Source organism: Chlorocebus sabaeus, chromosome 10 (assembly GCF_047675955.1).
Source record: "Chlorocebus sabaeus isolate Y175 chromosome 10, mChlSab1.0.hap1, whole genome shotgun sequence".
Taxonomy (NCBI): Eukaryota; Metazoa; Chordata; class Mammalia; order Primates; family Cercopithecidae; genus Chlorocebus; species Chlorocebus sabaeus.
The window spans coordinates 124,987,014-125,108,909 of record NC_132913.1 but is presented as its reverse complement, the minus strand read 5'-3'; the positions used below and the strand labels follow the sequence as shown (position 1 = coordinate 125,108,909).

Below are 121,896 nucleotides of genomic sequence, written 5' to 3'. Positions count from 1 at the left end.
CGGCCCTTCATTTTTTTATTATATTATATTATATTATATTATATTGTATTGTATTGTATTGTATTGTATTGTATTGTATTGTATTATATTATATTATATTATATTATATTATATTATATTATATTATATTATATTTTTCAGACAGAGACTTGCTCTTTTGCCCAGGCTGGAGTGCAGTGGCATAGTCTGGGCTCACTGCAACATCTGCCCCCTGGGTTGAAGCAATTCTCGTTCTCAACCTCCTTAGTACCTGGGATTATAGGTGTGTGCCACCATGCCCAGCTAATTTTTGTATTTTTAGTAGAGATGGGGTTTCACCATGTTGGCCAGGTTGGTCTTGAACTCTCAACCTCAGGTGATCCACCGGGCTCAGCCTCCCAAAGTGGATTACAGGTGTGAGCCACCGTGCCCAGCCCATTTTTATTATGTTTCTAATCCTAGTCTTTACAGAATTAGGCAGGGCCTCCCACAACCCGGCTTGGCTGTCTCTCCGCTCTCACCCCTCCCACAGCCTACCCAGTCCCTGTGCTCACTGATGGTGTCCCCAGCCCCACGCCTCCCAGTGCACATCTGCCCCTGGCATTCTGGGTCCCAGGATGCTCTTCCTCCTCTTGGCTGCCACGTGGGCTTCTCGTGCCTGTGCCAACATTTCTTCCTAGGAGAGGTCCTCTGGATTCTTCCCCTGCCTCTGGGCAGGTGGGTCAGCCTCTTTGGCTTGTGTGAACCCGGGCGGCAGCCTCTTGCTCTGCAGGCAACTGTCCTATCCCCGCCAGGCTCTGGACACCTGGGGGCAGGACTTGGGTTTATTCCTTTGGCTCCCCTCTGCTCTGCCCAGCCTGGCAGGCAGCCACATGCCAAACTGATTGTTGAGTGGAGGAATTTAACTTGGTGTTTAGAAATCCCTGCTGGAATTTTCCACTGAGATAAGCAAGGATAAAGGTTTGGAGGCAAGGCAGACACCACAATTCCTGCTTATCTCAAAGGCCTTAGGAGATAAGGACATTCTGGAAGAGCTGACCTCGGATAATTATCACAGCTGAGTTTGATTCTTCACAGCAGCTCTGCAAGAAAACCCCAAGGAGGAGGGGGGCGCCGCTTCCCCACAAATCCCCTGAGGACTTCAGCCCATGGTTCCCTGGCCAGAGTGGGGTCACCTGGTCACTTATGCAAGAAAGAAGATACGAATGCATTAACAACCTGAACCACAGTGGGGATCTCCTCGTAAGGAACAAGGAGGGCATGGATCTGGGGCAGGCCGTTTACAATGCCTGTTGCAAGCCCTGAGAGCTGCTTCAACATCTCAGAAATGTTTATGCAGCAGTAGGCCTGGCTCTCCCCGCAACCCCAGGGCAGTAAAGGGTGGAAAGTTACAAAGGACTGACTTGGCTAGAAAGGAACCCACATGGGATAAACTGTCTCAGAGAAAAATCCCGTCACTGTTGATATTTGAGCAGAAACTGAGACATCAGGTGGCAGGAGAGCTGCAGAGATTCTTCAGCCATTGGACGGGCACTCAGGCCACATCCACCCCGGGGGGCCCGTCTAGCTCCCCAATGATATCATTTTGCATGTTTTGGAAGGAGAAAGTGTGCATGCCTGCATACGTGGCCTGTGTAAGTAGCATTGTGAATATTCTCCCTATCAATGGTAACACAGACGAGTTGATAAAATGCCTAGAGAAAAATTTAAAAATTGGTATGTGTTAAAATCATATGAATTCTGGTCCTGTAAGTAAATTGCTTATGTTCCATTTTGCCTAATTTCTACTACAAGCAATGATGATTGTGCACGATACCACGTCTGCGTGGCATTATGGATACTGTCTGGATGGTGAGTCCTGACCCGCCTTCCTTGGGGTTTGTGTCTGAGCTTGATGTCCCACGTCCCCACAGGAATGCACCTTCTGATTTACACGCGTGCACTGCAGGCTTCCTGCTCACACTGGATTCCCACGTCCCCACGGGAATGCACCTTCTGATTTACATGCGTGCACTGCAGGCTTCCTGCTCATGCCGGATGGCCCTCGGTGCATAGAGTGATCGGTCACAGAGGCTGGAAGCGGAGGGAGGTTTAGAACCATCTGGCCCAGCTCCCTTACTTTGGAGGTGAGTAAACTGGTGTTGGGAGGAGGAGACTGTTTCCTGAGGGAGGATCTGGCAGGTTGCTCCCAGATGACCTCTGTGCAGGAGGCGAAGCTGTGAGCCCCCAGACCCTCTTGAATACCTGGGTTCTGGTCTTTCACTGTACCCTTGGGCCTTCACGAGGAGGGTGTCAGGTTGCTTGAGATCAGCATGAGCACCGGGCCCTGCCACACTGACCAAGCAGGAAGTGGGCTCCGGCAGTGGGTCCCCTGCCACCCGCCAGCCGTGTGCCAGCGGGCTGCAAAGTCACCTGGGCTGGGAGGGCCTCCCTTGTGTGAGCTTTGCCTCAGGCACTGTGGGCAACGGACTCTGGGATGGGCCCCAGGATTCCAAGCCCCTGGTGGACATGTCTCTCCCCTTGAGTGTGCACAGGGCTGTGACTATGACGGTGTCACTCCTGAGATCAGGTTATACGATATGGTGAAGGTGAAGGGATTTTGCAGATGTAATTAGGGTCATTCATCAGTTGACTGTGAGTTGAGCAAAAGGGAGATGGTGCTGTGGGAGCCCACCCCAATCGGATGAGCCCTTTAAAAGAGGATCTAGAAGTCAGAAAGCATCTCTTGCTGGCCTTGAGAAAGCAAGCTGCCCTGTGTGAGGGGCCTTGAAGGGCTGAGAGCAGCTGCCCACTGACCCCAGCAGGAATGGGGACCTCAGCCTACTGAGGAAACTGACTTCTGCCAACAAACCTGTGGGCTCAGAAGAGGACCCTGAACTCTAGAAAGACCCCAGCCTGGCCAGTGCCTTGACTGCAGCCTGTGGGAACCTGAGCAGAAGACGCAGCGAGGCCGTGCCCCGACTCCTGGACACAGGAGCCGTGAGGCCATAAATGCGTGTTATTCTAAGCCGCCGAGTCAGTGGGTATGTGTTACGCGTCCAAAGATAACTACACAGGCTTTGACCCTGTCCACCCAGGGGTGTTAGAGGGGCTCTGCTGGTTTTACCCCAGGCCATGGTGAGAGCCACCGCGAACACAGGGCTCTCTTCTCCGCGCTGCAGAAGCTCCGCGCCCTGTCCCCTGCCACAAGTCACGGACTTTCTTCATGTGTTTTACCTCTGTGTTAATAAAGGAGATCTTCTCCAGGGGCTTGATCTAGCGGGAAACAGAGGAGAGGGGGATTTAAATTTCAGTCCATCCAACCCTGTAGATTTGCTGTCCTACAGTAACGTAAAGGATCACCAGGTAAAACGCTGCTTCTCCTGGATGCCGCCGCCTTGCCCCTCTCTCACGTGGGCACTGGTGCCTGGGTTGGGAGTGTGGCTGGGGACTTCGTGGCAGTGTGGGGAGGGGATGTGTTGTCCTTGGACATGTGAGAAGTCCTTGCTTCCCCGTGGTCTCTGCTGGAAATGCCTGCCTGGACCACCGGCCTCTGGGGCACCTTGGCCCTGCCTGCACCAGCCCCTGAGCCTGCCTATCGTGGCGTCTCCTTCCACGGTCCCGTCCTGGCCCTCAAGGGCTCTCTGCACCCTCACCGGTCACTTCTGTGATCTCACACATGTGCATTGCTCAAGGGGTGGCTGGGGATGCCGCCTGGCCCAGCTCTGTGCTGTTTGGGGACTGGCCTGAGGGCTTCTAGGGGTTTCCTCCTTCTAGGGAGTTGGGACCCCCCCAACATGATCCATGGGCTGTTACATAATCACGGATGAGCTTAGCAGATTCCAAAACTCCTTTCTCTAGACAAGGCCTGGCTTTCAAACCTGCTGTCTGACTGTAGGCACAAGCCTCCCATTTTGGGAGTAAAAAGCTGGTTCTTAAGCATTTTGTCTTTTTAATTTTTTTTTTTTTAATTTTTACTTTTTGAGACAGAGTTTCACTCTTTTGCCCAGGCTGGTGTGCAGTGGCACAATCTCAGCTCACTGCAACCTCTGCCTCCCAGGTTCAAGCAAGTCTCCTGCCTCAGCTAGGATCATAGGCGCACGCCACCATGCCTGGCTAGTTTTTTGTATTTTTAGTAGAGATGGGGTTTCTCCATGTTGGTCAGGCTGGTCTTGAACTCCTGACCTCAGCAATCCACCCAGCTCAACCTTTCAAAGTGCTGGGATTATAGGCCTGAGCCACTGCACTGGCCTCTTTTTGCATTCTTGCTATAAAATTGTTATTTGTATCTTCCTCCCATTCTACGCTCCCCCAACCTTGCAGGAAGGTGGATTCTTCAAGGGAATTGGGGAGAAGAGAAGCACATTCACGTGTCTCCACATTCAGCCTCCATCTCACGAGTTATACCATTCCCAGCACGTCACCACCCCCAGACCTTTGGTTACCAGCCTGGGGGCAGAGGATAAGGACTCATTCAAAAAGAGAGATTCTCAAGTCTCCAGAGTGCCGGGGCCCAGCCGAGCATGCTGGCAGCTTCCAGGGAGGTGGCCACGCCCCAGGGGAAGTGGTTGCATGGAGGAAGAATCCCAGAGGAGGCTTGGACGTGGCAGAGCAACACTGGTCCTGTGTTAGGACTGGCTAGTCCATCCTGCAGGGATGAGGGGCAGAGCCTCAGCAGAAGCCCAGGCCGGTGTCCCCGCCTCCAGCATAAGAGCCCCTGACTCCCACAGGGCGGAGGAACCACCGTGATGGTGGAACTTACTTCCCAGCAGCCCCATGGGATGGGACCCAAACTAGAAGTTAGGGTGATTTTGGAGAACATAAAGTGAGCTGGTTTCCCATACACTGGCTGTGTGGAGTAATGTTCACAGCAACAGATTTCCGTCTCCTCAGCCTCAGACCCAACCCTGGTACCCCAGCCATACTCAGAGGCTCTGGAAATCTTACCTGGAGGAGACTCTTACATTACCACCAAGCCAGAAATTTCCTGACTAGAGTCTCCTGAAGAATTTGGGAAGACCAGGAGGAAGTCCACCTCCCTGTCCTGCACCTGGAGTCTCCCATATCCACGGAGGCCACATCCACCCTGCCCTCAGATGGCATCAGCCCAGGGTCTGCCCCTGCACTGGCTCACACTGAGTTGCCTGTGGGTCTAGGGTGGGGCTCAGCCAGGGTTGGCTTCCAGCTGACAGTGGGAGGAATTCATTCATTTGACCGAAATATTCTTTTCTCTTCTGGGCTGTTGGTTCTTCAAGTGCAACAAAGATTCAACACAGCTCCAAGGAAGGAGCCAAGAAAAATATTCCGTGCCAAAGTGAGACCCCGGAAGTGAAACCCTGGAACAAAGCTGAACAACGGGCTCCAGTTGGGTGCCAGCAAACGTAGGACAGGAATGTGACTTCCGGCAGCACACAGGTGCTCCCAGGTCACCTGCTTTGTGGTCCAGCCTCCTGCTGAGTCACCTGCTTTGTGATCCAGCTTCCTGCTCTGCCCCAGGTGACCACATGACCACCGTGGACTTTGCCCTGAAATCTTTTGGGAGGAGAAGAGGCCTGACCTTGGGGCTGGGGGCCAGCGGGCACTGCCCTGGTCCAAGGCTGCTGCTCTTGACCTCTGCTCTGAGGCTGTTTTCCACTGGAGCAGAGGCTCCTTCTGTCCTGCCTGTGGAGGGAAGCAAACCTTCCCCTGGGCCAGAGAGAGGAGAAAAGGGAGACAGGTAGCAACGCTGTGGACTGGTGATGATAGGCTCTTCAGCTCCCTGCAAGTGACCGGGCCTGGGGAACAGGTGAGTCATTGTTTGAACCTCTGTGCATTTTGCAGAGTGTCTGCCTCTGTGTGTGTATGTCTACTTCTCTGTGTGTGTGTCTCTGTGTGTCTGTATGTGTGCTCACATGTTTGTACCCATGTCTGTATTTGTTTGTGTCTGTGCATGTGCCCGTATGTGTATAATCAAAGGACAAAGCTGGGGCGGAGACTTCCTGGTTCAAATTTCTGATGGCTCACTAGGTTGGATTCCCAGAAGGAGATTCTTATTTGAATTTTTCTTCTGGAAAGTTCCAGTTTTAAGTTCTTGAAAAAACAAAACAAACAAACAACAAAAAAACCAAACTTCTGGTAATAAGAAGAACTCTTCAGGGAATCCATTTCAAATGACATCAGAATCCCCAATTTAATACCCAGTGATATCTAGGAAGCTTGTCAGGTTTTCTTGTAAACTCCTTTTTACAATCTACATTTTGTTTTCTTTCTGTATCAAATGGCTGCATTCTGAATGCAATGTACTGGTGTACCTCTCGTAATCTCAATATTCTTCACAGGCCCAGGCAAGGGTGACACAGGAGCGCAGCTGGCAATAGACTCATCAACCAGACCCTTCCCTGGAATGGCCCCTTCCCCACAAAAAAGACTGATTTGGGATTTGCTCTCCTTTTTTTTTTCCCTTTAGTGGAAGGGAGGTGTAAGAAATGAAAAAACCACAAGTTAAGATTACTAGAGAAGCTCCAATCTTGAATATGGTGTTCTTGAAAACATCTTTGTCTTCAATAATCTAATAACGTCTTTGACTACTAATAACCCCCACTTGATTAAATTCTGGAGGCGGGGGGTCAGGCGCCACACTTTCAATTTTCTCTTTGGACAGAAGGCTCCAACCTTTCATTATTGAAAGCTTACAACACTCAATCACACAAAAAGTTATATAAGAAAATGTTTACTGCAGTCTTATTACAGAGAAAAAATTAAAACTAAGTAAAAATCCAGTATTAGGAAAATGGTTCAGCAAGTTGAGATAGTTGTAGAAATGTTATGTGTCCTCTAAACATGATTTTGAAGCAATGTGAGACTGCCTTTGGTATTACATTTAAGTATTTTTTACATATATGAGATAATACTTTTATGTTAAAACCATGGGTTTTGGTTTGTTTTTAGGAGTCATAGAAAAAGCTAGAAGTAGGCAAAAATACCTTTTGTGGTTGTATTAAGGGAGTGGAGTTATGGGTAGTTTATTTATATTGACACTTGTATGTTTATAGTAAAATAACTTTTTTTTTTTTTTTTTTTTTGGAGACAGAGTCTCGCTCTGTTGCCCAGGCTGGAGCGCAATGGTGGGATCTTGGCTCACTGCAACCTCTGCCTCCTGGGTTCAAGTGATTTTCCTGCCTCAGCCTCCCGAGTAGCTGGGATTACAGGCATGCACCACCATACCCAGCTAATTTTTGTATTTTTAGTAGAGTTGGGGTTTCACTGTGTTGGACAGGCTGGTCTCCAACTCCTGACCACAAGTGATCTACCCACCTCGGCTTCTCAAAGTGCCATTACAGGCATGAGCTGCTGCGCCCAGCCCAAAAATAAAATAACCTTATTAAAGAGACATATCATTGTCAAAGGAATGAGACGCTGGCATCCCAGTAGTCACAGTGCATTCCTTCAGAGTCCACCTATTTCAGTTAATTCAGACAAGTTTTGGGCCACAGATTTTTTTTGACTTAGGAAAGGTTTTATTAACCTGTACAAATAAATAGCAAAGAGAACTTGAAGGGATATTTTTGTTTATTTTTAATTATTTTTTATTTCAATAGATTTTGGGGGAACAGGTGGTATTTGGTTACATGGATATGTTCTTCAGTGATTTCTGAGATTTTGTTGCACCCAATACCTGAGCAGTGTACACTGTAGCCATTGAGTAGTGTTTGTTCCTTCACCCCACTCCCACTACCCTTTCCCCTTCCACCAAAGGGTGGAGAGTCTGGGCTGTGCCTTGACCTCTGAGAGCCTGTCCCCAGCTGACTTGAGTGGATCATCTGATGGACTGAGTTCCCACCCCAGGCACTCTCACTTTGCCTCAGGTGCTGTCTTAGTCTGTGCTGCTTTGACAGAATTCCTGAGACAGAAATGTATATAGAACAAAGATTTGTTTCTTATGGTTCTGGAGTCTGGGAAGTCCAAGGCCAAGGGGTCTACATCTGTTGGGGCCTTCTTGCTGTGTCATCCCACAGTGGAAGGTGAAAGGACAAGAGAACACGCAGGCTTGTGGACGTGCAAGACTGCAGCAGTGTTAATCTGTGCCGGGCATGGATTAATGAGAGCAGAGTCCTCATGACCCAACCACCTTCTGTTAGGCCCCACCTCCCAGCATGGTTGCACTGGGGACTAAGTTTTCAAATCTGCTTTTTGGAGGATCCATGCAAATCATAGCCGGCCCCAAGAAATCATCCTCAATCCAGGAGGATATTTCAAAGCACAGGTGCTGTGTTATGTGCTCTTTGTGCTTGGCCTCATTCATTCATTTCTTAGGTATTTATTGAGTACTTACTATGTGCTAGGCACCATTCCCAGCTCCAAGGAAAACAGAATTCTAGCAGTGATTCCTAGTCTTGGCTGCATACTGAGATCACCTGGAGAGATTTTCTTTTTCTTTCTTTCTTTCTTTCTTTCTTTCTTTCTTTCTTTCTTTCTTTCTTTCTTTCTTTCTTTCTTTCTCTCTCTCTCTCTCTTTCCTTCTTTCTTTCTTTCAAAGAAACACAGATGGAAAACTTAATGTTATGTTTTTTATCCATCTCTGAAGCCAGCATCATACTTGATGGTGAAACTTGAGTATTTCCATCTAAGGTGGGTTTCCAGGCATGTTTGGGATAACCACTCGAGTCTACTATGTGGCGCCCTTCTTCTCTGACGGGTAGAGAGCCCTAAACCCTCCTGTTAAGGACTCTGTGACTCTCCAGTCGCTTTCTGCCTAGAACGATCTTCTTGGTATCTAGGACCCCATCCTATTTGTTTCAAGACTGATTTCAAACTTGATTACTTCTCCTCTTATCCCTGCAGGGCAGACCCGACCAGTCTGTGGCCGTGGCTCCTTACTGGGGGCAGTGAGGGCATGTGGATTGCTTCCAACCACTCCTGCTTTTTCTTCTTTCCTTTTCAAAGTTCCTCCCCTTCCCTCTTTAGGGAGCCTTCCTCTTGCCCACCATGGTGAGGGAGGGAGATGAGACTCTGATCACAGGACCAGCTGCCCCTGATGGGTTTCATATTGATTGTGGAGAGCTTCTCTTCCTAGATAATAAACAAGCACCAAGTGATAACATTAGAACATTATCAGAATGCCACCATTTTGCAACCCTCTAGTGAAAGAGCGGGTCGAAGTAATGGTCTTCAGTAACTGCCAACATCACAGAGAGACAACTGGACATTATTTGCCTTCTGCGGGAAGTGCACACACACTCTCATGGCAATCTTGCCAAAAAAATAGCCTGTATCTAATCAGGTTTATATCCTGAACCACCACGTATCAAAAACACAAAGTTCAGAGGACTCCATTCAATAACACAGGGGTGCAATCAGCAACATCCGTACTGGAAATCTATAAGACAACCTGATTTCTTCAACACATGAACTGCAAAGAACAAAATGCCAGTATCTGTACTGAGATTTGCAGAGGATTGGATGCCTGGGATCTGCTTTACATGAACCTGCTAGGGGGAGGTTTGGGAGTGTGAGTGGCATGAATGGCTGAGCTGATTACTGGGGAAGAGGGAGGTGGGTCCATGGGCCCATCAGACCGTTCTCTCTATTGTGGTGTGTACATGAGAGTTTTTATAATGAAAAAATATGCAGGGGTCACCCACATTTATTTTGACCACAAAATTGGTTTTCTCTGGGGCCTACCACTGTGATTCTGAGGCTTTAGACACAACAGGAATGTGTCTATGATGTTTTGAGATCATTGAGACACCAACTTTTTTTAGGTAGATTTTTTTCTGAAACACCAACTTTAATCCATGAACAACCACCCAAGAAATGCTCAGATGCTTTTTACCTCTCCATGCATTAGATACTTTGGGGACAAGTAATAGATTTGTAAAAATTCAAAGTAATGGAAGGTGAACAATAAGCCCTAAGACCTCCACATGTAATCATTGCTTTTCAAGGTCTGCAGTGACCTGTGCCCGGAGCTTTCTAAGCAAAACTCCTTTTGTTCCTTACCACAGACGTAAAAATGGACCTAAAAACTGCAGATGGGGAGATGGGGCATGGGGTGCAGAGGGGAGCAGGAGTGTGGACCCAGGTGGCCTCTGAGTTGGGAGCTCTGTTTCGGACCATCTGCTCCTGAGCAGGAAGCAGCCCTGGGGTTGAGCTTGCTGAGTTGCTGTGGCTCAGATGTTCCACCTGCTTCAGGCGGCTGTGATTCTTTGCAGGGCATGGCACAGGCACACAGGACCCCCCAGCCCAGGGCTGCCCCCAGCCAGCCCCGTGCATTCAAGCTGGTTCTCCTGGGAAGTGGCTCCGTGGGTAAGTCCAGCTTGGCTCTTCGGTACGTGAAGAATGACTTCAAGAATATCCTGCCTACGGTAGGCTGTAAGTGAGAGCAGAGCACCCCTTTGCTGGTCTTCAGTGCAGAAGTCTAGGTTGCTGACTCACACCTAGGGCAGAGGGGGATGATGCCTGCCTGGGAAACCCCATGCTGTCCTGGGGCCTTGAGCTGCCTGTGTCCAGTGCGTGAGGGGAGGGAGTGAGGTCCATGAGCGCAGCCACAGAATCTACAAAGACAGGAAGCACCCTTGGCTCTGGGTCAGATTTCAGCTTAGCTGGAGTCTGCAGGGGGTGGAGATTCTGGAGTAGGACCTCTGGCCCCAAAGGGTTGGGTTGGGTGTGAGGGATTTTGCTGGTGGAAGGGAGAGCCCGGATGAAGCCTCCTGGGCTCTGGCCACTCAGTGGCCTAAACCAGCTGTCCTCTCCCACCGCCCAGGCCACCCTCCTGCTAACACTGCTCCCTTGCTTTATTTACCCCAACAGCATCTTCCTTCCCGCCTGGACTTGGTTTACCAGCTTGGCCTGGATTGGGGGTGGGAGGATCCTTGTTGGGCGTGGGTGGGGAGAGAGACCTTCTCGCTGTGTTTCTTAAAAAGGCTAACCTGTTGTGAAGCTCAGGAGTGACTGCATGGGGCATCTGCAGGCTGCTGGCCTCCTTCCCATCCTGCTGTGGGCACAGCCTGCCTAGGCAGTGAAACCCAGTTTTCACCTGAAATGGGGAAAGCCATCGTGTTCTTTATGCCAATGTCCCCCGGGGGAACACGTGCAGAATCAGAGCCTTGGTTTCAAATTCGGACTCTGACATGGATAAGCTGCCCATCTCCAGATGGACTCATTCGTTTACTCATCTAACAGGCATCTGTTGAGCACAAACCCTTTTCCACGCCTGCGTTAGGTGGGGAGGATTCTATAACCAGCTAAACAGATGCACCAAACACAGAAACACAATTGCAAAATGTGGCACATGGTGTTAGCTATTAGGGAGCCCTTCCATTTTCTCGGGGGTGGGGAGTAGTTCCTGAAGGATCCCCAGGAGATACAGGGGGATCGGCAGGGGTCTGCCTGGTCCAACTCCCAGAGCTAGTGGTGAGAACAGCCAGAGTGATGGTGAGAGGCTGTCTGCAGAGGGGGACCCTGGGGAGAGAGTCAAGGTTGCCCTGGGGTGGGCAGTGCAATCCTCTTCTCCATTAGCAGGGAGATCTGCACCCCTCACCCCGCAAGTCCTGATATGGGACTTGGCTTCCTTTAAAAATACATCAAAGTGCCAAGGCTGGCCTGAGGGTGGCCTCAGCTGAGAATAGAGAACACAGACGAGGGCCTCACTGGGCCTGGATGTTGAGAGCTTTGTACCTGGGTGACTGGTATTCAAGATGCAGAGAGAGGCAGCAGGTGTCGGGCCAGGTGAGTTGGACTGGGGATGGATCTCACTCTGAGACGGAGGTCTGCACACCATGGCTCTCTGGCTGTTCTGCTTGTTTTGTGCATAAGGTTCTGTGGAGACAAAGCTCTACCTGTTCAGGTACTTACCCTCTGTAAATGATACTCTTGCTGTTCCTCCTCTTTTCACTCTAAAACGGCAGCAGTGTTGAGTGGTTGCGGCAGTGACCCCATGGCCAGTAAAACCTGAAGTATTAGCTACAGGGCCTTGTACAGAAGGACCCTGTGCTGCCACCCTATCAGAGCCTGCAGGAGCCAGCGCCCAAAGGCACTCACTGGGTGAGTGCAAGCAGGGCTGGGAGACTCCGAGATGCGTGGTTGGAGGGTGGGAGGGTGCTTTGGATTCATTGAGACGTGCTTGGACGTGCTCAGCCCACAGAGAGCTGTACCCACAGAGCCCCCACCTTCCTTGGGTGGGGGTGAGGGGCGATGTGTGGGGTCTGTGGAGCCTCAGGCTGATGCTGGGCATTCTGTATTTTACAGGCGAGGGGGATGGAGGCCCCGACATTGAAGGGCGAGGCCCTAGTTCCTTTTGTTCCATCAAGCCAGGGTCCGAGCGTCCCCCTCACACCTGCTCTGGCTGTCCCAATTGCCCGCCCTCTCTTCAGGGGGCCTACCAGGCTCAGTGGGGTGAACAAAGCTGGGCTTGCTGGGGAGTCCCAGGCCAGGTTGGGGGTCTTTGCTTGTGGGGAAGGCCTGTATGTCTCACTCTACTACTGGTCCTCTGCCTTGGCCCTCCGGGGCCACCCCACTGCTGGCAGCTTTCAGATGAAAGCCAGGGCCTCCCTTCCTCCAAACCCCTCTCCCCCAGGCCCGGGTTTGTCTCCTCTCTCCGAGGAGCAGGACCATTCTACAGGCTGGACTCTTCCTTTCACCCAGGCCTGCTGTGTGGGGTCTTTGCTCCCACTCTGGGTCTCCGTGATGGGGCAGGGTTGGGAGGCTGTGGGCTGTGGCCCGTGGCACAACAGGGAGAGGAGGAGAACAGCCAGAATAGGTTAGCCTGTGGCTCACAAGCCGCCTTCATCCCATCAGCCTCCAACCCTGGGGTCCGTAGTTTTGTATTGAGCACCTGGGTGTGGGGGCAGCTGTGCTGGGTTGCAGGAGCAGAACTGTGGAAGCTCCTTCCTTTGCTGTTGCCTGAGTCCCCTGTGGGAACGCTGGTCTTCTCTGCTTCCATCTAAGTGTCTGCGTTACACTTTGGGATAATATTACAGCTTTGGGAGGTAGCTATTACTATAGCTATGGATAGACGTCATGCAATTTATTATTATCATTATGTTAATTTTTTTGAGACAGAGTCTTGCTCTGTCACCCAGGCTAGAGTGCAGTGGCTCACTGGAACCTCTGCCTCCTGGGCTCAAGCCATCCTCCCACCTTAGCCTCCAGAGTAGCTGTGACCACAGGTGCACACCACCATAGCTAATTTTTATATTTTTTGTAGAGATAGAGTTTTGCCATGGTGTGTACCACCGTATCTGGCCTATGTTAGTTCTTTTATTATTATTATTTTTTGAGATGGAGTCTCGCTCTGTTGCCCAGGCTGGAGTGCAGTGGTGCGACCTTGCCTCACTGCAACCTCCACCTCCTGGGTTCAAGCGATTCTCCTGCCTCAGCCTCCTGAGTGGCTGGGATTACAGGTGTGCACCACCATGCTGATTTTTGTATTTTTAGTAGAGATGGGGTTTCACCGTGTTGGCCAGGCTGGTTTCGAACTCCTGACCTCAAGCAATCCACCAGCCTTGGCCTCCCAAAGTGTATGTTAATTATTAATCATCATTATAATCATTACATGATCATATATTATTATAAATGTGGGTATTGCCGCTTCTAGGATGAGGAGATGGGATGTGCTCATTCCTTTAACTTATGTGCTTTGGGGGAAGAGTGATCTGTGTTGCACGAAAACCCTTTGAGAGCATACACTCCTGCTGCTTTTGTCACGTGTGACTTCAGCTTTTATCAAGAACACTGGCTCCTGCCCAGGGGAGAGGGTGGGCCAGGAGCAGAGCCTCAGAGGAGAACGGGAGTGCTGTCCTCACAGGCAGCCTGGAAATGCAGGAGGCAACGCGCCCAGTGCTTGCTTGCAGGAACCCCGAGGGAGGGATGGGATGGACGGCCACAGGAATGCCGCTCCTTCCCTCCATCTGGATTTTTTCCCTGTGAAATGGGAATGTAAACACCTTCCTGGAGTGGGCTTTCCATGAAAGGTTGCTGTCACTTTGGGTGGCTTGAGGTCACCAAGGCCAGCCCTGTCTGAGGGGTCAGCCTTCAGGAGGATTGACTTGTGTCTCTGGGGCCCTCCCGAGGGGGTCTGGTTCAGTGGACAGGTGTGTGGGGTGGGGCCCACAGCAGGACGTGACACAGGCCGTGGGCTCAGCTCCTGGCAAGACACCGTCCATCCAGAAGAAGCAGGAAGCAGAGCCAGAAAGTGACACGGACTTGAGCCCTGAAGCTGGAAACCCAACGTGCTGGCCGGTGCCACAAGAGCAGGCAGGGCAGAGGCAGAGCAGACAGGAGTCCAAGTGAGCCCAGCCTCCCGCCCACCCCCGCCAGGGCCTGTTGAGGAGGTGGCAGCTGCAGGAGCCACTGCTGTGTCAGGGATGGGGGCTGGCGCTACCCATGGACTGTCCCCAGCGTCCTAACCAGCCACAGCAGGGGAGATTCTGTGCGCTGCCGACTTTTGCATGACATCTTTTGGGAGGATGGTGACATCTAGTGCTTGTGTGAACATTTGCCAGCTGAAGCCACGACTCACCCCAGACTTGCTGGGCTTTTTGCAGGAAGGGGAGGGTGACAAACAGGTACCAAGCACATTCAACCTGGCATCAGTTCACTTCCCTTCTAAACCGAGAACGTGGCTGATGTCCTAGAGCCCCCAGAAAATAAGTTTCCATTTCATGTTCCTTTCAATTTGTCATCAGCTCACTATTTTTACAAAAAAGCCAAGTGCTTCAGAGAAGGCTTCAATGAGCAGAATCAGCTGTTTATTGAAATTAAAAGGTAAAAAAGCAAAACCACTTATATGATGCTAACATTTAGTAAAGAGGCTGGGCGCAGCGGCTCACGCCTGCAATCTCAGCACTTTGGGAGGCTGAGGCAGGCAGATTGCCTGAGCTCAGGAGTTTGAGACCAGCCTGGGCAACATAGTAAAACCGTGCCTCTACTAAAGAAAAATTAAAATTAGGTTGGGCGCTGTGGCTCATGCCTGTAATCCCAGCACTTTGGGAGGCCAAGGCGGGCGGATCATGAGGTCAGGAGATCAAGACCATCCTGGCTAACACGGTAAAACCCTGTCTCTACTAAAAAACAAAAAAAATAGCCGGGTGTGGTGGTGGGTGCCTGTTGTCCCAGCTACTTGGGAGGCTGAGGCAGGAGAATGGTGTGAACCCGGGAGGTGGAGCTTACAGTGAGCCGAGGTCGCGCCACTGCACTCCAGCCTGGGCGACAGAGCGAGACTCCATCTCAGAAAAAAAAAAAAATTAAAATTAAAAAAAAAAAATTTGGTAGAGGAATTATTATTTTTATTTTTACTTTTTTTGAAGATGGGGTCTCATTCTGTTGCCCAGGCTGGAGTGCAGTGGTACGATCACAGTTCACTGTAGCCTCAACCTCCTGGGCTCAAGCAATCCTCTGCCTCCGCCTCTTCAGTAGCTGGGACCACAGGTGTGCGCCATCATACCCAGCTAATTTTTGTATTTTTTATAGAGACAAGGTTTCACTACATTGCTCAGACTGGTCTTGAATTCTTGGGCTAGAGTGATCCTTCCTTCTTGGACTCCCCAGATGCTAGGATTACAGGCATAAGCCACTGTACCCAGCCAAAAATTTATTTTTTAAATTACATTTTGGCTTTAGCTGTGGAGATACAGAACATGTGATTAGTGGGTTTCTGAAAAAGGATATGATAATAAATGCATGTTGTCTTCCAGGTCAGAGCCAAGGAGTGCACAAGACTAGGTTGCCTCGGATACCTGTCCAGGGGCCCACCTGAGGGTCCTACATCTCTCTGCAGGGAAGAGAAGGGTCTATGTTCTGTAAATAGCCAAACATTGACTATTATCATGCATTATCATTGCTTGGACTAAAACCCATGCCCTCCTTAGAATTTTGCTGGGATTTTACAGTAGTGTAAATGCAACCACCAGGCATCATTTTCTTTTCTTTTCCTTCCCCTCCCCTCCCCTCCCCTCCTCTCCTCTCCTCTCCTCTCTTCTTTTTTTGAGGCAGAGTCTCACACAGTCTCCCGGTGCCCAGGCTGGAGTGCAGTGGCACGATCTCAGCTCACTGCAACCTCCACCTCCTGGGTTCAAGTGATTCTCCTGCTTCAGCCTCCTGAGTAGCTGGGACTACAGGAGCGCGCCAGCACACCTTTCTAATTTTTGTATTTTTAGTAGAGACAGAGTTTCACCATGTTGGTCAGGCTGGTCTCGAACTCAACCTCAAGTGATCCACCCACCTGGGCCTCCCAAAGTGCTGGGATTACAGGCATAAGCCACTGCGCCCAGCCTCCGGCCATCATTTTCAACATGGAAAAGGAAAATATGAGAGGCTAAGGTTGGTCAATGGAGGAAGCAAACCTGAGTTTTAGGCTTATGTGTCACCTGCGCCAGCTTTTAAGATAAAACCAAATTCAAACTGAGAAATGTGATTTGAAGTGATGGGAAACAGAAAGATGAGGATGAAAGGCCCACGTTTTAAGACAACAAGTCTACGAAGAGCCAAGAGGACAGGAAGAGGAAGGAAAACTCACGTTTCCTTTCTCTCCTTGCTCAGACGATTTAACTGCCACCCTGGGTGGAGGGCACCATTAGCTCCTGCTATGGACGAGGAAGCTGAGACTTAGAAAGTTTAAGCAAGCTGCCGTCAGGTCAGCTGAGGGGTCTACACTCATGGCCTGGGCACAGTCTTCATTCTGGCACCATCGTCAATCCAGTGGAACACCTGATGTGTTCAGAGGTGTATAGCCGGTTCAGTCCCAACAGTTGCCCCGTCCGGGCTGGAAATCACTGGTCCTACTGTCTGGATGGAGCCTGCAGCTTTGTTTGGCCTGGAGAGTTTGTCTAACTTCAAGTTCCTGGACCTGCAGGAAACTGCAGGACACGCGGGCAGAAGAGCCCAGGTGGTGGCTTCTGTTTAGGAAGAGGCCGTGTCATGAGAGAGAAGCTGGAAAGCTCTGTCCAACCTCCTGTTCTATGTTTAGTGGGTGCAACTGTGTTTTTCCCACCTGTAAAGATGCAATTAAGTCCTATCCCCTGGAACCTGTGAGTGCGACCTTATTTGGAGAGAGGGTCTTTGCAGATGGCCCCTAAGTCCAGTGACTGATGTCCTATAAGAAGGGGAGAGGACGCGGCTACAGAGATGCAGCCACATGAAGACAGAGCCAGAGATGGGGGTGATGCAGCCACCAGGAACACCAGGGTTGCCGGCAGCGCCTGAAGCTGGAGGAGGCCTGGGACGGATTCTCCTTCAGTCTCTGGAAGGAACCAACCCAGCCAGCGCGTTGGTTTTGGACCTCTGGCCTCCAGAACTGCAGGAAGGAATCTGCTAATTTGAGCCACTCGGCTCGTGGGACTTTGTTTTGGCAGCTGCAGGACTCACATGCACTGTCCTTGGAGCGAAAGTTTTCATTTTAAACATGTGGCTCCATTTGGCAGAGTCTCCCCAACAGACTCTAAACCCAACCCAGGGTCTAGGCAGGGTAGCAGCTTTGACAGGAGCCTGCCAGTGTTGGTGGCTCCTCCATGCCCCAGACACCTTGCCTTCCCCCACCCCTTCCTCTCCGATTCTGTGTATAACACGTCCCTGACAAGCCACACACGATGGGCAAAACATTTTGGAGATCTATAAAATAATCATTTTTAAAATAATACCTCTTTGGAAAGCAAAGGGTAGAAAATCTTTAAAAGAACAGTGCATTGCCCAATATGTTAAAGTGCTTGGGGTTTTGTGTGTGTGTGTGTGTGTGTGTGTGTGTGTGTGTGTGTGTGTGTGAAGACAAAGCCCCTGCGTTTCTAGGGGAGACAGGCAGAGAATGCAGGAAGCCTTGCCTCTGGGTGTGTTTGGGGTGCAGGGAGGCTTCCATGGAGGCAGGGGGCCCAGCAGCCCTTCCAGGGTTGCCGCTGGAAGATCTCAAAGGACACCTAAGAGTTTTCTAGGTAAGAAGAGGAAGGACGCCATGCAGAGGGGACAGTAGAGAAGGGGGTTGGTGGGGAGCAGCATCAGGAAAATGGGGAGGTTAGGAGGCGAGGAAGGCCTTGGAGAAGCTTGTGCAGTTGTGACTGCCTCTGTGCAAGATGGGTCTGGCAGACAAGGGGCCAGTGGGCTGGGGGTGCCCGGGGTTCTAGGGGTCCCCAGAGCCCAGTTGCATCTGTGGAAGCCGGCAGGGATGTGTTGGACTCCCGGTAAGTGGAGATCCCTTCCATGGCATATGTAACCCAGAGCTTTTGTGTTAGGTCCTGGAGAGATTTATCTTCCCAACCAAAGCCTCTCTGAAGGCCCCATAGCAATCACTCCTGACACTTTGCTTGATGTGGAAGCCTCCATCTCCCAGAATAACTGTTTGCTCAACCGCCTGGCCATGCGGGCATAGGAGGCACGTGACCAGCTGTCCTTCTGAGCCCATTGCTGTGCCTGTGGCTCACTGTGGTCCCACCTGAGCCACACGTGGCAACCTCGTCCTCTGAGTAAGCCCTGTGGGTCTCCCTGTTTCAGGTGCGTTCTTCACAAAGGTGGTGGATGTAGGCACCGCCTCTCTGAAGCTTGAGATCTGGGACACAGCTGGCCAGGAGAAGTACCACAGTGTCTGCCACCTCTACTTCAGGGGCGCCAATGCTGCGCTTCTGGTGTACGACATCACCAGGAAGGTAGGGCCCACCTTGAGGCATGTCCCATCCTCCTTCCCAAGCACCTGCCTTCTAGTTTCTCCAATGCAATGATGCCATGGGAGGTGTTGGGTCATGGGGGTGGGTCATAAATGGCTTGGTGCCATCCTAGCAGTAACACCTCCTCCAGGATGGCCTCCTGACAACTCCCCATCCTCCTGCACAGTCGGGATTCTGCTCCTCTGTGGTCCACAAAGAACACGCCGCTGCCATCTGCCACTCAGTAGTTCCTGGTGCTGCATTAGGGTCAGGGTTTGGGGTGGTGGCCAGTTCCCCAGACTCTTGCACAAAGTGGTCCTTTGAGGACATCTAGGGGTGGAAGATTCAGGAGCTCAAGGCCTGACCTGACATACCCCGTGGTCGGCAGCCTCCTGGGCCTGCTTGGGGTGAAGGATCTGATGTGTGTCCCAGCAGTTTTCTGCCTGGCTGCACAGGTCACCCAGGACAGGAACGTGCCCTCCTCAGAGGAACAGAGCAGCCTGCAGGTGTGTCCATGGCCAGTTGGATTCTGTGACATTTAACACAACATGAACAGCAACACTGGCTTTCCCCCCCTGGAATAGCTAATGACCACCTGTAAGTTTTGTTTGACATTACTTTTTTTTTTTTCTTTTCTAGGATTCCTTCCTCAAGGCTCAGCAGTGGCTGAAGGACCTGGAGAAGGAGCTCCACCCAGAAGAAGTCCTGGTGATGCTGGTGGGCAACAAGACAGACCTCAGCGAGGAGCGGGAGGTGACCTTCCAGGTACCGCCGAGGAGACCCTGCTCTCCTCTTCCGCAGGAGGAGAGAGCCCTGCCCGCCTGTGCCAAGACCTTGGCACTCACACTTTCACACACGCACACCCACACTTGCACACACTTACACATGTGCACACGCACCTCTACAAGCCCACATGCATTTGCACACACACGCACACCCCCCCACATTCACTCTCACACCCACACACGTACAAGCGCGCACACGTGCACACCCCCCACATTCACTCGCACACCCACACACGTACAAGCGCGCACACGCGCACACCCCCCACATTCACTCTCACACCCACACACGTACAAGCGCGCACACGCGCACACCCCCCACATTCCTCTCACACCCACACACGTACAAGCGTGCACACACGCACACCCCCCACATTCACTCTCACACCCACACACATACAAGTGCGCACACACGGACATGCACACACATACATGCACGCACACACACGCACACCCCCCACATTCACTCTCACTTGCACCCACACACGTACAAGCGTGCACACGCGCGCACATGCACACACATACATGCACGCACACACGCGCACACACACAACTTTCCACCTGAGTTTCTCTGTTAGTCAGATTTCCTGAAAAACTCAGGGCCAGCACCATGGCAGTTCCAACCCAGTGGTGGAGGAGCAGGCACAGCATGGCCGGCAGAGGGAAGGGCAGGGCGGCACTGCAAGGTGGGCTCAGCTTTAATGAGAAAAGTGATCTATTTCCTCAGTAGGGCTCCCTTCCCCTCTCGGTTCCCAGAAGGGGCCTCTGTGCAAATATGGCCTCCCTCACCCGGGTTTTGTCAGGCCTCCTTACAGGCAGAGGCAGCGGTCACCCAGGTGTCGCTGTTGTCTCTCTTCCACGGCATCCCACCTCCCCCACCACATTTAGGACGAAGACCATATAAACAGCTGCAGACAAGTGGCTGATGGGGAGACCCCACACACACTAGAGGCTGGCACAGGGGAAGACCCAACTCAGGGATTAGACCGACAGGCGCGCCTCCCAAAGAGAAAAGGCCCCAGCTTCAATGGAGGCTGTGGAGAGATGGAGAAGTGGGGTGAAGATTTTGGAGAATCTCGGGGGAGAGCAAGGGGAGCAAAGGGAGACAGCATCGGTCTGGGCCTTCGTTGCAAAGTGGGGTTGGGGAGGAGAGGGTCCTGGCAACAGAGCTGTGCCCCCGGAGAGTGACTAGATGTGCTGCGTGCTCAGGCAGGCACAGAAACACGGGTGCGAGGTTACTCAAGGCCTGGAGGGGCAGTGGGCGGCCCCGGTGGGTTTGGAGCGTCTGTCTGGGGAGCTGGCTGAGGTGCTCAGTGGGGACCAACACAGGGCCGGCCGAGGGATCTCTGGGCCGGGACAGGAGTAGTGCATTCATGATGGTGCGAGAGCTGTGGGTGTGACTGGCCACACCTGCTGCCAGCTCCGTGTCTGGCTGGACAGTCAGGAACCTGAGCTGTGCCCTCTGGGATCCATCACAGGCTCCTCTTCCTGGGAGAGTCCTGGAGGCTAGGGGAGGGGCCTGCACAGGGAGGCCCCCATTCCTTGGCCACCCCTGACTCCTGGGCGAGGCTGTGGCCTTCCCATGATTGCTTCTCTCCTGGTCACCTGTTGCAAGCCTGCTATTTTCTAGTTTGCCTTTGCTCTGGGACATCCATTTCTCCCCAAAGGAGAGCTGTGCTGGAAAATGAGGGCTTCCCAGAAGGGCCCAGGTGGGCGCTGTCCAGGGGCCTCCCTCTGCCTCTTCTGTTTCCTGGGTGTTCAGTTGGTTCTTTGCCCAGCATCAAAGCCCACAGGTGCCAACAGGCATGGTGGGAGGGGAGTCTGGGGGTAGGAACCTGGCTTTCCAGGCGCTGCAGGAGGAGGAAGGCTGTCCCCAGCCAGCTAGAAGAAGAGCCTCTACCAGGGAGCACACCCTGCCCCTCCCCGGCCCTGGCTGTCCAGGAGTGCCGAGAAACACAACTTGGACGTGAAACGTGGAGGAGTGCGGGCTCCACAGCTGCAGCTTTCTCAGGTCTTCCTGTTGGAAGTGAACCAGGTGTCCTCAGGAAACTCTTATAAACAACGCTGGGTTTTGTGACTTTCTTTCAGGAAGGGAAGGAGTTTGCCGAGAGCCAGAAGTTACTGTTCATGGAAACTTCGGCCAAACTGAACTACCAGGTGTCAGAGGTGTTCAGTGCCATGGGTGAGTGACGTCCCCATGGGCCAGACAAGGTGGGAGGTGCTCGTCCTTGACTGACTTCCCTGGGTCCCTGTTGCTGGTGACGTGGGATCCCATAGAATGTCTCTAGGGACTGGACAGTAACCAGGAGGGGCAGGAGGCCTTTGTTCTATGGTTCTGGATAAACAGAGAGGGGCGGGTCCCGCCCGGGGTGGCTGGTCTGCAGGGCTGTGCTTGGCTGGGCGACTTCCCTTCCCCTCTTCTTGCCATTCACAGCCCAAGAGCTACTGCAGAGAGATGACAGGGAGGGCCAGGCTCCGGAGGGGGATGCAGCTGTGGCTCTGAACCAGGGGCCCGCGAGGCAGGCCAAATGTTGTGCCCAATAGGTGCAGCCACTCCTGGGGGCTGTGGAGGAGACGCCTCCTGCCTGGGCTGTGGCCAGCTCTTCGAGGATTCTGATTCGCTCTTGATGCTGGGTTGCTCCCGAGCCCTAGAGGTTCCTGGAAGCTGGCCCCATTTATAAAAACCACTTCCTACAGCCAGTGGGAACCGCCAGGGGAAGATCTGATGTCACATGGCTCCCAGGAAAGTGCTGTGCCCCATCCCCACCGACACCCTCTGATCCCCCGATGCCTGTGCCTACCCTACCTGGACGGTGGCCCCCTCAGCCAGGCAGCCTCTGGGCAGAGAGGAAGGAAGGATTGGAAAAGTCCCTGGAGCACAGCGATGGTGGGAAGAAGCCTTACGCCTGATCTGGGGGGGCACTGGCCTGGAGCTTGGGCCCACCTGCTTCGGGGAGTTGGGGAGCAGGCCCAGATGGAGGTGGTGGTGCCGGGAAGAAACGGAGCAATGACTGACTGTGGGGTGGGCGCGGGATTTCCGCATATTGGTGAAGTTGCCCGTGGGAAGCGCAGCTGGGGGCAGTGGCGCCAGTTCCCTCCCATGGTCTCCCGGCTGGCAGTGTGGTGAAGCTGAGTTTCTGTCCAATGCGTAGGAAGGTTCTGAGACATTTCGCCTGAGGTGTAAGGTGTACTGTGTATGCATTGTTTTCTCCAAAAATTAAATTGCTTTTGACAATCTGGCTTTTGGAAGTTTTGGAGGACAAGGCGGGGCACTGCGCCTGATGGATGGTTGTAGGTATTTCTGTATAGATTCTGGGAGGGTTCCTGCTAAGTAAATAAGGAAGCAGGCCCATGTGGCAGGCTGTGACGAACGTGGGCCTGGCCCAGCTCTCTGGATGGGATGCATTCCCAGATGGCGACACTTCATCCTGCCTGCCTCCCTTTACAGAGAAACCCATGTCTTAGTCTGTTTTTGTGTTGCTATAAAGGGATACCTGAGGCTGGGTGATTTATGAAGAAAGAAGTTTATTGGGCTCATAACTCTCCAGGCTGCACAGGATACATGGGGCCAGTATCTGTTTCTGGTGAGGCCCCAGGTTGCTGCCACTCACGGCAGAAGGCACTGAGAGCTGGCGTGCAGAGGTCACACGAGGAGAAGGGTAGGGGGGAGGTCTCACTCTTTTTAACAACCAGCTCTGGGGGAATTCTTACAGGAGCTTTGGAGTAAGAGCTCCCTCATTACTGCTAGGATGGCACCAGGCCATTTATGACCCACCCCCATGACCTAGCCCCTCCCATTAGGCCCCACCTCTCACACTGGGGGTCAGATTTCTTCTTTTTTTCTTCTTTTCTTTTTGGAGATGGAGTCTCGCTCTGTCATCCAGCCTGGAGTGCACTGGCATGATCTTAGTTCACTGCAATTTCTGCCTCCCAGTTTCCAACGATTCTCCTGCCTCAGCCTCCTGAGTAGCTGGGACTACAGGTGTGTGCCACCACACCCACCACATTTTTGTATTTTTTAGTAGAGATGGGGGTTCATCATGTGGCTCAGGCTGGTCTCCAACTCCTGGTCTCAGGTGATCCACCTGCCTCCGCCTCCCAAAATGCTGGGACGACAGGCATGAGCCAGTGCGTCTGGCCCTGGGGGTCAGATTTCAACATGAGGTTTGGAAGGGACAAATATCCAAACTGCAGCAACCCAGACCCTGTTTTGGGAGGTAAACCCCATATGATGTTTCCCTGTTGGGTCTCTTTCTGGACACCTGATATGGCAAGGTTATTTCAAAGGTGGCCACTTTTTGGAAGGTTATATTGGTTTTCATCCTTGTCCCTGGGACTGTGATAAGCAGGGGTAAGTTTTAAACAATAAGACATTTTTATCCACCTGGAAAAAGTGGCATCACTGTACTGGCTGCTGTAAGGATCAAGTAAGGAGAAAACAAAGTACCTCTCGCTTGACGCTAAGCTTCTCATCATGCAAAAGGGGAAAGGGCTCTGTGCCTGGAACTTCCCCGGCTCCTCCGGGCTTCTCTCTGCTCTCATTCACTTTGCACAGAGATGCCAGGCCTTGACCTTCAGTGGTGCCCAGACCATGGGGAGCCCTGACAGGGGATGGAGGAGGGGACACGGAGGCCAGCCACTGCCTAGGGCCCACCTGGTGAGGCTGGCTGTGTCCTGGCCAGAAGCCCCTGCCCCTGCCAAAGAGGCCTCTTCCTCCTGCAGGTGCTGGTGGCTGCTCCCTCCCCTCATCCACTGGGCCTAGGGTGGGCACAGCCCCTCCTTGCCAGCCTGGGTTTCTCAGCGTTCCAACCACAGCTTCATAACAGTACCTCCCTCACGATCCCTGGCTTCGTTTTCCTAACTGGAGGAGCTACCTGGGTCCACTGGGCCCCTGGCAGATCCAGCTTTCAGTCTTGGAGACAAGGAAACATCCTGGGTCTCCCTTGGAGTCTGGCTTTCCTGGTGCTAGTGTGACCTGAAACGAACTTCTCACATGATCTTTACTAGACAATTGCAGACCAGATTTTACACGCCTCTGTCATGATCTCCAAGAAGAGCTAGAGGAGAAATAAAGAAAACAATAGTTCCCGAGAGGGCCTGTTCCCTTGCTTTTCACGAGTACTGTCCTCGTTTCTTAGACAATTTCACAGGTGAAATCTGACACTATTATTGCTATGCACATTGCAGTTTCTGGCTGCTAATAAAGTTGGACCATTTTTCATGCGATGATTCCCTTGCCGATGAAGAACATGAAGTGTGAGTCCCCAGTGTGCTAGGCTGTGTCCTCCCGCCCTGCGCCCCTGCAGCGGGCCCTGAGCCAAGTGGGACCCACCTTGCAGGTGGCCGCAGGCTGAGGTTGTCTGTGGCCACCAGACGGCGCTCCAGCATTGTGTAAGGCAAGTCCCAGGGTCCTGGCGTCCTGAGGGCTTGCTCTGCTGAAGAGTAAACCAGGAGGCGCTCAGAGGAGCTGCAGAGGAGTGGCTTGATGACACAGAAGGGAATGAATATGGGGGAAGTTTGAAATGATTCCTGAAGGAATCCTTCATTTCATGGCCTCCCCAAGGGTGGAGAGATCTGTGGTGGTCCTGTAGCCCTGGGTTCCTCGTCTCCCGGTACTGTGACTACCCCTTTCCCCTCCTCCCTCACCACTAGGCAGGCAGGGCTCAACCCTGTGCTGGAGTCACCTGGGGAGCTTCGGAAAGCCCTGCACCTAAGCAGGGTGCGGTGGCTCATGCCTGTAATCCTGGCACTTTGGGAGGCTGAAGCGGGAGGACCACTTGAGGCCAGCAGTTTGTGACCAGCCTGGGCAACAAAGAGAGACCCTGTTTCTACAAAAAGCAAAACAAAAAATTAGCTGGGTGTGGTGGTGCACACCTGTAGTCCTGGCTACCCTGGAGGCTGAGGTGGGAGGATTGCTTGAGCCTTGGGGGTCGAGGCTGCAGTGAGCCACGATCAAGCCACTGCATTCCAGCCTGGGCAACAGAATGAGACCCCATCTCCAAAAAAAAAAAAATCGAGCCCCACAGCTGCATCTCACCCGGAGGTTCTGATCCCATCAGACTGCACAGGGATTTCTAAATCCTTCCAGGTGAGCATAGGTGAGGCTGAGACCCTCAGTGAGAGCAGGGCCTCTGTCTGCCCTGATTTCTGTGGGATTCCCAGGGTCCCCTACAGTGTCTGGCACACACCAGTCACTCAACACATGTGTATCCAACCAAGGGAGGAAAGTGGGGTTTTTTCCCGGAGACCTAAAGAACAGGCGGGCTTTCCTAAAAACAGCCCCCGCAGCCCGACACCTGCGTGTGGAAGGCTCACCTGTGTCCATGCTCCACCACCGTATCTTCCTGTCCCTAAACGGGGCTGGGGTGGGGCAGCAGGCAGGAAGGTCATTTCTGAGAGCACACAGGGAGAGGCCCCAGCAGGGCCGCAGACATTTGTGTCACAGATGATTCAGGATAAATGACTCCAGGACCCCACCGGCCCCAGACCCTGGGGGAAGCTGGTCCGTGTGTCCACTGTCCAGGCTGCTGCTGGGGAAGCAGCTCCAGCCCTGCTTAGCCTGAGTTTGGACCTGGGTCTTCTCATGAGCTGTTGTTTGCCTGTGGCGGGTGGTGGTGGAGGCCGGAGGCATGGCAATGTTGATGAGTGGCCCTGGGAGCCCCTGCCGTCCCAGCCTGTGAGGCTAATCTTTTCTTTTCTTTCTTTCTTTTTTTTTGTTTTTTTTTGTTGTTGTTGTTTTGAGATGGAGTTTTGCTCTTGTCACCCAGGCTGGAGTGCAGTGGTGCAATCTCAGCTCACTGCAGCCTCTGCCTCCTGGGTTCAAGTGATTCTTTTGCCTCAGTCCCGAGTAGCTGGGACGACAGATGCCTGCCACCACACCCGGCTAATTTTTGCATTTTTAGCAGAGATGGGGTTTCACCAGACTGGTCTCAAACTCCTGACCTCAGGTGATCTGCCCATCTCAGCATCCCAAAGTGCTGGGATTACAGGCGTGAGCCACCGTGCCCGGCCTGTCTTGTTTCCTCTTGAATAGGTTCCTATCCCATTCCTCTGGATGGATCTGTGTTTCCCAGATGGGCTGACTCACAGAACTATTCTTTAAAAAAAGTTTTTTTTTTTTTTTAATTTATTCCCTCTTTAGGACTCCCACTGGCCAAATTTAGACCAATTTGAGTGTCAAAAATTATAAAGTTCTGAGAAAAAAAGGAAAAAAAAATTCTCTGGAAGAATCCAGCTAATGACTGTGGAAGGAATTAGAGAATCATCGTGGTGTGGGGGTGACTTGTGGTGCAGGAGCTCAGCCTGGCATGAGTAGTCAGGGGACACTGACATCTCAGGCTGCAAGCTGGCTGGGAAACAGGACCTGGCCATGGGGCCCTGTCCCCGCCACAGATTTCACATTGATCACACAGGAAAAAACCTCTTACAATGAAGAGATCTGTCTCTACTACAGGGTCAAATAGCACCTGTCAGAGAGGGAGCCCGGGGTCCCATGGTCAGATATGATGCAATAGGAAAGACATAGAGTGTTTGGGTCCACCGTGCGTGACCTGAATCCAGGCAAGACCCTGGATGCACCTCTCTGATGACAGGAAGTACAGGGAATGGAAGAACAGGTACATCGCCGTGGGAGAACAACTTACAAACCACATAGGCAGAGCATTTTCCAAGACGACTCATCTGGGTGCTTGAAAAAGTCAACACCGGGACAACATAAAAAATTAACTGGTCAGGAATCAAAGAGAAACAGCTGACTGTGAATTTAGATTGGAGCCCGGTGGGGGAAAAGGAGACTGTCTTGCTACATGTGGGGATTTTTGAGTACGGACTAAAAACTAGATGATATTGTGAAATCACTACAATGGTTTGCTCAGGTATGATAATTTTATGGCTATGTAGGAGACTGGCCTTATTCTTGGGAGAAGGATGCTGAAAATACGCTTTTAATACATTCAGTCTGTTCTTCAGCCACTGCCATGGTCCACTTCTAAGACATTTCATCGCCTCCAAAATCCATTTTCCATATCTTAATGGATATGGAACCCCCATATCCATTAAGCAGTCATTCCCCCCAACCCCTCTTCCCTATCCCCTGATGGCCACGAATCTACTTCCATAGAATATGCAATTTCATACAATCTTTTTATATAAACAGAATCATACACATTTGAATTCTTGTGCCTGGTTTCTTTCGCTTAGCATGATGCTTCCAAGGTTCCTCCATGTTGTGGCATGTATCAGTGCTCCATTCCTTTTCATGGCTGAGTAATATTCCATTGCATGGATAGACCACGCTGTGTTTTTCTATTCTGTTGATGGGTGTTATGAAATGTTTGTGTCTTCCCCTCCACCACAAATTTATATGTTGAAATCCTCCCCCCATTGTGGTGGCATTAGAAGATCCGGTCTTTGGGACATTAGGTCATGAAGGTGGAGCCCTCATGAATGAAATTAGTGCCCTCATAAGAAGAGGCTAGAGAGCTTGCTTCCTCTTTCTGCTCTCTGTCGTGCAAGGTTACAACGAGAAGACAGAGTCTGTCAACCAGGAAGAAGATGATGTCGGATCAAGGTGTCCAATCAGCTGGCACCTTGATCTAGAACTTCCTGCCCCCAGAACTGTGAGTAATGAGTGTTTACTGGCTGAGCCTCTGTGCGTATGCTATCTTGTTAGAGCAGCCTGAACTGACTAAGGCAATGGGCATTCAGGTCGTGACCACCCTTTGGCTACTGGGAAGCGTGCTGCTGTAAACGCTGCCGTGTGGGGATGTGCTGAGCACCTGCCCTCAGTTCTCCAGGGTCTACACCTGGGGTGAATTGTGGGGTCATTTGATAACTACCTGTTTAACTTTTTGAGGGCTGGGGCCTCTTTAAGGCCTGACCTAGCCCCTGCTGCCCTAGGACCAGGCCTTGCCCCCTTCCTGTTCCCGCAGGCTCACTCTACCCTGGTGAGGTGCCCAGGGCTGGAGGGGCTCCCCTGTAGCTGGGGAGGTGCAGTCACCCCAACTCAGCCCCGTGTGGGGGGTCTGGGCCTTGCCACTGGCCCCTCTGAGCATGCATGGCCAAGAGTGCTGTGGTCAGGGTGGGCTCCTGAGATCAGCCTCTGCAGGCAGTGTCCAGCAGAGTCCAAGCCAAGCTTTGGGTTGGAGGTTGCTGGTTAAGCCTGTTATGCGGCTGGGTTGGGGGGTGGGCCTTGGGGAAGGGGTTTGCACTCACAGAGCACCCACCCTGTGCTGGCTGGCGTGCAGGTGCCATGCCCACCGAGCTCAGGAATGAGGTAAGCGTTGCTGTTCTGTGGCATGCAGATGTGGAAACTGAGGCTCAGGGATTCAAAGGATGAACTCAATCTCCCAGGTGGTGCAAGTGTGCCCCCAATGTCAACGTAAGCTACACCTGAGGCAGGACGTGGAGACATCCCCGTGTGATTTGAAAGGGATGCGCGTGGCGTGGGAGCAATCTAGGCTCAAGCCTCCCTGCCGTGGGTCAGAAACAATCCGTGGTGCGTGTAAGAGGCAGGCAAGACGGACTGCAATAGGAGGACTAGCAGTTGTAGGGGTTATGGGGGCGGGGGGATGAATAGGTGGAGCCCAGAGGACTTCTAGGACAGTTAAACGACTCTGCATGATGCTACATCATGTTGTTGTATATTTGTGCGAACCCGCAGCACATGCAGCGTGAAGAGTGGGCTCTGACACACGCTGGATGGGGATGGGGATGGGAATGTGTCAGTGTGGGTTCCTCGACTGGGACAAAGGCACCCTCAGTGGGGGTGTTGACCATGGGGGAGGCTGTGCCGATGTGGGGGAAGTGGGCGGATGGGAACTCTCTGTACCTTCTACCCAATTTTGCTGTGAACCTAAAGCTGCTCTGAAAAACAAAGTCTAGAAAAAAAGGACTGGCGTTGAGGGGCTGCCCAGGGCTCAGGCTGGGGGCTGTGCTACCCTCCTATGGGGGCAGTGTCCTGCAGAGTATGACGTGTGGCACCTCCTGGCCTCATGCAGTTGGCAGCCTGGGCAGTCACTCAGGGCAGCTTGGGTGTAGGGGTGACTGTCGGCTGCTGGTGACCAAGGGTGGTCCCAGCTCCACACCTCAGTGCCAGGTGCCCTCTGCCAAGTCACAGAGCCTTTTCTTCCAAAGAAGTTGCTGGGCTCTGAGGTTCTTTCTAGTCTAACGTCCCAGGAGGGAAGAACTTCAGAGTCACCACCACACAGTCGTGAATGTGCAACTAAACAAGACCAGAGCTTTTATTAGGATTGGAGGGAAAGGAGCCCGAAGGAGAGGAGAGGGCGGGGTGGGGGAGGCTCCAGAGTGATTTTCTTGACAAGCTGGCTGTCACCCATCCTGGGAGGACATAGCACCGCCTTCCAAGGGGAAGCAGGTCAGCCGGGGTCGCAGGCCAGGCTTGGGGACGTCCCCCAGGGCTGCCCTCCTCCGACCGAAGCGGCCCACAGGCCTGATCCCACGACTGGTGTACCAGGCAGGATTGATGTCAGGGGCTGGAAAGGAAAGAGCTGGAGCAGACTATGGGCACGTGTCCCCAGGGTGTGCTGTGTGCTCCCAGAGGCAGCAGGGCAGAGCGCACAGGCAGGTGTCTCAGCCCAGTCGCCAGGCCATCCTGGGACCTACCCAAGGAACAGGCACCCAGAGGTCCTGGCGAGGCCATTTCTGGGCGTGGGCTGGCTTTGGGAAGCAGGAGTTCAAAAAAGCACCAGGACTGACTTCCCTTTCCTCCCCCGCACCCCGTTCCTGCCAGGTTCTCGAGTGACCAGGCTGCACCAGGTTCTGGGGTGAGGCAGGGTGGGGTAAGGGAGGCTGACAGGGGTCCAGGCACTCACTGCGGATCTCCATGGAGAGCCGGTGAGTGCGACTTGCAGCTCCCCGCAGGGCCAGACCCAGCATCAGCAGGCACAGGAGCCAGGCCCTCAGCACCTTCATCCCTTGGCTCCTCCGAGGAGACCCCGCCGGAAGGGAGATCCAAATGAGGAGGACACGGCCTGGGGGAGAAGGGGCAGGAGCAGCGTTACACGGGCATCAGGGTGTGTGTGCACAGAGCTGGGACCTGTGAGTGCTGTGTGTGTGAGAGAGAAGTATGTGCGTGAGCGTGTGTGCATGTCAGTGCACAGTTGTGTGTGTATATGTGTACAAGAGGGTGTGACTTGTGTGCACAAGGTACATGCATGTGTATGTGTGTAGATGTGTATGTGAGTGTGTGTAGATGTATGTGTATGTGTGTGGATCCATGTGTGCATGTAGATGTGTGTGTGTAGATGTGTGAGTGTGTAGATGTGTGTAGATGTGTGTGTATGTGTGTAGATGTGTGTGTATGTGTGTAGATATGTGTGTGAGTGTATGTGTGTGAGGGTAGATGTGTGTGTGAGTGTGTAGATGTGTATGTGTGCATGTGAGTGTGTGTATATGTGTAGATGTGCAGTGCACATAGCCACATAGATCTCCACGTGTTCCTCTGATCTGTGCTGGGGTGGGAAGAAGCACAGAAATAGCAGTTGAACCTGGCTCTCTGCATGGTCCCCCACCCACCTGTGACCCCATTCTCTCTTCTGTGCAATGAGGTGTTAAGTGAGATGCTTCTGTGTGCGTCAGCCTCTGATGGGATCGGTCACATGTACATTGATGGTCATGATCAGAAAGCCCTCAGGAGGTGTGTGAGCTACGCGTTACAAAGAGGGGCTATCACGGAACAGCCTTGGGTCTGTCTATCGGCCTGTGTTAGGGAACCAGAAGGTGCAGCAGGCCTCTGCACGGCTGTTCATGTTGCACATGCAGGATGGCAGGTTTGTGGGGAGGAGCCCAGGGAGCTGCACAGGTGGAGGCAGCCACTTGCTCAACCTCAGACATGGTTGGGGAGCTGGGGAGTGCCAAGCCTGGAGCAGGCTCAGGGGCTGGAATCCGGCACATGGTCCTTTCCCTCATTTGTCTCATGGCCTCCTAATGCCTGGTTCCAGCCTGCCATCTCTGCCCTGCTGGGGGATGTCAGCCGACAGCTGCGTGTTATAGAATGAGTCTGCATCCTCTGCCCTAACCAAGCCCACTCACCCTTGCCATGTCGCTAGATCCAGTCTTCTGAGGCTCCAAGGTAAACCTGCAGCATCTGGGACCTCTTCTCACCAGGCAGGGCCACTTCCTCTTGGTGATGGGAGGAGGGGGCTGCCGTGGATGGGACCAGGTGCATAGAAAGCCCCTTCCACCCCACTGAAGTGGAGGTGCTGAAATGCCTAAACAGCATCCATCGTGGCAGACCTGGAAACACCTGCTGCAGATGCCCCTCCTCCTTCCTCCACCTGTGGCGCTTTGGGTGCCGTGGGAAGATGCCCAAGAGCTCCATCTTGCTCTGGGGAAGAACCCCCGCTGACCTTGACTTTCCAGTCCCTCCCTGAGCCCCACAGAAAGTGCTCTCTATCAGAACAATTTAAAATGCCAACCCCTCTCCTTTTAGAGATCTGGCAGGGCTTCGCATGCCAGGTAGGGTGGGGCATTCCCCAGTTTAGAGGAAATGGAGGTGCCACCTTGAAGAGTGATGAAGAGATGCATCCCAGCACACTGGCCATTTGCATTTCCTCTAGCACAGGACCCATGCCACGTGAGGGATGTCCTAGAATGCTAGCAATGCTCACTTGGCTCCTGATCCCCAAGGACCTGCCTCCCTGAGAGGTGGAGACTTCGGCTGTCTGTCCTGTGGGATTTCCGTGTCAGCGGAGCTGAATGGGACATCTTTGCCTGGTGTCTCCACCAAGGACAGCGCCAGAGCCTTGGGGCCCTGGGAGGGCAGGGTGGCTTTGGATGCAAGAACCCAGGGGCCACCTTCTCTGCTTCTCCTACTCAGGGCTAGCCTCAGCTGCCAGGAGAGCAGGCAGGATCTCAACCCGACCCACACTCAGACAGAAAGGGACGATTTTACAAAGTAGCAAAGCAGGGGACCCAAGCTCCAGTGCCTGGATGTGCTACTCACCGCTCTCCAGTGTGGTAGAGGCGCTGTCCTGGCTACTGGTGCAGTGGGGCCAAAGAGGCGGGAGCCTCTGTCCCCCTTTTATAGCCGCTGAAGAGGATGAGAAAACGAAGCTAGCACCCCCAGGTGCCCTCCCCCAAGCCAGCCTTTCTCCCTCAAAGGGCGGCATCAGGAGCAAGCCTGTGTCTTTTCTCGTTCTTTTATTTTTTAAAAAAACTCTCATCAGCGACGCGATTTGTTCCTTCCTGGGTTATATAATTTCATTTGGACCAAGTGGTTTTAAAACACATTAGCTTCCCTTCTTTGCGCTCGCCTTCGGGCAGACTACAGAGTCAAGTGTCCGCTGGGCCTCACAGATGAGGCTCCTGGGCTCCTTCCAGTCCTCTCTCCCTGCCTTTAAATCACCACATTCAAGGGAAAGGTGAGAAGGGACAGTCACCAGAGCCCAACACTGCAGCTTTGTATCTCCGTGATCTTCTTGGTCCTCGTTCATTCACCTGCCTGACTGTCCTAACTGCATTTTTCGTATGCACACCACATCTTCCTCATTCTGTAACTTACACGCAGGGGCCATGCTAATCTTCTCTGCATCATTCCAATTTTAGTATATGTGCTTCAGAAGCGGGTGCTCTATAACTTACAATAGGTGGTTTCTAGACTTTTACGTCTTCATACTGTTTAACATAAACAAGTTTATTATTCTCATAAGACAAGTTTATTTTTATTATAAAAGAAATGAATGTATTTTTACTATTAAAGCAGCTCATACACATTTGGAAAAAAAATTAGTTCACACCACTGATCATGTTAAAGAAGCCTCTCGCGGCTGGGAGTGGTGGCTCATGCCTGTAATCCTAGCACATTGGGAGGCTGAGGTGGGTGGATCACAAGGTCAGGACTTTGAGAGCACCCTAACCAACATGGTGAAACCCTGTCTCTACTAAAAATACAAAAATTAGCCGGGCATGGTGGCGTGCACCTGTAATCCCAGCTACTCAGGAGGCTGAGGCAGGAGAATCTCTTGAACCCCAAGGAGGCGGAAGTTGGAGTGAGCTGAGATTGCACCACTGCACTCTAGCCTGGGTGACAGAGCAAGACTCAAAAGAAAAAAAAAAAGCCTCTCGCTTCTACATTTGATGCATTTTCTTCTAGTGAGCTTCCCACATATTTTCTGGGTAGATTGATCACATTTATACATGTTGAATTTCATTCTTTTCACTTAACACTATAACAATCACATCCTCAAGATGCTAAAAATCTGTAAGTTTGTGCCGTTTTCAGTAACTATGCAATGTTCTACCACTTAAAGTGGACCTAAATCATTCATGTTCTGAATAATTATAGGTTGTACTCATGACCACTTATATGCAGTTGAGTATAATCTTTTTAAGGAAAATTTCTGGAGAGGAAACTTGGCACGTGCTTCCCATGGATTGGTGCAGATGGTCAATGTGCCACTTCCGTCCTTTAGGAAAAGCTTCTGGGCAATACTTTCCCCTTCAGGGAACAGGACACAGTCAACTTCTTCCTTGCTACATGGTTGCTTTATCCCAGTGACACAGGTTTGTGGCTGGTGGGCTCCCTGGGAGCTCTGGAGTCCAGGGGTGGCTGGTGGCGGGAAGTAGGGTAAGGAGCACGAGAAGGGTGACGGGGTGGGGCACGCAGCTCCCAGCTTGGGCTGCTGATTCGAGTTACTTGGAAGCCTTAAAAACTTCCCAATGCCTAGGCTCTACCTGGAATGAAATTCCTTCAGAATTCCTGGGGGTAGCTCAGGCATCAGTGATGATGAAAAGCTTCCCACCCATAGTTTTTACCCATAGTTTTTGCAAATGTAGGTTGTGTATCCCAAATCCAAAAACCCCCAATCTGAATCTTTTTGAGTGCTGAGCTGATGCTCAAAGGAAATGTTCACTGAAGCATTTTGGATTTTAAATTTGGGATTCTCAGCTCGTGAGTATAGTGCAAATATTTCAAAATCCTCCTCCCAAAACCCTCAAAATCCCAAACTGTTCTGGTCCAAAGTACTTTAGATAAGGGAACTCGACCTGTAGTGGTGACGGTGATGGTTAAGAATCACCATCTTGGAGGTGGGTTTTCTGTCCAGTGCTAGGCCTACCTGGAGCAACAGAAAGTGAGACTCCAGGACCTGGGGGCAGCTTCCTGGGCATCCACCACTGGAGTGTGTGTGTGTGTGTGTAAAGCTGCTTTGTCACAGTGTGGCACTGGCATCTTGCCACTTTGGGAGTCCACCAGTGGGAGGCAGCAGGCGGGCTGGGCGGTAGCACAGGCATCAATCCTGCTTACGCCACCTCCACGTGGAAACCGATGGCGTCCATCAGAGGCCTCAGAACTACTAAGAGGCTGTTCTGAGAACTGTGGCTGGCTGGAGATGCTGTGACGGCGAGTGAGGTGTGGGCTGCCCTTGCAATAATGTCACAGGACTGCAGGCCTGGCCTGGGGCTCTCAGGCTGCACATGGCTTCAGTGTCCTTTGAGAAATGAATCCCACAGATGGGGTTTGACCATAGACAGGCAATCAGGGAGCTTCTCCCCGTTCCCTGTTTAACTGGGTCATGGGCCTCAGGACAGGCAGAGCTAAGCACTCTTGGTCCAGCTTCTGTTGGTCAGTATTTCATCCAGAACGTGATGTGGCCACTTAAGTTGTGACACATACAAACTAGAATCTGTGCAGGAAAGTCCCCTCCCTGGGGAAAGTACAACTGCCTGCCATGCTACCCTCCTGGAGGCCACGAGGATAAGGAGAACAAAGACACTGACTGCCACTCCTTCCAGTCCTAATTTTCTAAGCTACTTGTTTATTTATTTATTTATTATTTTATTTTATTTTATTTTTTTGAGACGGAGTCTAGCTCTGTCACCCAGGCTGGAGTGCAGTGGCGTGATCTCGGCTCACTGCAACCTCTACTTCCCAGGTTCAAGCGATTCTCCTGTCTCAGCTTCCTAAGTAGCTGGGACTACAGGCATCCACCACCACGTCTAGCTAATTTTTATATTTTTAGTAGAGACGGGGTTTCACCATGTTGGCCAGGCTGGTCTCCAACTCCTGACCTCAAATGATCTACCCACCTCGGCCTCCCAAGGTGCTGGGATGACAGGCATAAGCCACTGGGCCCAGCCAGCTATTGATTAATTCTCGTGTGCCTTTCTTCATTGAATGAAGTGGTCACGGTAGTTTTCTCATTTACTCTGTTAACACAGCGGACCACAAGAATAGATTTTCTTTTTCTACCATTAAAGAATTCCTGACTCTCTTGGGATGAACCTTACCTTGTTAAGATACAATAGGTTTTCTAATAGATTCCGGGATTTGTTTCATTAATACTTTATTTAGAATAGATCTTTTAGGTTGTGCTCAGTGGTTCACACCTGTAATACAAGCACATTTTTGGGAGGCTGAAGTGGGAAAATTGCTTGAAGCCAGGAGACTGAGACCAGCCTGAGCAACATAGCGACACCCTATCTCTACAAAAAAGAAAACTTAATGTATGGAATAAATATGTTAAAATATGTTGCCTTTACTTCTTCCTCACATTGCATTTGGTAGGAAGGTCTTATCAGCCTTATGAAAGAGGAGCTATGCTTCCCCTTTTTCCTGTCCTCTGGAAGAGATCTGATACAGACAAGAATTCCAGAGCTGTCTGGGAGACATATGGGGTAGGGCTTGGGCTGAGGTGAGGGACATAAAAGGAGTGAGCTGGGAGGTCATGGGCTGGGGGTTTCCAGACTGAGGGCTGGGGGGCTAAGATGGGAACTTTAGGGATAGGGAAATGCTGAGGTCAGTCGTGGGCAGGTGTTTGAGAAGCCCTAGAGGGTGGCCAGGTGGCTGCTCGCTGGGCCTGGGACCCTTTATTTCTTTATTTGCTTGCATTTGAGACCCCAAAGAACCCCAGAGCTCTTTAATGAGGTCTCAGCCGTAAATCTGAACATGGGTGTGGCCAGAGGACAGGTGGCTGTGAACAGCCCGGGAAAAGTGGGGACACCTGAGAGAAGGCAAGAAGAGGACAGGTGTCGGGGGGTGGACAGAGAAAAAGGACTCAGTGAATGACCCTGAGAAAGTACCAGGGAGGAGGGTCTTGTGGGGAGAAGTGGGGAGAAGCGAAGGAGGCAGAGTGGCCCCACAGCAAAGAAGGGATCGTCCGAGTCAAGGACTGTATCACGGCGCCCACCTGCCAGCTCGTTTGCTTGTGGTCGGTAGGTGATGCTCCAAATCCAATCTTGAACACAGGACTGGCAAACTTTTTCTGTAATGGGCCAGATAGTAAATGTGCCCAGTTTTGTGGGCCATAGGATCTTGGTGGCAGCTGGCCAAATCTGCTGTTGTAGCAGAAAAGCAGCCATGGGGAAAAGGCAGATGAATGCGTGTGGCTGGGCCCCCATGAAACCTCACTTAGGAAGTTAGGCTTTCCTACCCCAAGTGGCCATGACTCTGGGACCTTGGCATTGCATTTGTGATAAAAATAAACGGTGTTCCCAGACCCTCACACATGGCTCCCATCTAACCAGTTTACAAGTTTCAAACACAGACACACTGAACATCAGACAAGGCTCTTACATAGGGACTGTGCATCGGTCAAGGCTCTTCAGAGAAGCAGAGCCAATAGGGTGTGTGTGTGTGTGGAGAGAGAGAGAGAGGGGAGTCTCACTCTATTGCCCAGACTGGAGTATAGTTATGCAATCATGGCTCACTGCAGCCTCAACCTCCAGGGCTCAAGTGATCCTCCTGCCTCAGCTTCCTAAGTAGGTAGGACTACAGGCATGTACCATCATGCATGGGTAATTTTTTGTTTTGTTTTTTGTAGAGATGGGATCTCACTATGTTGCCCAGGAGGCCTTAAACTCCTGGCCTCAAGCAATTCTCCCACCTTGGCCTCCCAAAGGACTGGGATAATAGGTATGAGTCACCTTGCCTAGCCTGAATAATTTTTTCAAAAAATAGAATTTATAAGTAATGTTGGGAATTATATGGAAAAACTCCCACGTTTTTATCTGATGCCACAAGGAGTCAGAGAAATAGCTGCTAATGTGTGCTCACAGGTCTCCTGAAAATGCAGGAGTATCTGCCTCCCAGCAAAACACTTTGAGATTCAAACTTTAGTTTTAAGTGAGAGATTGGAGAGCTCCTGGACGTGTCCTATTCAGAGAGGGTAGGAAACACTTAACTTGGTCAACCCTTGAAGACAAAAGGCTTGCCTCTTGTCTCTACTTGTTTGATTCCGAAGGAAGCCACTCCTCTCAGCACCCCCTCTGACAAAAACAGTGCAGCCATGGGGTCCTGTCTAGGGTGAACCTCAGGGAGGGTGAGATGTGATTACTGTTAGGATGTTCAAAGGCAGCTTTGGAGAGTCTCAGAGGCTCCGCTTAAAACTGGATGGGGCACACAGACATTAGGAAATAACTCTGAGTCGCAGGCTGTCTGAGGGGAGATCATCCATGTAACCAAGGGGCGAGTGGCAAGCTGACCTGTGGCCTCTGCACCCCCATCCTTGGCAGGCATTCCTCATTGGTTGTGACCCTCTGTCCTCTGCACCCCCATCCTTGGCAGGCATTCCTCACTGGTTGTGACCCTCTGTCCTCTGCCCCACTGGATCTGTTGCAGTGAGTGGCAGAGCCAGGCTAGAACCAGACCTCTTCCCTGCCCATCTGGATCTCTGCCTGCTGTCTCTCCCTCTCCCAGCAGGCTTTCTGCACTAGCATCTGAACATGTATCAGATGCTCACTTGCTGCCATGTGCAGGCTCTGCCCTTGACCACAGTGTAATTTCCCCTGGTCTACAGATCACATGGGAACTTGCAGAGTAGGTGCACGTAGGGTGGGGGCTGGGGTGTCTATTCCTCCCTCATTATTCAGCAGGCCATTAGTTCAGTCACTTGTCTGGATGTCTAATTTCCAATCACACCCACAAGAAATAAGCATATATCTGCTCACACCTTGATATAGACCATCCAGAATACACATATGGTTGGTGCCTTAACTGAGTCATCTTTTTTCCATTTCATTCAGGAAAGCAACATAAGAAAGCCAAGAGTGAAAGGAGTAAAAGATCACAGTATAAAGGTCTTCTGTGTGTCCTTCAAAGGTTTACACAACATTGTCCTAAAGGGAAGTCACAGCAGCTTAGCTGTTTCTCACAGATCAGAGGGGCTGGTGGGGTGGCCAGGAGTCATCAGTAAACCCAAATGAGCAGTGCAGGACTGAATGTCGCTGTCCTCTTGCAGGGGGAGTCCACGTGGAGGGTGCTCCTTGTTTCTCACTGGGATGGTGACTGTGTACAGTGGTAAGCGCAGAGCCAATGAGGGACAGGATGGCCGTGGTGGAGGGAAAAGAGTGCAGGGCTGCTCTGTTGCTCTGTCCTGTCCCCTGTTAGGGCTGGTGGGCCACCACAGGTTTCTGTAAAGTACAAACACACACAGGCATATAACACAGACACACATGGGTGTGCACATACAAATACACAGGTGTGTACATGGATGTGCACATCGGTAGACACAAACTTAGATTATACGTTTGTGCACACACGCACGTGGGGCAAGAGAATAGGGTCTGGAGGCAGGGAACCTAAGGCCAATTCGTGCTAACTTCCTAGAACTGAATCAAAATGAAAACCCCACCTCTCCACGCCCGAGGAACAAAAAGTCCAGCGGCTACTCCCTTTGCTATGCCCTTTCCTCTGCATCTCAGATGAAAATGGAAAGTACCTCGGATTGGTCCCCTCCCCCAACCAATCAGACAAGTCATTGGCTAAGTCTTCGTGTGTAAATTTGTAACTTCCCTTCAGCCTCCGATTGGTTGCCTCCTGCGACCAATCACATTGATTGGGTCCACTCCTTCATTTGCATAGGGTATAACCAAGTAACCAATGGGAAACCTCTGGAGGGCACTTAAAGTTCAGAAAATGCTGTAACCAGGCTCCTGAGCCACTGGCTCTAGCCTGTTCCCACTCTGTGGAGTGAACTTCCTTTTCAATAAATCTGTGCTTTCGTTGTGGTAACACACACACTTGGGTGTGTAAGCAGGTACCTACACATGGGTGTGCACAAACACACAGGCATGCACACAGTGCACACAAATGCACACAGGAGTGAATGCAGCCACACACATACACACATGGACAAGTTGGTCAAACGCTGGGTTTGTGTTCTTCACAATATTAGGTGAACTCCCTTGGGGTTTTTTACTTAACCTCTCTCTGCCTCTGTTTTCTCAGCTATAAATTTGGGTCAATGACACAGGCCCTTATCCAATGGGGTGTGTGGACAGCAAGTATTTGAAAATTTAAAGCTCTAAAACACAAGAAGATATTATTCTAATTTCAGAGTATTTATATGTTCAAGCCATCATTGGCAAAGACTTTACTTTTTGCTTTGATTCTCTGGTCTGAATCCTTGTTTGGTTTCTCTCCATTTTCTTTGCTCTGAAGACTTAATATTAACACATAAATCTGACGGGTCACTGAATTTTAAAAACTCCTCAGAGAATGAGAGAAAACTTTACCGCAAAGGTGTGGCTGGCCATTCCTTTCCTCCCGTTGGGGTTTCTCTGTGTCAGCGAGCCTCGGTACACCGATTTCCGACCAAAAGAATCATCATCTTTGCCTTTGGGGAAAACAGGGAGAGGGATGGTGCTTTATCAACCACATACCTAGCCCAAACAAGTGCCTTGGCCTCCTCAGACATTTAAAAGGTAGAATAAAAATGGACATATCCCCTTTTAAGAAGTTTCCACATCACATATTTTTAACAAGGCATTTACATTTCAGGTTTCATGAAAATAAACAGTTTTGCCAACTTCTTTCTCCTTTGCTTTGGAGCAGGCATTAGCGTTCTACCTCACTGTGGCCCCAGAAATCCTCACACTAATGAAACAGCAGAAAGGCCCATTGCACTGCCCTGGTGTGAGGTCTCTGTCTTTTCCTTTTCCTTTTCTTTTCTTTTTCTTTGAGACAACATCTTGCTCTGTCACCCAGGCTGGAGTGCAGTGGTGCAATCTTAGCTCACTGCAACCTCCGCCTCCCGGGTTCAAGTGATTCTCCTGCCTCAGCCTCCCAAGTAGCTGGGACTACAGGTGTGCACCACCATGCCAGGCTAAGTTTTGTATTTTTTGGTACAGACGCGGTTTCACCATGTTGGCCAGGCTGGTCTCGAACTCCTGACCTAAAGTGATCCACCCGCCTCGGCCTCCTGAGATGCTGGGATTATAGGTGTGAGCCACCATACCCGGATTCCTTGCCTTTCCTTTCTGACATGGCAATAGCCCAAGGGGTCTCAGACTCTGACCCCCATCATGGAGGCCCCTCCTGGGGCTGTGGCTGTGTAACTGGGGGCATCTGGCCTCACATCCTAGTTGAGTGTTGGTGTTCAGGTGGCTGGTACAGGCCCTTCTTCACTTTTGCATGTCTTCTGTGGCCTGCCTGACTGCAGCCAGTTGCCAGGGCTCCTGAGAGCTGACTGTGTGCGCCTCTTCCTGACCCCACGCTCGGTGACATCAGCTGGGAACTTTCGATCAGCCAGGGCGGGAGCATTTACGCCACAGAAACTGGCACATGCTACAAGCCAGGCCTTTGTCCCTTTCCTCTTTTGGGAGTTGGCTCAGCAGCATGCTCCTGTTGTGCTCTTCTCTCTGCAGGGTCATCTGGCCTGGCCTGCCAACCCTCCGTCCCTGCTCTGGGACTAACCTCTGTGGAAGGAATCACCTAACTTGAAGGATCATGACTCCTGAGGAGTGAAGTCACATGAGGCCCCGCAGACCCTGGGACGGAGGCCCGAGGACCTGCCAGTGTGTGGGGCTGGCCTCTGTAGACAGCGAAAAGCCCCCTTGGCCACTCTTGGTGGAGGGTGGTGATGATGGCTGGGAGAAATGTGAAGGTCAGGCCTCAACTTTGCCGTTCAGACCCCGAAATGCCTGTGAGCTATCAGGGGGCCGGGGGTGAGCTATTCTGGCCTTGGACTGGACATGAGTGAGGTCTCTGGATAGGACAGAGTCTACCCTTCATGAAACCATTCATACAAAGGATGCAAGGAATTGCCCTTTGTCCTCCTGCTACAAACATGAACCTCTTGGCTGGGCATGGTGACTCCCGCCTGTAATCCTAGCACTTTGGGAGGCCAAGGTGGGTGGATCACCTGACGTCAGGAGTTCGAGACCAGCCTGGCCAACATGGTGAAACCCTGTCTGTACTAAAAATACAAAATTAGCCAGGCATGGTGGTGGGCACTTTTAATCCCAGCTACTTGGAGGCGGAGGCAGAAGAATCATTTGAACCCGGGAGGCGGAGGTTGCAGTGAGCTGAGATCACACCATTGCACTCCAGCCTAGGCCACAGAGTGAGACTCTGTCTCAACAAAACAAAACAAAACAAGAATCTCCACCTGGATTTCAGCCCACGAGACGTGCTGGAAACTCCCCTCAGAGCCAGCACGTGGATCTCCAGGAGCCCCTGCTGGCAGCTCCTTAGCTGGTCATCTCTGGCAAAGTCGCTCTCCTGGCTGGTGATCCTGAATCTGGGATTAGCCCCAAAGGGCCTTGGGCACCAGCTCTGTTCCAGGATTGACCAGAATGTGTACTGGGAGCTCAGGGGGTGCAAAGAGCGATCTGGCATGGAGGTGGGTGGCTGACTGACCAAGGAGCGAGCTGACTGGAAAGAGGGATCAACGTGCTGGGTGTTGCAGGGAGGTGGTGGAGAGCCCCGGGGGAGAGGCTTCATACTGGGCCCCAGAGGACTTCACAGGACAGAGATGGGCAGGGAGGGGGCACACCCAGGCGTGGAGGCGTGTGCTTGTGTGGCGTACTCTGAAACCAGCGTCTGCTGTGTGTTGTTCCACGCATGGGAAGGAGGTGCATCCTTGGGTGGGTGTAGTAGGGGGCCGGCTGACTCCAGTGTGCGACAAATGGCCAAAGTCTGCAGGGCTATGCTAAGAAATCCCACTTCATTCTGCAGGCGGTTGGGAGCCAAGGATTGCTTGTGAGCAGAGGAGGGACACACACTGTCTGCTAGGACTGCAGCTGTGGCAGAGTTTGAACTATGGTGTGTATGAGGACAAAGCTCAGAAAACAGGGACAACAGATCAATGCAACAATGCTTGGGGGCCTGAAACAGCTCCACAGCAGAGGGGCGGGGCCTGAAACAGCTAGACAGCAGAGGGGCGGGGCCTGAAACTCGACAGCAGAGGGGCGGGGCCTGAAACAGCTCGACAGCAGAAGGACAGGGCTCTGAATGGGGATAGGAGCTGCCAGCCTCCGGCAAGCAGTGGCTGGGTCACAAGTTGAGTGAATGAAATGAACACACAGATACCCCAAGAGCCCGACCACATGCTGGGGAGGCCTCACATTCCATTAGTCTAGGACAAAGCTAATGTCCCTGTCACCACCAAGCCTTCAAGGAAGGCTAAATGATGACCCGTACTTTCTGTAAGAAGGCCAGAAACTGTGTACCATGTTAGGACAATTTATGTAGAAAAACATGGAAACACCACCACCATCACCGCTGCCACCAGGGCCACCTTTGCACGCTTAAAGCAGCAAGTTCCAGCTGTCTGGAACACCAGCGTGCTGGGTCCTCAGGGTGACCCGAGTGGCACTGGGAACGATTTTTGGGAGTCAGGACACGAGATATGTCCCACAGATTATGAAGAAACACACAGAGCTGCGACTGGTCATTTTCCTCCCTGGAGCTCATTTCCCAGGCTCATGGGGGTGCGGGGAGCAGAGGGCTCTTACCTTGATTTTTCAGGGAATTACTGAACTTTCTTCTCAGAAGATAGGGCGCAGCCATTGCCTAGAAGAAACAGAGCGTCTCCAGGCTTCATCCAATTGTGATGTTTGGGAATTGTGAACTAAGTTTTGATTTCCTATTGCTCTTCCAGCTTCTAATTAACCAGGCTCACTGTTTTCTGCTCTCTAGCAATATTTGAACTTTTAGCAACATTAGAATGGACATTTTCAATAAATTAAGCACTAAATGCCTGAAATAAGGGATGCTCAGCCTTGGGGGAGCTGCTACATTTGGGTGGTACGGCAGAAGGTGTATATGCTTCTGCCCTGCAGGTCTGGTTCAGATCCCAGCACTACCCCCTTACCACTGTGAGACATGGGCAATTAATTCACTTCTTTTTTTTTTGAGACGGAGTCTCGCTCTGTCACCCAGGCTGGAGTGCAGTGGTGCGATCTTGGCTCACTGCAAGCTCCGCCTCCTGGGTTCATGCCATTCTCTTGCCTCAGCCTCCCGAGTAACTGGGACTACAGGAGCCCGCCACCACACCCGGTTAATTTTGTTTTTTTGTATTTTTAGTAGAGACGGGGTTTCACCATGTTAGCCAGGATGGTCTCCATCTCCTGACCTCATGATCCGCCCGCCTCAGCCTTCCAAAGTGCTGGGATTACAGGTGTGAGCCACTGCACCCGGCTAATTCACTTCTTATACTCTCTGAACCTTGGTCTCCTCCTCTGTAAAGTGGGCCTGTAGCTCTCTTTACAAGGATACTAGAAGATTAGTTGTGTCTAATACGGTTCCCAGGTCCCCGTGACTGTTGGTCCTCACACCTCTCCTCCTGTCTCTTTTCCAATTGATTACCTTGCTATGATGCGATAAGAAATCCATTCTCTGTTTGGCTTTTCAGGGAAGTGAAGAGACAGCCAAATGGCCTAATTCCCCTAGAAATTTCTCCTGGTGTCTGGCACCCTGGGATTTTGCCTGGCTGGGTTTGTGGGTGGCTCCCAGAGGTGCTGCAGAAGCTGTCAGGCTGGGCTTCTGGGGACAAAGGTGGAAGCGGCCCCCCCCAGAGAAGAGCATGGGTGTCAGGCATGGCCTGGGCTGAGACCCTGCTGTCACTTCCTGTCTGTGATCTGGATCAGGCTCACCCACTGCCCTGAGCTGGCTGGTTTGTTCATCAGTACAACAGGGTTAATAGCACTGCCTAGCCGCTGGGTGCTGTAAACATCATGTGGAAAGATGGACTTTTGAAAACACGGGTGTCACTGTGAGGAACTGCCAGGGTTGTGATGAGGAGTGGCTAGGTGTTCCTCGAGGCTCCCTGCGGCGCTGGGCTGCAGGTAGGGCCTGAAGTTGAAGCCCATCCCTCCTGGGGCGCTGGCCATGGCACCCCTCATCCTACTCCTAACCACTCCACCTGAACGCAGGGAGCTCCTCCCTCCCAGGCTGGCTCCGCCCTCTGTGCATTGCCATCTGTGGGTCCCGCAAACCCCCGCAAGTCCTTGTGCCATTCTGAGCACACTGGCTCCTGGGTGTTTCCACCTTTGGCAGCCAGCGCCTCGGTCTCCCAGATGGAGGCAGTCCCCAGGCCACTGGCCCGCTGTGCCTGTTCAGGGACGGGCAGAAGTGCCTGGGAATGTGTGTGGCCCAGGGCCTGGCCCTTACTCAGGACTGACGGGTGTGGAAGGGATAAGTGCTGGTGGCCTTGCTCCTACATGGAATGAACTCTGGGGTGTGAACTGCATGGTCTCCAGAGCCCCCAGGAGTGCTGAGCCACAGGCAGCCTGTGTGGGTTTGCTTCCTTCCTTTCCTGTCTCACTTTCCCACTCCCCTACTGGGCTTTCCTGAATTTTCAACAAATGCATCTACACAAACCCAGCTCAGTGTGTGCCACTGAGGAAGCCAACCCATGGGAGTTGCCACGGTGTTGTGGCAGCTGTGTGGGCACGGCAGCTGTGTGGGTGGCTTTGCAGACACAGGAGCTCCGCCACCTCGTGGACTTGCCACACTGCTGGAAAGGGGTGCAGTCTTCCGCCTTCGTGCGCTGTCTGGGCTTGGATGGAGTAACACATACCTTGGCCTCACTTGAAGGGTCTGCAATGGGGTCCTCTGGTCTCTTGCCAAGTTTCCCAGCCACTCGAGGGACAAATATCTAGAGGACAAAGAAGAAACTTTACGTTATTGTTTAACCTCCGTCCACAGGGAGGAGCACGGGCATGTGTTAGCTGGATGTAAAGATGGATGCTCTCTACGCACGCTCGGTCGGGGACGCTGGGACTGCACGGCCACCTCCAGTATGCCATTCCAGGGCTCTGGGACTAGGGCTGCCAGACTGTGCAAATTAAAAAGCAGCATACCCAGGGAGCTTTGAATTTCAGATTGTGAAAAGAAAATAAATCTTGGGACTCCAAAAACACTAAGCTAAAGGGAAAAGTCAAGCTGGGAACTGCTTAGGGCAAACCTGCCTCCCATTCTATTCCAAGTCATCCCTCTGAAGCTCACCTGCAGATCGGATTGCTTCCTCTCCCCTGTTGCTTAAGTAAAAACGCAGACTCACTGAGCCAGACTAAATTGTGTATTCAGTGAAAGGCTGATCAAGAACTCAAAATAATGTAACCTTTTGCCTCTTATCTACTTATAACCGGGAAGCCCCCACTTAAGAGTTGTCCCACCTTACTGGATCGAACCGAGGTACATCTTACGCATACTGATGATGTCTCATGTCCCCCTAAGGTGTATAAAAGCAAACTGTTCCCCCAACCACCTTGGCACAAGTCTTAGGACTTTCTGAGGCTGTGTCATGGGTGTGTCCTTAACTTTGGCAAAATAAACTTTCTCAATTGACTGAGACCTGTCTCAGATATTTTGCGTTCACAAGACCAACAGCTAATTTTTTTCGTGTAAGTCCCAAATGTTGCATGGGGGCATACTTTTACTAGATTATTGTTGATCTGAAATTTAAAGCTAACTGGGCATCCTGTATTTTCCGCCATGACCCTGTCTGGGACTCTCCTAAGGACATCTTCCATTCTTTTGCCGAATGTCCTCATCAGGGTGGTTTTGTCTGAAGATTCCTGATGGGATCAGGAGAGGAGGATGTTGGTCTGACATGAGCAGCTCCTCTGATGTGAGTCTCCTGCGCCATCCCTTCTAGTCACATCCATCTTCACGTTGCAGCGGACTAAGGCTTTCAATAAGAGGCAATGTGATTCAGGTGGCTCCTTTTGGATTTCACACTGTGAGTGTGTGTGCCTTTCAGATCCTCAGAGCAGGGCTCAGAGTCCCCTCATAAAGAGCTTTTGGTAGAAACAACAAATAATAAACAAAAATGAACCCCAACAAAGGTACAGTTGAGTAACTGGCTATGAGGAAACTCGGGCCGGATGTTCACGGGAAGGGAGGTGAGGGGGCCAGGATCCTGCTGTCAGACCCCAGTGGCATGTGTGCTGTGGGGAGGCCTCGGGGGGCACCAACTCAACTGAGGTTGCTGTGTCCCCCTCACTCACCACTGTGCCCCGACTCACCACTGCCCCCACTCACCACTGTGTCCACTCACCACTGTCCCCACTCACCACTGTCCCCACTCACCACTGCCCCCACTCACCACTGTGCCCCCACTCACCACTGTCCCCACTCGCCACTGTCCCCACTCACCACTGTCCCCACTCACCACTGTCCCCCTAAGGGAGGAGACCACCCCTCATATTGTCTTATGCCCAATTTCTGCCTCCAAAGAAAGAAGTAAAAACTAAAAGGCAGAAATGAAATCCACAGCCCAGCGCTGTGCCCTGAGCCTGGTTAAAGATAGACACCTGACCTAACCGGTTATGTTATCTATAGATTCCAGACATTGTATGGAAACGCGTTGTGAAAATCCCTGTCCTGTTCTGTTCTGATCTGATTACCGGTGCATGCAGCCCCCAGTCATGTACCCCCTGCTTGCTCGATCGATCACGACCCTCTCACACGGAACCTCTTAGAGTTGTGAGCCCTCAAAAGGGACAGGAATTGCTCACTCGGGGAGCTAGGTTGTTGGATTCGTGAGTCTTGCCGAAGCTCCAAGCCGAATAAAGCCCTTCCTTCTTTAACTCGGTGTCTGAGGGGTTTTGTCTGTGGCTTGTCCTGCTACACCCCAGTTACCACTGTCCCCACGTACCACTGTCCCCCCCCACATACCACAGTGCCCCACTCACTATTGTCCCCCCACTCACCACTGTCCCCACTCACCACTCTCTCCCCACTCACCACTGTGCCCCACTCACCACTGTCCCCCCCACTCACCACTGTCCCCCCACTCACCACTGTGCCCCCCACTCACCACTCTCCCCCCACTCAACACTCTCCCCCCACTCACCACTCTCCCCCCACTCACCACTGTCCCCCCCACTCACCACTGCCCCCCCACTCACCACTGCCCCCCCACTCACCACTGCTACCCCCACTCACCACTGTCCCCCCCACTCACCACTGTTCCCCCACTCACCACTGTTCCCCCCACTCACCACCGTCCCCCCACTCACCACCGTCCCCCCACTCACCACTGCCCCCCACTCACCACTGTTCCCCCACTCACCACTGTCCCTCCCCACTCACCACTGTCCCCCCCACTCACCACTGCCCCCCCACTCACCACTGCTACCCCCACTCACCACTGTCCCCCCACTCACCACTGTTCCCCCACTCACCACTGTCCCTCCCCACTCACCACTGTCCCTCCCCACTCACCACTGTCCCCCCACTCACCACTGTCCCCCCACTCACCACTGTCCCTCCCCACTCACCACTGTCCCCCTACTTACCACCGTCCCCCCACTCACCACTGTGCCCCTACTCACCACTGTCCCCCCCACTCACCACTGTTCCCCCACTCACCACTGTCCCTCCCCACTCACCACTGTCCCCCTACTTACCACTGTCCCCCCACTCACCACTGTCCCCCCACTCACCACTGTCCCCCCTACTCACCACTGTCCCTCCCCACTCACCACTGTCCCCCCCTTACCACCGTCCCCCCACTCACCACTGTGCCCCACTCACCACTGTCCCCCCACTCACCACTGTGCCCCATTCACCACCGTCCCCCCACTCACCACTGCCCCCCACTCACCACTGTCCCTCCCCACTCACCACTGTTCCCCCACTCACCACTGTCCCCCCACTCACCACTGTCCCCCCACTCACCACCGTCCCACCACTCACCACCGTCCCCCCACTCACCACTGTGCCCCACTCACCACTGTCCCCCCACTCACCACTGTCCCCCCCACTTACCACCGTCCCCCCACTCACCACTGTCCCCCCCACTCACCACTGTCCCCCCACTCACCACCATCCCCCCACTCACCACCGTCCCCCCACTCACCACTGTGCCCCACTCAACACTGTGCCCCACTCACCACTGTCCCCCCACTCACCACTGTCCCCCCCACTTACCACCATCCCCCCACTCACCACTGTGCCCCACTCACCACTGTCCCCCCACTCACCACTGTCTCCCCCACTTACCACCATCCCCCCACTCACCACTGTCCCCCCCACTTACCACCGTCCCCCCACTCACCACTGTGCCCCACTCACCACTGTGCCCCACTCACCACTGTCCCTCCACTCACCACTGTCCCCCCACTTACCACTGTCCCCCCACTCACCACTGTGCCCCACTCACCGGGAGGTTTGACTTCCTCCGGGGCTTTCCCGAAGGCTTCACCGTGAGCCCCGCGGCCCTCAGGGCTGCAATCCTGGATTCGATGTCTGAAACCTGCGAGACGACAGCAGACAGACAGACGGCCCCTCAGACAGACGCTCGAGGTCCCACCTCAAAGTCATGGACAGGAAGAGCAGCTGCCCCCAGCTCACTCCTGGAGCCAATTTTACTTGTGTTTTCCCTTAAGATTGGCGTCCCAGTCACATGCCCGTCTTGGTGGTCCCCTTGGTGTTTGTCTTCCATGGTTGGTGAGAAGGGGGTGTTCCTTGTGAGTCACCCAGGCAGGAGGAAGGCAGGATGGGGGGTGTTTTCTGGAGTCTCAGGGAGTCTGGCTCCCATGAGGGACTGGAGGAGGGGCCGTGACTAGCAAGGACAGTAGTGGCTACTCTTCACCTAGCAGTCAGCCACCCCCACTGGCATCATCCTTGCCCAGCCCCCCTTCCACTCCTCCCTCCTTAGGCCCCTCCTCCCACAGCAGCCAGGGGCAGCTTCTGGAAATTAGAACCAGGCCCCATCACCCCCTATTCAGATCCTTCCGGTGGCCCCCAGGGGCCTTTGCCGTCCACCCTCCTCACACTCTCCCTTCATCACTCTGACCCAGTCTCAGGTTTCACGGCTAATCCCTGCACGCACCAAGCTCACCACCACCCCAGGGCTTTGGCACACGCTGCTGCCTCCACCCGGACTCCTGTCCCCTGGATTTGCCAGGTTGGCTTATTTTCCTAGTATCCGTCCTGACCCGAGCACTCTAGGGGCTCATCTTCACTGACTGTCTTAATCACACCTTTCATGAACCCAAAGGATCATGTTTGTTTGTTTGCTGTTTATCTCCTTCCACTAAAAACAAGCTGCAGGAAGGCAGGGGCCTTGGTCTAAGACACTCGCAGCTGGATCTTCCGTGACCTACACAATGTGGGCTACATTTATTTGCAAAGCAAGAAGGAAAACATGAAGGGAAAGTCCAGAGCCTGACTCGCTCCCCTTGAACAGCTCTAGGGGACATGCTCTTTGTCCTCAGGGAGTGACAGACACCTGCTGATGAGAAGGGAAGTGGAGGCGGGTCGTGGGGGCTGGCTGTCCCCACAGTCTGAGGGGCAGAACTTCTCCTCTCTGTAGGTCTCCAGGGAGGACAGAGCATGCCCAAGTCACCTCGGCTGTCCCTGGGAGGCCTGAATGCTTTGACTCTGCCCTTTGACTTCTGTGCACTATTGATAGGTTCCAGACCCAGATTCAAGCTCTGCAGCCACAACTCAGACTCACAGATGGCCCTCGGGACAGAGTCCAGTGCTGAGGTCTGGGGCTCTCCTAAATTCCAGGCCTGCTTCTAGGTCCCCATCCTGGTCAGGGATTGTGTGTTCATCACCTTTTTCTTGGTGGAAACCCTGCCTGTACCTCACCAAGTTGAACAGGAAAAAGGGAAGGGGTGGAAGGCTCAGTGGGTGGTGAGCCAGGTGAGTCCCACAGAAACCCCCAGGATCATGCTTGGCCTTCAGAGCTGTGCATGCTGGGTCAATGGGGAGGGCCCGATGTGAGCTGTCAGATGGTTAGAGCTGTCAGATGTTCAATGCTTGGGTGTGGTCACCATCTGTGTTTGCGGAACCCAGTGCTCCCCTGTGCCTTCTGGACTACCTCGCTCTCTGCCTGCTGGACTTCTGAGGCCGTCACTGCCACTCTGTCCTCCAGCTCCGACAGCTCCTCATCTGTGGTCCTGTTGTGCTGGACGGGGTCCCCAGGGCCCTGGGAGCTCTTTTCCTGTCTGTTGGTTTGATGGGCAGCCACGCTCACCTATGAAAGAGAAGGACAGAGGCTGACCGGCAGCAGGAGGGAGTGCGGGGTCTCACCCAGATGGGGACTTGCCATGACGTTGCTCTCCTCTCTGAATCCTGGGAGCTGGTTTCACAGCTGCAGAACCCATCAAGGGCCCTTGGTGTGCCCCTGTGGGTGGCTACCTCCCTGGGGAGGGCAGTGGCCAGCTGGGACTGTCCATCCCTGCCCCTACCTCTACAGGGTCCTGCTGAGACCCCTGGGGAGTAGTCTCACCTCTGGGTCCGCCTGGGGGACAGCCCCAACTGATTTGCCCCTGTCAGGCTCTGCCTTTTCATCCTTGGCCTCCTCCTCCTCGGACGAGGTCCCCTGGTCACTGACGTTGCTGGTCAGCTCCTCCAGCTTCTTCCTCAGGGTCTCCTCCTCTACATCAGCCTCCGTGCACACTCCAGCACCTAGACCCTGACAGAACAGGCCAGTGGGCTTGGATTCGGCTAGTCATCTGGAGCCGTGGAGCTCCAGGGCTGGCTCTGGGAGATGGGCCTGGGCCCAGCACACCTAGGGTTTCTGCTGAGCTCAGCTGCCTCCCTTCTCCATGCTGGCTTGTCCAACGTGCCCCACTGGGGCCCAGTCCCAGACCCCAGAAGCAGGCTCTGCAGGGCTGGGGGCTCCCAGGGAAAGCTGGCCACCACTCCTGGCTATCTAAGACCCACTGTTTTTTTCCCTTCTCATCCCTTTCATTTAAGGGTGCCTCTTGTTTATTCCAGGCTGATGTCTTCACTTTAGGGATGGGGAGAGAGGGGTGTGGACTCACAGATCTCTGCCCACTCTCTCTCAGGGAAATACACAGACAGCCTTGGTCAGGTCCAGCTCTAGGGGCTGGAATCTTCCCACGCTCTGACCAAGGATTCATTTAGCAGCTGCTGTGGGACACTCCTCTGTGGCACACGGCTCCTGATCACATAAAACCAGCCACTGGACTGCGAGTTCCCTTGTGGTTCCCCATCAGGCCGTGTGCCCTTCGGCAGGTCACTCAACCCCTCTGCGTCACAGTTCCCTCAGCTTTAAAATGGTAATGACAGCAGTATCTAACCTGCAAGTTCTCATACAAACTCAGTTCAATAATCTATATAAAATCCTTAAAGGGTCTAGTTCCACTGGCCACCTTGTCTGTGGGCAGGAGGCAGGGAGGTTAAGGGCAGGCTTTGTCTGTTGTGGATGCTGGCCTTTCATGAAGAGTTTTAGGCGCCAGCTCTCAGAAGGTAACAGAGTTATGTGATAAAAACACAAAATTATCCCAATTGCCTCTTATAGCTAACACTGTACTAAGGTAGGCGGTGAGATTTAAAGCGTCGCTCAGTTTGGCTAAGGCAGCTCCACTCTTTAAAGCTTGCTTAGGCCAAGAACCTTGCAGACATCCTGACTCCTCTTTTTCTCTCGTTCCAAATATCCATTCCTGTTGGCTCTGTCTTTGCAAGGCCCCCGGGATCGGACTGCCTCGCACCACCTTTGCTGCGATCCGGTTCGACCACCACCTTCTCCCAGCCGGCCCTGCTGTCTCACTCCCACCTCCACAACCTGTTCTCAGGAGGACGGCCAGAGCAACCCCTGTGCCCTCAGCCAGCTGTCTTCTGCTCAAGCCTCCCCATCCCTTCCACGGGAAAAGGCAGAGCCTGGACCATGGCCTGGGAGGCTCCATTCTGTCTGACTCTGCCACTACGTCCAGCTCCAGCCTCTGCTCCCCCGCCTGCCCCTGCCTTGCCCGTCTCGGCCAGGCTGTCTCCCGCAGCGGCTCCCTCCTTGGGACCTTAGGAGGGGCTGCAACACTTGATCTTAGATAGCCACACGGCGGCACCTCTGCCAGCTCTTTGGGCAAATCTCACGCTCAGTGGGGCGCCCTGACTGTCCTGGTTGAAATGCCACCCTCACCCCAAAGACTTTCTGCCTTGACTTATTTTTCTCTACCTTCCTCCATCTCCTGACCTGTGTTCCACTTGTTGGTTGGTGAAGGAAACCAAAATACACCACCCCAGAATGGACTTCTGGGACGTATTTCCAGCTGTTTATTCAGAGAAGTTGCAGATGGGATCGCTCAGAAAACCTGTCTTTGTGTGTGTTTGGGGGGGTGGATTTTGTCTGTGGAGGAAAGCTATAGGGGTGAGCTGAACACCAGACAGACGGGCTTTCTCTGAGACCCCCTCCAGCGGTCTTAAAATGACACTGACAGCTGACACTGACACGTCAGACGGAGACGCCGCCAGCACGGGCTGCTGCCGATTCTTCAAGGGAAGCTCCTGGTTACCTGAGAGATTTTTATCTCCATAACCAGAGCCCTTCCTCCCCTCCCCCTCCCGTGACCTTGTCACCACTGCAACCCCTCAGGAAGCCCCAAGCCCCATCCGTCCTGTCACCTTGGGTGTAAACCTCAGTCATCTGTCCCTGCTTTGAGTCCCACGTTCACAGGACCCCCGTGTTCATGTGCACGGTAACACGTTGTTGGCCTTTTCCCTGTGACCTGTCTATGCTGAGTTCCCTTCAGCAGACGCAGGCCCTGCCCTCCTGGGGGAAACTTGATGTTCCTGCAGTTGCGTGTTTCCTGCCTCCCCTGAATGGAATGCAAACCCCATGAGGCCCGCGTTTTTGTTGACTTTGTTCATGGCCACCTTCCCACCGTCAGGGGCCGGCACTGGGAGCAGAGTGGCTCCCTGTGTCTCCCGACTCTTCCCAGGTGATGAAGTCACACAAGTTAGCAACATGGCCAGGAAGACGGCGCCCATTCACTTGTCTGCCCGTGTACCTGTCCGTTCACTCAGCCATCCCACATTCCGAGGGCTTTCCCCTGGCCCCATGAAGTCGACTTTGACATGTGAGGTGAGGGCCGCCCAGAGATGCCACCTGGGGAATTTTAGTGCCACCCTTCATCCCTTCCTTTGGGAGCCGTCACCTCCACTGACACTGGAGGACTGGGAGGGAGGGAGGGCAGGCGCCTCCACCAGGAAGTTGCTCACAGCCGACGGTGCCCCTGGGTGGCATCGATCCCTCCCTCACCCATCAAGCTGAGGATACGACGCACGATCATCTAATTTTCTATTTGGACGAAGCCTATTGAGACAGATCGACAAGGCTGGCTGCCTGGGGTCTCACAGACGAACACCAGGGGGATAATTAGATTCAGTCAATGAATAAGCCGTATGTTTTAGCCGGGATGCTTTTCCATGAGGCTCCACTTTCCTGACAAAGCCCCACATCACAGAGGCCCTCGGTGGAAAGATTGGGAGTGACATTCAGCCTGTAAACGCCGCTGGGTCTGATATGAGCTGGACTTTGTCCCAGAGTGCACGGGGCTGAGCCACTGCAGAATCCCCGTGAGAAACGGAAGCCCAGCACCCATCAGGCGGGTCGCAGCAGAGCGACGGGGTGTGGGGGTGGAAGCCGGCGGATGCCTGGGAGAGGGGTGCAGGGATTGTCTTCACTTTGTAAGCCAGTAAATAAACTCACACACACAAACCTACACACACAACACATGCACACGTATACACATGTATGTGTGGAAAACACATGACAACATACGTGTGTGACAGGGACCTGAACCAGCATGATGGGACACAGCCAGGGTGACTAACTTGTCCTTGTTTGCCAGGAATTTCCAGGTGCAAGCCCTGAGAGCCCCTAACAGGACACTGGCCACCCTAGATCCAGCCCCCTCAAGGTGGAGGGCTTGGCTGCCTCTCAGGTCCAGCTCCTTGACGGCCCAGAGGGCCATTCCTGAAAGCAGCGTCCCCTCGCGGGGAGTGTATGGGCAGTGCAGGTCCCATGTGGAGTCTGTTACTTCTGACTTACTAGTCCCTGGGCTGAGATTTGTATGAGCAAAAGGCCAAAGCCAGGAGCTACCAGCAAGAGCCACGGCAATGGTGGCCGCCCTTTCCCTCTGCAAGGGTAACTCGTTTCTGGGTGGGCTGGAGTTAGGGCCAGGCAGGCTATCAGACGGCGGGTCCCAAGTGCTGCCGAAGGCTCAGCAGGGTGGGGAAGGAGTTGGGCAGGGAAGGGGTAAAGGAGGTGAGTGACAGATCTCCAGTGTCTACCTGAGACGCAGAGCTGAGGCCCAAGTGGGACCTGGGTCAGTGTATAGCAGGAGGCTGGGGGCGGCCTGGGGGCTGAATGGTTTGATATGGGCCATGGGGTCCGATGGGGCTCTGGAGCTTGCGTTGGGGCCACTCTGACTCCAGTGCAGGTGAGGGCCCTTCTAGAGGCATCCCGCGGGAAGCAACGCTCTCCCCAACCTCCCTGTGCTTTCAGCTGGTGCTCTCCAGCCAGTGATGGGCTGAGTCTCACTCATGAGAGCCTGGGCCTCAGTTTCTTCATCTATAAATGAGGGAAAGAAATGTCTACCTTGCAGGGGTACTGCAGGATTAAATGAAATGATGGCACATGGTCAGCCTAGCCCTAGCCACCTCTAAAGCACAGAGCACAGTAACCCATCCCCTTACAGATAAAGGCAGCTATGGTCCCTGCTGGACACATGGCATGTGGGCTGGGCTTGAATCTCCCTCCGCTCTGGCTGGGGTCAGAGCCTGTGCTGGCATAGCCCTTGGGGTCTAACTTGGGGCCTGTGTGCTCTGCTTCCCACTTGGTCTCATGTCCTCAGCCTGAGCTTCACCCAAATCTGTTTCTCTGGAGCCCTGGCCCCAACAAAAAAGAGCAGCTGCAAACCTAGGGTGCTACAGGAGTGTCCTGCGGTAAATCATTCAAACTTAAAGCTGCGGGAACTTCAAATGATTGGGAACGTTGAGAGCGATGTGGCTATGTGGCCTGAGTCAAGTAGCATGGAGCTTCAGTTTCTGCTTTTCCCTGTAGACGATTAGGAAAGACAGAGTGGTGCCAGAGATGAGATCTCTCTAAAGATCATTACCCCTACTCATGGAGTGTTAAAGCAATCTTCCCCGAATTAGTAAGCTGTAACTTATTGAATTGCTACAGTGCAATTACAGGCCTTGTATGGAAAATGCTGCAACACTGAGAAACTTCTCTGTTTCTGCCTCTATAAGTGAAACTTTAAATTCTCCACTTTGGAGTGCTGACCCCTTTCTTTTGGAGTCTGTGTGGCCCAGAAGGCTATCCTCAAACTTTGTGGTCAAAGAAACTCAATACTTAATCATATTTTCTAAATCTCCTTATCTCGGTGCCCAGGTGCTAGATGTGTGGCTGTGACTCAGCTAGAATGGAGGACTGGGTCTCCCACTCCCTCTGCACCCCCGGCTGTCTGTCTGCCTGTCTCTCAGCCACAAAAGCACACACACACACACACACACACACACATATGCACGCACACTCCTGCAGCAGGCCATGGTTTGTTTTACTTACTCCCCATCAGGTTGTCTTGGTGTGCTGCTCTGGTTTGAATGTGTCCCCTAAAGTTCATGTGTTGGGAACTCAATCCCCGGTGCAATAGTGTTGAGAGGTGGGACCTTCGAGAGGTGATTAGGTCATGAGGGCTCTGCCTTCATAAATGGATTAATATCATTATTGAAAGAATGAATTTGTTATTCATTCCAGGGTGGTTGTTGTAAAAGCAAGTTCAGTTCCGTCTTGCTTTCTGACTCTCCTGCCCTCTGTCACCATGTGCCATGTGGTGACACAGCAACAAGGCCCTCACCAGATGCCACCCCCGATCCTAGACTTCCCAGTCTCCAGAACCATGAGCCAAATACATTTCTGCTAATTATAAATTACCCAGTCTGTGGTATTTTGTTATAGCAGCATATAGCAGACTAAGCTGTGCTGATGATACATTCACAAACATGGTGCGGAAGGAGACTCCACCCTGCTTTGGTGCCTAGATCTCAGAGGCTGTAGGGCCAAGAAAGTTTCCTCTCATCTCCAGTTATGTCCCCTGGGAAGGCTGTTACACCTGTGTGCCCTCCAAGTTCTCTCTCATTCAAGCTCTGGGCATGAGGGGTGGTGGCAGGCCTGGATGGGACAGACGACTTCACTCAGGCTACATGGTGGGAACCTCCTGACTCTCTGAGAACTGCACACAGAACTTAAGCTTACAAACAGCAAAATCTCAAAAAACTCTTCTCCCAAAAGCCCATGTCACACCTCAGTCTCCTTTAAGGAGCTGTGGGGGCCCTTTCTCCTTGCCCAGCCCCTGGTGTTACCTTGGCCAAGGGAGGCAAAACTGTGTTCTCCAGGTAGGTCAGCAGGCGTTCCACAGCTGAAATACGCTTATTCAACTCAAAGATCTGTAGCAGAAGGAGAGAAACAGTGGGCAGAGGACCCAGCGCACTCCCACCAGCAAGACACTGGCACCCACCACCTCAGAAGCACCGAATTCCCAAGAAGTAGAAGGAGAGCTAAGGCCACCACCCATGACATGGCCTGGGAAGGTTAACTGTGAAACCCATTTCTGACACCACGAGTTCTGGAACACCAAGCAAAATGTTAGAGCAGAACCAAGAGCGGAGAGTGGGACAGTGAAAGTGGCAGGAGAGGAGCCAAGTCCAGCAGGACAAGGAGCTGAACCTGGAAGGCTGTGATGTTGTCATTAGTGTGGACAGCCACTGTCACTGCCGGTACTGAGCAGCACAGGAAGATATCAGTTAATTACGCTACAGTGATCAAACTAGCAAGAGCCTTGGGTCACTAGTAGGCTAGGAGGCAAGGCACTTCAGGTGACAACGTAAAGGGACCAGAGGTACGACTTCCTCATCCCTTGAGTCACCAGACTCTTGAGTCACCCAAAGTCTATTAGCTCCCAGACTGAGACATGAGAAATCAATTTTCTAGTTTTTTTCCTCGCTCAGCAGATGCATCTTTCCTGCCATTATCTCATTTACAGCTCACCTGGCTTTAAAAGAGGGAAGTGGTGCTGTGGAGTGTTAAGATGCTTCTGTATTGTTTGGTTGGTAATTAGTTGAATCATCACAGCACCAAGGGCTTTGAGTGGGCAAATCTCCCCGAAGGACATGATTGGCTGAGAAATGTCAACACCAGGATTTCGGTTAGACCTCGGCCCACGCCTTGAGTGGCCACTAGTAACTGAGTCACCCTCTGGTCCTGTTGAGCATCTGCAGAAGCAGAGATCAATACCCTGGGGAGACAGCCCTGGGCACACAGCCTGTGTCTCCCGGAAGAGTGGGCTTGGCACACATGCGGACTCAGGAGAGGGTAACAGCTCCCCAGCCAGTGCCTGACACCATCACTGGGAAATGTCACATCCAGAGCGGAAGAGAGGGGAAAATGCACACGGGGAGAAACTGGAAGCAGGATGGAGGAGGTTGGGGTTGCGGGAAGTGGGCAGGAGCTACAGGTGGGTGGTGGCGGCAGGGAGCCAGGGAGAGGCCAGCAGGGAAGAGTGGGAAGTGAGCTCAGGGTGAGTGCACGCTGCTTTCTGACAAGGCCCTGGCTGTGTCCAGGCTCCCACACTGAGGAGGTGACCAGCATGGACACAATGAGTATGATGCAACCCCGGCTTCGGGAGCGCCAGGCCCCTTTCAGACAAGCCCACATCCAGATGCAGCAGCTCCTCGGCGACTCCTGAGCGCCCAAGTGGTGTGGGGGCAAATGCAAACACACTGGAAAAATCAGGCGCTCACTCTGCCTGCTGAAAATAGAGAAGAGGCCGGCTGTGGCGGCTCATGCCTGTAATCCCAGCACTTTGGGAGGCTGAGGGGGGCGGGGGCAGATCACCAGGTCAGGAGTTTGAGATCAGCCTGGCCAACATGGCAAAACCCCATCTCCACTAAAACACAAAAATTAGCCAGGTGTGGTGGCGGGTGCCTGTAATCCCAGCTACTTGGGAGGCTGAGGCAGGAGAACCGCTTGAACCTGGGAGGTGGAGGTTGCAGTGAGCTGAAATCATGCTTTTGCACTCCAGCCTGGGTGTCAAGAGCAAGACTCTGACAAGAAAAAAAAAAAAAAAAAAAGAAAGAAAATAAAGAAGAGACTTCTCACTGCCCCCTTGTCTTTCAGAGCTTCTTTCTCTGCTTTTTCCAAATAAATCTAAATCTTTAAAATGGCTAAAAAGCCTCTCTGTAGTCTCACAACTCCACCTGGGAACTATGTTTTTGAAATGGAAACATTCCTGGAGATAACCCTAGCTCCCACTCCCCAAGAGAGGGTGAAGAGGCTAACGTGGGTGGGCACCTTGCTTCAGTTTGCAAAACTAGCTCCCATCTTAAAGACGTGTGAGAAGGTTGCTTTTCTTCTGGTTAAAGCCAACACAGTGGTCTCCGGTTATGATGCTGGAGCGAGGACGTACACTGCGATCAAAGGCGCCATCAGGTCCTCTCACTGGTGAGGACTGGTAATGGTTTGTGCTGAGAACTGTGTAGAATGGGCTGGGTCTGCTGGGCTGCATAAGGACTGAGAGCACTTCCTGTCTTTGCAATCTCTCAGCGGATTGCCTGGGGCATGTGCCATACTCTGGTTTGATGCTTGTTCAAGAATAAAACTGTCTTCTTTCTCTGCTACCTTTATGGAGAGATTTTCTGGGTAATGAAAAGATTTTGGGTTTTTTAAAAAATTAAATTTCTCCAAGAGTAGCAACTGCTCTGGGGGGAGTAGCGTCACTCAGACCCGGGTGTCTGACCCTGCATGGGCACCAGTTGTCAGGATTATCACTTTACTTAGATACATACGGATGGAATACTAGGTATGAACCCCTTGTGCTTTCAATTCGCAACAATACCAAAGTTTAAAGTTTACAAATGCAATACAGACACTGGCTAGGGATTAAAACAAACCAACAAAATGTGTCACTGGTGACACTTTTATGGGAAACTGTTCGTGTCTGTAGCCTGAGCATGCACGAATGGCCCCGCGGCCAGCCCTCGGGAGTGAGAGGGCGGAGGGTACGTGCCAGGGTGGTTTCCTCTCCCGTCTCCCATCTCAGCCCCCTGGAAGCTTCCTTCCTACCACACGTTTATGCCATCTTGGGCCTTGTCTGGGCTTGAGCAATATCTACAGGGAGTCTTTTCTGATTACCCCTCATCTGGAAAGCTGTGGCTGTAAATACAAATGCAAAGGCAGGCAACGCACAGCTGCCTGACTCCTCAAAGGAGCCGTGATAAAATACGATTCCTGAGAACGCTCAGGCTCTGAGGGCATGACTGGGAGTCTTGGGGTTGATGGGCAGATTGAGAGGGCTTCCTCCTGGGGTCCCATGGCAGTCACTTCACAAAGGCCCTCTAAGAGTCTGTCTGGGTTTTTTCTCTGAAGTACAGAATCGCTGCTGCGTTTGGAGCTTCTTTCTGTTGCTTAATTTCCTCCACATAAAGATGCATGGGAAACAATCTAAGTGAAATATTCGTTGAGGTTGTGACATTAAATAATTCAAACAAAGCTGTTGGAACTTTAAATTCTAAGTCTTGAGAGGACATGTTTCATAGCTGAAACTTCTACCTTTTTTTTTCCCCCTATAAATAATTAAGACCAAACAGGATTGGAGATAAGGGCCCCCCAGGTCACTGTTCCTCCGCAAGGATGTGATCCTGCTAACATTTCTACAGAAGTGAAACCTTCACTAGTCCACTTGGGGCCCTATTTGTTTGGAGTCTGTGTTTCCGGGTGGCCACTCTCAAGCTTTTGTTCTGATAAACTCGATTTACTAATACTTATTTATATTTTCTGAATCTCATTATTTAGGGTTGACAAAGTAAATACAAGTTCATAGGAATAAATAAAGAGAAACAATTCCAGAGGCAGGATATACGAACATGAACTAGAGAATAATTCCAAGCAAGTATAAAAGATAATTGATTTCAGTGGGGCTGGATACCACGATACGTATTTTACTAAAGGCTACTAAAGTTGCTAAACTAAAGGTTTACTGAAAATAGACAACTTGATTCTCCTCTTCATCCCATTGTCTTCAGACTAGGAAGCTAGGAGATGCTCAGCCAGCCAAGGATCTGCCATGAGTCTCCACCTGGTCACACTGGGGAGGTCTCTATCCTGGCCACACCCAAGAGGTCTCCATCCTGGCCACACTGGGGAGGTCTCTATCCTGGCCACACCCAAGAGGTCTCTATCCTGGCCACATCCAAGAGGTCTCTATCCTGGCCACACTGGGGAGGTCTCTATCCTGGCCACACCCAAGAAGCCTCTATCCTGGCCACACTGGGGAGGTCTCTATCCTGGCCACACCCAAGAGGTCTCTATCCTGGTCACGCTGGGGAGGTCTCTATCCTGGCCACACCCAAGAGGTCTCTATCCTGGCCTCACCCAAGAGGTCTCTATCCTGGCCACACTGGGGAGGTCTCTATCCTGGCCTCACCCAAGAGGTCTCTATCCTGGTCACGCTGGGGAGGTCTCTATCCTGGCCACACCCAAGAGGTCTCTATCCTGGCCACACTGGGGAGGTCTCTATCCTGGCCTCACCCAAGAGGTCTCTATCTTGGTCACACTGGGGAGGTCTCTATCCTGGCCACACCCAAGAGGTCTCTATCCTGGTCACGCTGGGGAGGTCTCTATCCTGGCCACACCCAAGAGGTCTCTATCCTGGCCACACTGGGGAGGTCTCTATCCTGGCCACACCCAAGAGGTCTCTATCCTGGCCTCACCCAAGAGGTCTCTATCTTGGTCACACTGGGGAGGTCTCTATCCTGGCCACACCCAAGAGGTCTCTATCCTGGCCACACTGGGGAGGTCTCTATCCTGGCCACACCCAAGAGGTCTCTATCCTGGCCACACCCAAGAAGTCTCTATCCTGGCCACACCAGAGATATCTCTATCCTGGCCACACTGGGGAGGTCTCTATCCTGGCCACACCCAAGAGGTCTCTATCCTGGCCACAATGGGGAGGTCTCTATCCTGGCCACACTGGGGAGGTCTCTATCCTGGCCACACCAGAGATGTCTCTATCCTGGCCACCCTGGTCCTCCACTGTCCCCTGCAGCCACAGGTCCCTGGATGGACTTGGCTGAGTCGGTTCTTCCCCTTTTCTCAGAGTAACTGTAGAATGTGCCAAGAAAGCCACTTTCTGATACAAGGAAGAACTGTCTGGACTGTCTAGAGCTCTAGAACTGGATATCCTTTGGCCCAGTGATCCCAGTTTCCCAGGGTATAAGACTAAGAGAGGAATGCTTTCCGGGGTCCCCCAGTGGCCGCATGACACAGGACACTTGCAGCCGAGACCCTACCCTCCCTGCAGCTTCCCTGAGCCTGGGGGACCTCACTGCCTGTCTGTGAGTAATGAAGTTGCTCTGCCCGACTTGTGCGTATTCCATGTTTCAGAACTAGATCTGCGAAGGCAGGTGGTAGAGGCGTGAATGTTGCGGCACCAGATCTGCTCTGAGTCCCTGCCAGGGCTCGGCACACCTGCAGCTTCCAGGTCCTCTTGGGATGCAGAAACTGCAGGGCCCAAGCCAGTGACTCCCTGATCTGAGTGAAAGGGCACTTCCTTGCATCAGGGCCTTGCTTGCTGTTACATCAAAGGAGTTCTATGCCTCAGGAACTGTGGGGCCAGTGGGTGAAGCGGCCATAAGTAGTCTCCATGCAGGCCTTCTCAGGGCCTTTCATGCCCGGCTATGCTCAGGGGCAAGGGTGCTTCTTTCAGAGACTAAGCAGGCCCTCAAGGAAGCTGGTGCAGGAGAAACTTCCACCCAGGGTTGAGGAAGCTTCCAGATGACACTACAGTAAAAAGTCAGCCGAGGACACTGACTCCGGAGAGATGCTGAATTCAGAAACTGCACTTCTGCCCCGTGGACACTAGCCCAATTTTAGAACCCAAACACCTGCGATTCCCCATATTGCTACGCTAGGAAAGGCTCTTTTTGAAATTCTGGTGCCTGTTTACGGCAGATCATTTCTCTGGGTGCAGAAGCAAAGTGACAGGAGGTTGGAGGAGCCCCCCACCTATCATGCACACGAAGGTTTGGCCCTGTGCGAACAGCCACGGGACAGATTTCCTGCTGAATGAGAGCTCAGAAAAGCCCGGGGCCCACTGCACACTTCTCCTTGCTGCCCACTCCTGAGCCAGTGCTGGTCTAGTGACTGCCACAGTGTAGGCCAAGGCCTTGGGAGAGGAATCTGCAGCTCTGTGGCTGAAGAGTTGGGTGATGCTCCATCTGTGCACCGAAGGGCCCGGGCGCTGGAGAAGCCCTGGACCCTGCAGAGCAGCTTCTGTGTGCCCCGCCCACCTCGCCTGCCCCTTGAGAACCCCAGCTGTGCACCATCTGCCTCCCTGCTGCTTCCAGGCCTTTCCTGACAAGGCTCAGCTTTCGCTCAGCCTCCCTCCTGACAGCCCACAGGCCCAAAGGGAAGTTCTACAGAGCCATTCCCTTCCCCAGCTCTCCCAGGAGGAGGGAGAAGGGGCTCTGTACCAGGCATCACCATGCCCAAGGAGCTGGACCTACACTCATCCAGGCACCAGAAGATGTGCCTGAGACCAGCCTTGGTGAAACTGCGGTTCCCATCTCCATTCAGAGCAGCCCCACTTCCCCTTCTCTGGGTTTCGTGCCTCAAGAGTCATCAGTTACAGAACAGCCCCCATCCTGTGATTACATTGCTGGAGTCAAAGCTCTATTAGAGACATTAATAGCCTGTGTCTTTCATTGCCTTAAAGAATCTAGTGGCCATAATGCTCTCAGAAGAAACAATATTGCCTTTTCCCCAGCAACATGAACTTGCTCAAATTGAAATCAGCTAACTCAACAGAATCATTTAAACGCAGCGAGCGGAACTCAGAGCACTTAAATCTTGTGATGAATTATTTCATAAGTTAATGTCTACAATGTGAGTGATTCTACTAATTTAACAGATGTTAAGTATTATGAGTGGAGTTTCTTGATGCCTATATAAAACCTGCTAAGGGGCTGGGCATGGTGGCTCACACCTGTAATCCCAATGCTTTGGGAGGTCGAGGCGGGCAGATAACTGGAGGTCAAGAGTTTGAGACCAGACTGGTCAGCCTGGTGAAACCCCATCTCTACTAAAAATACAAAATTATTCGGGCATGGTGGCAGGTGCCTGTGATCCCAGCTACTCAGGAAGCTGAGGTGGGAGAATCGCTTGAACCCAGGAGGTGGAGGTTGCAGTGAGCCGAGATTGCTCCACTGCACTCCAGCCTGGGCAACAGAGCAAGACTCTATCTGAAAAAAATAATAATAATACAGCCTGCTAAGGGTTTCACATAGCTGACAGATTATTTCCTCCTCTTGTAAAATATATAATACTTGATCGAGTATAAAATATATATTTTCATGAAAAGGAATGAAGCACCCATATGTGCTACAGCATGGATGGACCTCAGAAGCATTATGCTCGGTGAAAGGAGCTCGTGACAAAAGGCCAGATGTCCTTCTGTGAGTCCATTTCCATGAAATGTCCAGAATAGACAAATCCACTGAGACAGAAGGAAGACTGGTGGTTGTCAGAGGCTGGGGACAAGGGAGACTGGGGAATAACTGCTTAATGGGTGTGGGATTTTTTTGGGGGGTGAAGTTGTTTTGGAATTAGAGAGAGGTGGTGGTTACACAACACTGTAAATGTACTATCACTGAATTGTACACCTTAAAAGTTAATTTTTTGGCCAGGCAGAGTGGCTCACACCTGTAATGTCAGCACTTTGGGAGGCTGAGGTGGGGGGATCACCTGAGGTCTGGAGTTTGGGACTAGCCTGGCCAACAAGGTGAAACCCTATCTCTACTAAAAATGCAAAAATTAGCCAGGTATGGTGGTGCATGCCTGTATTCCTAGCTACTCAGGAGGCTGAGGAGGGAGAATCATTTGAACTCGGGAGGCAGAGGTTGCAGTGAGCTGGGATCACACTATCGCACTCCAACCTGGGCCACAGAGGGAGACTCCGTCTTAAAAATAAATAAATAAATAAATAATAAATTTTTTGAAAGACGTAAATTATTTATTTTCCCCTAAATTCCATAAAATATTCCTTTTTTCAAATTTTTAAATTATAAAATAGATATAAAATTTTACCCTTTTATCCATTTTCAAGGTATTAAGTACATTCACATTGTTGTATGACTGTCACCACTGTCCATCTCCAGAACTCCTTTCATCATGCAAAGTGGAGACTCTGCCCATTCAACACTAATTCCCCATCCCCCTGACCCCAGCCCCTGTTGACTACTATTCTGTTTTCTGTCTCTATGAATTTGACTAAGAACCTCAGATTAAATGGAACCATATGGTATCTGTCCAGAATGACTGGTTTATTTCACTTAGCACAGTGTTCTCAAGGTTCATCCATGGTCTAGCATGTGTCAGCATTTCCTCCCTTTTTAGGGGTGAATAATACCCTGTGCTGTGTACATGCTGCATTTTTTTATCCATTCATCTGTCAATGGACGCTCGGGTTGCTTCCATCTTTTGGTTATTACAAATGCTAATATGGATACAGGGATGCAAATATCTTTTTCAGTCCCTATTTTCAATTTTTTGGGGTGTATACCAAGAAGTGGAATTGCTGAATCATAGGGAAACCCAATTTTTAATTTTTGGGGAATGGCCATACTAAGATGGTTAATTTTCTGTTATGTGAATTCACTTCCATAAAAAATACCGTGATGATGTATCTCCATTAAGTAGGCTTGTGCAATCTCATAGTTTGAAAGTATTAAGAGCTGCAATTTCTCTAAAGTGACTTGGTGTGGAAGTAAAAAGACTCCACCTGAAGAAATGACAAGACAGAAATCTTTCCAGCCACTGTTACCTGGCTCTCAGAGGATGCCCGGCCTCTTTGCTTGGAATGATGGGAGGCCATCACGTGAGCCCGGATGCTTTCCTCATCAGAGGTGTCCACATCGGCCAAGTACTGCAGGGGCAGCTGCTCATTCCTGATGACATTTGACCCTTCGGAGCAAGAGTGAGTTTGAATTACTTAGAGTGAAAAGCTGAAAGCCGATGGACGTGTTTAGTCCAATGAAGAAACATGAGAGCTCAAAGAAAATGAAGACATAATGATGTTCATGATATGGGGCTGAGGTTCTAAAGTCACACTAAGAATGGGACAGATTCCACGGCCACAAAGATCTTCAGGAAAAAAGAAGCCCTTGCCTGGCAGTGCTGGTGGGGATAAGAGTGGACATACTTTGCATGTTTGCAAAGCAAACGTAACATGATTCCCAATTTCAAATTGCAAATAACACCAGATTCCACAATGAGATCATAACTGTGTTGTTTCAAGTCACATTTTAGGTTTGTGATAATTTGCTATGTAGTCAAACAGGTTCAGCCATCTCATTTAATCCCTATGACAATGGGATGAGTTAGACATTATTAACCCCTTTTGTACAATGAGGAAACTGAGGTGCACAGAGGTTAAGCAATTTGCTTTAACAGCACAGCATATCTCATTGAATCTCAGACTTTGCAGATTGGATGTTGCACTATTGAGAGACAGTGCTGCCAGTGAGACTCAAGCACACCCCTTTCTTACCACATTCACTAAGACTTTCTTCCCGCATTCACTGTAAGACACTCCCCGTTTGAGAGGCTGATGTGTAAAAAGAATGTGTGTGAGAACCAGTGAAACAGACTGGCAGTGTGTGGCTCCAAACTCAGAACTGCCTAACTCCGAGGCAGCTCTCCCAGCACGATGCGGTCTCTCCTGGCCTCTCCCCAGACTGCCTCCTGTCCACATGCTCAGAGGACTTGAGATCACAGAGGAAACAAAACTGCTGTCCAGGTCTGCATCCTGTGGCTTGGCCAAAGTAGATTCATTTATTCATTGTTTTGGGGAAAGTAGAACCCTGCCTTCCTCTCAAAGCCTCCAAGGTCCCCATTAGCATGAGGGCCATGAGATTACGGTCCCTTCAATACAATGAAGAGGGAAGCTGGAGAGTAGACAGCCTTCTCGCACGCAGCCACTCACTGTGGCCAGGGGAAGCTGGCTGCTGCTGTGATCTTACTTGCTCCTGCTCTGATGGGACATCTGAACTCCTGGACCCACGGTACGTACACCCTCAGGCTACCAGAAAAGACAGAGATTTGGGGATTTCATTTCAAAGCAAAACTGACATAAAGTTAAGCCGAGCAGATCTAGGTTCTCAGTGCTTGAAGATCTCCTGATCAACAGCCTTGAGCCGACTGTGGGCCAGTGGTGGCGATGCCCAGATGCCCATCCTGCCCAGACCAGGATGGTTGGCCAGTTCCAGTGGTTCTAGTCATTTCAGGGAGGCCTGCATGTCCCACCCCAGGCCAGCAGCAGGGAGCTGTGGGCTGGCCACCTCCTGTGCTGGAAGTTCTGAGAGTTACAGGGAAGCACACATCCCAGGGAGGGCAGGTGTCCACGGCGTTTGTTGGGACTGCACGTCCTGGACAATCACGCCAAAGGAAGAGGCCTTTCAAATCAGCCCGTGTGAAGGCATAGGTCAGGGTGTTGGGGTTGTTTCTCAGTGACCCGCTCCTCCATGCCGAACCCATCAGGAAGACCCTGGCCAAGGGCACCTACTGAGTGCAGCAGCGGCCCCCAGGGCCATACTGTGGGAGCCTCCAGGCGGGCAGAGCTCAGCGAGGGCGCTGTGTCCAGAAGGCGAGATGCTCATCGGCTCCTCTTCTGTATGGCTCTGGCACCCAGAGGCCCCAGTGTCAGCCCTGTCCAGGCCCTCAGCCTTCTGGGGAGCTGCCTTCTCCAAGCAGGACTCATCTGCGAGGGACTAAACACATGGGGCTGTCAGCCTCCTCTGCGGGGTTTACTAGGAGGGGCCACTGCCTGGAATGTGGGTATTTCAATCCAGGCCCTGAGGCTTTCCAGGCACTTGACTGACCCAGCACTAGACGCCCATCCATGCTGGCCCCTGCTACTCTGTTCTCTTTAATTTCGAAGACTGTGCGAAAGCATATATTGCCTATTTGTTGCCTACTGACTGCCTATTGCATGTGTCTGTGCAATGTTGGGGCTCCCAACGACACCCTGGGCCAGGCATGACATGAGGGGACCAAAACTCTCCTGACACAGCCTCAGGGGGCTCAGACTCACCTAGAGACCAAAGCCCTGAGGACGTGGGCAGGGAAGTTTGTATTTTTGGGAGAAGGGTTCACTGTTACTAACTATGTACACCTTAATCTTTGAAGATCAGAAGGGTGGGTTGGGGCTTCCTGGCAGCTCCTGGGCTGTAATCCGGACATCCCTCCAGCAGAGGGGTCTCTGTGTTAATCATTGTCCCCAAGGAGAGGAGGTGCTGAGGGCTTCAAGAAGCGATATGCCACAGCACCCTTCCAGTTTGACTGTGAGTGGGGGGTGGAGGCCAGAGGCAATGCACACTTAGGCCAGCCTCCAGTTAGAGCAGGACCTGTGGCCCAGAAACCAATTGGCTGCTGGCTTCCAGGACCCACCCTGCTTCCCCCTCCTCCTGGAGGGGTCTTCAGACTGGCCGGGGTGGACCCAGCCCCACCCCAGCTCTGGCTCAGCACTGCATGTGCCCAGGGGATGCTGGGAATGGAGTTCAGGAGTTCACTATGAAGCTGGCCTCAGGCCTGGGCCTGGGCCTGGCTCTGTGCCCATAGTTACCTTTACTGCCTACCTGTGAGTCTCATGCCTTCCAGGTACAGCATCTATGGTGATTAGTAATGACTGTCAACTTGATTGGATTGAGGGATGCAATATTGATCCTGGGTGTGTCTGGGAGGGTGTTGCCAAAGGAGATTCACATTTGAGTCAGTGGGCTGGGGAAGACAGACCCACCCTTAATCGAGTGGACGCCATCGAATTAGCCGCCAGTGAATATAAAGCAGGCAGAAAAATGTGAAGCAACAAAATGGGCCTAGCCTCCCAGCCTACATCCTTCTTCTGTGCTGGATGTTTCCTGCCCTCAAACATCGGACTCCAAGCTCTTCAGTTTTGGGACTCGGACTGGCTCTCCTGCTCCTCAGTTTTCAGACAGCCTATTGTGGGGCCTCGTGATCATGTAAGTTAATACTTAATAAACTCTCCTTTTCTATTAGTTCTGTCCCTCTAAGAAAACCCTAATACAGCATCCTTGAAACGATCCTGTAGGGCAGAAATAATCAGCTTGACACTAGCCCTAGTAACTGACACCTCACTAGCCCTATTACTACTAATAATCACATTTTAGTTCCCACAACTTAATATTTATATAGAAAAATCCAGCCCCTATGAATGAGGATTTGACCCAATAGCCTCTGCCTGCCTCCCGTTTTCCATAAAATTCTTCCTAGTAGCCATTGCATTCCTCCTGTTTGACTTAGGGATCGCTTTACTACTAAGCCCTTCAAACAAGCCACCTGACACCAATAACCAGCACAGCCCTTATACTAGTTACCATTTTAATCCTAGGCCAAACCATATTACTTACCCGAGGCTTCAAACACTGCTCCCAGTAGTAGCCTCTTGATGACGTCTAGCAAATCTTACTAATCTTGCCTTATCCCCTGTCAGTAAGCTAGTAGGAGAACACTTTGTGACTATGGCCTCATTCTCCTGATCAAATATCACCATTATGCTTATAGGACTTAATATACTAATTACAGCCCTTCACTCCCTGTATATGTTAATCATGACACAACAAGGGACACTTGTCTATTAACAGTATTAAACCTTCCTTTACACGAGAAAATACATGACTACTTATACATCTTGTGCCCATCTTCCTATTATCCTTAAACCCTAAAATTATTATGGGGTTTGCATGCTGTAGCTATAGTTTAACCAAAACATTAGATTGTGGATCTAACAATAGAAGCCTGCAACTTCTTACCTACCGAGAAAGTATGCAAGAACTGCTAACTCATGCCCTATGTCTAACAACATGGCTTTGTCAGCTTTTAAAGGATTAGGTCATCCGTTGGTCTTGGGAACCAAAAACATTGGTGCAACTCCAAATAAAAATAACAAACATGAATTCTTCCCCTGCTATAACAGCCCTAATCCCCTTAATCTTACCAATTACTGTTACCTTAGCCAACCCCTGCAAAAAAGGTTCATACCCAAATTACGTAAAAGCATCTATCGCATGTGCCTTCATCGTTAGAGTCATCCCCACAACGACGTTTATATACACAGACCAAGAAGCTGTTATCTCACACTGACAATCCAGACTCTCAAACCCTCGCTAAGCTTCAGACTAGACCGCTTCTCCACAATATTTATCCCAGCAGCACTCTTCATTACCAGATCTATTGTGGAATTCTCAATATGATATTTAAACTCAGACCTCAACATTAATCAATTTTTCAAATACTTATTTTCCTCATCACAATATTAATTCTGGTTACCACCAACAACCTCTTTCAGCTCTTTATCAGATGAGAAGGTGTAGGAATGATGCCCTTATTACTAATCGGCTGGTGGTACTGCCGAGCAGATGCTAATACTACAGCCCTCAAGCAGTGCAGTACAACTGCATCGGCGATATTGGCTTTATTATTATTATTATTTTTTGAGATGGAGTCTCACTCTGTCACCCAGGCTGGAGTGCAGTGGTGCGATCTCAGCTCACTGCAAGCTCCGCCTCCCGGGTCTACGCCATTCTCCTGCCTCAGCCTCCCGAGTAGCTGGGACTACAGGCACCTGCCACCTCGCCCGGCTAGTTTTTTTTGTATTTTTTTAGTAGAGATGGGGTTTCACCGTGTTAGCCAGGCTGTTCTCAATCTCCTGACCTCGTGATCCGCCCGTCTCGGCCTCCCAAATTGCTGGGATTACAGGCTTGAGCCACCGCGCTTGGCCAGCTTTATTTTAGCTATAGCATGGTTCCTCCTGTCCTCCAATACAGGAGAATTTCAACACATATTTATTCTAGACCCCACCCCCAACCCCTTCCATGAATTAGCGTTCTCTTAGCAGCAGCGGCAAAGTTAGCCCAATTGGGTCTCCATCCCTGACTCCCATCTGCCATAGAAGGCCCAAGCCCACTTTCAGCCCTACTCCACTCCAGCACTGTGGTTGTAGCAGGAGTTTCCCTGCTCATCCGCTTCTACCCTTTAATAGAAAATAACCTATCAGTCCAAACCTTTACATTATGTCTGGGGGCTGTTACTACCGTATTCACAGCAATCTGTGTCCTAACACAAAATGACATTAAAAAAATCGCAGCATTCTCCACCTCAAGTCAGCCAGGCCTTGTAATCGTCACAACTGGCATTAATCAGCCACACCTAGCATTCCTTCACATCTGCACCCACGCCTTTTTTAAAGCTATACTATTTTAGGTTCAGGGTCCATCATCCACAACCTCAATGATGGATGAATAAGACATCTGCAAAATAGGGCTACTGAAGACTCTACCCCTCACCTCCTCCTCCCTTGTTATTGGCAGCCTTGCACTAACAGGTATGCCTTTCCTCACAGGCTTTTACTACAAAGACCTCAACATTGAAACCACAAGCAAGTCATACACCAACGCCTGAGCCCTTTGTATTACTCTTATTGCCACCTCCTTAACAGCTGTCAATAGTACCTTTACTATTTTCTTCGCTCTAATAGGACAACCTTGCTTCACAACTCTGGTTACTATTAATGAAAATAACCCGTTCCTAATTAACTCAATTAAGCGCCTAACAATTGGCAGCATCTTTGCCAGATTCCTCATCACCAACACTATCATTCCTGCTTCATTCCCCGAAATAACCATACCACTCCACCTGAAGCTCACAGCCCTAGGTGTAAACACCTTAGGCTTCTTGCTAGCAATGGAGCTTAATCTCGTAACTAATAACCTTAAACTAAAACACCCATTACGGATATTTAACTTCTCCAACACACTAGGATTTTATTCAGCCACAATTCACTGTACGACCCCCAACTCAAGCCTATTCACAAGCCAAAATCTGGCTTCACTTCTTGACCTAATTTAACTATACCAAAGACCTTTACACAAACCCAAATTTCAGCCTCCGTTACCGTATCTACTCAGAAAGGCCTAATCACTCTATTTTCTCTCTTGTTTTATCCCATCCCTTCTAATCCTACTCCTAATTATCTATCTATTATCTTGAGTAATTTCAATCGCAACATAAATACTAACGAATAATGATCAACCAGCAACGACCAGTAATGAGCACCTTGAAGAAGTTCCAGGGACAAAGGCCACACAGCTAATAAGTAAGGTGGTCACATGTCCTGTTCACCTGGACGGCCCCTGCATATGCCCTGTGTCTAGGTGTGGTCATTAATAGCTGCCGATATCACAGGACTGTCCTAGTTTGAGCGATAAAGTGTATGTTCCCCTCCCAGTAAGACGGAGATGCAGGCATCATGGCAGGCCCTGCCTGACTCCACCTCAGATGCCCTTCTCTGTCCTGCCCTCCCGAGTCTCGGGGGTTCTGCCTTATTTCTGTGCCAAGCACCGATCCCTGGGTCCCAGCTCATCTGCCTAGCCTCAGGGCCCTGGATCACCCCCTGCTTCTTCAAGCTGCCTGCTCAGTATCTCCAGACATGCTAATCCTGAGGGAGTGTGAGATCTCTGGATCCTGTCTTCCCACAAGGGTCCCCTGCCCTGTCATGCCTTGGGAGCCAGTGGGACTGTGTGGCCATCAGACACTGCTTCCAGAGTGTTGTCCCTCACCTGGGGCCTGAGCACCTGCCACCCAGGTTCCTGGGAAGAGCAGGGGAAAGGCACGAGGACTCACTGACCTGCAGGCTGTCCCTGGCCTCAAGGACTGAGGACAGGTGCAGGGAGTGACCTTGAGGCTGAGCGGAGTCATCTGAGTCTCTCTCGAAGTCGAAGTCTTGGATGGAGAGGAGGCGCTTTTTCTCAGCAGGCACAAGACGGGACAAGACTCAAGTCAGGGCTAGCTTGAGGGAGAGGACCAAACACCCCACACCTCCCCAAACCCATACTCAGCCCCCAGGGTGGTGGGGCAGGCTCCTCTTCCAGCACATCCACCTCCTCCACTAGGAACGAACCTGACCGAGCCTAGAGGGGGAGATGGTGGGAGGACTGGTTGGTGCTCACGGTGCCCGTCCCACCCAGGACATGGGATCTGCATCTCCAGAACCTTGGCTGAGCAGAAGGAACACTGAGTTGAACCCCTGCCCTTGCCCCAGGGGCCCCACCTGGGGGGCATGCAAGCTGTTCCAGGGCTGGGAGAGGGGAGGGTCCCTGGGGCTTCGGGAAAGGGGGGCGCGATGGCTGCGAGAGGTAGAAGTGGGCAAGCTCCTGAGAGTTCCTTGTTCTTTAGATGCAAGAGCCTGCATTTAGCTCTAAACCCCTATTTCGTTATAATTCTTTTGATTCTTTAAACTGCTCTATCATGCAGCGAATACTCCAGGCACTGGAGAGCATTCTGGGAGCTTCATAAATAGCGTGAATCAAATGTTCTCAAACGAAAGAGGATGACATTCCCCTCACAGCAGCCGCAAAAACCTTGTTCATGTTGCATGTCACTGGCCCATTTCTCTCTAAGCGTCTAAGTCTGAACCCCTGCTCACCTACCCAGTCCCTTCTTCCAGCTGCTCCCGCTTCCTGCATCCCACCCCAAAGCCCAGGGGTTACCTTGCTTGTCTCGCCCACCTAAAATAAGTTAAATAATACTTGAAAACAGAAACACAAGGCTCACGGTTGACCAAAACAAACAAACAAAAAACAGGAGAAAAGCTCTCAGAGGAGAGCCTGAGAGGTCCACTTTTCTGAAAGTTGCAAAGGCAGCTGCTTTCAGGACCCCTGAGAGCGCTTCAGGACCTCTGCCTGCCCGACAGCCACACACTCAGCAGGCTTTGCCCATCCCACACATTGCTTTTGAGGTTTCTGATGGTGGAAGCACTGCTCCTGCCTGGTGCCCAATGATCTCAGAGACTACTGAGGGCTGGGAAAGGGCAGCAGATTCTTGGTGCTCCCGCAGTAGGAACTAGTGGAGTTGTGGAGAGGCCATCGAGCTTTTCAGGAAATCAGAACCTGATGTTCCAGCTGCGGGGTGGAATTGAGTTGGCTGAGGAGGGGGTGACTGGAGATGACTTACTTTGTTGCCAAAGGGCTGGGCCTGGGCCTCTGAGTCCAGTTCTCCTTCCTCATCTGTCTGCTCGCTGTCTCCAATTCTCTCTTCAGAGATTGACTCAGGCCCAGCTGCAATAGATACCTGCATGACTCCACCCAAGGACAAACAGCCTGGGAGCATGCCATTTGTCAGTCCATCCACCCACCCATCCACTAAACCATCCATCTACCTACCCATACCTCCATCCTTCATCCATTCACCCACCTATCTACCCAGCAATGTATACCTCCATCTACCCATCTACCAATTCATCCACCCCCCTGTCTATTCATCAGTCTATTCATCTGTTCACCTACCCACCCACCCATTTATCCACTCATCCACCCGCTCAATAGGCAGCCCATCCATCCATGCATCCATCCATGCATCAATCCATCCACCCATCCACACACCCACCTATCTATCCTCCACTGATCTATTCATCTACCCATCCACTCACTCAATCAGTGGCCCATCCATCCATGTATTAATCCGTCCTTCCATCCATCCATCCATCCATCCATCCATCCATCCATCCATCCATCCATGCCTCCCTCCCTCCTTCATCCACCCACTCATCATCAATCCATCTATACATCAATCTACCCAATCAATCAGTGGCTCATCCACTCACCGACCCATCCATCCCTCCCTCCTTCATCCACATACCTACCCATCAATTGATTTATCCATCTATCCACTCAATCAATCAGTAGCCTATCTATCCATCTACCTGCTCATCCACCTATCCATCTACCCAATTATCTACCTACCCATCTACCCACTTATCCACCTGCCCATCTGCCCATCCACCTACCTATCCATTTATTCATCCATCCATCTACGTACCACCCATGCTTCTCTCTTTCATTCATCTACCCATCCATCCAGTTGCTCACCCATCCACCCAGACATCTATCTATCCATCCATTCATCATCTATCAATTCACCCATCCAGTTACTTATCTATCCATCCACCCATCCATCCATCCTCCATCCATCCATCCATTCACTTACTTATCCATCCATCCATCCATCCATACATGCATCCACCCATCTACCCACTCACTCACCTACCCATCCACCCCTCCACCTGCCTATCCATCCGTTCATCTATCCATCCACCCACCACTCATCCCTCCCTCCTTTATCCATCTACCTATTCACCCAGCTGCCTACCCATCCACCCACCAATGCATTCATTCACTCAGACATCTATTTATCCATCCACTCAGACATCTATCCATCTATCCACCCATCCACTTATCTATCTATCTATCTATCTATCTATCTATCTATCTATCTATCTATCTATCCATCCAGTCATCCACCTATCCACTCACCCACCCATGCATCCATTGACCCACCTACCACCTTATCTGCCCATCCATCTACCTATCTATCCGCCTATCCACTTACTTATCCATCCATCCATCCATGCATCCATCCATCCATACATCTGCCCATCCATCCATCCATCCATCCATCCATCCATCCACTCACCTACCACTTTAGCTGCCCTTCCTTCCTTCCTTCCTTCCTTCCTTCCTTCCTTCCTTCCTTCCTTCCTTCCTTCCTTCCTTCCATCCTACCATCCATCTGTCCTTCTATCCATCCATCCATCCATCCATCCATCCATCCATCCATCCATTCATCTCTCCCTCTCCCCACAATTCATCCACTCACTGAGAAACATCCAGGGAAGGCTCTCTGCTGGCCTTTCATAGACCTATCGCAACATCACTTGGAGCTGGTCTGAATTACAGTGTGAAAATCAGTACTCTGCATCAACGTTACCAATCAATTGCCAGTGTTACCAATCAACATTACCAACAGGTCTGACCATGTCTGCAGGATTGTGCTTATTGGGCAGTAGGAAGACCCTGGAGCTGTGGGGTGTGAATGAGGCCTAGAGCTAAGTCATGTTCTCCCAAACACATGGCTTCACCTGCAGGCTCATAGCATTTGCTGGTCAGCAGGCCTGACCTCATCACTGCAGGGAGGGAGGTGAGGCTCAGCCCTCATGCCCCCACTCCTTTCTCTGCCCCCTAGGGCTCCTTCCCCACACTGAGCTCCTGGGCCTGGTCTCCCTAGACCCACCATCTCTCCCTGCTTTCTCCTACACACCTTGGCTTGGCCTGTGCTGTGACTGTGGCAAGTGATTCAGGAAAGGGACCCCAGGGATTAGAGCTAGCAGGCCCCATGGACCATCCACCTTTCTACTCCAGGGGCTGCTGAGGGCACAGCTGGCACTATGGAGGTCAGATCCTCTGGGCCCAGCCAGGCCTTGCTGCCCCTGGACACCCTTGCCCTGGGGCCTGCACCTTGCTCTCTGCGCCTCAGGGGTCATAGGTGTGAACAAGCAGGCATTGGTGCATTGGAGTATGCACTGTCAACTGCAAAGGGGAGCAGGACTGTGGGTGCACGGCCTGGGGTGGCCTCAGATCCACCTTCGCTTTGCTCTGTGACGTGGGAGCTGGCCCTGCACATTGCACCTCTGCCTTGTCTGCTGCTCTATGAGGGCTTGGCCCGCAGTGAGTGGGAGTGGGAAAAGGAAGGAGAAGGAATATTCCCCTTCCTGTGGTTTCCAGCCCCACGCCCTTGACCCTGACAGCTGGTCCAGCTTCATCACGGCCCCTGAGACAAGGGCACTGGCTGGTGGCACCCTCGCCTTGGAGGGCTGTGTTCCATCCCTGGGTGGCCTCCTTGGAGCTGCCTGTTTCTATTAATCCCAGCCTCTGCACTTTGCTCACACCCCTGGTGGTTGTGGGGGACGCAGGCACTCCTGCAGTTACGACCTCTGATACCTCAGTATCTCCTTTTCCCATTCTCGGTTAACAGCATTTGAACCAGTTCCTTATATGAAATGAACGTGTGGTTTCTGTTTTAGACATTTCCCTGACTGGCCCACCTGTGATCCCCGCAGCTCCTATCTTCATCTCTCGGGCCTGGGGCCCCTTTGCAGGAAGCTCCTCCCTTGTGGCTTTCGGTTCCAGAGGCACAAACGTCCCTATTTGCTGGACTGGCTGTGCTGACAGTCCCCCCAAGTGGGGACTGTCCCCAAGTGTGGAAGAGGGCCTGGCTCTTCCACCGCCCTACCCTCAGGACAGCCCAGGACCTGGCACCTGGCGAGCATTCAGTGGAGGTACTGAATCAATCACCGACGCATCTTCCAAAGCCTCCCGCGAGATGGAGACCTCACTGTGCACCTCCCTTCATCCACCCCCGAATGCCGTACACCCTCCTCCGCGATGTCCACACCAGCTTACAATTCTACCATCAACTGGGCCTTGGGTGGCTCTGGGTTCTCAGGCTCTGTCCTGAGCCAGCAGTGATCTTTTATATGGGTTGGAAAATTTAGTCTCATTGTCCAGTTTTCCATTTATAATACAGAGATAGAAACAGTCAACCAACTGGCAAAACTGAAATCTGAACGAAGGACTTTATAACAAACAGCTGAGATCAGGTGTCAACAAGCACACGCTGTCACTGCCTGTCCTGCCTGAAGCTGCCACTGCCATTCACCGCTTTGCTGCCTATTTAGGAATGTCTGGGAAGATGCTGGGGTGAGTCAAGGGGACCAGCAGCTTGCCTGGGCTCAGACGGCCTCAATTTCCCCAGTGGAAGGAGAGATGGGAGAGGCAGCCTGGTGTAGTCTTTAACTTGAATCTTTCTCTTAAAGATAAAAGCTATCAAGGGTTTTAAAGGGGCCCACAGGTGCCCGTGTCTGAGCTCAGGCAGTTCTATTTTTACACACTCAGCGGATGCCTGCCTGGCTGGCAATGCTTCTGGGGCTCAGAAAACAGTGCCCCCAAATGAGGGCCTTCACAGCAGCCTCAGAAGCAAAGTTTCTCTCTGACCTTCTTCTGCCCTCTTGTCTCCCAGGCCCATTCTCCCCCAAGGCCAGCATAGAAACTAGAATCCCTCTTCCACAAGGCAGGCCATAGAAACCAGTATTCCTTTCTCCCAGAGTCAGCCAAAACCACGCAAATGCCACTCTGACTTTCTCTCTACTTTCTATGTAAAATGTAGCCATAAAGAAATTATCTGGCTGGGCACGTGTGGCTCATGCTTGTAATCCCAGCACTTTGGGAGGTTGAAGTGGGAGGACTGCTTGAGCCCAGGAGTTCAAAACCAGCCTGGGCAATATAGTGAGACCCCATCTCTAAAAAAATAAAATAATAATAATAAAAAAAGAAATGATCTGACCTTCCTTGTTTGACTTTAGGTCATAAGACCCCCAATCCAGAGAGGGTCCCGCCCATTCCTGGAGGGAGAAAGGCCAAGAAGAACGTAGACAAACAGGCCTTGCTGGGTTCCCTACTCAGCCTATCAGCAGTAGGTCTGGCCTTGTATAATCCCTTTCCACACGCTGTCCATCCTTTCTTGAACCTAAGCATAAAAATGGACAATTTCCCTGCATCTGTGGGTCTGCATTCTGAAGGCTCCCACGTATACACGGTGAACACATTTCTATGTTTTTTGTCCAGTGAATCTGCCTTTTACGAGATGATTTTTCAGTGAACTTTCAGAAGGTCAAGGTTTTTGGCTCCAAACGTGCCCAGATGACAGTGCCAGAGAGCAGACCTGGTTTTATTTTTGTTCTCTCTGGACAAGTGAATGCCTTGAGGAGATGCATCTCAAACCAACAGGCAGAGGCCCCAAGACGTGAACTCCCCCTGCACTCAGGCATGTGGAAATGGGCTTTCCGGGGCCTGGGGACCCACCTGTCAGGGTGATGTCCCTGGTCCCCACGATGAACGTGAAGAGGAAGTATCCCGGCATCTCAGGGGTCCTTTTAGTGTTGATCCCTTTTGTCACTCTGCACTTGGGCCAGGGGTTTGGGTGACGTTATCCTACCTATCTGATCAAGTCATGAAAAAAAAAAAAAAAAAAGAAAATCCAAAAGATCTTCCATGTTCCTGACACAGAACAGAGATTTTGTGACCACTCTTGATAGGGAGGAGAAAACAAAAATAAAACCACATGAGTATAAAGAACTTAGTGTTGACATCATGCGAGGTCTGCACTGTCAGGCAAAGCCACCACCGAGGGAAACGGAAAGGCACTGGGAGGGAAGGCAGGGGGGTGGGGGAACTGCGTGCTCAGCGACCAGTCCAGGTCTTTCCCCTTCCTCTCCTGGCCATCGGCCGTCGAGGCTGCCTCCTGCAGAGCCTGCCAGGTCCCCTATGGAAGGCCTTGGTGAAACGCCCAGCACTCTGAAGGTTCACTCAACGAAGACCCCCAGCAGCCCACTTACTAGCTGGACAAGGTCTGCATTAGGCCCTGGCTGGGCCAGGTTTCAAAACATTAACTTCAAGCTTTTTTACCCTACTTTTTTTTTTTTTTTTTTTTTTTTAAAGGCACAGCTTTCCCAGTTTTTGTGTTCCTTGCTTGCGCCCTGTTTTAATATTGTAGTTACAGGCGCCCAGCAGGGAGGAACGCAGCCCCTGTGGGCGCTTGGGGGAGCTGCCAGGAATCCAAGTTCAAGGAACAGCTGTTTTCTGTTTTCTGTTGCCCCACAGCGCCACCTCCTGGGCCTTGGTGGTGATGATTTTGAAGTCGGCAGGTTCTGGCGGGCCGTGTGACGTCCAGCAGCTCTGGGCTGAGCTGTTGAAACACTGCATTCTTTGAAATAATACAGCTTCCTGAGCCCACCCCAATCCCTAAAGACTGCCTCTGGGGTTGACATTCTCAGATGCTTGACAGCATGGCTTTTCCCGGTGTTACGTGTCGTTTCTATCCCTACGCCTGGTGGGGTGGACTGGAGGCTGGACCAAGCTCCATCGGCTGCAGGAGGACCCTTCGGTGGGCTCCAGGCTGGCCCTGTGCATGTGGGAGGTAGGATTTGCTGCTGGGCTTCATGATCACTGTGAAGAAGCAGCCCAGGAATAGGGTGACGGCCTGTCCCCATGTCATCGGCCATTCCTAGTCACATCTATTGTTGCAGCATGTTATTAGTAGAGCCTCCTTTTACTCTTAAAAATGCCCTAGTTTGGGTGATTTATCACACCTGCCCCCACCCTCACCCCCACCACTCAAGAAGTGCAGCCACCCTGTGCTGCTCAGTGTGCTGCTCCAGGGGTGCCTCTCCGAGACCTCTGTCCTAAATTAAACAACGTGCTAAGATGCCTTGAAATGCCTGCAGCAGGCCCAGCGAGAGCTTGAATGCTCAGGGTGTCTATGCCAACTTCTACCTCTCCAATCAAACTTGGGGCTTTAAGGGACAGGCACGAATAAGGTGTCTCTCCAGAAAGAAGGCCTGGGGGAGACGCCTGGGCTGGGGCATGGTAAGGATACCCCAATCCAGAAGCACAGCCTCTGCCCTGGATGTGCCCAGCTGCTGGAGCCAGGCAGCTGCCTTGTGACCCTGGAGAAACTCGCCTTGCAGATGGAGTCATCCAGGACACTGAGACCCCAGACACCTGGCTTGGTGGGGGCTGTCCCCCCGAATGCTTGACCAGGCTTAGTGACAAAAGCCTTGGACTCAGGTAACAGGGACAAGGTGAACTTTCTCAAAAACACTGTTGGTTTAGCTCCCTTCAAACTCAAATGCAGAAGAGCCTCTGGCATCCACCCACCCTCCCCATGAAAAGATCTCTTCCAAATGCCTTATGGGGGATGTTACAGGCAAACAGATTGTTTAGTTTAAGACTATTGCCTGGATTTCAAAGTCATCGTGAAATAAATACTTGGATTCAAAAGACGAAAACAACTGAATTGTAACAGATTTCTCTAAATCCTGATAATCACCATTCATGTGAAATGTTTGTTGAAAAGAGAGAGTCTAGGCCCCAAACCAGATGTCCCAGGGAAGAAGGGCTTGGAAAACATGTAGTATTAACAAGCACCCTGGTGATTCAATCAGCAGCTGGGTTTCAGAAACTTGGCTTTGAGTTCTCAACTTACTTTGAAGATTTGAAAACAATATAATTTCAAGTATTGGCAACTTCAACAGCACCCAGGACTTCTGAGGCACTCAGACCAGGCCAGTGGGATGCAGAGGTTTGCACCTCACATGAAAAGGAGCCAATTTCACAGGGCGCAGTGACTCACGCCTATAACCCCAGCACTTCAGGAGGCTGAGGTGGGTGGATTGCTTGAGCCCAGGGGTTTGAGGCCAGCCTGGGCAACATGGTGAGATGCCTGTCTCTACAAAAATTAAATTAAAAAAAACAGCAGCAGAAGAGACAGAGAGGCATGTGCACGCACACACACGTGCACACACATACGCACACACACATACATACACACACACTCCAAAGGAACCTGCTTTAATATTCCTAAAATGCCTGGGAACTAAAAGCCCTTCCCACTGTCCACTGCTTACCTCCACCCTGCAGCCGCCCATGGAGGGACCGGATCACTTTGGCACTTCCAAACCTCTTGAAGCGGGCTTTCACATGCTCGTAGTACCACTCCAGTGAGCCGATCTTCACGACTCTGCAGAGACAAGCACAGGTGCGTGGCACTGCCTAAGTGCTGAACACAGGTCTGCATAAATAACACACACACATGCACATACTCACACAAGCGTGCACGTGTGTGCATCCACCCTTCTTCAGCGAGCCTCACCGAAGGGACACGCCAGATCCAGAAACTATCAAGATCATTTTACCTCAAGGCTTGGTCTCACCTGGCCAGATGGCAGGGGTCACAGATCCAGCCTTGCTCCTCCGGGTGGACGCGGCCACAGCTTTTGCAGGTGAAGAGGCCACATTTCAGGCACTGTCTTTTGCTATTCACAAGCAGCCGGTAGGGCTGCAGGCAGTGGGTGCAGTGGGTCTCGTTCAGATGGGCAGTGTCGGAAAGCAGCTCCCTCTTGGAGCTTTCCTTCTTAATCTTGCCCTTCAACCCCCTTGGAAAAATATCAGAAACAAGAAATATATTGGGCATCTTGTTTTTGCTACAGGCTTTAAGTGTGTACATGTACATACACACACACACACAGACACAGACACATACACACACACAGTAACTGTCTCCTATGCAGAAAATAGTGACCCAGAGTTGGGCAAAGGCACACAGGCATCTTTGTGTTGAGGGCTGAGCTCAAACGGGCAATTTTGGTAGGCTGGAATGGAATGGAATGGAAACACGTTAATTTCATAGAAATGACATTGCATTTAAGCATTTCTGTGGCTGTTTACAATTGTACCAATTTTGGTTGGCAGGTCACTGCACCCTCCCCAGGGCGGTCACAGAGTCCTGAGGGCAAAGCCAGATGGTGTTTCCTGATCAAGCATTTTTGGGTCTCTTCCAGCAGGGGGCAAGAGTTGAGCTCCCCTAGAGCGCGACTGAAACAGCTCGGTGTTTCCAGAGCAGGAATCATCCAGCACCCAGAAGTCTCAGGAAAACTACAGTTCTCCTAGATCATCCGAGTTTAACTAACACAGCTTCCTGGTGAACCTGCCAAGTTGAACTGATTGGAAAATGTACCCTTAGATGATAATGAACACATTTCTTTTGTTCTAGAGTTCAGAGACTATCTGCCAAATGTAATATTTTCAGTTTCAGATGAGATAAAATTAATCCATTCTTAGTGACACAAACAAGAAGGACACTAGATGCCATTGTCTTCTGAGAACTCTGAAGTGCACTGATTTGGATGGGGACACCCAGAGTGTGGCAAAGGTAAAGAGACTGGAGAGTCCCACAAGGCAGTGGGAGGCCACCTCCGGTTTCAAGTGCAATTGGCTGAACTTCACTGATTTTCCTCTCTCAACTATTTACAAAAATATTCACTGAGATGGACACAAAATCAGGCTCTCGTCATAGCTTCAAAAACCAAGAGAAAAAGCGTCAAGCAGTTGTAGGAATCTAGGGGGATACCGCCATCCACAGACTACAGTTTAGATAAAGCTGCATTGACAAGGTAAAGTCTTTGCCCCAAACAGAGGAGCACAAGTCCCTGGAACCAGATGGGAAGGGCCTCACCCCCTCCATTTCCACTCTTGCCAGCTCTGCACCAACCAGAAAACCTGGAGGCCACCCCTTCGCCAGAGAGGGCTTGTCCAGCCTGTGTCCCAGGGAGTACCTCTTCTTCTGTATCCAGGCAGAACGATACCCCGAGGCCCAGCACAGCAGGAAGAAAGACAAGGACATGTGCACTGCCCTGCATCCCAGGCTGGAGGAGTCCTCTTAAATAAGAGCCCAGAAGTGTCCTGGGGCAGCAGCTGGAGGTTGATATATTTCCGGGACTGAAATTGGGGAAAAGGATAACTGTACTGTGCTTTAGATTCTTTAAAACATAACTTCTCTTCTTCATAGCCAGAGACCAGGAAGGAAGGGCAGAGAAGACTCCATTTGGGGAGGCCAAATGACACCTGCCAGCTACTCCAGGACGTATCAACCAGACCTGGAGCTTCAGATGCTGAGGGGTGAATGGGGCTGGAGCACTCCATGCACTCTGTTTATTGGGTTGACCGGAAGTCACTCCTCAACAGGCAAAAGCCAGACATGTGGCTTCAAGTTAAAGTTAGCTTCAGGAATAAAAGACCCTCCTGAATGTGACTTACCATCAGAAACAGTCTCTTCCAGCAGGGAGCAAGAGTTGAGCTCCCCCAGAGCGTGACTGAAACGGCTCGGTGTTTCCAGAGCAGGAATCATTCAGCACCCAGAAGTCTCAGGAAAACTACAAGCTGACTGAAACAAGTCAGCTTGGCGTGCTGAATGGGGCATAAGCAAGTACGTATAGTCTCAACGAGAGGGACAGAGGAGACACGGGAGGAAATCAGGCTGAGACGGGAGCACCACCGGCTATGCTGGTGGAGATGGAGAAGAATCGGTTAAGACGGAGATGGCAAAGAATCACAAGCCACAATGGAGGGGGCAATGGGCACAACTTCTACCGTGGAATATTAGATTCCATGATTTCCAATGGTGGTCTTCAAAGTGTGGTCCAGGGACCTCTCCTCTGGAGGTTCCTAAGATCCTTTAGGGGGCGGGTCACAAGGTCAAGGCTATTTTTGTAATAATGCTAAGACATCATTTGCCTTTTCTTTGCTCTTCGACGCCTGCACTGAAGGTGTAAAAACAATGGTGGATAAACTGCTGGGGCTTTAGCACAAGTCAGGGCAGTGGGCCCGACGGCACTGGCAGTCACTGTATCCTTCATCAAAAAAGAAAGGAGCTGGGCGCAGTGGCTAACGCCTGTAATCCCATCACTTTGGGAGGTCGAGGCAGGCGGATCACCTGAGGTCAGGCGTTCAAGACCAGCTGGCCAACATGGTGAAACCCCGTCTCTACTAAAAACACAAAAATTAGCCAGGCACAGTGGTGCACCCCTGTAATCCCTGTTACTCGGGAGGCTGAGGCAGCAGAGTTGCTGGAACCAGGGAAGCAGAGGTTGCAGTGAGCCGAGATTGTACTACTACACTCCAGGCTGGGTGACAGAGCAAGACTCTGTCTCAAAAAAAAAAAAAAAAAAAAAAAGAAAAAGAAAAAGAAATGAGAAGAAAAAACAGTTGCATTTAAGAATCACCTTGATGAAACACTAAAAGTTATGAGTCTTTTTGAACTGTGGCCCCCGTCCATGTCTTTTGAGTATTCTGTGTGACGAGCTTGGAGGATGACGGGATTGGAGGAGGACGGGATTGGAGGAGGACGAGACTGGAGGAGGACAGGATTGGAGGAGGACGGGATTGGAGGAGGACGGGATTGGAGGAGGACGGGAGGCTCTACCGCTGCATGTTGAAGGTGACAGATATTTCTATCAAAGGGTTTGGGCAATTGTTCAGATTGCAACCTGAGCTAGAAACTTTTCTTATGAAATACCATTTTCACTTGAGAGAACAACGGGGAGATGAACTGTTTTGACTTGGGTGGGTGGCAGATATTTTCTCAAAAATGAACAAAGTGTGACTCTCACTTCAAGGAAAAGAAGTGACAGTATTTATTGCCAGTAATGAAACGGAAGCTTTCAAGCACAAAGTAGAATTTTGGAAAACATATATCGCCTGCTGTGAGCTTGACAGTTTCCAACACCAGGAGACTTTTGATGAGATCGCTGGTGAGAGTAACAGAAGTGGTTCTCTTTTGGGATGCATATGAAATGTGTCAACATTTGAGAAGTCTGCATAACTCAGTGAGCCAGAGTCTTCCAAATGATTAATGCACGGTGTTGCAAAAATCACACAGGGGTAGAAAATCTACCTCAAGTGCAAGACAGACCAATGGGTTTTAACAAACAGGAAAGGAAAAGTTCATTAATGTGGTTTCAGATTCCACATCACAACTAACCTTTAAGAAACTACCAACTGTCTGGGGCGCGGTGGCTCACGCCTGTAATACCAGCAGTTTGGGAGGCCGAGGCAGGTGGATGACCTGAGATCAGGAGCTCGAGACTAGCCTGGCCAACATGGTGAAACCCTGTCTCTACTAAAAATGCAAAAATTATCCAGGCATGGTGGCATGCACCTGTAATCACAGCTACTCAGGAGGCTGAGGCAGGAGAATCACTTGAACCCGGGAGGGGGAGGTTACAGTGAGCTGAGATTGTGCCACTACACTCCATCCTGGGTGGCAGAGTGAGACTTTGCCTCAAAAAAAAAAACAAAAAACAAAAAACAAAAAACCCAACAGCAACAACAAAAAACTACCAACTCCAACTGCTGGGCTTTCATGCTGTAACAACACATAATGTTAATTATCATCTGCAAAGGCTAACACTCATTTTTTCAATTATATATCTGTATGAGCCTAGATTTTCTTCAAATACTACAGCCCAGACAATGTGTTATCACCCACTGAATGCAGAAGCAAGTAGAGAATTCAGCTGTCTTCTATTGTTCCAGATAAGGGAGGAGACCACCCCCCACATTGTCTTATGCCCAATTTCTGCCTCCGAAGAAAAAAGAAGTAAAAACTAAAAGGCAGAAATGAAATCCACAGGCAGAGAGCCTGGTGCGACACCCTCGGTCTGGTAGTTACAGATCGACTCCTGACCTAATCGGTTATGTTATCTATAGATTCCAGACATTGTATGGAAAAGCATTGTGAAAACCCTGTCCTGTTCTGTTCCGTTCTAATTACAGGTGCATGCAGTCCCCATTCTAATTACAGGTGCAGGTATATGCAGTCCCCAGTCATGTACCCCCTGCTTGCTCAGTCGATCACAACCCTCTCACATGGACCCCCTTAGAGTCGTGAGCCCTTAAAAGGGACAGGAATTGCTCACTCGGGGAGCTCGGTTTTTGGAGACATGAGTCTGCCAATGCTCCCAGCTGAATAAAGCCCGTTCCTTCAACAGTTTGGTGTCTAAGGGGTTCTTGTCTGCAGCTTGTCCTGCTACACAGACATTAAAGGGATTTGCAAAAACAGAACAACACCACTGACCTTGTTCACACTCTTGTTTTGGGAAAATCTCATTTTTAATAAAAACTATATTATGTTAACATAGAGGGGGTTTACAGTTATTTTAAATGAGTGAATAAATAAATATTTTAACTCCCAGTTTTAATTTCTGATGTGGTAAATATTAATAGATATGATTCATATAAATAAAACTCTTTGAGGTTCTCAGTAATTTAGGAAATGTGAAGGGGTCCTGAGGCCCAAAGGTTTGAGAACTGCTAATTTCGAAGTCAAGTTTTCTCCCCCTCCCAGAATGCGGAGAAAAGGGACTAAGCGATGGGAGAGAGCGGGGAGATGATGGCAAAGACAGAGAAAGTGAGCCCCTGGCGGAGACAGAGCCCTGGAGACGGGGTGCATGCGGTGGAAGGGAAGTGCTGTCCTTGTCCTCAGGGCAGGGGACCCACACTACTGTCCTCTGCAGTCCCACCTCCGGGGGGCCCTGGGACACGCAGCCAGAGCTGTGACTGGTGGGGCAGAACAGAGCCGAGGGGAGACTCCTGTCCTCAAGGGAGGCCCAGCAGCTTCTGAGGAAAGGGCGCATACAAGGGAAGAAAAACGCTTCCAGGACAAGAAGAGGAAGGAAAGGCCGCTTCTATGATGGGGTCTGGACAGGCGAGGCGAGCCAAGCAGCGTGAAGGGGTCAGACCTGTGCCCTGCTCTGCCCCTCTTGGGGTGGAATCCAGACAGGGGTGTGGTGGCAACATGCAGGAATACTGGAGAGAGCCCAGGATGGCGGGGCTGGTGGCCACCCCCGCAGGCACAGCAAGGGGAGGCTCCCACTTTGGCTGTCTCCTAGGTCTAGCACACAGGCCGGGGAGGAGATTGCATGAAGGGTCCTGCGGGCCTCCACTTGCATTGGGTGCTGGGGTGTTGGGGAATCCACATCCCCGTGGTCCTCAGACCATGCTCCAGCAGGACTGCATGAGATGAGGAGCAGCTAGGGACTGGCAGAAGCTCGGGGTTGGTGGAAGAGGCCACAGCACGTGGGTATGTGGCTGGGATCGGGGTCTCAGTGGTGGGTGCCATCCGCATCTCGGTGCCCAGCCAGTACCCTTCACGTACCAGCCAGCGGCCCCATCCTACAAGCTGACCTGCCCTCCACTCTGCATCAGGACCAGCAAGGAGGTGGGGACAGTGTGTGGAGTGCAGACCCCAACAACCCGGCCACCGGGAGGGTCATGAGCCCTTCTCCCAAGACTCAGCTTCTGGCCTGGCCAAACGCAGGGGCTGGGGAGTAGAAGTGGCATTGCGGGGAGCTCCGGAAGAGAAGCTGAGCCAGGAACAGAGACCCGGTAAGTGAGTACAGTGTGGGAGATCTGAAGCCCTGAAGCCTGCACTGTCTTGCTGCTCAAGGGGTGGGGCCTCACGAGCAGGAGCACATGGGAAGTAGAAGACCTGCATTTCCTTCGCACAGCTTGGTTGGGCATGAGTGAGTTTTTGACCATGCCACTGAGGCAGCCATCACCTTAACAACACAGGAAAACTCTCCCAACCAGAGAGAAGAAACAAAGAAAGAGCTGGGTCTTCAGATTAGAGGGGTCACTGGATGGTAGGAGGTGCCTACACAGACTGACAAGACCACTCGGTTCCAGGGTGGGCAAAACCCCCACCAGCATGGTGGAAAAAACCGGCGACCTCCAACGGGGTGGAGGCCATGCAGGGGGCCCTTCTGCAAGGCTGAGGGCTGGCCGTGGGGCAGTGGCTCCTGTCCTACTGCTGCCGTTTCAGAGCTCCACCAACTCCATGGCTTAAAACAATGCAAATGCTGACCAGGTGTGGGGGCTCACACCTGTAATCCCAGCACTTTGGGAGGCCAAGGTGGGTGGATCACCTGAGGTCAGGAGTTCAAGACCAACCTGGCCAACATGGTGAATCCCCATCTCTACTAAAAACACAAAAAATTAGGCCGGTGTGGTGGCGGGCACCTGTAATCCCAGCTACTTGGGAGGCTGAGACAGAAGAATCGCTTAAACCCAGGAAGTGGAGGTTGCAGTGAGCTGAGATCGTGCCACTGCCCTCCAGCCTGGGCAATAAGAGCAAAACTCCACCTCCAAAAACAAAAGAAAATAAAAGAAACACAATAAAAAAATGCAAATGCATTACCTGACAGCTCTGGAGGGCAGAATTTTGACTCAGGATTCACTGAGCTAACATCAAGGTGTTGGCAGGACTGTGGCCTCTCCTGGAGCCCCCAGGGGAGAATCTGCTTTCTGGCAGGTCAGCTTCTTGAGGGCTTCAGGTGTGTGGGCTCCTGGACCCTTTCTCCATCTTCAAAATCAGCCATCCCTTCTGTTCCCAAGGCCCCTGTGATGACATTGGGCCCACCCAGGGAACCTGGGATCATCTCCTAGTTCCAGGCCAGCAGGTGGGCAGCCTAAAATGTTGTATAGCCTGAGGAATTCACAGGTTCTGAGGATTGGGATGTGGACATCTTTTTTGGGGGGATGATTCTGCTTACCACTGGTAGCAGCATCCCCACAGCCTGCAGGGGAAAGAGTGTGAGCTCAGATTGTACTCCCAGCCGAGTGGAACAGAGATCCTCAAAGACAAAATCCACACTCCATGCCATGCCTGAGAAAATAGCCTGAGGACAGACACCAGGTGATAGAAAAACAATTCCTGAGGGTGACCCTGAGTTGGGGGCTGGAGCACAAAAGACCCAGTGAGTCACGGGATTGAGGGGTCAAATGACTGAAAGTGCAGCAACCAAAGTAAACCTCATGTCAGGGCTAACAGCTGGCAGAGGATGGAAAGACGGCAGCCATTGCTGAGGCGCAGTGCCAGGGAGCCAGGCTCCCGCTCCTGGGAACGCATGTCAGGAATTACCACGAGGGAGCTGGAAACTCACTAAAGGGGAAGGCCAAGATGACGATAAAAACGATGAAGAGGAAGTGAGTGGTGATGTGAGAACGGTAGGCACTGAGAGACAGAGCCTCAGAGAATCTCATAAAACATCTCAGACCAACGTTCCCCTCCAGGCCCTGCCTTGGAAGCAGATTCCCTGTTTTAGCCCCTCTTTTTTTCATCTCTAGAGCTGCCTGTGTCAGTGATTCCAGCTAGTTTGGTTAAGGATGATTTCAAATTCCTTATTATCAAAAAAATTTATTTTTATTATTAATTAATTAATTAATTTTTGAGATGGAATTTTGCTCTGCCGCCCAGGCTGGACTGAAGTGGTGTGACCTCGGCTGACTGCAACCTTTGCCCCCCAGGTTCAAGCAATTCTCCTGCCTCAACCTCCTGAGTAGCTGAGATGACAGGTGCCTGCCATCATGGCTGGCTAATTTTTGTATTTTTAGTAGAGATGGGGTTTCGCCATGCTGACCAGGCTGGTCTCAAACTCCTGACCTCAGGTGATCCACCTGGCTCAGCCTCCCAAAGTGCTAGGGTTACAGGTGTGAGCCACAGAGCCTGGCCAAAAAAAATTTTTTTTTTAAAGCAAGCCATGGTTTGCCCATGTCTTATACTGGGAGACCCTTCACAGATTCTCTCAGGAACCTCCTCTGTTTGCAGAGATCACAGATCCACGTCACCACCTATTTGCCTTTCCAGGGCAGGTTGGCAGGCCTAATATTTGATTTGTAGGCTGTGTCCTTTAAAACAGGGTGTTCCATTTGGGCTTCAGCCTTTCCCCCAGGGCATGAGTCACCCAAGTCTGGCTATGCATGGTGTCCTAGTTCTTCCTGGGTTTGGGGAATATCCATTAATTTCTACCATAACCACAGCTGAGGGGCTACCCTAACAAATGCAGAAAGCGGTTACTGGAAGAATTTGATACAAGCATGATACAAAGCAAGACACAAATCAGCACCAATGCAAGCTCCAGGGTGCCTAGGTGGAGGCCTGTTCCTTTTGTGCACAGCCCCAGGTCCCTTGGGTCCAGGACAGGGATGGGTGCCCAAGAAGTTCTGAGCTCTTCTGGGGACAGAGGGAGTTAAAAAGCTGTAACTCTTATCCAATGTTCCCTTTAAGAAAGTTTACTTTGGCCCTACTTTGTATTTGTAGAACAATAAAAAATAATAACATGTGATAATCTTTTCTGTACTCTTAAAACCTTCTTAATACCCAAGTGATACGAATGAATCTAAAACACTCAAGACGAGAGCACTCAGAGGACCACTTCTATGGAACTCACCACCAGCTTACAGGAAAACAGGGATGATGGAACTTTTGTGCAAACATCACGAGGATATCCTCAGCTAACTCTGGACTGTGAAAAATTCCACAAAAGTAAACAGCTAGCTTTCTTCTACACATAAGCTTCAAAGAAAAAAAAGAGAGAGCTGAAAAGAGATCTTATAGATTCAAAAAGACTTAAAAGATACAGCAAGCAATGTAAGGTCTGGAGCTTATTGGGAGATGAGCGGAAAAGTTTGAACACACATCAGATATTTAAGGAATTAGAGCTAATTATTTTATTTATTAATTATTATTATTATTATTATTATTTTGAGGATTACAGTGGTACGATCTCAGCTCACTGCAACCTCCGCCTCCTGGGTTTAAGAGATTCTTGTGCCTCGGCCTCCTGAGTAGCTGGAATTACAGGTGCCTGCCACCATGCCTGGCTAATTTTTTGTATTTATTTATTTATTTTTTGGTAGAGATGTGGTTTCACTATGTTGGCCAGGCTAGCTTCGAACTCCTGACCTCAGGTAATCCACCCTCCTCGGCCTCTCAAAGTGCTGGATTACAGGTGTGAGCCACTGTGCCTGGCCTAGAGTGAATTATTTTAGATGTAATATATATTTATGGGGGAAAAAGGAGATGAGAGGAACAATAACACAAGAGAATACACCAAAACACAGCAAGCTATCACTCACTGCAGGCAAACCTGCAAATGCTAAAAGTAAACATTTACCAGATATTCATCACAGCTAGGTAACCTGCCTCAGCCTCAGTTTCTCACCTGTGCATGGTGACAGTAAAAGTAACCACATCACGGGGGTGTCTCAGGGTTAAAGGAGACAACAGAGATGAGGCTGAAAGGGGTCATCATCCAACATGAACCCAGAGAGCTGTGGAGTCAGTCATGGTCAGTATGGTGCTGGGGGCTGGTGACACAGCAGCCAATGCAATAGAGCCCTCATGGGACTTAGATGCCCGCAGGGATAAGACACTAACAAGGAAATGACTCACTGGGTACTGGAGAAGGGCTAAGGAGGAAATGGAGGATGGAGTGAGGTCCCACGGTGAGCAGGAGTGAGGAGGGTGAATTTCATCATAAATGTGACGGAAGCTCTGTGGGGGTTGTGATGACTTGATCTACATTTTTAAGGTGTGAGCCTGGGGGATGTGGGGAGAATGGACAACAAGACAGTGAGGGTGGAGGAAGAGAAGAGTGAGTGTGTGTGTGTGGGGGATGGATTCCTGTGGTGTCCACAAAGAAGACAGTGTGGCGTGACCTGAGGCCGGCATTAAGGGTGGTGAGCAGTGGCTGTATTGATTGAGCCATGGGGCTGGCTGAGTGTGGGGTGTGGGGTGAGAGGGAAGGAGCAGAGACAGCCACGAGTCCTGGGAACTTAACTTTGGCAACCAGCCTGCGTCCAAGATGGGGATGGGGTGCTTGGAGGTGGAGGAGAAATCACAACTTCTGTTTTGGACATGCTGGGACAGAGATGCCAGTGGGACACTCTGGCTGCAGTGTCTTGCAGGCCTTTGTCTACAAAAGTCAGAGTTCAGAGGACACGTCTCTGATGTGGGTGTAAACTTGGGACTCACTGTTTAGATGTGTTGTCTAGCCACTATAGTAGCCCCTAGCTGCTAGGGCACATGCAGCTATTTATGTTTAAATTAATTAAAATTGAACACAATTAAAACTTTGGTTCTCCAGTTGCATTAGCCACACTTCTAGTGTTCCATAGCCTTGGATGACTGGTGGCTGCCACATGGGGCGTGCAGATACGAACATTTCCATCACTGCAGAAAGTTCCATCAGGCAGTGCTGGTCTGGAACTCATTTAAAACCTTGGGGTTGGACCAGGTCACTGGAGAAGTGAGTGACACAGAGCAGAGAACAGCGTTGGGCCAGGGCCTTTGACCCTGCAAAAGGGAGTATTGAAGGAGTCCAAGAGGTTCCAGCAAAGGAGACAGAGAAGGGGCTAGACTCCAGCACATGATGTAGAGCCACTTCCAGAGAGGGTTCAATGAGTGCTGAGCTTCTGCTGCTATTATTGGATTTTTCTACGTATTTTTTAAAAAGTAAAATGTGGCTAAGTGTAGGGGCTCACATCTGTAATCCCAGCACTTTGGGAGGTCAGAGTGGGAGGATCACTTGAGCCCAGGAGTTCAAGACAAGCCTGGACAACATAGAGAGACCCCATCTCTACAAAAAATTAAAAAAATTAGCTAGGTGTAGTGGTGCATGCCTGTAGTCTCAGCCACTCGGGAGACTGAGGTGGGAGAATTGCTTGAACCCGGGACGTCGAGGCTGCGGTGAGCCATGATCATGCCATTGTACTCCAACCTGGGTAACAGAGCAAGACCCTGTCTCAAAAAACAAAACAAAAAAAAGTAAAATGGGATAAAATTACATGTTCTCAACTTGCCTTTTCTACTGGACAATGTCTTGTGAACTATTAATGTCAATTTATTTCTATAGCATTATTTTTATTGGGTGCTGAGCAACCCATTCTTAAATCCGTTGTTAAATTTGGTATTTAACCAAAGCCTGAACATTTGGACATTAGGGTCTTTCTAATTCTTCTCTCCTGTAACCCTTGTCTGATTCTCTCCTTATGATGACTTTCAGCAGAGGACCTGCTGGCTCGACAGGTGAGCATACTTTTAAGACTTTTGCTACCTTATTCCAAATTGGCCTCTGCAAAGATCGGATACGGTGGCCACTACCCACGTGTGGCCATCAAAAACCTGCAATGTGACTGATAAGACTGAAGAGCTAAATTTTATTTAATTATAATTTTATTTTATTTTATTATAATTAATTTTAATAGCCACGAGTGGCTAGTAGCTTCTGTCCTGGACAGTGCAGCCTTAGGTCTATTTATATGATGATTTAACTGGGCTGTATGTTTTTTTTTCTTTATCTTCATCAATATGAGGTGTCAGGGTGAGGCTAGTGAACACTCTTGTATGAAGCAGTTTAAATCACACAGGATTTATTTGTTCTTTGACCATTTGAAAGATCCATCCATGAAAACATGGATCCAAACCCTCTAGGAAGATCTGTCATTGGCAATTTATTCCAATAATGGGCCAGCAGGAAAAAGAGGAAGCTTCAAACTAACCACAGAGAAAGGTCAAGAGAGTGTGGGGAAAGGAACACCCAGGACAAACAGAGGGTCGAGAGGGCAGAGTTGGGAGGGACAAAGGCTGAGAAGGGGCTGCTGATCGGGCAGCTCCTGGGACAGGATGTAGATGTTAAGTCAAATCTATCCTATAATGCCTGTCTGATGCCAATGGTGCTAACATCCTAATTTTGTGCATCTTCCAGTTTTTGATTCCATGGTGCACAGCACTGTGTCCTTGTGGGAGGCTGGAACCGCCCTCCCACTCCATATAGCAAACAGCCCATTCCCAAATCCCTAGTGGCACAGGCGACTTCAGGGAGAGATTATAACTGCCTGGGCTAGATCAAGACGTGCTGGCTTCCCCTTTCTTCTCACCGATCCCTCCTAAGGGCCAGCAAGGAGAGCCTTGTCAGGGGTGTGCATCTCTGAAGGTCCACAGCACAGCATGGAGGCAGGGGCAGGCCTGGCCAAGGGAGCAGGAGCTTCCGTGGCTTGAGGACAGTACTCTGGTCATGGGGGTCTCAAGGTCATGTGCCCTCCTTCCTCCAGCATATCAGGGATCTGGACCAGCTTGTTTGTCCCTGCTTTGACAGAGGAGAAATCAAAGTTGTGTTGTTCTGAAGCTGTGGGAAAAGGTGCAGGCATCACCTCCAGACCCTGCCCAGCGTCCTTCAATGTGATTGATGCTCACATCTGGGGAGAAATACTGAGCAGGAATCCATCTGACACACATCTGCTAATTGTAAGAATGTTAAAAGAAATGTATTTTCTTTGGTTTGATAACTGGTGCATTAAGTGAATCGGCTCTTAAGCAAATCAACCCCCCTGGCAAACTTGTGTCTGGGGTGCTGGCCTTGAGTCTGCACGTGGTGTTCCCCTGATGCATATTTGGGGCAGTGAAGCTCTTTCCAAGCAATGACTGGGTGTGTTTCTTGGTTTCACAATTCCTCCACCCCTGTTCTCTCCTCTATCCTATCAGTGGCCTTGGGTTTCCTCGGGCTGGGCCTCGCCCACGGGCATCCCCCTCAGAGTATATGAGACACACTGGAAACTGCTAGAAGGTTCCCGAATTGCTACATTTGTTACCGCCACCCACTGCGTAGTCCCTTGGGCACCAGTTTCTTCATCCAGCCTCTTGCTGATTCAGATATTTAAGACTCAGTGACCGGGAACAGACAAGAGGACCCCGAGGATGTCACCCAGAGAGACGCTACAGAGAACGGGATTCGTGGTGGGAGCACACAGATGACTGTTCATGTTGAAATTGGTTAAACGTACAGATTAACAATGATGAAAGACGAGGAAGAAGGAGGTTCATTACTGGAAAAGTTATCTTCCGTTTCATCATGGATTTCTGGTATTTTCGGCAGCTCCTCTGCAGAACCAATTTTGGAGCCAAGAACCAGAGCCTTTATTCTACGCTTGTTCGCTCTGTAACCTCGCTGAGGTTCCACACTGCTCGGTTTGAGCAGAGCACACCGCAAGGTGTGTTTCGACCTTGCGGTGCTCACCGCACCTGCACGTGACGCGTGCCCACACGCCAGGGCCCTGCCACTCCTCCGGGCTCATGAGGCACCTGTGAAAAGGCCTCTCACAGGTAGAGGCAGATCTCCTTTCAGTAACATATTTAACCACTAGGGCAGTCAACAAAAGACAAGCACAAATGAAACAATAAGAAACTCAAAAACCTCTTAACTACCTCTACCTCCACGCTGCTTACATCAGGGGTCCCCAAGCCCCGGCCGTGGCCCAGTAGGAGACCCTGGCCTGTGAGGAACCGGATTGCATGGCAGGAGGTGAGTGGCGGGTAAGAGAGCATTTCCCGCCTGAGCTCCGCCTCCTGCCAGGTCAGTGGGAGCTTAGATTCTCATGGAGCTCCTGTAGTTCTCCATTGTGAACTGTGCCTGTGAGGGATCTAGTCCGTGTGCTCCTTATGAGACTGAGAACGAGGCGGAACAGCTTCATCCCGAAACCATCCCCAACCCCGCCCCCAGCCTCCTCCCCCCGACCCCCACATCTGCGGAAAAATTGTCTTCTATGAAACCGGTCTCTGGTGCCAAAAAGATTGGGGGCCTCTGGTTTACACGATTCTTTGCCTCCCAAATGTGTCACCCGCTGAAATGTATTCTCATAGTAAGAACCATCATAGCAAGGCCGCTTGGGGCTTCAGTATTCTCGACCTAACACGACCTCGACACAGGCTTTCCATAGCACTGCCTCTCTGCACACGGACATTTTCAACACGGTACTCTACGCTCATGTGGCCCCTTCCCATCGGAAGGCATCTGGGGATGTAACAAGCCCACCCCCTAATCACATAGCAGGCTGAGAAGACACAGCAGAGCGGGCCCATGACACGGCCCCCCACTGGCTCATTCTGGGCAAACGGCCTCAGGTACAGAATGAACAATGTGACCTCAGCTGCAGCCAACTGGCCACCAGCGGCCCCCCAGGCAGGGTCCGCAGAACCCATGTGCTTACAAAAGTCCCTTCCTAAGAGCACTGAGAGGTGACCCGGGTGCGTCCATTCCAAGAGTTCTGCAAGGTGACCTGGGTGCGTCCCTTCTTTGCAATGTGAAATGATGAAAAGAACATGAAATAAGGAAAGATGGGTGTCAGAAGTGGGTGAGCCACAGACAGGAAACACGTGGGAGTTTCTGCTAAACCCACTTCAGATAAGCCTGGACTGGAGCAGGGCAGACCACTCAACAGTTCCCTGGAAGACAGTGCCTGCCTGGGACCCCAGGCCCCCCTGGCTCCCTCCCTTTGCTCCTTGGAAAACATGGTTCTCCCTCCCCTTTTCATTTCTCTGCATTTGCCTACACGCAGGCAATGAGAAGTTACAAGTTGCCATTTGAATTAAGGGCTGACAATAGCCAGGGCTGCCCTGGAGACAGGGCAGGATGCACCTGGGGAGGATCCACCTGGAAGGGGGCTCTACTAATGAGAATGATGTTCTGCCCTTGGCACAACCTGAACGCCAAGGCTCAGGAAGCGAGACTTGCCCTAGTTAAAACAGTGAGAAAACATCTGAGTTTATTTAGAGAGAATGGGAAGGAGAGGGTGAGGGACTTCAGAATGTGGAAATGGGGGATCTGAGACTCAAGAGAGGAGGGGTGAGACAGGGCCTGTGAGACTGCATTTTCCTGCCAGCACAGAGGGGACAGGGTGGCAGCCCTGGGGTCAGCTACGTAGAGGGGACAGGGCGGCAGCCCTGGGGTCAGCTGCATGCTGGTGGGCAGCCTCTGCTCAGGCTTTGAGAATTTGGTCGGTGCTGGCCATGGCCACCAGGCTGGTACTGGCTGTACCAGGGCCAGCAAGATGGGCCCTCCCCAAAGGCCAGCAGTGAAACCTGTGCTGTGATGAAATCCAGGGGTGATCAGTGGTCCAGGGTGAGGGAGAGTGGGGGATCGCACGGCTCTGACCCCGGCCCCTCCCCACCAAATGGATGCCCCCTTCTCCATGTGCTGCTCTTGTGAACTGTTCTGCTTCACCTAACGGTTTGTTTTGGACCCTATTCAGCCTGGGGACCCAAAGTCCCGCTTCTGCTGCTCCTTCTGTCTCCTTTCTTGGCACTTTATCTCCTCAACATGCTGGAGCTGAAGTCCCCGGGGCTGGTCCCTATCCAAATTCCCTTCCAGCTTTAAATGCTGCGGTCAGCTGAACAATGCTGCCCCACCCCGCCCCAAGGCGTTCATGTTCTAGTCCCAAGAACCTATGAAAACGTCACCTCACATAGCAAAAGAGACTTTGCTGATGGAATGATATTAAGGATCCTGAGATGGGAAGAGGGTCCTGGATGATGCGGGCAGTCCCTGTATTTCTCCTCACAGGGGAAAGAGGAAGGCAAGAAAGTCAGAGAGAGAGAGATGTGAGCATGGAGGCACAGGTGAGACAGGGTGAGGGTGAGAGAGAGGCAGTGGGAGAGCGAGACATTGTTAGATGTGCTGATGGTCTTGGAGGTGGAGGAGGGGCCAGCAGCCAAGGAATCCAGGAAGCTTCTAGAACCTGGAAAAGGCCCAGAAATGGGTCCTCCCTCAAGCCTCCAGCTGGAATGTAGCCCTGAGGACACCTTGATTTTAGGACTTCTGACCTGCAGAACTGCAGGAGAACTGTGTGTTTTAAACCACTACATCTGTACTGTACAAGTCACACATGCAGCAGTCCCAGAAATGAATACAAATACCATTCATCTGTTTCATCACATGAAGCTTCACCTTTAGGAAGCTCTCATAACAGCATCTCCTCTGAGCTCTGAACTAGTGAATGTCTCCAACACACGCTCAACATACCTGCATGATGTCACTTCAACATGCCTGAAACATTTTCCCCAAACCTCTCCATCTGTGGCCTCCCCAGCAGAGCTGACCTCAACCCTGTCCTGGAGGTTGCTCTGGCCACAACCTTGAAGTTGCCCTTGACCCCTTCACCTTGGAGACCCCCTATCTGATCTCTGGACAAGCTTGCTGGCTCTGCCTGCAAAGTGCATCTGGTCACTTCACAGCCTACTGCTGTGAAACGGAAACCAGGACTTGCTGTTGCTCTGCTCGAAGGTCTGTGGTGACTCAGGGGAAGGCTGAGGCCCTGTGAAGCTCTACAGGATTCTTGTGACTGGCACCAGATCCCATGCCCCCCAACCGCCTCTCTTCCTGGCACCCTCATTCACTCCACTCCAGCCTCGCCAGCCTATGCTCTCCCTGGGGCACACCAGGCTCCCTCCTGCCATCTTCAGTGGGGCCCTCTGCCCTCTGCCCTCTGCTCTCTGCCCTCCGCCCTCCACTGGGAGCATCCTCTCAGCTTTTGCTTAACTACTTCCCTCATATTGCTTCCTTCTCATAGGGTGACCCAATCCACTAAAGACATCAAGAAAGGATAAGGGAGCCCAGATGATAGAGAGGGGAGAAAGGTGCACAGTGGAGGAGGAGTGAACAAGGATGGGTGGGTTTTAGCACAGTCACTGGGCAGAGTGGTACAAAACCGTGCTGGGGTCTCCCATGGTGAGGTCAGGATGCTGCCTGGCACTGCTGAAAAGAAAGGTAGAAGGGCAGCTTCCATCCTAAAGACTTGATTCCGACATCGGGGTGTTTCAGAATGGCATGGAGACTCCCCCTATGTATCACTTTTGCTCTGTTCTTCATGTGGCCTAAGTATCACCTGGCTTAGGAGATATCACCCTGGAAGCTGGGTCAAGTTGAAATAAAACTGTTCAGAGAACAAGTGAACGTAGTTTGGCAAGTCAGATCCCCTCACTGAGAAAACCAAGGCCAGAAAGAAGAGCTGTTTCCCAGACCCGGCTTCCTATCCATCACTCTTCAGCCTGCACGTGGCCATCTACCCACCCAGACAGCACCCAGATTATGGCCCTGGAGGGAGATCAGGGACCCTGGGCTGTGTGGGCTCAGCACGGCACACTCACTCTAGTCGTTCCTCTTCTTTCCTTCGGAGGTCAAAATCTCGTTGAACAACTTCCAAGATGTGCTGGGCCTCTTCATCAGTGAGCTTGGAAAGATCCAGTTTCTTCCCCATTTCTGCTTCTTGTTGGGGTCACACCTGGAATTTTAGAGGATCACAAGTCATCAGTCCCAGAAGCCTACCGATGCCAACCAAGTCACAAAGTAAGAGAAGACACAGAACGCTGCTGACTTCTCAGGACATGTCTGTACTTAGTTTAAATGGTTTTCTAATGCTTGTCTGGAAACTTGTGTAGATTAATGAATTTAAGCGAATCTAAGCAAAATTCCCACATTTGAATTTTAAAAGGGATCTTCTTCCTACTCTCCCAAACACACTCAGCCACAGGTCCCTCATTCTCTTTCCACTGTGGGATAAATGTCAGTGACCTCCCCATCCAGGGGCATGGCTCCTCTCCCTGGCCTAGGGTTGAGCTTTGCAACAGAAAACCCTGGCAGGGTTCCTGAGGCTTCTTGCCTTAAGTTTCTTGGGAGCGGGAACAGCACAGAAAAGAGGAAACTTCACAGCAAATTCAGTCAGCTCACAGTTTCCTGTGCATCTCCCAGACCTCCTAGAGCAATGTTGCAGGCTCCATGTGGGCAGGAATGCCTGGATGACTGACCCACTGGGTGGAAAAGTTGGGAGACTCCACAGCACTTGGAAGGTTTCACTATCCTCTGGGCATGGGGGGCTGTTCAGGTTTGCCATGTGTGTGGTGGGGGGTGGCTCCAGCGGGAGGTCATATGAGCCTGATGCCTGTGAGGGCGATGTGCTTGTGCTGGGAATAGCCACATAATTTCCAGGGAGAGGCAAAAGCGATGCAACTTGGGAGAACAAAACATCTGGGCAGGATGAGCAGTGGATGCTGAGCTTTATTTACTCGAGAGGTCGGCTATGGGGCTGCCCAGCAGGGATTCTCAAGCCTGGTGTGTATTAGGATTACCTAACACGACTGGTGGCCAGGCCTCACCCTCAGCAAATCTAATTAAATTTTTAAAAAATTTTACTTAATTTTTTTTTTTTTTTTCTTTTAGAGACAGGTCCTCACTATGCAGCCCAGACTGGTCTTGAACTCCTGGGCTCAAGCAATCCTTCTGCCTTGGCCTCCCAAAGAACTGGGATTCCAGGTAGGAGTCATGGTGCCTGTCTGAGAATCTGGTGTGACTCAGTGGCTCAGCAGAGCAGCAGCCTCACTCAATGCACTGTGCGATGCGGTGTTTATAGGTAACCTGATGACCAAGAAGTCAAACCTCAGATGATCTTACGCCCTTTTTGAAGTTCATCAGACCTGATCCCAATCAATGTCCAAAGGACAGAAGAGGGAAAATCCAAATGCCAAAAGCCAAGATAAGCGGAACCTTAGAATCTTGCTTGCTACTCAAAATGTTGTTCGTGGACTGCCAGCATCCCCTGGGAACTTGTTAGAAGTGTAGACTCTCAGGCCCCACCCCAGACCTACTCATTCAGGATCTGCCTTTGAACAAGATCCCCAGGCAGCTCGAGTACATGAATTGGCTCATGCTGCTGTCCTCAGACCCCTCTGAGTAGCAAAGCTCTAAGGGAGACTCATTCACTTGGGTGGTGGGCGAGTCACAGAGGACTTTAACCTGTACATCCTGTCGGGTGGGTGATGGGCGTGAGGCAGGGGAGTGATGCAGTGGTGGTGGCTGAGGAGAGAATGACAGATCTTCTTGTTGGCTTTTCATATGGCAATATCGTACAGGCCTCACAGCTCATGTTGATGTGGACATTACTGCTGGGTATAAAATTGGAGGCACAATTGTACCAGGGAGAATCTCACCACCAATGCATGCACACTGGGACACTGCAAAACTGTGCATGCTCCCCACAGAGGACTTCCCTGACCATCCTGTGGTTTTTACTCTTTCACCTGTCCCCATCCCTTTAACATTTCTTTATACCCCTTAACAGTTGGTGATGTCCCATTAGTTATTGTTAAGTTCCACGAGAATAGCCACTCTATCTGTTCCCAGCACATGGCAGTTGCTTTTCTGTGCCTGAAGCTCCCTGGTGTGCAGCAGGCTGTGCCAGGGAAGCCCTCAGCCCTTAGATGCTGCAGCTATAGACAGACCAGCTCTGCTCTGGGCACTGAGGCTTTGGGGAATATTTTGTTTGGATGACTGGGAGTTCTGTTGTGAGTAACTGAAAGTTTAAAAACCACCTCGTGATTTCAACAAGTTTTCCTTGAGGACTTGAACCTATTTTCTCAGGAACATCAGAGAAAGGGTCCAATTTGTGTGCTTTCAGGGAGAAGTCTCAAAACCACCAAAAAGACTCAATTTTGCTTCTGAATTCTGGGAAGCATCTCCCATCAGTGCTGCTGACCATTTGGAAGTATTTATCATAAAAATACTAACAAAAGTCCCCCTGTGCTGGAGACGTACTTCGATTTCGTGGCACAAGAGGTTAATTATGAAAAGTTACATTTTCTGGGCAGATACCATTTAAAATAAAAATGTCTACAGAGCTCTCATGGAAGTCAGCCAAAATAGTCCCTGGCTTATGCCATAAAAACGGGGAAGGATAATTTGTTGATTTTTTTTTTTTTTTACACCCACACCTCAACATTTCCATTCTCAAATGTAAAGAGGAGTGTTTGCAATATAGGAAGAGATTTCCCCAGTGCCCTTGGAGCATTCAAACTCTGTTCCTTTACAATCAGATTTAGATTCTGGTCAAGAAATCCTTACCACGGAACTCATTTTTGATACTCCCACAGAGCACACACTTTCTGGTTTCTAAAGAATTGGAACAAAAAGTTATTATTTGATGCATGACTGGAGTTCATTCACTTTTATTTTTCATGAGTTCTGAAAAAAAAGGGATCATAAGAAGAGCATTCACCGACGTTCTATTTTCAGAATGGATGGACAGTGTGACCATCAGCTGAGGCATTATCATTCCCTCTCTTCTCCTAACGCAGAAGCCAAAATTCCAGGCCTCAGTATGAGAAACTTAAATCATGATATGTGAGGAAGAAAAGCAAAACAAAAGGAAAAACCTGCTTTTCTTATCTTGCAACCTTTTTAGAGCAGTCAGTGACCAGTAAGTGAATGGATAAAAAGATCACAGTGCATCACAACTAATGTCCTAGAGGCTGCCTGGATACCTGTCCCTCCCTCTTTCTATCCCCTTTCAAATCTTGGTTTTGTTTCTTGTTTTTTGAGATGAGGTCCCAGTCTGTTGCCCAGGCTGGAGTGTGGTAGTGCAATCATGGCTCACTGTAGCCTCGACCTCCATGGGCTCAGGGAGGTGAGGGCAGAGAACATGCTAGACCCATGAGGAGTGCAGGGTTGCTCTGTGCCTGCCCTAGCTGGGTGAGGTGGGGGTGGGGGCTCCCAGAGTGCATGTATTGGGCAAGGGCAGACGCCACCCTGCTCTATCTGTTCCTTGTTCCATTTCTGTGTAGATAACGCCTGCTCACGAGGTTCCTGAACAAAACACTTCCCCTTAGTGCCTGTTCCACTGCTCAGATTCAATCATATTTTAACCACTGGAGACAGCCAGCCTTCCGCAGTGGTTTAATAGCCATAGTGGGGCAGAGGGAGGGGACAGAGGGATTAACAGGCAGGGAGGAGAGAGTGGAGCTGGTTTTATAAGATGGATATCCCAGGCCCAGACCGCTGAATTCCAGTGGTGTGTCACCTTTATCCATTAAAGAGTTGAATTCATTTTTTGGCCAAATTGAAGGGAAATCAGGGTGGGGGCTTCTCCTGGATGAAGAATTGGCTTAACTAGCTCTTCGGCTGGCTGCTCAGAGAGCCTTGGAACAATGGTGATTGTGGGTGATCACTTGCCTGAGCAAACAAACTGGCAAGCTAACGACAGCAGGAATGCTCTCTCTGACTCAGCCAAGGTGTGTCGTGGGTGTTATTCTTGCTGATAAAGGGGAGGTAGCAGAGATGACAACTGTGGTGCCCTCTGCCTTAATCCTTTGTGGCTATTTCCCGAATGCTGCTGTCCAGGTTAGCCTGTGTGGTTATTTCTGTAGGCGGGGCCCATCAGTAGGCACTGACCCCCAGCTCTCATCAGTGGCTAAATGAGCACATTTCCACCCAGAAGGGCCACTCCCTTCCCTACAGGTGAACCAGGCACATCTGTGCTGTAGCCACAAGGGTCTGGAATGACTCCAGAAGCAACAGCACTGGGAGGGTGTTCTGCCCCTCAGCCACCTGCCTACCAAGCTGCCATCTCCTCTGCTCTCCTGGTTCTCTGGGGAGTTGGTGGTAAACTTCACTGATAAATGGACATGAGTTCTGCATTTGCACCTAAAGCCTCAGTGCTAGTCTCTACAGCAAGGATGGGTCCCAGGTGAGGCTGCAGAAGGAGGATGGGTCCCAGGTGAGGCTGCAGAGGGAGGATAGGGCTGAGAGGTGGGAGCTGGGTTCCCATCCCAGTTCAGGCACAGCCAGCCCGGCCGCCTGGGACAGATGCCACTTCTCTCAGGGTCTTAGTTTCTCCATCTGTACCATGGACAATGGCTGAGCTCCAGGACCTCTCTGGCCCTCTCCAGCCCTGGATGATGCCAGGATGTTGAAATTAGGAGGGGGAGTGATGGCGTTGGGATAGTGGGGAGGAGTAGGGGCAAGGGCTGTTCCTCCAGAGGTTGCTTCAGAAAAGAACAAGATGGTTGGCCCTAGAAGGTTGCCCCAACCGCTGAGACTGGGGCTCACTTGAGCCGTTGTTACATTGCGGTTGAAAGGCACCAAATTCACTTTTCCCATTAGCCCACAGGGCTCTGGGACACTTCCACCACCTCCAGCCCCTCACTGGGCTGGTTTTAATTTTCTCCAAGTCACTCATGCCATATTCAGCAAGACCCACTGATTCCCCATGTGTGTGCCTGGCACCGCCCCATGTTCTCTAAATGTGTCCTCAGTCAATCCTCTGAGGCACCTGCTACTGTTCTCTGAGCCTGAGTGAGGGCCAGGAGCACAGTGACCCATGCCTGGTACTTAGATACTGAGAAGCACAGCCCTGGACAGGGAGGGGGCTGGGCCCAGGAAGGCTGAGACCTTGCTGAGGTCAGCTGAGTCCCACCGGTGAGCAGGTGGAGGGATGGGTTTCTTAGGACAGATGCAGGCCAGCTGGAGGGATGGGTTTCTTAGGACAGATGCAGGCCAGCTGAACCCGAGGCGTCAATGTCAGCAGCGTGGTCGGCTAGTCCAGGAGTCTTTTCCTGAGACTTCACAGCCCCCAGCAATGCTGGCCTTTGCACCTGTGGGGAGCCTTGCTCTCCCCGGGCTGTCATTTCACTTCCTCAGAAAGAAATATGTGAACAAGATACCAGTCACACCATTTAAAAACAGGGCCTGTAAAGGCCCCAACCCAAGCTCCGCGTGGAAGTGAGGTGGAGTTTTCAGTGCCAGTTAATGTCAGTGGGACACGGTGTTAAAGCCTGTGGAATCTTCAGAAATTTACAAGTGAGATTCCCTTCCTGTAGGGACCTGGGGCCAGGGCCGGGAGGAAGCCCACAGGTGCTCACAGCTCACAGACCCTTCCCATATCTCTACTTCCCACAACTCCCTGGCGGGCCCAGGGAGTCTGTCGGCAAACAAAAGGTGATTCCAATAAAACAGACTTTTAGATACCCAAAGGAAGCCGGGTGCCTCCTCCCATGCCGAGATCATCCGGCCTCTTCCTCACCCCAAGACCAGCTCCTGGGCCGGGAGGAAGCCTTTCCCCTGGGGCCAGCCTGCTTGGCATCAGCAGCCTTGGCCCAGTCCGCGTGGCAGACTCGCAATGGAGGCAATGGAGCTTCTGATTAAAACCAACAGTTTTGCCCAAAATGGGGATACCCCACCACCCCACTCCCACCCGCGCCCGCACCCAGACCAGTCTGCTCAAAGAATCCAGGTGAAGCCTGGGGACTAAGCCTGGGTGGCTGGGAACGCGCCGTCCTCACCAGCCTGGACCAAGGCAGGGAGGCTGGCGGCTGGGGGCGGTTTCATACCAGTGGGTCCGCACGCGACACCGCGCACTCCCCAAAGCCTAAGCCCTCAGTCCTGGGTGCCACCCTAGCCCCGCTGTTCCCTCTTCTCGGTGCACTCACCGGATCCTCTCCGGGTGACGCTCAGTCTCTGGTTCAGCACCTGGGAGAGAAAGGAGGGCGACGAAGCAGGGCGTCAGGCCAGGGCGTCAGGTCAGGGCGCCGGGGCAAGGCTGGATAATGGGGGCAAGCAGAGCGGCTGGCTCGCGCCTGGATCTCGGGGCAGGCGGGCAGCTGGCCAGGTCCCGGCGCCTTCTGCCCGAACCACGTGGGCTGCGCCCCGCTCCGCCCAGCTCCGGCAGCGCGGACACTTCTGGATGCCCTGCCAGGCCGAGGGCGGGACGTTCACCTGGGGCGCCCGCGCGGGAAGCGCCAGTGCTGGGGAGAGCCCCGGATACTCGCCCCCAGGTCAGTTTGGGGAGAAAGACGGCGGCCGCGTGGGGAAGGTTCAGCACACAGCTGCGATTCCCGTGAGTTGCGGCGACTTTGCGTGGGTGACATTGCGCCGCGGTCCTGCCTTGGGCACGGTGGACCCGCTTGCTGAGCGCGCTCTAGAACGCGCGGCACATCGTCGAAGTTTCTAACTCTGCCAGGAGAGTGCTATTTACTTCGGCTTTATAGATGGGGAAACTGAGGCTCAGAAACGCGCCCTACCAAAGCCACCGACCAGTAAGTGGCAACGCCAAATAATAAGTGGGACTTTAAGCCCAGGGCTTTCTGCTGCAGAGCGCGTGCCCTCACCCCTTCGATTCCGCCAGGCATCAGGACCAGGAGGGTCCCGCAGCCGCGGGCAACCCCGCTGCGGGGTGGAGACCGAGGCCTTGCCCGCCAAGAAAAAGTCAAGATCCGTGGGCAAATGGGGCAGATGTGGAAGCCAGGACGCGCGGCGCGGCGGTGCCAGGACCGAGGACGCGCTGGGGAGGACGCCTGGGAGCTCCGCGCCGCTGCGCTCTCCTCCTGGACTCTAGGGCCGGCCTTTGGGTGCTCAGTGGGGCCCGCGAACTCAGAGGGTCCCAAGGCGAGCCGCCGTCTCCAGTCCGCCACGCCTGCCTGTCCTTCCGAGTTCCAGTGGACATTAGGGAATTGCCCTCCTCCCTCATCCTCAGGGACTGGGTGCTTCAGAACTTTCTCTCCCTCCTCCTCCCTCTCCCTTGTCATTTAAAAACTTACATTCTCTTCTTCAGGAACTGCTTTTGCAATTCAGTTTTCGTATCTGCAAAATGATAGGAATAAAGCCATCAGGTGAACAGATACTACTATCTCCATTTAACAGAAGAGGAAACCAAACCTTATAGGATTGTTGTGATATCACATTAGATTATTTGTAAACAGCTTTCAAAAGGCTGCAAAAGAATAAAAAGGATTGTTGTTGCCTGCTGAGCCCTGGGGAACACTGTAGGTGAGTCAGGGTATTTCAGGTCCCTGGGCTGCCTTGGGACAGGTGCTGTCACCAAACACCATCAATTGTTGAGTGTGAACCCTGGAATGGGGTGAAGCTTACACTGAAGCCAGCGTTTCCACATCCCATATGATCTGGTGTTTGTGTTTTTCATTTCCTTACCTCCTTGCCATATACCTTACTGTTGCTTGTAAGATTAATAAATCCCTTAAGAGTTGGTGTGGGGACTTAAGTTCCTTAAGGGCAGAAGTATTTTTTTTTTTAGTTTTTAATACTTTAGTGCTTATTTATTTGAACTAGTGGTTTTAAAAAATATACAACTGACATATTGATATATAAGGTATATAGTAAAGAATATAAGGAATATAAAATGAAAAGCCAATTTCTCTCTTATTCCACTACCAACTTCTACGACCTGAAAGCAATTATTATTAATGGTGTCTTGTGTATTCTTTCTAATTGTGTGTGTGTGTGTGTCTGTGGTTAAGCATGTGGGCTCAAACCAACTGCAAGAGTCGGAATTCCAGCTAGGAGTGTGGCCCACAAGCTGTGTCATCTTGGACCTGTTACTGAATATTTTGCTGACTTTTTTTCTCTCTTCTCCATGACGGGAATAGTAATGGGAGTTACACATAAGGGTGTTGTGGATCAATATCCCTGCAGCTTGGGTGAGACACTATGTGGTGAGTGCTTGGTAAATACTAATTACTATTTCTGTCAAGCCACTTCATCCTTTTTTGGTTGTAGAATATCCATTGTGTGAGTTACCATAATTACTTATCAGTCTTCTATTGATGGACAGTTAATTTTTGATTTTTTGCTATTTAAATGATTCTGCCATAAATATATCATCTACATAATTCTTATTGACACCTATCATACATAGGATGACACATAAATATCATTGTACATATATACTGATATATCTGTAGACTAAAAGCCTACAGATTTGGATTTTCTGAGTCAAAGGATGTACACAATTTTAAGAGAAAATTCTAGAATTATAAGCTTTTTTTTTTTTTTTTCTTGAGACAGAAGCTTGCTCTGTTGCCAGGCTGGAGTGTAGTGGCTTGATCTCGGCTCACTGCAACCTCTGCCTCCCGGGTTTGAGCAATTCTCCTGCCTCAGCCTCCCCAGTAGTTGGAAATACAGATGCATGCCACCACGCCCAGCTAATTTTTGTATTTTCAGTAGAGACAGGGTTTCACCATGTTGGCCGGGATGGTCTTGCTCTCTTGACCTGGTGATCCACCCTCCTCGGCCTCCCAAAGTGCTGGGATTACAGGCGTGAGCTACCGCACCTGGCCCTAGAATTATAAATATTTAAAATGGTTAAACAATCCTCAAATTACAGAAAGTTTCAAGTATAACATGAAGAACCCTCCCTTCCCCTAGCCATTTGTGATGAAGTTTCTGACATGAAGGTTTAGTGTATTTTATACAAACAAGGACAACCTTCTATTAAACTGCAATCTAACCATCAACATCTGTAAATGATACGTTGCTATCATCTAATCATTGGAGTCCTTTCAAATGTTGCCAGTTGTCTCTGTAATTTTTTGTTGCCAAAGGATCCAGTTCAGAATCTCATGTTGTGTTTAGTTGTCATTTCTAAGTCTCCTTCAAATCGGATCAGTTCCTCTGTCTTTGACTTTCATGGCTTTGCTATCTAAATATTAAGCCACTTATTTTCTAGACTGTCTCTAAATTTGGGTTGGTCTGCTCTTTCCCATGATTATATGCAGGTTTTGCGTGGTTGGGAGAATCTCACAGAAATGAGGCCAGGTCCTCTCCCTGTGTCCTGTCAGCTGGTGCCTGGATACAGTATGTCTCCTTACTGCTGCTGGGATCCCCAGACTAAGGTGCTGTCTTCCAGCCTTCTCCATGGGCAAGTTACTCCCTTCCCCTCTGTAATTAATGTCTATTTTTGGAGGAGGGGTATACACATTTAAAATTTCATAAGGCTGGGTGATGTGGCCATGCCTGTAATCCCAGCACTTTGGGCCAGAGGCCGGCAGATCACTTGAGGTCAGGAGTTCGAGACCAGCCTGGCCAACATGGTGAAACCCTGTCTTTACTAAAAATACAAAAATTAGCTGGGTGTGGTGGTGCGTGCCTGTAGTCCCAGCTACTCCTGAGGCAGGAGAATCGCTTGAGCCCTGGAGGCAGAGGTTGCAGTGAGCCGAGATGGCACCACTGCACTCCAGCCTGGGTGACAGAGCGAGACTGTCTCAAAAAAAATTAAATAAATAAAGAACAAAATTTCATAAACAATGTCAAATGGTAGCAGAGAATAGATTTAATGTCTTTGTATTCCTGCCTCCCCAGCTTCTTCTCAGGGCTCCCCAGGGTGCCTGCTGTTGGTACTGTCTACCTCCCTGACGTTTTACCCTGCCCTGAGACCTACCCTTCCTTGTTTACCTTCTAAAGGAGGAAACTGATGCCCAGAGAGTCAGATGGTGTTTACCCAAGATCACACAATGAGTCAGGGGCAGCCGAACTTTTGAGCCCTGAGCCTCACAAGCCACGCTGCTAAAGTCTGGGTTGGTGGGTGGACACCAGAGGGCAGCAGAGAGCCCCCTTCCTACTTCCTTGTCTTAAAAGTGGCAGTCTGGAGACAGCCTTTGCTGGGACTTAGTGGCTGGCCTGAGAGGGAGGAAAGGATGGTTCGCTTGGCCATGCCAGCAGGAAGCTCACCACGGAAGATGGGCTTCAGAGAAGCACCCTTTAATTTCACTGCCTGGGTGTCCCCCAGTTCCAAGGACAACTGGTCAGGCAAGTCCCACTGAGGGGTGGCCTTGGGCTTAGTCTCCGCTTTGCACATGGATAGGGGACCTTAGGGGAGAGATGGTTTCTGGCTCACCAAGGAGCCTCACAGAGTCTGGACGTGCCAGCTTCCTTTGCAATGGCAGAGTCCAGGATTAGTGCTGAAAAGGCCCGCAGTTCCCATCCACTGACTCTCCCGGGTGCTCCAGCTCTCTGGCAGGCAGTAGTTAAAACCCATCCCCCTCAGTCTCTCTGTCTAAACCATCTAGGCCAGTATGGCATTGGGCTAACAAGGGTGTCTGGATTTTTGAGATAACCATCCAGGAAACAGAACACATGCAAAATATTGCCCCAAATCTTAGCCATGTCCAGTCAACTACTTGTAAATTACAAGAAAATAGTTTTCATCAGACACTGAATCCTTTTTTTTTCTTCCAATAAACCTGGAAAATTGAGGGGGTAACCCATTTTTGGAAGCATTCTGGCTTTGCCATTGTTCAGCTGGGTGGGGGATCATGGGTTATGCAACAGTGCCCTAGGCCTTTAAAGAGCTGTCACCTGACTCTGCTCCTGCCAGTTCGTCAGCACACAGGCTCATGTGACTGCCCTCCAAGCAGCTGAGCACACACGCAGCTCCCTGGGCTCGCATTGGTCTACTTGCACAGCCCCACCCTGGCTGCCTCTGCTTGTTTTCTGGGCTCCAGCTCTTTTCTGAATGACCCTGCCATCCAACCTCCCTTCATCTGTCCAAGTCCTGCTCCCTGTTTGGATCACCACTCAACTGTCTTTCCCTCAGAAATCGGGTCCTGGCCACGCAGCCCTGCCCACTGTCAGCTTCCCTGTGGTTCCTGCGTGTTCTTGCAGACCAGGCCCGTAGTTTATCTCCCGTGCTTGTGTGATTATCTGGTTAGTGTCTGTTGCTCCCCTGCTCTGGGCTCTGGGATGACAGGGACTGTGATGGTCACTCTGATGTCCTGCTGCCTTCCACGGTGTTTGGTGCATAGTAGGCTCTCAACAAATACATGTTGATTAAATATTGTTCAATAACCATAATATCATATTTTGATGTTGCCCTTCATCTTAACTTTGACTGAAGGGCATTTTGCAAACAGAGCTAGCTCTGCCCTCCACCATCCAGGTGGCCTCATAGCACTTCCCTGGAAGAGCAGAGTCCCTTGAGAAATGACTTGATGGGACAATGGAATGCAGAGCTGGGAGAGGGAGGGTTGAATTGTCCTCCCAGGGATCTCCGCTGGCTTGGGGCCCATCATTCTCCTCTTGCTGTTACGATTCATTGGCCCTTACTATGTTTTGAGATGGTGACCCCCAGCTCAGCTCAGCCTCCTTCTCTTTCTTGTGTTGGTCTGAGATCACCCTTTGTTTTCTCTCCTAGGATGCGTGTGCTACAGGGTAAGAAATAGTCCCCTTCTGCTCAAAGCTTAGCAGAATTCCATTTAGGATTCCTAAATTCCTACCCCACATGTGTGAGTGCTCAGAAATGTAGGACTCTCACATTTATGTTGGCAATGTGCTTTCCCTCATCTGTACACATAGAGAACTACATTTTGATGAGTGCTTGAAGGGAGCTCTAATTAACCAGAGAGGCCAGCCAAGAGGAATGAAAAATCTGAACAATGAAGTTCTTGAATCGAAAACCATCAGAAATCTCAGGCTTCTGGGGGTTCTGGAAGCTTCAGCTCATGTTGGGGCATGGGCCAATGAGCAGTTCTCTTTACCTAAATTACCTTAATTAGGGGCTTTAACCATGAAGGATTCAGGAATTAGGCAGAAATGGTCTACATTGAAGGGAATGAGTTCAGGCAATAAAATTTCCAGACCTACGTCTGTAAATCTCGGTCATGTGGTTATGAAGAAAGATAGCAGGAGGGGCACCAGTCCTCAATGAAGGCTACTGTGTGCTGAGCAAGTGTGGTCAGATGAAGGGAGGTTGGGTGGCGGGGTCATTCAGAAAATTGCTAATGTGCCTGGCCTGCACATTAGCAATTGGGTTGGGCATCTGAGTTCCCCAGTGTCAACTGTGTTGTGCAGATAAGGAAGCTCAGGCACTGGCGCAAGGTCACACAGTCAGAGAGGGGATATACCAGAGGCAAACCCAGGTCTAAGGGCCTCTGAGCCTGGACTTCCACAGCGCCCGGGGCAGGCAACAGCCACAGCAGAGATGACTGGTTCATGGGGCCTGGCACAGCCAGAAGCAGGAAGAGCAGATCTAGAAATTCAAAACCAGAGCACCTCTCGTGGGCCCCTGCTGGAGAAAACAGTGGCGAGCAGCCCCATTAGGCCCTGAGTGCATCGTGCCCCACATCAGGTGGTGGGCATCACCCCATTCCCAAATCACAATGGTTGAATCAGGCGTTACAGGAACAATTCTTTTTGCTTCTTCTCCACTTCCATAATTCATAGCGATGGCCTAATTTCAGTTTCAACACATAAGCCGCACTTCATATCTCACGTTAAACTCTTGTGTGAATGTTCCAGAATATTTGCAGTGTTGCTAATGCCCTCCCCATGGTGAAAGCTGTTACAAGATCTCTTGCTTGAGCTGCTACTGCCTGCACCTCTCAGGTTGGTCTGATGTCAGCACAGGGCTTGGCTGAAACCACCCCAGAGCCAGCAGCAGGAATCCAGCAGTATCCCTGCCCCTAGGACTTCCCCTCACTCATGGCCAGATTCAAAGCCCATTACCAACTAATAATGTACCTAGAGCCAATTCCTAACCCATGAATTCCCCACTTTCACCTTCCCATTCCCCATACTCACCCCAGTCTTGCCCTTCTGCGAACTACATAGTTTTCCAAGCTTGCCACCACCTGAACTCCAAACCCAATTAATTTCCAGTGGCTTTCTGGCCGCACAAATCCAAATGAATCCACCTATTCCCAGGAGCATATGTGCCCTCAGTTCTGGGTGGAAATGCAACATCAGGCTGTGTTTTGTGCCTCCCGTTTTCTCCTACAGTCATCCAAGGTTAACCCTCAAGACAGGCTTAAATTCTACCTGCTCAGGTGGCTGGGCTAGGTCACTGGTTTTGAAGTTGGCTTTGTAAACATATTTTAGGTTCTGAAAATACTTGGTTAGAATTTTCAGGTACTTAAAATTATTTAAAAACTATCATAACAACTTCACACATACTTTGCAAATGGAATGACAGGCTCAGGTCTATATCCTCAGGGCATACTGTGAGAGCCGGAAGACCTCTGTGGCAGTGTTTAAAGAAATCTGCATCTCCTGCCAACTTAGTGCAGACTGTGCTGAAAATCAGACCCAGGATTTGATTGTAAGGGTGCCAAGAGTACGGTTTCCAGATGAAACGTGGGCTTTCCAGTTAAATTTGAATTTCAGATAAACACTGAATAATTTTTAGTATAAGTATGTTCTAAATATTGCATGGGGCATACTTGCTTATCCTAAAATATTATTTTTTGCTTATCTCAAATTCAAATTTAACTAAGCATTTTTTATTGGCATCCTGCAAATCTATACCAGAAATACAAAGGGAACACCCTGAATACATTTTCTGTGCTTAAGTCAGGGCATTGATAGGGTGGTAGAATCCTGTGACCTGGGAGGAGGACATTTGGATAGATGAGTATAAGCTTGAACACCTAGATTCCCAACAATCCTCTTGGGAATAGCCCTTTCCCTTTTCCCAAGGATGCTGATACCTGGACACTGTGCAGCGTCTTCACCTGAGATGGTTGCCTTCCAATGTGATGCTTGTCCTTCTCAAGATCTGTCTCCATCTCTTCTTATTTCCTCTACATCAAGAACTAGGGCCAGGTCCCAGGATAGCCCAAGTGGGAAAATAAAGTTTCTTTTCTGGGAATAAACAGCATCTAGTGAACATAACTGCAAGTCTTGGCTAATATAGGTCACCAAGCAACAGACAGAAATGTGTCTGAATAAGCCGATAAGCCGTGAAGATACTGAATTCAGTTTGTTGATTTGGGGGAACTTGTCTATGTCTTAGAATTTGGCTTCCTGGCAAGGATACTTGGAAATCATTCAAATACATTGCTGAGATGGCTCTGCGAAGCTTGGGTATGTGGTAAATGAGGTGTAGATGCTGTGCTCGCCTTGGCAGAGTATTGAATAAGAGCTTAGAAGGCTTAGGGAGGTAGGAATGTGAGAATGGATTTATTATGTAAGATCAAAGACTTTACCATTTGACTGTGTTTCCTGGGAGGACCCAGAGGACACTTTCTTCACCAAAGCAATAAGAAATGTACCAGTGTGGGGAGTATCTGCATCTTTTGGCAACTCAGTACTGGCTGTCCTCTGAAGCTGGTATTGACAGTAGGAAGTTACTCCGTGGAACTACACTCTGTCGTGTCATGGAGGATGCTGGGATTCTGAAATAGAAGAGTTCAGAGAGAGATCCTCAACTATCAGAGGCAGGGTGGACAGAATTTCTGTAATGGCAGAAAATCCAGAAAAGCAACCAACCCAGTATCTACGGGATGGCTAGTAGACTGGTATTCCTTGGGGCTCAAAAAATTAGCAGATGACTAAGGTACTGGTTGATTGTGCACAGAGATAATTCAAGGACTGGTAAATGAAAGGCTGATATCAGATGCTGCAATGAAAAATCACAATCCCTCACTCAGTTTCGGTATCAAAACCAGTTTTTATAGACCTAGACCCCATGGACTAAAGGAGAAGCATGGTCCCTTTGAGAAAGGACTTTACAATGTCAGTACAACATATACCATAAATATTATACGTTGTTTTCCCCCAAAGGGCCCTCGGTTATTTACCAGGATAACTGTACACAGGGGAAAGGAAAACACTCAAACTTTGGAGGGTGATTGGATACAGATGCTGAGCTGACATTAGTCAGGGGAGCCATTACACCATCATCAGAAAAGATCTGAAACAGCTTTTACGTGGGAAGGACAACAGTATGCCTTCTCTCTATTGTCTGTCCCAGGGCTATACCAAATCTCTGATTACTGTCACAATATAATCCTCAGGAACCTTAAGCACATTGGTGCAACATATGATATTTTCCAGATTAGACCTGGTAAAAAGGAGAGTAGAAGGATGCTGAACACCCTGGTAAGACATACGTGCATTGGGAGGCCAGTCTTATGATGTTCCAGGGATATAAAACTTTGGTTAGGTTTTCAGGGGACTAAAGATGTAGAGTGTGCTGGGACATACCTTCAAAAGTATAGGGCAAATTATTCTCTTTGCAGGTGCTGTGACAAAGACAGACATAGCACTAGGTGGAACTTTGGACTTTGGAGGCAGCACATGGCTCACTTGGGAATACTACTCCAATCCATTTGGGAAGTGATTTGGAAGGCTGGCAGGTTTGAGGACGCTTAGAGCATGAGAAAATTCTGTAGCAGGTCCAGGTATTAATGCAAGCTTCTCTGGTTGTTCAGGGAACTGGAAGAGAATAAGGTTGAAAGACTGGAGACAGAGAGGTATGTGCAGGGATCTTGGCAATAGGCACCATGTGTGGATCTTCTATTTCATGTCAATGCTCACCAGAGGCCACCCAGGACAAAAAGGACACTGAATGAATGATGTCACCCATACTACGTGATTTACCCTGTGGAGTCAGACTCTGTCCTTGGTCACCTCAATGTTCACGCCAGGGGTCTATGAGGGAGGCCATATGGTCTGACTATGTGGGCTCTATCTCATCAAGGCTGACCTAGCCACTTCTGTTGCTGAATATCTGACTGATGCTGAGCTCTTTACGTGGCACTATCCCCTGAGAAGACCAATGAATCCCTTGGAGCTGGCGTAGATTTGGGGTATTTAGTGGGAGTCGGTGAGAGGTAGGTTGGAATGTGCTATTGAAAAGGATTTAGGATTTTGGTTCTGAAACAAAATGGGTAGACTCACTTTTCCCTACTCTTCCCTTCTAAAAACTAAATACCATGGAAATTATTTAACAGACAACGATAAAAGGACTCTGAAAGTTGGGTAGAAGAAGGTGGACTGGCCAGAGACCTCAGGACTGGAGGAAAGATAATATGGTGAGTTCCTTAGGCTTTTCTTTTTATCCCCCATGTAGCCTGGACTGGGTGTCAGAGATGTCTGCAACCAGTGTCTCTAACAGGAGATATTCTTTAATGTTTTGTAATAATCTTTTATTATGTTTGAATATAATAACCAAATGACCAGGATACAATACAAACCCACCTGCCATACCAAGAACCAGAAAAAACCACCCGAGTGAGAAAAGACAATAAATAGATGCTGATACTTCAATGCATCAGATGGTGGAATTATCTGGTAAGAATTTTAAAGCAGTTATTATAAATATGCTTCATAAATTAACATCAGTGCTTCAAAACCAATGCCATAAAAATGCCTCAACATCAATGTCAAGTCATTGACATACAGAACATCAATACTTAGAATCAGGAGACTGGGATGTCACACCCACTAGCTGTGTGACCTTGGGCAAGATTTCCAGCATTACTGGGCACTGATTTCTCTGTCTCCAGAGTGGAGGTTAGGTAGACTATGCAACAGCGTACTGGCAGGTCCCGTTGGTTGTCCACCCAATAACCATGTCCCTTGTGTGCTAACAGAACCCTGACTCCAGGTAGAGGAGCAAGGACTTCCCCTAAAAATAGGCATTTTCCAGCCTCCCTTGCAGTGAAGATAGCCTGCATGGACACTTCTGGACAATCGAAGTGCAAGAGGTTCCTGACCCTTCCAGAATAAACAGGAAACCCTTGTAGGAGGAGGCCCTTTACCTCCTGTCCTTTCCCTCTTCTTCCTGCCTGGATCTTGAGTCTGAGGTCTGCAGCTACAGCAAGTATCTGGCAACCAGGAGGAGACCAGCAATAGGATGGTAAGGATCGGGGATGGAAAGAGAGCCCAGTGTCCTGACACATTGCTGAGCTGTGCTCCCAAGCTGACAGGCGACTTCTGAACTCCTTGTTATGGGAGAAAAAGACACCCGCACATCTAGGCCACTGCCAGTTGCATTTCCTGAGCTTGCAGCTGAATGCATTCCTAACTGAGTGAATGAGGAAGATGAGGAGGAGGGTGCCAGCTGCCAGCCTTTCAATGCCAGGTGCTATTCTAGCGAGTTTACGGGTTCGACCACACTTCATCCTCACAGCTACCAAATGAGGCAGATGCCAGTATGGTCCCCACTTCAGAGAGGACTGAAGGGAGGCATGGGTCCTTGTCTGAGAGGCAGGCACAGTGAGTCAGCGGTGGAGTAGGAGTGCGTGCCCGGCGTATTCACAAATGGCTCACAGGTCCTGTTGTTGTGGTTACCTTAGAGGATTTGTGTGTGCGCGCGTGTGTTCGTGTGTCAACACCTCTAAGATGGTGCTTATGGCAAGGGAATTCCCTTCCTCGCTTCCTGGATCCTTCCCCTGGGTCTACTACCTTTTGCCAGGGGCTGGGGCCATATGAAAAGATAAAGATCGAGGGCATCCTCCAAGGTTGATCCCGACATCCCCAGGACTGACGTACGGCCTCCAGACCAATGTCAGTATCCTCTCTGCCAAGAAAGGAGGTCCCCGGGCGGGCAGCGCCCACCCACTCGGGGCCCCGCCGGCTTTGGGCTGTTTCCTGCCGTGACTCCTCCGCTCCGGGAGGGGGCGACAGAGGCCGACGGCTGCAGCCGGGCGCGCCGCCAAAGCTCCTGCCTGCAGGGCGGGCCGGGGTCCGGGGTCTCGGGGTCTCGGGGTCCTGGGGTCCTGGGGTCCGGGGCGGTCCGTCCGCGGCGGGCGGCGACACCGAGCGCGGCTCCTGCCCGGCGTGGCCTCCGTTTCCCAGGCTTCTGAGCTCAGGGCCCCGGCCGGGCTTCGGGAGGGCCCCGCGCCGCCTTCCCGGAGCCCCGTCCTCCCCGCGCCTCCCCGGCCCTTCTCTCCGCCCCCCGCGGCCCGGCCCCGCCTCGGAGCCTTTCTGGGCGCGGCCTGGGCGGCCTTGGGGTGGTTACAGCCCCGGCCGCAGTTCCGCGCGCCCCCGCGTCTGCGGTCCCCGGACCCCGAGACCCGAGATGTGCGCTCCCGGCTCTCCACCCCTTCCCGGGGACCCCGGGGCCTCTGAGCCCCGCGCCCAGGCACTTGTCTCCTTGGAACTGGAGCCCCCCAGTCCCACGTCATGTTGCCGGGAGCCCCTCGTTACAGCAAGCGGCTGCCGGGAATCAGTGGCCACTAGGATCTTTACCCTGAACGCTGCGCACCCGTGGGGCAGCTCTCCGCCCCGCCCTTCTGTGGGATTCAAAGTCAAACCGCACTAAGCCGTAAATAAGTGGTTGTGGGAATCCAGCGCTGGGCCCCTCCATCCAACAGACTTTATCCACAAATTACTTGAATGCCTTTTTGCGTGTTTAGTATCAAATTAAAAAAATTCTCCACTCTTAATGCCCTGCCTGGCGTGTTGGTGGCCCAAGCCGCTTCGTGGTCAGCCCCTGGGGAATGGCTTTGCAGGGAGGCCTGCATCGCATTGCACCGTTGGGCTTTCTGCTCCCTGAGTTCTGCTAGGGGAGTCCCTGGGGTCGGGGAGCTGGAAGTGCTGGGATTTCCCACCATCCCCAAACACAAGGTCAAGATCCCTGGACCATTGCCCATCCAAGCCCCAGGAACTTCAGGCCTGCAGAGGCCTCCAGGGACCCACCCACAGCCGCCTGGGGCTCTCCAGCCAGGGCTGCGCCCCCTTCCCAACCCCAACCCCAGCAAGCACTACTGCTTGGGAAGGTCAAGCTCCCAGCTTGTCCCTTTCTGGCCTGAGCTACCCCTGGAGGCCTGGCCCCTGCCCTGCTCTGGGGCCAAGCTGAAGGGCATCATTTCTGGCCACAGTTGCAGGGCAGAGGCTGGCGGCAGTCAGTGGGTGGACCAGGTGGGCCGGGTGTGCCAGGGAAAGTTGCCAGGCTTTGTTTCTAACTGAGGGTAGGGGGGTAGATGAGCTGGACCTGGGCCTGCCATTTCCAAGGAAACAGTGGGAAACTGTGGGTGTCTCTGTCTGCGGCTTCTTCATGTCATGGGGTGTGTGGTTTCTGGAGCCGCCTGTCAGCCTGACCAACTTGGGGCCGCTGTGGCTGTGGGAACATGTATCCTGAGTCCCAAGCCATTGAGTGAGGAAGCTGCAGAGAGGTTGGGAGGTGCTTCTTCTCACCAACCCTTCTCACCCAGCACCTCCTATCCGAGGACTTCCCTGGTGCTGCTGCTTTACCTGGGTCTGAGGTCTGAGGTCTGAGGTCTAGACGCTCAGCCCTGATGGCCTGGGTTTTGCCCCATCTGGTCTGCCTGGTGCCCTGGCTCCACCCAACGGGACACTGAAGCGAGGGCACTGGGCTGCGAGACTTGGTAGCTGAAGGGCTCCGGCCTGAGAGCTAAGCCTAAGCTCTCTCCTCCTGGTTTCCAGTGGTTCCCCTGCATGTCCTTCTCTTGCCAGCCAGGATCTGGGCAGGAGAGAGGTGGCAGAGTTGCTGCCACGGGGACCTCTGACAAAGGTGTGGGCAGAGTTAGGAAATAGTAAGGCAGGTGACATGCCTGGGGAGGGGCTGCAGTAAGAGCTGTTGCCGCCTCAGGCCTGAAAGAGGCACGTGAGGGCTTGGTGTCTGGAATGTGGAGGGTGGAGCCTTGAGAGAGGTCCCCCCAGAGCTGTGGGGTCCAGGCAGCAGCAGCCACTGCAGGCAGGGAGGGAGACAGGGTCAATGCCAGGCTTCTGTCTTCCTGCTCCCCAGGCTCCTGCTGGGCCCCTCTTGGCTGAGCCCACTTGGAAGCCGGTGCCAAGAGGGCAGTTGGTGCAGGCCCTAGTGGCTGGTGTTCAGGATAGAACAGGGTGGTGAAGGCGGGTAGGGCATCAGGAGGGGCAGACAAGTGTCCTGCTGGGGGCTGCCACCACACTGCCCTGGTGGGTTTCTGAGTGTGCAGGAACCCTCTCTGGCCTGGGTTGCTGGGCTTTTGCAGCATCGTAAGTGCATCTTAAGGAGTAGCAGCCAGTGGTATGAGACTCTACCACACCCCAGGCCATCTGACCACCCGGGCCACATGGGCTTCTGGGCTGGCCATCTGGGAGGCAAAGGGAGTCTGGGGAGCCTCCAAGGAGGAAGAAGTGCTTGACCCCTTTGCCTTCCACACCCAGGGTGCCCAGCCCGGTGGTGTTCCAGCGGTAGCCCCAGTGCCCAGGACCACATCTGCATGTGGTTGCCTCAGCAAATGCTGTTGTGTAAGCGGTGGCCTGGACCTCCCTGCTAATTCTAAGAGAAAGGCCCATCTTCAGGTGTAGGGGAGTGGGGCAGGCCTGGGGCTCCTCAGGGGATGGGGTGCAGCACCCAAGGCCCTACAAGTGGGGGGCCCTGCCCTGGCCTCAGGTGAAGCCCAGCCTCTGTCCCAGGCCCAGACAACAATCTCCTGCCCTCTCTGCACACTGAGCGACAACCATGTGATGCTAATACAGCTCCCTGATGTTGAGCCCTTCCGCTGTGTGCAGCCCTGCACCCCACGACAACCCTGGGGGACGGGCGCTGTTATTAACATCCCATCTTATAGAAAAAAAGACCGCAAAGGAGGCTGAATGTGAGTTAAGCGACTTTACAAAGGTCACTGGACAATGCTGGTGGAGCCGCGGCTCCTGCTCAGGCCTCTCTGAGAGCAGACTTTGGCCTCTGTGCCTCTCTGCTTCTCCTAGAAGGTCAGGCAACTGAGGTCCCTGCAGTGGCCCTGGGGAAGAAATGGCTGAGTCCCAGTTTGATGATGCGCCAGGCCCTTGGGCAGAGTCACCTTGGCTGCTTCATGCATCAGGACAGGTCCCTCTTGAATACCCTTCCCTTCGAGACCCTCTTCTAACTGCCACCATAGACCTGCCCCAGGCCCCCACACCCCTGCCTAAAATGCACCTCTAAGCAGTCCTAACAGTCTGCTGTTCAGGTGTGTCTGTGTCTGGAATGGGCCCCTGAACAGTCCCCTGCCTACAATGAACCCCTGAGTGGTGCTGCCCCTGGAATGCACCCATAAACAGTCCTGTGCCTGGAACGCACCCCTGAGCAGTCCTGTGCCTGGAATGCACCCCTGACAGTGCCATGCCTGTAGTGAACTCCTGAACAGTGCTGTGCCTGTAATAGACCCAAAAACAATCCCATGTCTGTGATGCACCCATAAATAGTCCTCTGCTTCTCTTCTCTCCCCTCTGGCCAAACGTCCACCTCACCCTGCGGACATCCCCGCAGCCCTAGCTCTGCTGCGCTGAGCCCTTAGTGCCGGGTCTCCCTCTCATTCCTCAGGTGGCTCCTTTGGCCTTGCAGTATAACAGACCATCCTGAGGAGCTGGCTTCAGGGCAATGGTGACAGGTCTGACCCCACATTCAGTGCTTTCTCAGGGGGCTCATTCGGGAAGGGAGAGAAAAAGCATTGTCCCAAAGGGCCAATGTTTCAGGAGCCGATGACCCTGCAGGTCTCTGTGGCTCCAGCTGCTTCACTGGGCTCTTAGGAGCTGCTTCCCTCTAAGCCTGGGGGCATTCACCCAGGAGGCCTTAAAAGGCAGGTCTCCCCAAGCCAGCTGGGGTGGGGACTGCTTGTGCTACCTGCTTGGTCCCTCGGCCCTCTGATTCCCTCTACTGGCCAGAGCAGGTTACTGGGGCTGACTGTGCAAGCTGAGGGACCCAGAGTCACACACACACTCAAGAGAAGAGTCATCCGGGACCAGGCCTGCACGCCGGCTTTGCAGCAGGGGGACTGTTCCTGTTTTGAACGTGTCCATCTAGCCGGCTTTGCTCTGAGCCCTCCCTGTTTCTACCTCGCTCAGCTTGAGTGACTACCGGGTGGCCCCATCTGACTTCCCATTGTGTCTGAGAGGTACATAATCACAGATTTCTTCCGAACAGACCTACGTGGCAGAATTTAATGCTCTAATGTTTACATTGTTTTGCTAAATGGCTTGCCATGTCTTCGGGTATATGGTTTCAACCCAATGGTCTTTGGAAGCTTGTAACATCTCCGCTTGATTTCTCAGGAAGAATGATTTCAGACATCTGGATGCTGGAGTCAGCAATGGTTCTGCCAAAACATCTGAGTGTAAAATCCAGATGGAAGTTTGCTGGTCTGGGGAGCCCTCCTCCTGCATGGGCTTCCCAAGTCGGGGGCATTAGCCCACCAGGTGCACCCATGCTCAGTGCAGAGCCCTGATAGGGCAGCCTGGTGCGTGAGCTCTGTCCCGGGGGAGGCTCAGCTGTGGGCACTCACCTTGCACTCACTCTCAGACACAGCTGGAAACAAAGACCTGAGATTGTTTAGAAACTGAAGAGTAGCTAACCTGCTAAGAGGAGTTCATTCTAGGAAACCTAGAGAAGATGATAAAATCCCGTAGCTACATGTCTTCTTTAAGGTACCATCTTGAGTGAAGCATTTGTAGTGTTATGAATGTGTTGTTTAATTTGTTTCTTTTCCTTTGGTCCTCTAAATATTGATCAAAGTGGAAAATTCTCGCCTTCTGGCCTTTCTAAGGATTTCCATCATTGTCGCAGTTGTATTGCTAAGGAGACTTATTGCTAGTGTGACCTTTCTTCCTCTCCTTTTTTCCTCCCCTCCCCTCCCCTCCCCTCCCCTTCCCTTCCCTCTTTCCCCTACCCATTTTTATGACAAGAATCAAACAGTATTCAAGTCATTGCCCCTTCCTCAACTATCTGGACAGCCAAAGCTGCAGCTGCTGTTGGCTGAGTGGGGTCATTTCTCATAAGAGCCTGCATTGCCAGGGGAGCAGCTGGTGGCAAGGATGCGGCCTCCTGCAGTGAAGGCAGTATGGACAACGGTGCAGACGCAGGCACAGGTCACCCAGGTGGAAGTCAAGGGCCACCTGTGCCTGTGGCTTGTGGCCCATTCTTCCATCTGAATCAAGGTTGTATCAGCGTCATCAAGCCAGTTTCTCCTGGGCTGGAACTCTCTCTATCCTGCTAGGAAGCAGGGAGGTGAGGTCCAACTGGGTTGAAGAAACTGGGATTGTATTCACCTATACCCTGTCTGTCATTGATTGAGGCTGGGTGAGCTCCTGCAGTCGGGAAAGATGCCTGAGACAGAGTCTGGGTGTTGCCACTCAGTAGCCTGGGTCACCTGTAGGACGTGTAGGAGAAATGCAGTGCCGACAACATCTGTTTGCTGCAGCTCCTCCATGTGCCTCGTGTCCCTGCCAGCCCCCTGGCCAGGGCCTCTCGTAGACTGTCTTGCCCTGTGTGCCAGATGCCCTGCTCCTTATGATGAGAGCCCTACCCCTGATACCAGTGACCTGTGAAAGGCAGGAACCGGCTGAGCTTTTTCTATTCCCTTCCCTGCTGTGCAAGG

The 121,896-nt window shown here is 51.4% G+C and overlaps 3 protein-coding genes and 1 non-coding gene across 12 annotated transcripts; 1 reads left to right on the top strand and 3 right to left on the bottom strand.

Annotated features, from left to right (window-relative positions):
• Positions 1-877: 877 nt before the first annotated feature.
• RAB17 (RAB17, member RAS oncogene family) lies at positions 878-22,581 on the top strand. 4 transcript variants are annotated; one of them, XM_038001328.2, is made up of 8 exons: positions 878-1,613; positions 1,893-2,105; positions 5,214-5,743; positions 10,149-10,308; positions 18,412-18,563; positions 19,200-19,325; positions 21,431-21,524; positions 21,887-22,581. In XM_038001328.2, exons 4-8 carry the CDS (start codon positions 10,152-10,154, stop codon positions 22,021-22,023), a joined length of 666 nt encoding a protein of 221 aa, XP_037857256.2. In that variant the 5' UTR covers positions 878-1,613; positions 1,893-2,105; positions 5,214-5,743; positions 10,149-10,151; the 3' UTR covers positions 22,024-22,581. The 4 variants fall into 4 exon arrangements, with proteins under 4 accessions (XP_037857256.2, XP_037857257.2, XP_007964975.3 ...); XM_038001329.2 differs by having other exon boundaries at positions 884-1,613; positions 10,149-10,242; XM_007966784.3 differs by having other exon boundaries at positions 893-1,613; positions 21,777-22,581.
• Positions 22,582-29,585: 7,004 nt separating this feature from the next.
• PRLH (prolactin releasing hormone) lies at positions 29,586-30,274 on the bottom strand. The gene is made up of 2 exons (XM_038001332.2): positions 30,175-30,274; positions 29,586-29,835 (listed from the first exon to the last, which is right to left on the bottom strand). Exons 1-2 carry the CDS (start codon positions 30,272-30,274, stop codon positions 29,672-29,674), a joined length of 264 nt encoding a protein of 87 aa, XP_037857260.2. The 3' UTR covers positions 29,586-29,671.
• Positions 30,275-32,826: 2,552 nt separating this feature from the next.
• On the bottom strand, positions 32,827-32,928 carry LOC119625473 (U6 spliceosomal RNA). The gene has a single exon (XR_005241666.1). It is a non-coding gene; the product is annotated as a U6 spliceosomal RNA (small nuclear RNA).
• A 5,354-nt stretch (positions 32,929-38,282) lies between these two features.
• MLPH (melanophilin) lies at positions 38,283-104,658 on the bottom strand. Of its 6 annotated transcripts, none has more exons than XM_073020162.1 (16): positions 104,515-104,658; positions 98,407-98,540; positions 81,023-81,244; positions 80,717-80,829; positions 73,372-73,475; positions 72,047-72,166; positions 66,908-67,112; positions 65,168-65,307; positions 56,655-56,738; positions 50,773-50,958; positions 50,362-50,517; positions 48,694-48,786; positions 45,103-45,180; positions 43,037-43,094; positions 39,815-39,915; positions 38,283-38,710 (listed from the first exon to the last, which is right to left on the bottom strand). In XM_073020162.1, the coding sequence occupies exons 2-16, from the start codon at positions 98,514-98,516 to the stop codon at positions 38,684-38,686; spliced, it is 1,797 nt and encodes a 598-aa protein (XP_072876263.1). In that variant the 5' UTR covers positions 98,517-98,540; positions 104,515-104,658; the 3' UTR covers positions 38,283-38,683. The 6 variants fall into 6 exon arrangements, 4 of the variants coding, with proteins under 4 accessions (XP_072876263.1, XP_072876264.1, XP_072876265.1 ...); XM_073020163.1 differs by having other exon boundaries at positions 72,047-72,160; XM_073020164.1 differs by lacking the exon at positions 56,655-56,738.
• Between the last annotated feature and the right edge of the window lie 17,238 nt (positions 104,659-121,896).

Bases quoted from the DNA above. Each gene is read 5' to 3' on its own strand.
- MLPH (XM_073020162.1), bottom strand. From the start codon at position 98,516: ATGGGGAAGAAACTGGATCTTTCCAAGCTCACTGATGAAGAGGCCCAG. The intron at 73,476-80,716 runs GTAAGCAGTGGA...TATCTATTGCAG, and splicing joins TGGGCGGCTGCAGGGTGGAG to CTGGGCCTGAGTCAATCTCT. The intron at 50,959-56,654 runs GTAACACCAGGG...CTGTTCTGTCAG, and splicing joins TTTTGCCTCCCTTGGCCAAG to GGTCTAGGTGCTGGAGTGTG.
- PRLH (XM_038001332.2), bottom strand. From the start codon at position 30,274: ATGAAGGTGCTGAGGGCCTGGCTCCTGTGCCTGCTGATGCTGGGTCTG. The intron at 29,836-30,174 runs GTGAGTGCCTGG...TTTCCTTTCCAG, and splicing joins GCTCTCCATGGAGATCCGCA to CCCCTGACATCAATCCTGCC.
- RAB17 (XM_038001328.2), top strand. From the start codon at position 10,152: ATGGCACAGGCACACAGGACCCCCCAGCCCAGGGCTGCCCCCAGCCAG. The intron at 10,309-18,411 runs GTAAGTGAGAGC...TCCCTGTTTCAG, and splicing joins TATCCTGCCTACGGTAGGCT to GTGCGTTCTTCACAAAGGTG. The intron at 18,564-19,199 runs GTAGGGCCCACC...TTTCTTTTCTAG, and splicing joins TGTACGACATCACCAGGAAG to GATTCCTTCCTCAAGGCTCA.